The 144,179-nt window shown below is 43.3% G+C and overlaps 4 protein-coding genes across 4 annotated transcripts in view; 1 reads left to right on the forward strand and 3 right to left on the reverse strand.

The window, feature by feature from the left end:
* Positions 1-24,870: 24,870 nt before the first annotated feature.
* Positions 24,871-94,595, reverse strand: fgfr2 (fibroblast growth factor receptor 2). Its single transcript, XM_083774822.1, is given in 21 exon segments — positions 24,871-26,849; positions 29,651-29,756; positions 31,556-31,693; positions 35,826-35,896; positions 40,982-41,104; positions 42,459-42,649; positions 43,309-43,419; positions 44,680-44,760; positions 45,314-45,435; positions 48,965-49,104; positions 51,856-52,055; positions 54,982-55,126; positions 58,643-58,767; positions 58,770-58,832; positions 64,761-64,884; positions 71,603-71,772; positions 77,287-77,361; positions 78,896-79,180; positions 90,970-91,021; positions 91,023-91,247; positions 93,950-94,595. Coding segments are annotated over 20 exon segments (2,634 nt in total). The 5' UTR covers positions 91,170-91,247; positions 93,950-94,595; the 3' UTR covers positions 24,871-26,684.
* Positions 94,596-110,090: 15,495 nt separating this feature from the next.
* On the reverse strand, positions 110,091-111,353 carry LOC310865704 (E3 ubiquitin-protein ligase TRIM35-like; the record flags this gene model as incomplete). Its single annotated transcript, XM_083774916.1, has 1 exon — positions 110,091-111,353. The coding sequence occupies one exon, from the start codon at positions 111,351-111,353 to the stop codon at positions 110,091-110,093; it is 1,263 nt and encodes a 420-aa protein (XP_083631042.1).
* Positions 111,354-134,758: 23,405 nt separating this feature from the next.
* Positions 134,759-136,873, forward strand: LOC310865705 (semaphorin-4E-like; the record flags this gene model as incomplete). The annotated part of the gene is made up of 1 exon (XM_083774917.1): positions 134,759-136,873. One exon carries the CDS (start codon positions 134,759-134,761, stop codon positions 136,871-136,873), a length of 2,115 nt encoding a protein of 704 aa, XP_083631043.1.
* Positions 136,874-140,216: 3,343 nt separating this feature from the next.
* The window catches only part of ate1 (arginyltransferase 1), a 116,281-nt gene continuing 112,318 nt past the window's right edge, over positions 140,217-144,179 (reverse strand). Inside the window, exon 13 of the mRNA XM_083775253.1 lies at positions 140,217-140,295. Coding sequence (XP_083631379.1) covers positions 140,260-140,295 — 36 coding nt within the window. The 3' untranslated portion in view covers positions 140,217-140,259. The remainder of the gene's footprint in view (positions 140,296-144,179) is intronic.

The raw sequence follows: 144,179 nt of genomic DNA on the forward strand, positions 1-144,179 counted from the left end.
TTTGAGGATTTGCAAAAAAACAACAACAAAAAAACATGGGTTATAGCCCATCGTTTTTTGAAATTTTGAAAAAAAAATAACCTCGTTTTTCATCATTTTTGAACATGGGCTATAGCCCATACCGTACGGCATACTATAGCACGCCGTTTTTCATCATTTTTGAGGATTTAAAAAAAAACAACAAAAAAAAAACATGGGTTATAGCCCATCGTTTTTTGAAATTTTGAAAAAAAAAATAACCTCGTTTTTCATCATTTTTGAACATGGGCTATAGCCCATACCGTACGGCATACTATAGCACGCCGTTTTTCATCATTTTTGAGGATTTGAAAAAAATGAAAAAAAAAAAAACATGGGTTATAGCCCATCGTTTTTTGAAATTTTGAAAGAAAAAAAAAGAACTCGTTTTTCATCATTTTTGAACATGGGCTATAGCCCATACCATACGGCATACTATAGCACGCCGTTTTTCATCGTTTTTGAGGATTTGAAAAAAAAAACAAACAAAAAAAACATGGGTTATAGCCCATCGTTTTTTGAAATTTTGAAAAAAAAAATAACCTCGTTTTTCATCATTTTTTAACATGGGCTATAGCCCATACCGTACGGCATACTATAGCACGCCATTTTTCATCATTTTTGAGGATTTGAAAAAAATGAAAAAAAAGAAAACATGGGTTATAGCCCATCGTTTTTTGAAAAAAAAAAGAACTCGTTTTTCATCATTTTTGAACATGGGCTATAGCCCATACCATACGGCATACTATAGCACGCCGTTTTTCATCGTTTTTGAGGATTTGAAAAAAAACAACAAAAAAAAACATGGGTTATAGCCCATCGTTTTTTGAAATTTTGAAAAAAAAAATAACCTCGTTTTTCATCATTTTTGAACATGGGCTATAGCCCATACCGTACGGCATACTATAGCACGCCGTTTTTCATCATTTTTGAGGATAAAAAAAAAAAAAAAAAAAAAAAAACATGGGTTATAGCCCATCGTTTTTTGAAATTTTGAAAAAAAAAATAACCTCGTTTTTCATCATTTTTGAACATGGGCTATAGCCCATACCGTACGGCATACTATAGCACGCCGTTTTTCATCATTTTTGAGGATTTGAAAAAAATGAAAAAAAAAAAAACATGGGTTATAGCCCATCGTTTTTTTTAATTTTGAAAGAAAAAAAAAGAACTCGTTTTTCATCATTTTTGAACATGGGCTATAGCCCATACCATACGGCATACTATAGCACGCCGTTTTTCATCGTTTTTGAGGATTTGAAAAAAAAAAAAAAACATGGGTTATAGCCCATCGTTTTTTGAAATTTTGAAAAAAAAATAACCTCGTTTTTCATCATTTTTGAACATGGGCTATAGCCCATACCGTACGGCATACTATAGCACGCCATTTTTCATCATTTTTGAGGATTTGAAAAAAATGAAAAAAAAAAAAACATGGGTTATAGCCCATCGTTTTTTGAAAAAAAAAAGAACTCGTTTTTCATCATTTTTGAACATGGGCTATAGCCCATACCATACGGCATACTATAGCACGCCGTTTTTCATCGTTTTTGAGGATTTGAAAAAAAACAACAAAAAAAAAACATGGGTTATAGCCCATCGTTTTTTGAAATTTTGAAAAAAAAAATAACCTCGTTTTTCATCATTTTTGAACATGGGCTATAGCCCATACCGTACGGCATACTATAGCACGCCGTTTTTCATCATTTTTGAGGATTAAAAAAAAAAAAAAAAAAAAAAAAACATGGGTTATAGCCCATCGTTTTTTGAAATTTTGAAAAAAAAAATAACCTCGTTTTTCATCATTTTTGAACATGGGCTATAGCCCATACCGTACGGCATACTATAGCACGCCGTTTTTCATCATTTTTGAGGATTTGAAAAAAATGAAAAAAAAAAACATGGGTTATAGCCCATCGTTTTTTGAAATTTTTTATTGTATAGCAGTGGCTCACAGCCTCAGCCTGATGACCTCAAAAGTCTCATATCTCCCCTGAGCCATAGGCAGTTGCTTTGGCTTAGTGGTTAAGATGTTGTCCTTCAGTGCAGGTGACCTGTGTTCGATTCCTGGGTGTTACACTCTGATGAACGTGATTCTATGTTCAACTCTTGATTCTTTCAACTTTACTATCTGAAGGCTAACATACAAAAGATCGCTTCAACAGTACAAAGAGGCAGATGTTACTGAGTGATGGTGTAGTAGGGGTTATTCCGCACAGAGAGTTCATTTTCAAATCCCACTCTTCCTAAAGTTTAATGCTAGTTATTGAGCTTCATTTACTGCTATTCTAGCAGTGGCTCACAGCCTCAGCCTGATTACCTCAAAACTCTAATTGTCGTAGTGGTTAAGATGTTGGCTTTCCACGTGGGAGACCAGGGTTCGATTCCCGGCTGTTACACTATCATATAAAAGAAGACCTCAACAGCGCTAAGAAACATCTGATTAATATGATTCTGTTTTATTTAAACTTTACTAACTGAAGGCTAACGAACAAAAGATCACTTCAAAATGACCAGGAGACTTTGCCTGAGAGTGTCTGACTGATGGTGCAATGGTCTAATCATCAGGCTTTCAGTACAGACATTCCATGTTCAAGTCCTGTTCCTCCTACAGCTCAATGCTGCAGTAATTTGAACTTTTCAAGGCTTGAATGAAAAATAAAAACTCAAAAGCACCAGGAGACATCTGCTGAATGCCCAAAGGTGCCTTGGCGTAATGGTGTGGAGCGCTTGACCCGTTGCCTCTGCTACAGGCAGTTGGCAGGTTCAAGTCCCATGTCATGACATCAAGGTGCTGGAGGACCATCGGGAGAGGGTGCTCTCTCCCCCTGTTTCCTGAGATGTAATGGTTGGGGCTTATGTCTGAAAGAACCCTGTCCAGCTAACCTTTTACCATGAAAATGTCCAATTTAACATACTCTTACCACCTCTCAGTTTGCCCTTTTCCAACTGGCCTGGAAGCCAGACATAAAAGAGGGACTTTCCAACCAAGTTTTGGCCCAGTATGCAAATACACAGACTATTCTTTCTGTCAGATGATGGGCCAAATTGCTATTTTATTTTTAAACGTTTGACCTAATTCTTATCTGTAAAATTTTAGGTGGACAGGGTTCTTTCAAACATAACCCCCAACTGCTACTTTTCAGGAAACAGGGGGAGAGAGCACCGTCTCCCGATGGTCCTCACTAGTACCTTGCATGGGACTTGAACCTGCAGGCAGGTGGTAGCAGAGGCTACCGATCAAGCACACCACACCATTGAGCTAAGGCACCTTGGGGCAATTAGCAGATGTCTCCTGGTGCTTATGAGTTTTTATTTTTTATTCTAGCCTTGAAAAGTTCAAACTTACTGCAGCATTGGTTGAGTATTAGTTTTGAACCAGTAACCTTTGGATTATGAACCTCAGATTTATCTTTTGAGCCACATCGGCATGTAAGGTACAATCGGGAACTTATATTTAACCAGCCGTTTAGAATTTAGATGGACAGTGAAAATGTTCTTCAGGAGAATTGAACCCGGAATGTTCTGCTTATAAACCCCAGGTTTATCTACGGTGCCACACTGGCATGTGAGGTACAATCGGGAACTTATATTTAACCACCCGTTTAGAATTTAGATGGACAGTTCTGTTTATAAACGTCTAAAACAAGTCTAAAAATAGACGTGTTTTAGACGTCTGTTTTGAGGATATAAAAAAAAAACAAAAAAACATGGGTTATAGCCCATCGTTTTTTGAAATTTTGAAAAAAAAAAACTCGTTTTTCATCATTTTTGAACATGGGCTATAGCCCATACCATACGGCATACTATAGCACGCCGTTTTTCATCGTTTTTGAGGATTTGAAAAAAAACAACAACAAAAAAACATGGGTTATAGCCCATCGTTTTTTGAAATTTTGAAAAAATAAATAACCTTTTTTTTCATCATTTTTGAACATGGGCTATAGCCCATACCGTACGGCATACTATAGCACGCCGTTTTTCATCATTTTTGAGGATTTAAAAAAAAACAACAAAAAAAAAACATGGGTTATAGCCCATCGTTTTTTGAAATTTTGAAAAAAAAAATAACCTCGTTTTTCATCATTTTTGAACATGGGCTATAGCCCATACCGTACGGCATACTATAGCACGCCGTTTTTCATCATTTTTGAGGATTTGAACAAAATGAAAAAAAAAAAACATGGGTTATAGCCCATCGTTTTTTGAAATTTTGAAAGAAAAAAAAAGAACTTGTTTTTCATCATTTTTGAACATGGGCTATAGCCCATACCATACGGCATACTATAGCACGCCGTTTTTCATCGTTTTTGAGGATTTGAAAAAAACAAAAAAAAAAAAAAACATGGGTTATAGCCCATCGTTTTTTGAAATTTTGAAAAAAAAAATAACCTCGTTTTTCATCATTTTTGAACATGGGCTATAGCCCATACCATACGGCATACTATAGCACGCCGTTTTTCATCGTTTTTGAGGATTTGAAAAAAAAAGAAAAAAAAAAAAACATGGGTTATAGCCCATCGTTTTTTGAAATTTTGAAAAAAAAAATAACCTCGTTTTTCATCATTTTTGAACATGGGCTATAGCCCATACCGTACGGCATACTATAGCACGCCGTTTTTCATCATTTTTGAGGATTTGAAAAAAATGAAAAAAAAAAAACATGGGTTATAGCCCATCGTTTTTTGAAATTTTGAAGAAAAAAAAAAGAACTCGTTTTTCATCATTTTTGAACATGGGCTATAGCCCATACCATACGGCATACTATAGCACGCCGTTTTTCATCGTTTTTGAGGATTAAAAAAAAAAAAAAAAAAAAAACATGGGTTATAGCCCATCGTTTTTTGAAATTTTGAAAAAAAAAATAACCTCGTTTTTCATCATTTTTGAACATGGGCTATAGCCCATACCGTACGGCATACTATAGCACGCCATTTTTTATCATTTTTGAGGATTTGAAAAAAATGAAAAAAAAAAAAACATGGGTTATAGCCCATCGTTTTTTGGAAAAAAAAGAACTCGTTTTTCATCATTTTTGAACATGGGCTATAGCCCATACCATACGGCATACTATAGCACGCCGTTTTTCATCGTTTTTGAGGATTTGAAAAAAAACAACAACAAAAAAACATGGGTTATAGCCCATCGTTTTTTGAAATTTTGAAAAAAAACATAACCTCGTTTTTCATCATTTTTTAACATGGGCTATAGCCCATACCGTACGGCATACTATAGCACGCCGTTTTTCATCATTTTTGAGGATTTAAAAAAAAAAAAAAAAAAAAAACATGGGTTATAGCCCATCGTTTTTTGAAATTTTGAAAAAAAAAAAAAACTCGTTTTTCATCATTTTTGAACATGGGCTATAGCCCATACCGTACGGCATACTATAGCACGCCGTTTTTCATCATTTTTGAGGATTTAAAAAAAATGAAAAAAAAAAAAACATGGGTTATAGCCCATCGTTTTTTGAAATTTTGAAAGAAAAAAAAAGAACTCGTTTTTCATCATTTTTGAACATGGGCTATAGCCCATACCGTACGGCATACTATAGCACGCCGTTTTTCATCATTTTTGAGGATTTAAAAAAAAAGAAAAAAAAAAAACATGGGTTATAGCCCATCGTTTTTTGAAATTTTGAAAAAAAAAATAACCTCGTTTTTCATCATTTTTGAACATGGGCTATAGCCCATACCGTACGGCATACTATAGCACGCCATTTTTCATCATTTTTGAGGATTTGAAAAAAATGAAAAAAAAAAAAACATGGGTTATAGCCCATCGTTTTTTGAAAAAAAAAGAACTCGTTTTTCATCATTTTTGAACATGGGCTATAGCCCATACCATACGGCATACTATAGCACGCCGTTTTTCATCGTTTTTGAGGATTTGAAAAAAAACAACAACAAAAAAACATGGGTTATAGCCCATCGTTTTTTGAAATTTTGAAAAAAAACATAACCTCGTTTTTCATCATTTTTTAACATGGGCTATAGCCCATACCGTACGGCATACTATAGCACGCCGTTTTTCATCATTTTTGAGGATTTAAAAAAAAACAACAAAAAAAAAACATGGGTTATAGCCCATCGTTTTTTGAAATTTTGAAAAAAAAAATAACCTCGTTTTTCATCATTTTTGAACATGGGCTATAGCCCATACCGTACGGCATACTATAGCACGCCGTTTTTCATCATTTTTGAGGATTTGAACAAAATGAAAAAAAAAAAACATGGGTTATAGCCCATCGTTTTTTGAAATTTTGAAAGAAAAAAAAAGAACTTGTTTTTCATCATTTTTGAACATGGGCTATAGCCCATACCATACGGCATACTATAGCACGCCGTTTTTCATCGTTTTTGAGGATTTGAAAAAAAAAAAAAAAAAACAAAACATGGGTTATAGCCCATCGTTTTTTGAAATTTTGAAAAAAAAAATAACCTCGTTTTTCATCATTTTTGAACATGGGCTATAGCCCATACCATACGGCATACTATAGCACGCCGTTTTTCATCGTTTTTGAGGATTTGAAAAAAAAAGAAAAAAAAAAAAACATGGGTTATAGCCCATCGTTTTTTGAAATTTTGAAAAAAAAAATAACCTCGTTTTTCATCATTTTTGAACATGGGCTATAGCCCATACCGTACGGCATACTATAGCACGCCATTTTTTATCATTTTTGAGGATTTGAAAAAAATGAAAAAAAAAAAAACATGGGTTATAGCCCATCGTTTTTTGAAAAAAAAAGAACTCGTTTTTCATCATTTTTGAACATGGGCTATAGCCCATACCATACGGCATACTATAGCACGCCGTTTTTCATCGTTTTTGAGGATTTGAAAAAAAACAACAACAAAAAAACATGGGTTATAGCCCATCGTTTTTTGAAATTTTGAAAAAAAACATAACCTCGTTTTTCATCATTTTTTAACATGGGCTATAGCCCATACCGTACGGCATACTATAGCACGCCGTTTTTCATCATTTTTGAGGATTTAAAAAAAAACAAAAAAAAAAAAACATGGGTTATAGCCCATCGTTTTTTGAAATTTTGAAAAAAAAAAAAAACTCGTTTTTCATCATTTTTGAACATGGGCTATAGCCCATACCGTACGGCATACTATAGCACGCCGTTTTTCATCATTTTTGAGGATTTAAAAAAAATGAAAAAAAAAAAAACATGGGTTATAGCCCATCGTTTTTTGAAATTTTGAAAGAAAAAAAAAGAACTCGTTTTTCATCATTTTTGAACATGGGCTATAGCCCATACCGTACGGCATACTATAGCACGCCGTTTTTCATCATTTTTGAGGATTTAAAAAAAAAAAAAAAAAAAAACATGGGTTATAGCCCATCGTTTTTTGAAATTTTGAAAAAAAAAATAACCTCGTTTTTCATCATTTTTGAACATGGGCTATAGCCCATACCGTACGGCATACTATAGCACGCCATTTTTCATCATTTTTGAGGATTTGAAAAAAATGAAAAAAAAAAAAAACATGGGTTATAGCCCATCGTTTTTTGAAAAAAAAAGAACTCGTTTTTCATCATTTTTGAACATGGGCTATAGCCCATACCATACGGCATACTATAGCACGCCGTTTTTCATCGTTTTTGAGGATTTGAAAAAAAACAACAAAAAAACATGGGTTATAGCCCATCGTTTTTTGAAATTTTGAAAAAAAACATAACCTCGTTTTTCATCATTTTTTAACATGGGCTATAGCCCATACCGTACGGCATACTATAGCACGCCGTTTTTCATCATTTTTGAGGATTTAAAAAAAAACAACAAAAAAAAAACATGGGTTATAGCCCATCGTTTTTTGAAATTTTGAAAAAAAAAATAACCTCGTTTTTCATCATTTTTGAACATGGGCTATAGCCCATACCATACGGCATACTATAGCACGCCGTTTTTCATCGTTTTTGAGGATTTGAAAAAAAAACAAAAAAAAAAAAACATGGGTTATAGCCCATCGTTTTTTGAAATTTTGAAAAAAAAAATAACCTCGTTTTTCATCATTTTTGAACATGGGCTATAGCCCATACCATACGGCATACTATAGCACGCCGTTTTTCATCGTTTTTGAGGATTTGAAAAAAAAAAAAAAAAAAAAAAACATGGGTTATAGCCCATCGTTTTTTGAAATTTTGAAAAAAAAAATAACCTCGTTTTTCATCATTTTTGAACATGGGCTATAGCCCATACCGTACGGCATACTATAGCACGCCGTTTTTCATCATTTTTGAGGATTTGAAAAAAATGAAAAAAAAAAAACATGGGTTATAGCCCATCGTTTTTTGAAATTTTGAAGAAAAAAAAAAGAACTCGTTTTTCATCATTTTTGAACATGGGCTATAGCCCATACCATACGGCATACTATAGCACGCCGTTTTTCATCGTTTTTGAGGATTAAAAAAAAAAAAAAAAAACATGGGTTATAGCCCATCGTTTTTTGAAATTTTGAAAAAAAATATAACCTCGTTTTTCATCATTTTTGAACATGGGCTATAGCCCATACCGTACGGCATACTATAGCACGCCATTTTTTATCATTTTTGAGGATTTGAAAAAAATGAAAAAAAAAAAAACATGGGTTATAGCCCATCGTTTTTTGAAAAAAAAAGAACTCGTTTTTCATCATTTTTGAACATGGGCTATAGCCCATACCATACGGCATACTATAGCACGCCGTTTTTCATCGTTTTTGAGGATTTGAAAAAAAACAACAACAAAAAAACATGGGTTATAGCCCATCGTTTTTTGAAATTTTGAAAAAAAACATAACCTCGTTTTTCATCATTTTTTAACATGGGCTATAGCCCATACCGTACGGCATACTATAGCACGCCGTTTTTCATCATTTTTGAGGATTTAAAAAAAAACAACAAAAAAAAAACATGGGTTATAGCCCATCGTTTTTTGAAATTTTGAAAAAAAAAAAAAACTCGTTTTTCATCATTTTTGAACATGGGCTATAGCCCATACCGTACGGCATACTATAGCACGCCGTTTTTCATCATTTTTGAGGATTTAAAAAAAATGAAAAAAAAAAAACATGGGTTATAGCCCATCGTTTTTTGAAATTTTGAAAGAAAAAAAAAGAACTCGTTTTTCATCATTTTTGAACATGGGCTATAGCCCATACCGTACGGCATACTATAGCACGCCGTTTTTCATCATTTTTGAGGATTTAAAAAAAAAGAAAAAAAAAAAACATGGGTTATAGCCCATCGTTTTTTGAAATTTTGAAAAAAAAAATAACCTCGTTTTTCATCATTTTTGAACATGGGCTATAGCCCATACCGTACGGCATACTATAGCACGCCATTTTTCATCATTTTTGAGGATTTGAAAAAAATGAAAAAAAAAAAAACATGGGTTATAGCCCATCGTTTTTTGAAAAAAAAAGAACTCGTTTTTCATCATTTTTGAACATGGGCTATAGCCCATACCATACGGCATACTATAGCACGCCGTTTTTCATCGTTTTTGAGGATTTGAAAAAAAACAACAACAAAAAAACATGGGTTATAGCCCATCGTTTTTTGAAATTTTGAAAAAAAAAATAACCTCGTTTTTCATCATTTTTGAACATGGGCTATAGCCCATACCGTACGGCATACTATAGCACGCCGTTTTTCATCATTTTTGAGGATTTAAAAAAAAACAACAAAAAAAAAACATGGGTTATAGCCCATCGTTTTTTGAAATTTTGAAAAAAAAAATAACCTCGTTTTTCATCATTTTTGAACATGGGCTATAGCCCATACCGTACGGCATACTATAGCACGCCGTTTTTCATCATTTTTGAGGATTTGAAAAAAATGAAAAAAAACAAAACATGGGTTATAGCCCATCGTTTTTTAAATTTTGAAAGAAAAAAAAATAACTTGTTTTTCATCATTTTTGAACATGGGCTATAGCCCATACCATACGGCATACTATAGCACGCCGTTTTTCATCGTTTTTGAGGATTTGAAAAAAAAACAAAAAAAAAAAAACATGGGTTATAGCCCATCGTTTTTTGAAATTTTGAAAAAAAAAATAACCTCGTTTTTCATCATTTTTGAACATGGGCTATAGCCCATACCGTACGGCATACTATAGCACGCCATTTTTCATCATTTTTGAGGATTTGAAAAAAATGAAAAAAAAAAAACATGGGTTATAGCCCATCGTTTTTTGAAAAAAAAAGAACTCGTTTTTCATCATTTTTGAACATGGGCTATAGCCCATACCATACGGCATACTATAGCACGCCGTTTTTCATCGTTTTTGAGGATTTGAAAAAAAACAACAACAAAAAAACATGGGTTATAGCCCATCGTTTTTTGAAATTTTGAAAAAAAAAATAACCTCGTTTTTCATCATTTTTTAACATGGGCTATAGCCCATACCGTACGGCATACTATAGCACGCCGTTTTTCATCATTTTTGAGGATTTAAAAAAAAACAACAAAAAAAAAACATGGGTTATAGCCCATCGTTTTTTGAAATTTTGAAAAAAAAAATAACCTCGTTTTTCATCATTTTTGAACATGGGCTATAGCCCATACCGTACGGCATACTATAGCACGCCGTTTTTCATCATTTTTGAGGATTTGAAAAAAATGAAAAAAAACAAAACATGGGTTATAGCCCATCGTTTTTTAAATTTTGAAAGAAAAAAAAATAACTCGTTTTTCATCATTTTTGAACATGGGCTATAGCCCATACCATACGGCATACTATAGCACGCCGTTTTTCATCGTTTTTGAGGATTTGAAAAAAAAAAAAAAAAAAAAAAAACATGGGTTATAGCCCATCGTTTTTTGAAATTTTGAAAAAAAAAATAACCTCGTTTTTCATCATTTTTGAACATGGGCTATAGCCCATACCGTACGGCATACTATAGCACGCCATTTTTCATCATTTTTGAGGATTTGAAAAAAATGAAAAAAAAAAAAACATGGGTTATAGCCCATCGTTTTTTGAAAAAAAAAAGAACTCGTTTTTCATCATTTTTGAACATGGGCTATAGCCCATACCATACGGCATACTATAGCACGCCGTTTTTCATCGTTTTTGAGGATTTGAAAAATATGAAAAAAAAAAAAACATGGGTTATAGCCCATCGTTTTTTGAAATTTTGAAAGAAAAAAAAAGAACTCGTTTTTCATCATTTTTGAACATGGGCTATAGCCCATACCGTACGGCATACTATAGCACGCCGTTTTTCATCATTTTTGAGGATTTAAAAAAAAAGAAAAAAAAAAAAACATGGGTTATAGCCCATCGTTTTTTGAAATTTTGAAAAAAATAATAACCTCGTTTTTCATCATTTTTGAACATGGGCTATAGCCCATACCGTACGGCATACTATAGCACGCCATTTTTCATCATTTTTGAGGATTTGAAAAAAATGAAAAAAAAAAAAACATGGGTTATAGCCCATCGTTTTTTGAAAAAAAAAATAACTCGTTTTTCATCATTTTTGAACATGGGCTATAGCCCATACCATACGGCATACTATAGCACGCCGTTTTTCATCGTTTTTGAGGATTTGAAAAAAAACAACAAAAAAAAAACATGGGTTATAGCCCATCGTTTTTTGAAATTTTGAAAAAAAAAATAACCTCGTTTTTCATCATTTTTGAACATGGGCTATAGCCCATACCGTACGGCATACTATAGCACGCCGTTTTTCATCATTTTTGAGGATTAAAAAAAAAAAAAAAAAAAAAAAACATGGGTTATAGCCCATCGTTTTTTGAAATTTTGAAAAAAAAAATAACCTCGTTTTTCATCATTTTTGAACATGGGCTATAGCCCATACCGTACGGCATACTATAGCACGCCGTTTTTCATCATTTTTGAGGATTTGAAAAAAATGAAAAAAAAAAAAACATGGGTTATAGCCCATCGTTTTTTGAAATTTTGAAAGAAAAAAAAAGAACTCGTTTTTCATCATTTTTGAACATGGGCTATAGCCCATACCATACGGCATACTATAGCACGCCGTTTTTCATCGTTTTTGAGGATTTGAAAAAAAAAAAAAAACATGGGTTATAGCCCATAGTTTTTTGAAATTTTGAAAAAAAAAAATAACCTCGTTTTTCATCATTTTTGAACATGGGCTATAGCCCATACCGTACGGCATACTATAGCACGCCGTTTTTCATCATTTTTGAGGATTTGAAAAAAATGAAAAAAAAAAAACATGGGTTATAGCCCATCGTTTTTTGAAATTTTTAAAGAAAAAAAAAGAACTCGTTTTTCATCATTTTTGAACATGGGCTATAGCCCATACCATACGGCATACTATAGCACGCCGTTTTTCATCGTTTTTGAGGATTTGAAAAAAAAAGAAAAAAAAAAAAAACATGGGTTATAGCCCATCGTTTTTTGATTTTTTTTATTGTATAGCAGTGGCTCACAGCCTCAGCCTGATGACCTCAAAAGTCTCATATCTCCCCTGAGCCATAGGCAGTTGCTTTGGCTTAGTGGTTAAGATGTTGTCCTTCAGTGCAGGTGACCTGTGTTCGATTCCTGGGTGTTACACTCTGATGAACGTGATTCTATGTTCAACTCTTGATTCTTTCAACTTTACTATCTGAAGGCTAACATACAAAAGATCGCTTCAACAGTACAAAGAGGCAGATGTTACTGAGTGATGGTGTAGTAGGGGTTATTCCGCACAGAGAGTTCATTTTCAAATCCCACTCTTCCTAAAGTTTAATGCTAGTTATTGAGCTTCATTTACTGCTATTCTAGCAGTGGCTCACAGCCTCAGCCTGATTACCTCAAAACTCTAATTGTCGTAGTGGTTAAGATGTTGGCTTTCCACGTGGGAGACCAGGGTTCGATTCCCGGCTGTTACACTATCATATAAAAGAAGACCTCAACAGCGCTAAGAAACATCTGATTAATATGATTCTGTTTTATTTAAACTTTACTAACTGAAGGCTAACGAACAAAAGATCACTTCAAAATGACCAGGAGACTTTGCCTGAGAGTGTCTGACTGATGGTGCAATGGTCTAATCATCAGGCTTTCAGTACAGACATTCCATGTTCAAGTCCTGTTCCTCCTACAGCTCAATGCTGCAGTAATTTGAACTTTTCAAGGCTTGAATGAAAAATAAAAACTCAAAAGCACCAGGAGACATCTGCTGAATGCCCAAAGGTGCCTTGGCGTAATGGTGTGGAGCGCTTGACCCGTTGCCTCTGCTACAGGCAGTTGGCAGGTTCAAGTCCCATGTCATGACATCAAGGTGCTGGAGGACCATCGGGAGAGGGTGCTCTCTCCCCCTGTTTCCTGAGATGTAACGGTTGGGGCTTATGTCTGAAAGAACCCTGTCCAGCTAACCTTTTACCATGAAAATGTCCAATTTAACATACTCTTACCACCTCTCAGTTTGCCCTTTTCCAACTGGCCTGGAAGCCAGACATAAAAGAGGGACTTTCCAACCAAGTTTTGGCCCAGTATGCAAATACACAGACTATTCTTTCTGTCAGATGATGGGCCAAATTGCTATTTTATTTTTAAACGTTTGACCTAATTCTTATCTGTAAAATTTTAGGTTGACAGGGTTCTTTCAAACATAACCCCCAACTGCTACTTTTCAGGAAACAGGGGGAGAGAGCACCGTCTCCCGATGGTCCTCACTAGTACCTTGCATGGGACTTGAACCTGCAGGCAGGTGGTAGCAGAGGCTACCGATCAAGCACACCACACCATTGAGCTAAGGCACCTTGGGGCAATTAGCAGATGTCTCCTGGTGCTTATGAGTTTTTATTTTTTATTCTAGCCTTGAAAAGTTCAAACTTACTGCAGCATTGGTTGAGTATTAGTTTTGAACCAGTAACCTTTGGATTATGAACCTCAGATTTATCTTTTGAGCCACATCGGCATGTAAGGTACAATCGGGAACTTATATTTAACCAGCCGTTTAGAATTTAGATGGACAGTGAAAATGTTCTTCAGGAGAATTGAACCCGGAATGTTCTGCTTATAAACCCCAGGTTTATCTACGGTGCCACACTGGCATGTGAGGTACAATCGGGAACTTATATTTAACCACCCGTTTAGAATTTAGATGGACAGTTCTGTTTATAAACGTCTAAAACAAGTCTAAAAATAGACGTGTTTTAGACGTCTGTTTTGAGGATATGAAAAAAAAAAAAAAAAACATGGGTTATAGCCCATCGTTTTTTGAAATTATGAAAAAAAAAATAACCTCGTTTTTCATCATTTTTGAACATGGGCTATAGCCCATACCGTACGGCATACTATAGCACGCCGTTTTTCATCATTTTTGAGGATTTGAACAAAAAAAAAAAAAAAAAACATGGGTTATAGCCCATCGTTTTTTGAAATTTTGAAAGAAAAAAAAAGAACTTGTTTTTCATCATTTTTGAACATGGGCTATAGCCCATACCATACGGCATACTATAGCACGCCGTTTTTCATCGTTTTTGAGGATTTGAAAAAAAAAAAACAAAAAAAAAACATGGGTTATAGCCCATCGTTTTTTGAAATTTTGAAAAAAAAAATAACCTCGTTTTTCATCATTTTTGAACATGGGCTATAGCCCATACCATACGGCATACTATAGCACGCCGTTTTTCACCGTTTTTGAGGATTTGAAAAAAAAAGAAAAAAAAAAAAACATGGGTTATAGCCCATCGTTTTTTGAAATTTTGAAAAAAAAAATAACCTCGTTTTTCATCATTTTTGAACATGGGCTATAGCCCATACCGTACGGCATACTATAGCACGCCGTTTTTCATCATTTTTGAGGATTTGAAAAAAATGAAAAAAAAAAAACATGGGTTATAGCCCATCGTTTTTTGAAATTTTGAAGAAAAAAAAAAGAACTCGTTTTTCATCATTTTTGAACATGGGCTATAGCCCATACCATACGGCATACTATAGCACGCCGTTTTTCATCGTTTTTGAGGATTAAAAAAAAAAAAAACATGGGTTATAGCCCATCGTTTTTTGAAATTTTGAAAAAAAAAATAACCTCGTTTTTCATCATTTTTGAACATGGGCTATAGCCCATACCGTACGGCATACTATAGCACGCCATTTTTTATCATTTTTGAGGATTTGAAAAAAATGAAAAAAAAAAAAACATGGGTTATAGCCCATCGTTTTTTGAAAAAAAAAGAACTCGTTTTTCATCATTTTTGAACATGGGCTATAGCCCATACCATACGGCATACTATAGCACGCCGTTTTTCATCGTTTTTGAGGATTTGAAAAAAAACAACAACAAAAAAACATGGGTTATAGCCCATCGTTTTTTGAAATTTTGAAAAAAAACATAACCTCGTTTTTCATCATTTTTTAACATGGGCTATAGCCCATACCGTACGGCATACTATAGCACGCCGTTTTTCATCATTTTTGAGGATTTAAAAAAAAACAACAAAAAAAAAACATGGGTTATAGCCCATCGTTTTTTGAAATTTTGAAAAAAAAAAAAACCTCGTTTTTCATCATTTTTGAACATGGGCTATAGCCCATACCGTACGGCATACTATAGCACGCCGTTTTTCATCATTTTTGAGGATTTGAAAAAAATGAAAAAAAAAAAAACATGGGTTATAGCCCATCGTTTTTTGAAATTTTGAAAGAAAAAAAAAGAACTCGTTTTTCATCATTTTTGAACATGGGCTATAGCCCATACCGTACGGCATACTATAGCACGCCGTTTTTCATCATTTTTGAGGATTTAAAAAAAAAGAAAAAAAAAAAAACATGGGTTATAGCCCATCGTTTTTTGAAATTTTGAAAAAAAAAATAACCTCGTTTTTCATCATTTTTGAACATGGGCTATAGCCCATACCGTACGGCATACTATAGCACGCCATTTTTCATCATTTTTGAGGATTTGAAAAAAATGAAAAAAAAAAAAACATGGGTTATAGCCCATCGTTTTTTGAAAAAAAAAAGAACTTGTTTTTCATCATTTTTGAACATGGGCTATAGCCCATACCATACGGCATACTATAGCACGCCGTTTTTCATCGTTTTTGAGGATTTGAAAAAAAACAACAAAAAAAAAACATGGGTTATAGCCCATCGTTTTTTGAAATTTTGAAAAAAAAAATAACCTCGTTTTTCATCATTTTTGAACATGGGCTATAGCCCATACCGTACGGCATACTATAGCACGCCGTTTTTCATCATTTTTGAGGATTAAAAAAAAAAAAAAAAAAAAAAAACATGGGTTATAGCCCATCGTTTTTTGAAAATTTGAAAAAAAAAATAACCTCGTTTTTCATCATTTTTGAACATGGGCTATAGCCCATACCGTACGGCATACTATAGCACGCCGTTTTTCATCATTTTTGAGGATTTGAAAAAAATGAAAAAAAAAAAAACATGGGTTATAGCCCATCGTTTTTTGAAATTTTGAAAGAAAAAAAAAGAACTCGTTTTTCATCATTTTTGAACATGGGCTATAGCCCATACCATACGGCATACTATAGCACGCCGTTTTTCATCGTTTTTGAGGATTTGAAAAAAAACAAAAACAAAAAAAACATGGGTTATAGCCCATCGTTTTTTGAAATTTTGAAAAAAAAAATAACCTCGTTTTTCATCATTTTTGAACATGGGCTATAGCCCATACCGTACGGCATACTATAGCACGCCATTTTTCATCATTTTTGAGGATTTGAAAAAAATGAAAAAAAAAAAAACATGGGTTATAGCCCATCGTTTTTTGAAAAAAAAAAGAACTCGTTTTTCATCATTTTTGAACATGGGCTATAGCCCATACCATACGGCATACTATAGCACGCCGTTTTTCATCGTTTTTGAGGATTTGAAAAAAAACAACAAAAAAAAAACATGGGTTATAACCCATCGTTTTTTGAAATTTTGAAAAAAAAAAGAACTCGTTTTTCATCATTTTTGAACATGGGCTATAGCCCATACCATACGGCATACTATAGCACGCCGTTTTTCATCGTTTTTGAGGATTTGAAAAAAAACAACAACAAAAAAACATGGGTTATAGCCCATCGTTTTTTGAAATTTTGAAAAAAAAAATAACCTCGTTTTTCATCATTTTTGAACATGGGCTATAGCCCATACCGTACTGCATACTATAGCACGCCGTTTTTCATCATTTTTGAGGATTAAAAAAAAAAAAAAAAAAAAAAAAACATGGGTTATAGCCCATCGTTTTTTGAAATTTTGAAAAAAAAAATAACCTCGTTTTTCATCATTTTTGAACATGGGCTATAGCCCATACCGTACGGCATACTATAGCACGCCGTTTTTCATCATTTTTGAGGATTTGAAAAAAATGAAAAAAAAAAAAAACATGGGTTATAGCCCATCGTTTTTTGAAATTTTGAAAGAAAAAAAAAGAACTCGTTTTTCATCATTTTTGAACATGGGCTATAGCCCATACCATACGGCATACTATAGCACGCCGTTTTTCATCGTTTTTGAGGATTTGAAAAAAAAAAAAAAAAAAAAAAACATGGGTTATAGCCCATCGTTTTTTGATTTTTTTTATTGTATAGCAGTGGCTCACAGCCTCAGCCTGATGACCTCAAAAGTCTCATATCTCCCCTGAGCCATAGGCAGTTGCTTTGGCTTAGTGGTTAAGATGTTGTCCTTCAGTGCAGGTGACCTGTGTTCGATTCCTGGGTGTTACACTCTGATGAACGTGATTCTATGTTCAACTCTTGATTCTTTCAACTTTACTATCTGAAGGCTAACATACAAAAGATCGCTTCAACAGTACAAAGAGGCAGATGTTACTGAGTGATGGTGTAGTAGGGGTTATTCCGCACAGAGAGTTCATTTTCAAATCCCACTCTTCCTAAAGTTTAATGCTAGTTATTGAGCTTCATTTACTGCTATTCTAGCAGTGGCTCACAGCCTCAGCCTGATTACCTCAAAACTCTAATTGTCGTAGTGGTTAAGATGTTGGCTTTCCACGTGGGAGACCAGGGTTCGATTCCCGGCTGTTACACTATCATATAAAAGAAGACCTCAACAGCGCTAAGAAACATCTGATTAATATGATTCTGTGTTATTTAAACTTTACTAACTGAAGGCTAACGAACAAAAGATCACTTCAAAATGACCAGGAGACTTTGCCTGAGACTGTCTGACTGATGGTGCAATGGTCTAATCATCAGGCTTTCAGTACAGACATTCCATGTTCAAGTCCTGTTCCTCCTACAGCTCAATGCTGCAGTAATTTGAACTTTTCAAGGCTTGAATGAAAAATAAAAACTCAAAAGCACCAGGAGACATCTGCTGAATGCCCAAAGGTGCCTTGGCGTAATGGTGTGGAGCGCTTGACCCGTTGCCTCTGCTACAGGCAGTTGGCAGGTTCAAGTCCCATGTCATGACATCAAGGTGCTGGAGGACCATCGGGAGAGGGTGCTCTCTCCCCCTGTTTCCGGAGATGTAACGGTTGGGGCTTATGTCTGAAAGAACCCTGTCCAGCTAACCTTTTACCATGAAAATGTCCAATTTAACATACTCTTACCACCTCTCAGTTTGCCCTTTTCCAACTGGCCTGGAAGCCAGACATAAAAGAGGGACTTTCCAACCAAGTTTTGGCCCAGTATGCAAATACACAGACTATTCTTTCTGTCAGATGATGGGCCAAATTGCTATTTTATTTTTAAACGTTTGACCTAATTCTTATCTGTAAAATTTTAGGTGGACAGGGTTCTTTCAAACATAACCCCCAACTGCTACTTTTCAGGAAACAGGGGGAGAGAGCACCGTCTCCCGATGGTCCTCACTAGTACCTTGCATGGGACTTGAACCTGCAGGCAGGTGGTAGCAGAGGCTACTGATCAAGCACACCACACCATTGAGCTAAGGCACCTTGGGGCAATCAGCAGATGTCTCCTGGTGCTTATGAGTTTTTATTTTTTATTCTAGCCTTGAAAAGTTCAAATTACTGCAGCATTGGTTGAGTATTAGTTTTGAACCAGTAACCTTTGGATTATGAACCTCAGATTTATCTTTTGAGCCACATCGGCATGTAAGGTACAATCGGGAACTTATATTTAACCAGCCGTTTAGAATTTAGATGGACAGTGAAAATGTTCTTCAGGAGAATTGAACCCGGAATGTTCTGCTTATAAACCCCAGGTTTATCTACGGTGCCACACTGGCATGTGAGGTACAATCGGGAACTTATATTTAACCATCCGTTTAGAATTTAGATGGACAGTTCTGTTTATAAACGTCTAAAACAAGTCTAAAAATAGACGTGTTTTAGACGTCTGTTTTGAGGATATGAAAAAAAGAAAAAAAAAACATGGGTTATAGCCCATCGTTTTTTGAAACTTTGAAAAAAAAAAAAAAATTGTTTTTCATCATTTTTGAACATAGGCTATAGCCCATACCGTACGGCATACTATAGCACGCCGTTTTTCATCATTTTTGAGGATTTGAAAAAAATGAAAAAAAACAAAAAAAACATGGGTTATAGCCCATCGTTTTTTGAAATGTTGAAAAAAAAAAAAATCGTTTTTCATCATTTTTGAACATGGGCTATAGCCCATACCGTACGGCATACTATAGCACGCCGTTTTTCATCATTTTTGAGGATTTGAAAAAAAAAAGAAAAAAAAAACATGGGTTATAGCCCATCGTTTTTTGAAATTTTGAAAAAAAAAATAACCTCGTTTTTCATCATTTTTGAACATGGGCTATAGCCCATACCGTACGGCATACTATAGCACGCCGTTTTTCATCATTTTTGAGGATTCGAAAAAAATGAAAAAATGAAAAAAAACGATGGGTTATAGCCCATCGTTTTTTGAATTTAGATTTTTTTTTTTTTATCCTTGTTTTTCATCATTTTGGACCATGGGCTATAGCCCATATCGTACGGCATACTATAGCACGCCGTTTTTCATCATTTTTGAGGATTTGAAAAAAATGAAAAAATGAAAAAAACGATGGGTTATAGCCCATCGTTTTTTGAATTTTTGATTTTTTTTTAATCCTCGTTTTTCATCATCTTGGACCATGGGCTATAGCCCATATCGTACGGCATACTATAGCACGGCGTTTTTCATCATTTTTGAGGATTTGAAAAAAATAATTAAATTAAAAAAACGATGGGTTATAGCCCATCGTTTTTTGAATTTTTGAATTTTTTTTAATCCTCGTTTTTCATCATCTTGGACCATGGGCTATAGCCCATATCGTACGGCATACTATAGCACGCCGTTTTTCATCATTTTTGAGGATTTGAAAAAAATAATTAAATTTAAAAAACGATGGGTTATAGCCCATCATTTTTAGATTTTTTTTTTATCCTCGTTTTTCATCATATTGGACCATGGGCAATAGCCCATATCGTACGGCATACTATAGCACGCCGTTTTTCATAATTTTTGAGGATTTGAAAAAAATAATTAAATTAAAAAAACGATGGGTTATAGCCCATCGTTTTTTGAATTTTTGAATTTTTTTTAATCCTCGTTTTTCATCATATTGGACCATGGGCTATAGCCCATATCGTACGGCATACTATAGCACGCCGTTTTTCATCATTTTTGAGGATTTGAAAAAAATAATTAAATTTAAAAAACGATGGGTTATAGCCCATCGTTTTTTGAATTTTTGAATTTTTTTTTATCCTCGTTTTTCATCATATTGGACCATGGGCAATAGCCCATATCGTACGGCATACTATAGCACGCCGTTTTTCATCATTTTTGAGGATTTGAAAAAAAAAAAAAAAAAAAAAAAGGATGGGTTATAGCCCATCGTTGTTCGAATCTTTTTTTTTTACCTCGTTTTTCATCATTTTGGACCATATCGTACGGCATACTATAGCACGCCGTTTTTCATCATTTTTGCCATTGAGCCCCATTGTAAATTTGAAAGCACTATATTTCTAAAACTATGAAACATTTCAAAGATTCCTTTTCAGGCAAACATGTCCACCGTAAGATGAACCTAAGTAGGCTAGAATGGGGTTGCTAGGTGTAAGTATGTAGGACTAGTAGCATGCCAAATTTTGTGCTATTGCCGTAGAGAATGCATTGGGCGTTTAAGTTAAACTAGAAAGCAGTTCCCTGCAGAAACTGCGTGGGCTCGCCAAAAGACGCAATGTATATAATGTACAGTAGAAAATGTATTAAAGCTGAAGGAAAAGTTTAAAAAAGAATGTATAAAAATTGGTAAAAAGAATAAGCATAAATAACTGCATAAAGCGGAATAAAGTATGTGGAAGTAGTACGATGCCCAAAAAGTGGCAGAATAAAGTAAGTAAAGTATTACTGTCTACTAATGATTTGTAATGTATGAATAATGCTTTACAATGTATTCTTGATGAATTAAGAAAGGGTCAAAAAGAAAAAGGAAAAAAATAGTAAATCCAATGGAGTATACATATAAAAGCATTCATGAGCTTAACAGAAATAGCATACTTTTACATGTAAAAAGAAGGTTCAAATAGCATATAGGCCTATCTTTAAAAGCATAAACACAATGATTATTGATAATGGTCTAAGATTTTTCTTTAAATGTAAAAAAAATAATATATTAAGTTATTTTCTTCTTAAGTTCTTAAGTTCGTTTTCCCTGTAATTAAGCCCTTATATGTCTCAGCTGTGGAAGTGTAAAAGACTGCCAGCACTATGAGTGGCGCGCAACTTGAAGGTCTGCTATTTTACAATGGTCCTGAATGGGGGGAAACTATGCCCGAACAAATTGCTCTATCGCAAAAAGTAAAAGTCGAATGCAAATATTTTTTTCGCTGTGAGTGGCCTGAGATATTGAGGTACACCATGTGCGATTGTGGTGTTGGTACGATCGAAAATGTGGTTATAAGAGCGAGTTAAGAATTGTCATCGCGATAATTTCCTCGTAAGAATTTTACAATGGAGGTCAATGAGCAGTTTGACTGTATTTGTGTCACTTAAAAGGCCGTAGTTCACATTCTGTATGTCTCTGTGCTTTGGTAAAATGAATATTTTGGCCGGGACGACAATTTGTTTGGTAAATTTTCAAGGAAAGATTTTCTGTCTTCCGCACTCTAGTGAAAGAAGCCCCGCACTCTAAGTTGGCACTAATTAGGCGAAACGGCCTGCGATTGAACTGCGATTTCGGAGAAACCGTTAAACGTATTCGAATACGGTTTGAACCACGAAAAGGTCCAGAGTCGTGTGAGCTTTCTAAAGTTTAAATCACGTTTCTACGACAAAGTATGCCAGAGTAATGAGGCTGCAAAAGTGAGGTTGATTTAGAGATAAATCCCATACATTGTCAATGGGAGGGAAAAAACTATAAATAAAGTTAAATATTTTAAAAAGTATAAACTTTTTCAAAACAACTTTTTCACCAATGAAAGTTCAAAGATAGATGAACATTATAAAGTTTGAATGAAGTTTCAAAGTGAAAGTATGACGGAGTAATAAGAGCTCAAAAAAGTTAACTGTGAAAAATGGGACCTTTCTTCCATCGACTCTCATTATAAAGAATGTAAAAAAAAGTTAAAAAGTTAAAAAGTATAAAAAGTATAAAACTTTGTAAAAATTCTAATTGGAGCATAAATAACTGCAAAGAGCTGAACAGTTTGAAGTTTGAACTAAATTTCTAGCATAAAGTATGTGGAAGTAGTAAGAAACCGAAAAAATGGCGGAAATTGGAATAAATATAAACTGAGAGTAACTAGTGTGTGCTCGCTGTGGCGAGCCCACAATAACTCATAAACTACAAAACATTTCAAAATAAAAAAGTTACAGCATGTGTCTCCACAGTAAGCTGAATAATAAAAAGTGTGAATGGAGTTTCTAGGTGAAAGTGATTTTTTGACGTGCCAAAATCTGTCATTGAGCCCCATGTTAAAAGTCTCAAATTTGAAAGCACTATATTTCTAAAACTATGACACCTTTCAAAGATTCCTTTTCAGGCAAACATGTCCACCGTAAGATGAACCTAAGTAGGCTAGAATGGGGTTGGTAGGTTTAAGTATGTAGGACTAGTAGCATGCCAAAGTTTGTGCTATTGCCATAGAGAATGCATTAGACGTTTAAGTTAAATAACTCAGAAACAACAAAACATTTCAAAGTAAAACGTTCCAGCATGTGTCTGCACAGTAAGCTGAATAATAAAAAGTGTGAACGGAGTTTCTAGGTGAAAGTGATTTTTTGACGTATCAAAATCTGCCATTGAGCCCGATGTTAAAAGTCTCAAATTTGAAAGCACTATATTTCTAAAACTATGACACCTTTCAAAGATTCCCGTCCCCGGACAGACCCTGCAGTCTGAGACTCACTGTGCTATTGTATTATATATTGTGATTGTATTGGTCAGCTAGGTCAGTCAGTAAACACTGAAGTTGGTGCATTGATTCACAATACCAGAATACATACATAAGGTAGGTACATAAGCAGACAGCCCTGTGATTAAACCTTTAGCATTACACTGCAACCACACTGGTTACGTTTTTATTCACAATGCAAAGTTATTGTTATTATAGCACTTTTTTGTAGACTTAGATAGCATTTGATACAGACTGATACAGATCCATTATCAATCACACCTGCGGCGCTAATACCATAATAAGTCAACCTTGATTGATTTACGTAACGTCAGATAAATCAACTGCTCAATCTGCTAAATCAGATCAGATAAGAGATCAAATAAAAGGAAATCGATCAAGCTAATCAAAGGTCCTATCAGTCTGTGTGATCAGGGTGACACCAGACCAGACAGACAGTGACAAGATTCCTACTCATTAACAAATTGCGTCACCACTGGTGAAGCAGACTGTATGTCCTTTAATGTGTGTAGCAGGCTACTGAAAATGTTTTACCAGTCTGTTGTAGCTGGGGGTTCTGTTTTATGCAGTGGTATGCTGGGACCTGGGGTGGGGGCATTAAGGCCAAGATCACAAAGGCCAGTTCTGTTGTTGTTCTGTTGCTCAAAATGGAGGAGCAGTCAGTCTCAAAGAGAGGAGAATTAGAGACAAACTAGCCTCGGTACCAGGCTTTCATTTTTGTTGGTGCAAAAATTGAAAGCCTGGAGGAACGCATTGGCCGCTCTGGTCTAAAAGTGGGAGTCAACCCTTCCGGGTGGGCGTCGCTCCAAATGATGTGACGTAGTGCTGCACTAGGGGGGAGAGGAGGGGCCGGGGGTGACGGACAGATCGATGAGATCCAATCAGGGCGTGCGCAAATCTCAGCTGCGACCCGCCCCTCTAGACCAGAAACCTAACACGTTAGCTCAGGCTAGAGACAAACCAATCTCCATGCTGGCTAACCCCTTCCATCCACTTCATGGAGACTCGCAGGATAGGGTGAGCACCTTTAGTCGTAGGCTCACATTTTTCCTCCGAAAATGCACAGAGAGCGGTATACTCTCCTTTTTACCTTTTGTACCCTGCCATTGTTTTCTTCTTTCAAAGTATTTGTTCGGCTCATGATTTGTCAGGAGCAGAGTTGGCTTTGTCCGAGGCTTAAAGGTCTTTAAATAAATACCTTCTTGAAAACGTCTATGGAAAATCAAAGGGGAAATTCTCTTCCGGTGCCCTCGCAGGGGTCGGGACTGCGACACTCTTATGGTCCTGTGTCTGTGGTCCATGGTCTTGTCATTATGTCCATTTGTGTCTTATGTGTTTCCGTTTGTCTCTTTGATTACCGTTTTATTTGTTTATTTCACATTATGCTGCTGTAACGTATCAATGTCCCTGCAGGGATAATAAGTACTGTACATCTCATCTCATCTTGATTCTACCAACATTACATCTGCTCTGGGGTCTTGCTGAGTAAAACACTGTTATTGCATGAAGACTTTCTGTTTATTAGGGACTAGGACTAGGCAATGATTAGGACAGACACAAAGCCAGATATTAGCACATTAAGATTTTTTTCTCCATTGTTTATTTCGCAAATGTGTGAAAGAACACTTGCAAAGAACATCTTGAAAGTTGGTCCAGTAGAAAAAAAAGAAAAACACTTGAATGATGTAATACTTTTTTGTTGTTCAGCTTTCAATTCTGTCAAATAAGTTTGGAATCTATATTTAGTCTACTCAAAGGAACAGATTGCTAGTGGGTATTTCAATCTTTCAATCATATATAAATATCCAGAAATCATCTCATTTCCTAATGCAAACCTAAGAAAGAGTAAAAATTACTGGATAGAAACGGCATAATCTACATACGAAAGGGATTAGCTGGCTATAAAATGTACAGTATTTAAAATTTAACTTAAGTATTCACATTCATATATAAAACTTACAAAACCAGGATCTTTCAAACCCACTAAAAATAGCTTTTTTTCTGTTACTGCTGAAAGATCATCTTAAATTACCATAAACTTAATGGATTATTTATTATCAGCATCATTATTATTAATATCATCATTTCATCTGTACTGTTTTTATTCTTTTTTTCTCTCTTTTTTTCAGACTTTTTGATTCATAAAAAAAAAAAAAACCTTTTAAGTCAATAAATTAACATGCTACCTCTGTCCCTGAAAGCCAATACTCAACTGTGTGTTACTGAGTGAGAGCAAGACAGGTGTGTTTTGGAATGTGTGTGTGTGTGTGTGTGTGTGTGTGTGTGTGTGTGTGTGTGTGTGTGTGTGTGTGTGTGTGTGTGCGCGTGCGTGCGTGCGTGCGTGCGTGCGTGCGTGCGTGCGTCAACCAACATTTGAAGCACACCCGTCTCAAACTCGAAGGGAAGGGGTGGTGGGGAAGGGTGAGGAGGTGGATGGGGTTATTCTGTGTCCATACAAAAAATAATTCACTGTAAATATATAATATATATTTATACATATTTGAATATATTTACAAATATACCCAGCACTATACATTATACTGTGTATCGTTTTTTTTTTTTCGTTTTCTTTCTCCATATAATAACTGCACGGGCTTTTTCGAGAAGAGCACGTGAAAAGAAATGCGACCGTATAACAAAATAAACGAGAGGCAGTGTCTGTATATTGCGCTCTTCTTCTCCTGTTCTCTGGTTTGTTAGGTTTTCCTATTGCGTCATCCTCTTGCAGTCCCTTGTTTTAAGTTCAGAATGGTCCATATTACATTCCTCTGGGATCAACATCCCTCTGGGATCGACCGACAATCAACAAAAGTCTCGGAATGCCGGCCAGCCAACGGAATGGAATCACGTCACGTTGTGTATTTCTCCAAAACAAGAACAACGCGAGAACGCAAAATGACAAAAAAACACAAAAACAAAACAACAACAACAAAACAATGGCGCGAAGAGAGCTACACCTGGAATCATCCATCCATTCATTCAGTCAGTCAGTAAAGGAAGAAGTCTTGCAAGGTCCCTGCCCTCTCCTTAAACGTGTGTGAACATTTGAATGTGTGTGCGTGTGTGTGTGCGTGCGTGTGTGTGTGACAGCAGTGCTGCCGCCAGCCCACTCCCGTACAGGTTCATTTGTCCATTGGGAACCAGCGGGGTTGATGGGGGGGGGGCAGAAAGTTGTAGGGAGGAGGGGGGTACCGTGGAAGTGTGGAAGTGTGTGTGTGTGTGTGTGTGCGCCTGCGTGCAGTTACGCATACACGTGTGTGTTTGTGATGAGGGATGGGCCAGATCACGTTGGAGTTTCGGAGGCAGAAGTTTGGGCTTGGGGGGGCGGGGGGCTGAGGGTGGTGGTGGAGGCCCGGGCCCGAGGAGGAGGTTTGAAAGGCCTCATGTTTTGACACCGCCGTTGATGTGCTGGTACTTGGGGAGGCAGGGCTCGTCCGGTAGCGGGTCATGGGAAAACACAGAGTCGTCACCAGAGGAGCAAGAGCTACGAGTGTCGGGGAAGCTGGGGGAATACTGCTCGGCTGGGGCGCACAGGTCCAGATACTCCTACACACACACACACACACACAGTCACACACACACACACACACACACACACACACACGAGAGAGAGATTTGGATGAGATAACTTACACTCATAGCATAAACTCTAAAGGTGGTAAATTTCTCTTGGAGCGGTGAGTCGCCGCCATGGAGCGGTGAGCTGCAGCCGTGCCGCGCTCGGGAATCATTTGATTAGTTGATTTGACCACCGATCTAACCCATTGATGCTGAGTGTCAAGCAGGTAGTCTTTGGTATGACCCGGCCGGGGATGGAACCCCGACCTCCCAGTTTCAGGGTCGGACACTCTAACCACAAGTCCACTGAGCTGGTAAATATTTATACTTTACTCGAGTATTTCCAATTTTCAGTACTTTTACTTCTACTCCACTACATCTCAGAACCATGCTTAAATATTTAGTTACTAGGTACTTTGGCGATTTTAGATTTGAGAAAATACCGTAAACCACTTCAGTCCCATATACATTTCGGGCCATTTGAAAATAGCCGATCTACATCAACATTGCAATATTTATAATTTTACTTAAAGTAAAACATTTGAGTACTTTTTCCACCACTGACAGGGACTTTCCAGTGAACGGGGAAAGAGCTAGACAAAGAGGAGAGCAGTATCACCTTCCATCATCGTTATTTACGTAAACCGTACCAAATCACCCCAGACGGATTTATGAAGTGCCGGGGCCAGCACGGGACAGAATAATAAACCTACATCGGATACCATATGAAAATATTTTGCAGGGATAATAGTTAATACACCATTTGTCAGCCTTCTGATTTTGTCCCTGACTGACTAACCAGCAGGCTCTTTCTAATTTTTTGGGGAAAAAAACTAGAACTAAAAACAAACATGATATGCCCAGTCATCATGCTGCACCTGTGATGTTCCTTTTTTTCTGACATTAAGTTTAAAATAAGAATTGAATGTGCAGAATATGAATACGAAGCAACTGAAAAACACGTTATTTCAATGGTAGCGGATGGAGAGAAAATATTTTTGTCCAACGCACGAAACGGCAACCAATGGGTGCGAGGGGCACAACCACGGGCGGGACTTGACAAAGGGTGAATTGGCCAGGTCTCGGGGGCTGTGCGTTCCGTATAGTCAGGGTTGAACCCACTCCGTCCACTACAAAGTGTGTGCAGGGTGTAGGGAGTGGCCTGGCTTCCCTGTTTTCCTACTCGCACCAGTGAGGGGTGGGAGGGGATGGGGGGCGGGGGGAAAGGCATGGCAACAGTGGCTGAGAGCAGCTAGAGGCAAGGGAAGAGACATGTCACCCTGGCTCTCTCAGCTCTGGGTTCATGTCATTCTCCGCTGCAGACCAAACAAACATGGCAACCGAAATTGGACCTCAAGAGTGCCAGCAACCCTAGGATGATTTTTTTTTTAAGCAAGTGACTGAATAAATAGACCAGGAATCTGGCAGTACTCGGATGGAGCCCTCCCCGAAAAACCAGAGGAAAGATGAAAACCCCCAAGAAATGCCTGTTATTAATTTTTGAATTGGTCCAGCATTCAGTGGTTGTTTTTGGTCTTTTCATCTCGGGCCCCATTGTTCACCCCCTTGACTTGCACGGCAGTTATTGGGACTAGTTGTGAGGAGGAGGAAGAGTTCTTGGGCCTTTTCGAGAAAATGAGTGCTGGCTCCCATTTTCCCAGCTCAACACAAGGAGGCTCACATTACTAAAGACCTCCACATCTGCCAGCGGTTTGGGGCAGAGGGGAAGGCAAAAAGAAAGACAAGGGGAGAGGGGGAAAAAAATGTAAAAAGAAAGTGCTTTATTACATTTCAAAAGTTCAAACTCAAAGTTGGGCCCCTTTTTTCTTTCTTTGGCATAAATACACGAAGTCCCGCTCCGGGAGCAGACGAGTCCTGACAGATTTCCATCCACGGCCTCTCTTCATCCCCTGCGCGCGGATATCGCACACGACAGGGGGGGGGGGGGGGGGGGGGGGGAATGGAAAGAAACGCTGGCCATTAAGGGGAGCGAAGCATGGCTGTGATGATTGGGTACCTTCGTCAGCTGTGGCAGCCTGCATAAAATCTGGCGACCATTTTCTGATCAACATAGGGGTCGCATGTCAGCAAGGCCGCCTCAGAAGTTTAGCAACTACTAAGCTGAAACCTGGGCTCACCCACAGGTGTGTGATGAAGACTGGACAGGAGACGTTTGTTGTGACGTGTAGGAATGGACAATCTTGTCATGGTTTTTGCGGTTTTCAGTTTTGTGCCTTCCATAAGTCCAGAATGATATTTCAGGTCTTAGGGCCGCGGTTCCCAAAGTGGGGAACCCATAGCCAGGGGGTCCGCAAAATATATACATATTTTTGCTAGTGAATTAAGGTATGTGTGATATGTGAGTTTACCATAATCACAGTAATCCTTAGTCATATTCCATCATATTAATTTTGGATAGAAATGAAACGGACTTGCAGTCACTTACAGTTAGAGCACTGCAGAGGCTGTGTGTCTGTGACCAGCTGTTGCTTGTTGATGCTCGTTAATGCATCACAGAAGGCAAATAGGTCTACATCTATTCTAAGATAGCGTCTTAAATAAAAGTGAAAATGTGGTAGCGTGTTGTGACATCGATTGAAAAGTTTGAATACAAATAGTTCCAATGGCATCTCTAAATGTAAGGTTGTAAGTATATCAGTGTCGCGAAGGTGAGGGGGGAAAATGTATCCCCTCCAAGAGAGAATGCCTGTCTTAGGCTGGAGGGAGATAGGACAGGACAGGAAAGGACAGGACAGAGGAAGCTATATGCAACTCTGGCGTGCACTCACCTCCGCGCTGTTGAGGGTTAGGATCCGATCCAGGTCCTCTACTAGCTGCTTGAACGTTGGTCTGTGGGACGAGATGGCGTGCCAACAGTCTTTCATCATCATGTACCTGCAGAGACACAGAGACGCAGAGACGCAGAGACAGAGAGAGAGAGAGAGAGGTTTTTAGACTTGGTGTATAGAGTGAGGATCTAGTATGGAACCCTGATGGACCCCAGTCAACTAAGCATCCGTTTTCATTCCTGTTACGTACAGAAGGGTCCATAACGGGTCCATTTGTACACTCTCAGAGTTACATTAACTTTAATTTTAGAATATAAATTGGGGTCCCAGAGATAGAAACGTCATTAAAGGTGGGTCCGTAGACTAATGCATGTCAAACCACTTGCTCTCAACTCGTAGCCTGGATAATAAACCAGACTAATATCGCACGGACCGCGGGATATTAGTCTGGGGAGGCTCAGTTTGGATTTCATTTCCAGGGGGGCGGGTTGAAACATTTTCTCTTTGACGCAATTGGTCAGAGCTACTGTCAGTCAAAGGTCTCAAGCATTGAAAGTCACTGTACCAAAGCCCGCCCATATTGCATACCGTGTCCCGATTGGCCGCCCCATTTCTCTGGTGTAGGAAATGGGCATACAATTGTACAATTGAGCCTCTCCAGACCGTAATCCGCCGGCAGGCAATTCTTTTTTTGCCAACGCCTGATTCGGTCTGGTTTATTAACCAGGCTACTCAACTCGCTCACTTTGAGTTTCAAATATTGTCTGTCAGACACGACTGTGGTGATTTATGCCTCTCTGCACCCAGGTGAGCCCAAAGCATCCTGGCTCCGTCGAGCACAATTTCTCTCAGTTAGTGCGACTGGAACGTCTCGATTTGCAATCATGCCTCGAAAAAAAGTGGGGGGGGGGGGGGGGGGGGGGTTCGGTTTTGGGTTCTTCACACTGCGAGTGAGTGCCATTCAACACTAGGCCATTTTAATACATAACCTCTAACTTCATTGATTTTAATTATGTTTGCATAATCGCCATAATCGTTTCCATGTTGAAAATATTTCATATATTTTACACTTTCCAAAATAGCATTGTGAGTTTGTGGATCAGCTATTTCCACTGTTCCACGAGATTTGATAAAAAAGACTTTAGGGCTCATTATAGGATAAAATATGATGTTCTGAGCTTAATAAAACATTAAGTCGAGCTCCCGCTAACGATATATTTGCCTATAATGCAAACAGAAATTTAATTTTTATTCATATAATAAATCGCAATTAGTTGCGTGACTGTTAATAGTAATGTAAAATGCCATAACCGTGACAGCCCTGTGCAACACTAGGGCTGTCTGCGTCCACTGTGTCTCTCCAGTGTTTACAGGAGCGAGCCGTGCCATTGTCTGCTGTACTGACCGGCGAGGCCCTGTTGTTGAATGAGGACATTGATAGCAGTCAGAGGCAGCTGTGCAAAGGGCCTAAAGAGAGTAGACAGTGGTTATAGATGTAATGGAGACTGGCTCTGGTCTGATTGATAGCACAGCGAGTATTGGTGTTTCCAAATAGGCCCCTTTTCCACCAAAATAACATTCTAGAACTGGTTCCGTTCTAGATTCTTCTTGGAACCAGTTCCGAACCAACTTTTAGGGTTCCGAACCAATTCATTTTCAGTGGAAACGCTCTGAACAGGTCAATATTAGGCGGAAAAAAATAACAGAACCTATTCAACCCCGGTTCTGTTGCCTTATAGTCAAAAAGGTGTTCCAAGGGGGGCCTTGTGAATATGGTATGCATGTAACTGCATCATACTGGAATGTATGTAACCAAAAAGTATTAATGACACCACACACGTTCCTGGCAATATGTCTAGCAAAACCAACCACTTCTATGTGAGGGGTGGAAATAGGGTCCCTTACAGTTCATTGGTGCAGTTGCCAGGCTTGTCCATGCGATGTCCCTCTTTGAGCAGCTTGAAGAGCTCTTCCACGGGGATGCCAGGGTAGGGGGAGCCCCCCAGGGTGAAGATCTCCCACATCAGCACCCCAAACGACCAGCTGTTGAGAAAATAACACATCAAATGTGTTATTAATGAAGTCAGTTTCATCACTTGTACGCAAGAATGACGACAACTGGAGCTGTTGGTGGTCACTGATTTGTGCAATACTTTTATGAGGGAAAAGAAAACATCCCCAGTCCTAAATGGCTCCATTTAATGACCAGCGTCGGTCTCATGATCTAAATCACATCAGACCGAATAAGAATTTGGCCCCGGCAGAATAAATCCCACTTCTTCCTGGTGAAATGTAAATAAGATAATCAACTGGTGGCCATGTGGCTATAAGAGGTGGGGAGAACAGCAGTGTGACTGGCCAGTGTCAATGCTCCCTTTCTGCCCCTCCGGCAGCCTGGAGCCTGTGGGCAGTGCCACTCCAGCTCTGGCCTCAAAGATGGCTTTTGTGCCTGGCTGGACTGTCACAGTGGCTATCATTGTCCAAGTCACACACACACACACACACACACCACACCAAAACAAACAGTGCGGACCACCCACAGCAGACAAAAGGGAGATTTTTCTTTTTTTGCAACTCTGGAGATAGCGATTAAAGATTAACTACTTCCTCATATATAAAGCATCCGGTCATTTAGCTATCAATGATTCCATGGTGGCTCAATCAATCAGTGTCATCCAACATTTTCATAGAAGAGACCGATGGAGCTGGTATGGTACTGCAGTATCTCTGCGATACATCAGTGAATCATTCTTACTCTGAAAGCATGCTGGGTTTGTGTCAGCAACAAAGAGTTGACTATACTTACACTTATATGAGTGTATGTGGCACATACAGGCACCCATGTTAGTGATCCAATGTCTCTACCAGGCCTCAGACAGACAGACAGACAGACATTTTGGTCTTTCTGTTTTTAGAGCCTGACGTTTTGGTCCGATGTCCACCGATCAATTTGATAATGAATTTTAAAAGAATTGGCTATTATTTTTTACAATTCTCAAAACATTTCTGAAACGTTTGAAAGTTTAAGAACGCCATGTTGAAAGTGGTTAAAACGATGGAACACATCAACAGCACAATTGCAGATACCGAAAAACAATAAAAACAAAACAAATAAATAAGCCCAATAATGGCCAGACTGATAGCAGGCTCTAATGTGTTTACAGAACCACCCATGGGCCTGTGCTCTCTTCCACCTCACCCTCTGTATCTCCCCCTCTGTTGACACTCATCTGCTGCTTTCAATGCCACTTTGTTTCTATCACTCACCTTCCGTAGGGTTTTACACACGCGGGCGCGCTCAGTTAACACCAACATGCGCATGCACAAACAGGCTCAGGCTCACCAGCTGCAGTCAGGTATGTTTCTACTATAGCATCCTAAATGGTGTTATACCGTTAGCAGAAGATGCTGCCCAGTTGTTAGAACATTTCCACTGCTCAACCGTCCTGCTGAAACTGACTCGCGCATTCAAGTCAGTCACATAGTCATAAATATCACAAACACACAAATATCACAAACACAATGATGGAGGCGCTGTAGTAGAGATCTTTTTTTGAGCGGTGCTTCAGCCAGCGGTGTTGTTGAGCAGCCTGCACCTCTTTTTCTTTTTTTCTTTTGCTTTTTTTTATCCCACAATTTTGTAACCCATTTTTCACCCCTGTGTCAATTATCTAATGTGATCCTGGGCTCTACACACCCTCCGCCAACCTGGGGAGAGCAATGGACTTGAACTCATGCTTCCTTTTTTTCCTTGTAGGGTAGCGGTTCAGTGATCTCCACCTACTGACCAGCCCACCTCCTTGAACGGACCCCCCCCCCCACACACACACACACACACACACAAAGCCTGGTCATGACGCAAAGAGTGTGCCAACTCCAGCCTGCGCCGTATGTGCCCGCAAGGCTGCAACACCTTAGCGTTGTCCACCCCCTCTCCCCCGAGGGCCCATTTGTCAAAACAAACATGGGGGCGGGTTTCATTGGGAATTCATGTATTCATTTAATCTGATGTCATGTATAGATCTCTCGGGCTTCCACCGAGGTTTGGGGGGTGTAACGTACGGCATATCCCCCCCCCCACCCAACCACACACACACACACACTCACCTCCTCTCCTCTGCTGGCCCTACAGTATATGTGAAAAAGGCAATTACTAAAAGTGAGTGATGAAACGTAATTAGTGATGACATGCGCCACAAAGGACTACAGCATGCCACTGGCTCCCTAGGTCTGCCCCCCCACGCCACACACACAGCTATTGATTGGTGGCCACGATATGGAACATGAAGGACAGCATGCCTATACACACACACACTCGCGCGCATGCGCGCGCACGTTTTACGTGCACACATGGAGACGCGCGCACACGTCTAAAGGAATGCTCTAATCGAGGTGCTTAACCGGCATGAACGCATGTTTGTGTGTGTGTGCGGTGCAGTGTGCTACTGCCCTATGTATGACTCATAGATGCACAAATTAAATCTACTTTTTTCTTCCCATGGCAGCACCACGACGTAACACATTTATCTAATTGCCACACACACTTTGTCTGCTGCCAAGGTCTGAGACGGAAAACTTCAAAGGGCAACGCTTGTCAGAATGCCTGAGACTCAAACGCCCAAAAAACAAGTGGGCCGCCATCCCATCCTTTGTTCTTCGCACCTATTTTTAGAAAGAAGATTCTTGAAATAAAAGAGAGAGAGAGAGAAACAGAGAGAGAGAGAGACATGCCAGCCATTCACAAACCAGATGAATGAAAATGTAATACCCGAAGGGCGGGGTATTTTGATCGTGAACCATTGCTCATTGTTTAAAAGTGAAATAAGTCGGCTCGGATGACTACTTTGGCTAGGGTATAGCCGTCCGGGCACCTATAGGCTGCTGATGCAGTCTGACAGCGTGCCGCCGGTTCGATTCCCGATCCCCGGCTACCTTTGCTGCGTGTCACTCCCCATCTAGTTTCGCGTGGCCAGAAAACTGTTCAACAATCTCCAAATGCTATACAGAGTCTCGAAATCAGAGTAATCTGTTTGTCATTTCCAATATATTTTTAGGTTTAGGCAGCAGTAGAGTTGGGTAAATAAGGAGAAACATGGGAGGTGGAGGGTGGTGGTGGTGTGGGATGAGGCAGCAGTAGAGTTGGGTAAATAAGGAGAAACATGGGAGGTGGAGGGTGGTGGTGTGGGAGGAGGCATGGGGTAACTGCTGCGTTCAGACATGTGTGAAGGCCCAGCCAGGAGGAGCGAGGGAGGGGAGAGACTTCCGTGCGAGGCTGGGGGGAGCGAGGGTGAGGCGTTTGTTGGGGGGATGGGGGTGGCCCCCCTTCCAGGCCCTTTGAAGCCGGTCAGATTAGTAACACAGCATTGGCTTCAAGTCTACCGTGAAATCCTCAACTTTCGCCACAGACCAGGTCGGTCGGTCAGCACCGGCCCCCTAAACGCTGCCACTCCCCCCGTTCCACCCTCCCTCCCACCAATACACACACCAACTGTCCACCAAAACAGTGGCTCCCCAAACCATTCAGGTCGAGACCCAAAATAGACATTAAGACCTAGTTTGCCCAGGACGCGAACTAGTGAAAATAGCAGGTCTACAGGCGCACGATGCGTTGCTTGGTGCCACGTTGCAAGCTTGTAGATCAGATATTCCCACTGCTACACCTCGCCGAGTCCTCGTTGCTTGGACTCCTTCTTGGACCGCAAAGTTTGATTTTAGTCATAGTCTCTTGAATAGTTTTAATTTAGTCACATTTTAGTCACCTGGAATGTTATTGTTAGTCTAGTTTTAGTCGACTAAATATCATAAGATTTTAGTCGACTAAATCTACAGCTGATTTAGTCGACTAAAAGCTATTTTGGCAGGCCTCGAAACGTCGTAATGACTGATTTTACACTTAGTCTTAGTTTTAGTCATCATCAGATAGTTAGTCAATATTTAGTTTGTCAGTGAAAAAAAGGTAGTCAATAGTATCAGACGACGAAATCAACACTGTATGGGAGTCTAACTGGACACAGTTTGTGTGCAAATAGCACATGTTCACTGTAAGATCCTGATATTTGATTTAATTCTGATGTCGCTGATGATTGTGAAATTATCATTATTTTGCATGTGCACGCAAGGGTGTGTAACTGCGTATGTCTGTGGGTGAGGAGAGGAGAGGAGGTTCAATACTTACACGTCACTCTGGTGTGTGTACACTCTGTCAAACAACGCCTCTGGAGCCATCCATTTAACTGGAAGACGACCCTGTGGACACACACACACACACAGAGAGAGAGAGAGAGAGAGAGAGAGAGGTCAAACGGTCATCCAGTTCAACTTAAACCTACAACCAGAACCAACCCAATCCCAAGGCATGTTTAATTTTTCACCCCCCTTTCTTTTCTTTTTGCCTGATCAGCATATTTTAATTAATTCCCAGCCAGGGAGACTCAATTACTCTTAGCAAGATGAACGACACACAGCACCACCACCACCACAGTGACTGTCCCACGGGAGCATTAACCTTGCTAAAGCACCAGCAGGGTCTGATAAACAGGGTCACAGATAAAGGAGTAGAGTTTATCTCGGCATGCCATTAAAACACTATGGGCATGTCTGGGTCAGGTAAGTACAGCTTCCAAGCAGACTAGTCAATACCTCTGTCTGACTCTGTACTGTGGGGGGTCAATAGCACATCTATGGTACAAATGCATGAGCGATCTTAAAGATGGTGTGCCATGATTTTTGTATATATTCCAGTTTTTGTGAGGTGACTGTACTTCATTAGACCCCTTGGTGTGGTTGCTATGCGCAATGATGTCTTCCCTTTGTATTTAGGGTTTCTTCCTGGAGGCTGAAACCTTGACAGTCAAACGTGCCAATGAAAGAAAAATAGTGATATAGTGACATCACAATATCATCCCCTCCCCTAACCCCTCCCCCTTTACCATTATAACAACAGCTGTGGGTGCGGCTTCAGTTCAGTTCACCACCCAACAGGTGAACCTTAATGAACTGGTGGGCATGTCTACATAAAAAAGACCTTTTAACAAATACTGTACACTTTTTTTTTAATAATCTTCCTCCTTATATAATAACAATACATGAAGATCATTTTAGGGTGGAAAAAAATCACGGCACTCCATCTTTTAGCCTGCCTTAGAAACCTTTGTACAGTGGTGGCCAAAGATTAGCCGATCTACAAGCTTGCAGACATCTGCTATTATTGCTTCTGTGACGGCTGTTTTTAAGAAAATCAACAAAAAACGTTTCACTTTAAAATGGCATCGGTCCAGTGCATAACCAATATTCACAGTTGGAAAAACAGTTTCACACAAGAACGTAATAATAAACACGCCGTTAGTATAACGATAGCGTTTCGCCCTGATAATGTAGCCATTAATAACTTTATAGGCAAACATTTGGCCACAGCCCAAATTGTTATCATGGAATAAAAATGCTATGGAAACACAAGGTCCATATTTATTTTCTGCTGGCAAATAATGTAGCACATATTTCACAATGTTTTAGTGCAGCGTTCCATGAGACACAATGATACAAAAGCATATCGCTGTGCAACACTGGAACTCCCTTCTTAAAATTTCCATTTTAGTGCATTACGTTAGCACACTTTGTACTTTGCTACTGTTAGAGAGAAACCTCTTATCTCCATAATCTCACCTATTTTGTTCGTAAATGAATGCCCTAATCATACCACAGTACAGTTACATGAAAATAGCAGAAAACAGCCGATGTGACATGTTTTGAGCTTGTAGATCTGCTATTTCTGAATCCCAGTCCTGAAAAGAAACCGTTTTGGACTTGAGGTTTCCACCTGACAGCAACGACTTGCATTATGTTGTTAGGTCCTTGTACGAGCACATAGTGTGTAATGATTATGTCATTTATTTAAATATATATTTTGGGCATTTTAAGGAGATTGTAGAGAGACAGGAAACCGAGGGCAGAGAGAGACATGCGAGACAAGAGGGGGGTCAGATTCAAACTCGGGTCCACGGCAGCTCACAAGGATCATTATGGTCAGTCCACTGACCATAGGTTGATGGTGAGTTTTATCACTTTCCCCACAATGATTAATTAATTAATTCACCTCGTACTGCCAGGAATATCCCCCGTTAAACCCTTATTTTGAAGAGCCCAAACCGGGTGCACGAGAAATTCAAGATGGCGAGCTCCAGTCTTGTTGACATCATCAGGTCGACCTGATCGATCAAAAGCACTATAAAAGCCCAATTGCCCATGGCCAGACTACGGCAAATGACGTAAATTCACACTCATGGCGGGCTCCGAGTTAAATATGTGACAGTTTCTGACCGAGGATAAGACATTGATTTTCTTTTACTTTTCGTTTTGTTCATGTCATATGAAAGCAGGGAATCATAGCTTCAAATCGACATAATATTGGTTGTTCAGTTTGACCCACAAGTTTTGGAGATATGGCTTATAGAGTAATGTCTTGCAGAAAACAGCGAGTTGAGAAAACGGGCTTGAAAGGTTCACTTCTGTGGTCTCTAACATTACACCTAGCTACATGTTTATTTATCTCATATTTACAATTTCAGCTCTGACATTTATTTCAGACATGCTCTATTAAGTGAGTCTGCCTGTGCTATTAACTCATATTGGATAAAATAAAATAAAGTTAGTTAGTCTTGCCTCCATGACTGTATCTGTATCTGTATTTTTGTACATAGCAAACTCCTCTGTGTTAATCTAAGCAACACTGAGGACTTGCTATAAGGACAGTGTACAAATGGAACCCTCGTAGGGTCTGTTTGGTTGAACATGCTCAGCTTAACTCATTCTGGGCGTGAACCCCTATTGGTGTTTTAAGCATTCTTTTATACTTTAGCTATTGAAAAATAGCAGATCTACAAGCTCATAGTGCGGCACTCGGTGCCGCACTACAAGCTTGTAGGTCTGCTATTTTTGAAAAATCGTGAAAATGTGGCACGAATCTTGGAATATTCTATCAGAGCAACCGATTTTAACTCAAATCTTTGCTTCTTCTGGGGGTGCCCCTGGAACAACATATTTTGAGATGAGGTCGGCGGCCAATTACATTACATTTTTGGAGTCCTTGACATGAAAACATTTTTTTTCGTCGTCAGGCCTAAACGTCAGGCCTAAATAGGTTAAAATGAACACTCTGGATTTTACAGTGAGCCAGGAGTAATCTATGAATGTCAGTTATCGTCATCATTCTCGCCGTCATCGTCAACATCATGAGCATCCTTGCCCTCATGCATGGTGTTGCTGTTGTTGTCAACTAGAGTTCTCAGTGTTGTTGTTGTTGTCAACTAGATTTCTCAGTGTGTTGTTGTTGTTGTCAACTAGAGTTCTCAGTGTGTTGCTGTTGTTGTCAACTAGAGTTCTCAGTGTGTTGCTGTTGTTGTCAACTAGAGTTCTCAGTGTGTTGTTGTTGTCCAACTAGAGTTCTCAGTGTGTTGTTGTTGTCACTAGAGTTCTCAGTGTGTTGTTGTTGTCAACTAGAGTTCTCAGTGTGTTGTTGTTGTCAACTAGAGTTCTCAGTGTGTTGTTGTCAACTAGAGTTCCTCCAGTGTGTTGTTGTTGTCAACTAGAGTTCTCAGTGTGTTGTTGTTAACTCAACTAGAGTTCTCAGTGTGTTGTTGGTTGTCAACTAGAGTTCTCAGTGTGTTGTTGTTGTCAACTAGAGTTCTCAGTGTGTTGTTGTTGTCAACTAGAGTTCTCAGTGTGTTGTTGTTGTCAACTAGAGTTCTCAGTGTGTTGTTGTTGTGTTGTCGTCAACTAGAGTTCTCAGTGTGTTGTTGTTAACTCACTAGAGTTCTCAGTGTGTTGTTGTTGTCAACTAGAGTTCTCAGTGTGTTGTTGCTGTCAACTAGAGTTCTCAGTGTGTTGTTGTTGTTGTTGTCGTCAACTAGAGTTCTCAGTGTGTTGTTGTTGTCAACAAGAGTTCTCAGTGTGTTGTTGTTGTCAACTAGAGTCTCAGTGTGTTGTTGTTGTCAACTAGAGTTCTCAGTGTGTTGTTGTTGTCAACTAGAGTTCTCAGTGTGTTGTTGTTGTCAACTAGAGTTCTCAGTGTGTTGTTGTTGTTGTCGTCAACTAGAGTTCTCAGTGTGTTTGTTGTTGTCAACTAGAGTTCTCAGTGTGTTGTTGTTGTCAACTAGAGTTCTCAGTGTGTTGTTGCTGTCAACTAGAGTTCTCAGTGTGTTGTTGCTGTCAACTAGAGTTCTCAGTGTGTTGTTGCTGTCAACTAGAGTTCTCAGTGTGTTGTTGTTGTTGTCGTCAACTAGAGTTCTCAGTGTGTTGTTGTTGTCAACTAGAGTTCTCAGTGTGTTGTTGTTGTCAACTAGAGTTCTCAGTGTGTTGTTGCTGTCAACTAGAGTTCTCAGTGTGTTGTTGTTGTCAACTAGAGTTCTCAGTGTGTTGTTGTTGTCAACTAGAGTTCTCAGTGTGCGTGTCACGAAAACTCATCCATGCGTGCTGAATCAGGACGGGCAGGCAGTGTCCGCTCTGCACGGTGGGAAAGACAGATAACACCGGGCCCACTACGGGAGGTGTCAATTATGTTTAAGCCCCTGTCTCATGCACGCACACACACACACACACACACACACACACACACACACACACACACACACACACACAGTCTCTCTCTCTCTCTTGCGGGGCTTAATTGTATAAGTATCTATGGTACTAAAGGAACCAGAGAATGAGGGATAAACAACACAGTGTCTCCAGAAACCCAGAGCTACATTCAACAGCTTTGCCTGGGAACCTTCTGCTTCTGCCAAGACACCAGCTCACAGAGACAGAGACACGGAGAGAGAGAGGGAGAGAGAGAGAGAGAGCATGAGAGGCAGAGAGAGAAAGAGAAATAAGTGAAGCAGGGAATTAAAGAGAGAGAACAAGAGATGGCATAAAAAGGACATGAGGGAGAGTGATAAATGATAGCCGAACGAAGGAAGAGAGAGGGGCGTGTTGTGAGCTTGTAGAGCAGCTATTTTCAGCATGCAACCAAGAGTGAAATTATTTTACTTATACATGTAGGCCTATACTGGATCTCTTGTCCACTATAGTCCCTTAACATTTTAGTGTAGTTTTTTATTTGTTGAGGAAATTGTCAATACATTTTAGTCTTAGTATTAGTCATCGTAGCTTAGCTTTCATTTAGTTTCCATTTAGTTTTCGTCCGTGAAGAAAGGTAGCCGACGAACATTTTTCGTCATAGTATTAGTCAACGAAATCAACACTATGTTCAGCGAACATCTCTCTCTCTCTCTCTCTCTCTCTCTCTCTCTCTCTCTCTCTCTCCAGCCACATAGACGACAGCGGAACGGGACTCACATTGGTTGTCTTTTTGTAGTAGTCGATGTTGTGGACGTCCCTGGCCAGGCCAAAGTCAGCAATCTTCATGAAGTTGCTCTCCGTGACCAGGACGTTCCTGGCTGCCAGGTCTCTGTGTATACACTGGGTGAGATGGATGGACAAAAGGTTTCATGACATTCATTTTCATTCATTATTTTTTTTTGTCTTTCTTATAGGTTTTATGACCTTACAATTACAATTTACACCCAAACAACCTGAACTTGGAACATTCAGTGGATTTTTGGTGGTCTGGGGTTTTATCTGTGTGTTCTGAAGCCTTTTGAGCTGCAAACAGCCCTCAACATGTGCTGGCAAACCCCTATGTCATGTATGGGATTTGTGGACTCCTACCCCACACTCCACAGACAAAACAGAGCACTTGTTTGAGCCAGAAAACCCCAGGCCACAGAAAATCTACTGACTGCTAAAAGGTAATGTTTTTTGGTGCAATTGAGTTCAGAAAACCTAAAAAAAAAAGAGAAAAATTAGAGAGAGATGGAGAGAGAGAGAGAGAGAGAGAGAGTGAGAGAGAGAGAGAGAGAGAGAGAGAGAGAGAGAGAAACAGACAAACCCACAAAGAAGAGAAGACAAGGTCAAGGAGTGGAAAGAGTGAGGGGAAAGCAGGGAATAAGACGGGGTTACCTCATTGTGCAAATATACAAACATGAAAACAGACAGATGTATATGCACTTTGATAGAAATGTAATTACGACTGTGGCTGGAAGCCTGTAACACACGGTGGTGGTGTCGTGACGCCATAGCGGTTGCACCGCCATGAACATGCCCGGATAAGTGAAGAGATTCCTGGCATACTTTTCCAGCTATATGGGCAGGGGTTGTTATCGTTCATACGGACGCATGTGCAAAGCATGTGCAGGTGCGACCATGTGAAAGAGTGTGAGAGTGTGTGTATGTGTGTGTGTGTGAGAGAGAGAGAGAGAGAGAGAAGAGACAGAGAATGTTTGCGTGCCGTATGCTCTGTCACATTCCAACAGTGAGCAGGAGCGTGAGGCTGCGTTTGGCTAACGCAGACACCCGCGCCTTTGTGAAAGACCTTCCTATTCTTCTCCTCCCCGGTTTCTGTACAGAGGGGCTTTTGTGATGGGATGAGAAACAATGCAGGGGACTGGACGGTGAAGCTGGAATTGTGTTTTTAGGGAGATGGCATTCCCACACCGACGCACAAACGAGGCTTAAGCAGAGTAAAAAGCCCTCCTGGGAGGCAGCGGCGTGCGTCAAAGGCCTCAGCACTCTCTGGCACAGATAGGCGTCTAGTCGGCCAGGAGACTTGGATGGATGTGATAGGGGGGGACATTGTGTGTGTGTGTGTCTGTCTGTCTGTCTGTCTGTCTGTCTGTCTGTCTGTCTGTGTGTGTGTGTGTGTGTGTGTGTGTGTGTGTGTGTGTGTGTGTGTGTGTGTGTGTGTGTGTGTGTGTGCGTGCATGCAGCACCATACCTTCTGTGATGCCAGGTATTCCATGCCCCGTGCCACCTGGTAAGTGCAGGACACAAGGTCCTTGAAGGTGAGCACTTCGTCCGAGACGCGGCCGATGTCGTAGGAGTACTCCATGCCGGGGGGACGGCGGGCGCGGAGGTACTCCCTGAGGTTGCCCTTGGAGGCATATTCCACTATTACGTACAGGGGGCCTGATGTGGCAGGAAGAGACAATGGAGAGCAGTGTTGATTTCGTCGACCAAAACCATGGCGAAAAATGTTCGTCGACTACCTTTTTTTTGGAAACTATAAGCTATGATGACTTAAACTAAGACTAAATATATATTTGAGTGAATATGAAGTAATATAAGTCTTTTACATTTCATTCCAAAGACTGTGACAAAAACTAAAATAGAAAGTTGCTGTCAAAAACAATACTGGAATGGAGATGTAAAACACTCTGCTCTGACGAACAGATAAATAAATGCTGGACTCATTCTTAGCCAGTGCACTACTAAGGCAGCGGTTCTCTACATTGTGACCCCCACCCTGACAAGCTAAAGCACTTGGAATGTAGGAGTTGAGGCATTACATTTGGTTGGATATTAAATATTGTAAAAAAGATCTACCAAGTTGTAGATCTGCTAATTTCACAATTTCCTATATTTTTCTTTTTGTTTTCTGATATTTTCTTAGTTATATATCTCATATTATGCAATTTGGCCATTTTCTATAGTATAGTTTGATTACCTTTGATGGCCCTTTTCTTTTTTGAGGTATAAAAAAGGTCAAATGTCCCAAAATTGTCACTTTACTGCCATCTGATGTATACGTTTAGAATATGTCATGGCCTGCCCTAGCCTATACTCACCATCCTGTGTGCACGCTCCCAGAAGATTAATGATATTCTTGTGTTTTCCTATCATCTTCATCATCTCCATCTCTGACACCAGGTCAGACAGATCTTTCTCCGTGGCGTCATCTAGTGGTGGTGGGGGGACGGGGACGACAACAAGGAGAAGTGGGGTGGAGGAGAGGGGGTTAGGAGGTTTAGGGTCAGTGAAACAACAGGCGCACCCCCCCCCCCCCCACCAGTCATCATCTGCATCTCTCTCTCCCCTTGATCCCTTCAATCTCGGTACAGCACCTCGTTTGGCGGACTTAGTGATTAAATGAGGCTGACAGACGACGCTGGCTATAACGTTACGGCACGCTATAGTGGTGCTGCTGTAACCACTCGACAGAGACAATCTGGACGGAGGTGGCCAGGCGGTCGGCGCTTCTGAACCCATTCCAAGCATTAGTTTGAACGAAAAAACACTCCTTTTGGGCTAAATTCGGCCATATTAGACCAAATGTGCCCAAATGTGATGACCTCATCACATGTGTGATGACGGCTATGGCCGTTTTTAGCCCAAGGAGTGTTTTTTGTGCAAAACTAATGCTTGCAATTAATTCAGAATCACAAAAACCCCCCTATAGTTTGACACGCCACGGCTACTTAAAGCATAATGAACTTTTGAAATGTGTTGCCTTATATAGGTTGTTAATTGTAACCCAACATTCAACCCCTGAATTTCCCACGATCCACTAATTATTTCATTCACAATTTTTAATATGTTATTTGGATGACACTAAGGATCATAAAAAAAAAACCTTGGAACGATTACTATTGCAATTTCTTGTGGGTCAAACCTTAGACGGACTGGCCTATTAAGAAGAGGCAGTTGATCGTTGTCAAGGTCGCCCCTCCCCCCACGCTGCTCTCTGTTCTAACCTGAACATAGCCCCCCCCCCCCCCCCCCACCACCCGCCATCCCAACCCTGAACTCCTTTAGGGGGATGTCACGACCCCCCCCCCCCCCCCCCCCCCCCGCTTCATTAATGACAACACTGCTGCTTAGTGACTGCCTCTTTTGTGCAGGTGCTGACTGAGCATTAGCCAGCTGCCGCTAAGAGGACAGGTATGCGCCTCCCCCCACCACACACACACACACACACACACACACACACACACACACAATCTACACACTCCCTCCCAGCAGTCATTCAGCAAACTTCAATAACTAGTAACAAGGACTAGCCTCTCAGGCTCCGCCTTTGGCCTTTTTTTTGCTCGTCCTTCATTGGAGAGGAACTGGCCCATTTACCCCCAGCCATTCACACACATATAACATGGCTGTGCACCGGCCGGCGGCACACAGGCTTTACTTGATGCACTTGGATATCACTCAGTACTTACAAATACCTGTTATCTTTAACTTGTGCAGACGGCTGATCTGGGAACAGTGTAGGTCATCAAAAAAGCCCAAACCCCGTGTCCCTGTTGGGCAAAGCGGGTTAGCGGGTTATACGTCAATTCCTTTCCCTTGCCTGTTTCAAGTGTGTCAAGGTGTCCTGAGGATCCCGTTACACTCGCTGTAGTGCCGTGGTTCCCAAAGTGGGGTCCGGGGACCCCCAGAGGTCCTCGAGGCAGGCAGTTCAAGGGGGTCCCCAGCTAAATTATATTCTGGAACATGTAACTCTGAGAGTGTACAAATGTCCATTTGGTTCCATTTGTACACTCTCAGAGTTAAATTAACAATGATTTTTGGGGGTCTGGGGGTCCCAGAGATAGAAATGCCATTAAATGGGGATCCGTAGACAAATGCATTTGATATGCATGGGGGGGGGGGGGGGTCCTTGAAATTAAACAGGTTGAGAATCACTGCTGGAGCCGTAAAACTCTTCTCTTATGGGGGGGGGGGGGGGGGGGGGGGTCTCTGGCATATCTTTTCAAATGTGGGTCCGCGGGGCTAATTAGTGTCAATTTGGGGGTCCTGGACATGACAAAGTTTGGGAACCACTGCTGTAGTGTGTGAAGGAACGCCACGTACCTTTGAGCATCTTGACGGCGACCGTTACCGCCTCCTTGGGCTTGTCCTTGTCGATGCCCAGGGCCTCCGCCATCACCACCTGACCAAAGCAGCCCTCGCCCAGAGGCTTGCCCAGGGTTAGCCTGCATGGGGCACACAACACACACACACACACACACACACACACACACACACACACACACACACACACACACACACACACACACACACACACACACACACACACACACACACACACACACACACACACACACACACACACACACACACGATTTTAGTTCCAGTCATAGACTCTTGAATAGTTTTCATTTAGTTTTACTCCCATTTTGGTCACCTGGAATGTCTTAGTGTTACTAAGTCGACTAAATATCATACAAATTTTGTCGACTAAATCTACAGTTGATTTAGTCGACTAAAATGTATTTTGGCGGGCCTTGATGCCGCCGCAATGACTGATTTTACACTTGCTGAAAATAGCCGTTGTGACTTGTGAGCTTGTAGATGTTGTGAGCTGGTAGATCTGCAATTTTCAGCATGCAACCAAGTGTAAAATGACAATACTGCAGGATCTCTCGTCCACTAGTCCCTTCCTAACATTTTAGTCTAGTTTTTTTGTTGACGAAATTGTCAATATATATAGTCTTAGTTTTAGTCGCCATAGCTTAGTTTTCGTTTAGTTTCCATTTAGTTTTCGTCCATGAAAAAAGGTAGTTTGTTGTCATAGTGTTAGTCGACGAAATCAACACTGCCAGACACATACAGTACAGACATGTGTGCACAGTACGGCGCGCTTGTGTGTACGCATGCTAAACATCAACCGATCAACGGACTGACTTACATTCTGTCTTGCACGAGACGTGGGGGGGGGGGGTAAAAGGGTTAGCAGCAATGCGAGGGAGAGAGAGAAAAAAGAATGACTGAAACAGAGAATAAAACTTCAGCACCGTCTACTAACAGCCGTCTCCCTTTACCCACTTCTTTCTTCCTGCTTACACTGAAATTCTCTCACTCCATCAACCCCTCCCCCTTCTCCCCCTCCCCCACCTCCGATTTCAATCAGATTGTGTCAGTGTGGAGTGCTTTACTGGCGCGGTAGAGATGGCTGTCCCGTGCCAGGGCGGTAGGTAGGGTAGGGAAAAGGTTTGGGGAGGAACGGAGCCATAATCACCTGATAAAGTGAGAGAGAGAGGCACTTGTCTCTAAACTGTTTACCCTGCCTTGGCATGTTTCGATATACACACTCTTTACACAAGTCATTACACAGGGGGCTTTAGCTAAATCACTGACACATTAGCCTGCCGAGGGATGGATGGATGCAGGGAGAGCTGCCTCTATGCTTAGCCGTACAAGCGGAAGTTATGTCATGATGTCACCGGATCTGGTCTGATGTTGATGTTTTCTTTCTTTTCTTTTAACCCATTTAGGATTGAGGGCGATTCTAAAAACGCCTTCTAGGCCGATTCTAAAAAGAAAACGCCTTCTAAATCCTGACCTATGAGTTTTCTGAAAGAGTGAGCAATTGAGCTTGTAAGATCGGCTATTTTCACTGAAGTTGTGTCCCGGGGCCGGGGGGGATGTATAATTTATCTTTCGGGGTCACAGGCTTAAAACAGTTTGGAAGCCACTGCAGTAGACACACACACAGTAGAGACACACAAAGTAGAGACACACACAGTAGAGACACACACAGTAGAGACACACACAGTGGAGACACACACAGTCTCAGACGGCCATTCATTCATCAAGGACTTCAGGTCACACCTCTATGACCTCCTGACCCCATGCAGCTGTGCTCTCTGTCGGGCCGTTTGATTGACGTGTGTAGCGCCGCCCACCACCCCCAGCGGCCCATGTGTCCCGGCTGCGTAAACACACTCGTGCTGCTAGCTAGGCGTGAACCCTGGCGCCCCGAGGCCCATCCAGCGCTATAGCGCTCTCTCTATCACCGCAACACAATCCCCTATCTGTCCTCGCACACCCCCCTCACCCCCACCCCTCCCCCCTCCGCCACTCTCAATGGCGTCCATTCTACCCATCATCAGACCATACATAATCAATATTATTTTTCCCTCCGTGTGACCACAAACATTAGCATTCCTCCCAGAAAAAGCTCTCTCCGCGATTCCAGCGCAACGCTATGACAGTCGAGGAACGTGGATGCAGGACAGAGAGAGAGAGAGAGAGAGAAAGAGAGAGAGAGAGAGAGAGAGAGAGAGAGAAAGAGAGAGAGAGAGAGAGAGAGAAGCACACAGAGCTACATTCAGCACAAAAATAAAAACATTCCCCTGATCATTTTGGTCTCACACAAACAAATATCTCCTCTCACTCACTGCCACATCTAATAAAATCACAACATCTAAACTGCCGTTAGATTCATTGCTGTGTTATTCCCGATTCAACATGCACATAAAACAATATAACAATACATCATGACTTATTGACAGTGACAAGTGGGATGTGCTTTTTGTAATCCCTATTGTCATTTAGTTTAGCTTTTTCTTTTTTCTCCTTCAAACTTATTTCCCAAATCCTATAACACGAAAGTAGTAAACAACTAAAGCCTAGCTGGCCTATTCAAATCCAACCTAAAGTTTTACCGCTGACCACAGCAACTATGACTAAACCCAAAACCTCAGCTAATTCCTCTGGTATGAAAGTGAGCAAACGCCCCACACATCGTCCCAACAGGCAGATGAAAGGAGCCATCATTCGCTCTCCCGCTAACCACTAATTATCACGTATTCTTTGTCCATTACCAGCAGTACACACACTGTGTGTGTGTGTGTGTGTGTATATGTGTGTGTGTGTGTGTGTGTGTGTGTGTGTGTGTGTGTGTGTGTGTGTGTGTGTGTGTGTAAAGATGAGACAGGACAGAGAGATGCCAATTAAGCTCAGGCCGGTCTGCTAAAGCAACCAAGAGAACTAATCACTTTTGCTTATCGAGACCAACGCAGTCAGTATTCACTACCTACCGCTACCTACTTCACCAATATAACACTGCATAACCACACACACACACACACACACACTTTCCCACAGAGTGGAAAAGTAATCACGAGGAAGTGATGATGCAAAACTGCGAACACATTCACTCCACTAATGAAGAACAGTGCAACAACAACAATAACAAAGATTACAAAGACGTTTGGCAATAAAGCAATCATCGGTTTTGTGCACACACTTCACACTAGAACAATGGTTATCTGATCGCTCCCCAGGTGCTGATGCAATCAGTGAGGTCAGGTGGTCATTGTTGTGTGTAGTAATCTAGGCTGTTATCAGCTACTGTAAAGCACTCTGTTAACCAGAGATAGTAGTAATGGGTGTAACACAGGATGTGACCACACAGTCTTGGAGATATTAGTGCGTTGCTGACCCTCTTGAGTGGAGGCTCTATGATTTGCAGAAGGTGACATCATTTGTCAAACAGAGTCGACTACCTTTTTTCACTGACGAAAACTAAATGGAGACTAAATGTAGGCCTAGACTAAAAGTCTAAAAACTATGATGACTAAATTTAAGACTAACTATATGTGTGCCAATACTTTATTAGGACAGCAGGTCCCATTCTAATTTTTTACTAAATAAAGTGCTCCTACATTGCAGCATTTCTACTTTTCACTTGTAAAAAAAGTACAACTGCTCTCTCACCTGTCTCGGTTGAACTCCCAGCGGGGGTCCTCCGGAAGGTCATACTCCGGGATGGGGTCGTCGTGGGCGGAGCTCCGTCGCGTGGTGATGCGTACCAGCGGCGTGCTGGAGTTCATGGAGGAGCTGGAGTCGGCCGACACCTGCAAGGTCCAGAGAGAGAGAGAGACGGGCTGATCACCACAGTCTGGCTTCACACGCTGCTCTAACCAAAAGGCACTGCTAGAGGAGAGGATGTAGTGTGGTGTGGTGTGGTGCAGGAGTATATGTCACATCATTTAGACCTGAGGATGATTCTACAAATGCCTTCTAAATCCGGCCCAAAAAAAACCTATATTTCTTTATTGGTTGTTCTCATGTCAAGCAAGGACCCTAAAATATCACTGCTTTATAAAAAAGTTGGGTCACACATCTGTAGCTCAGATAGATGCAAAAAACACTAAATGAATTGATGTGAAATTACCATGTGTTGGCCCGCCCAGGGAGTTCACATGCATTAGCGATAAATATGCCACAAAATAATTTCCATGCTTTAGTACTTTTTAATATTATGCAGATTAATCTGCATAACATAGAACTTACATTTCAGAAATCATTGAGAAATGAGCTAACGTAACTAAGTAAATTTACTCAAGTACTGTACTTAAGTACAATTTGGAGTACTTTGCTTGAGTATTTCCAATTTTCCAACTTTTACTCCACTACAATTATTTGAAAACTTTAGTTACTACCGGTAGTTACTTTGGAGATTTTAATTTTGATTAGAAAACATACATTAACCATTTCAGCCCTATATACATTTCGTCCATTTAAAATAGCAGATCTACAAGCTCACAATGCGTCGTGATGTGACACATTGTGAGCTTGTAGATCTGCTATTTTCAAAAGATTTTGTACACATTTTGAACTTGTCAAATGGGACATTTTGCAATATGTACATTTTAGTACATTTTGATGCCAATACATTTGTACTTTTACTTGAGTACATTTTAAATATGGGACTTGTACTTGTAACAGAGTAAATCTACATTGCAGTATTTATACTTTTACTTAAGTAAAACATTTGAGTACTTCTTCCACCACTAATCTTACCTCGGTACAGGAATCCGTCTCTCTCTGTGGAATGTAATCCAACACTTAATTCTTTTTGTGTTGGTTTCAGGGGGGGAAAAAACTCATAGTGCGCGCGCACACACGCGCACACACACACACGCACACGCACACACACAGATGGAACACTCTGGAGTCTGGACGCGGTGCAATGAAGCAGGCAGCACTAGCTCACTCCAAAACCTGAAGCACTGCTTAAGGCTAACCGCTAACTGCTATAGTTGTTAGAAGTTAGAAGCCCAGAAGGAACACCTCTTTAGAATGCTTTCATCAAATCCTGCACTGCATTACATAAGACCTCAGTCAGCACCGCAAGTTGATCATTCATTTACCAACTATTATTCCCAGTTGAAATAGTCCCTGAAGTTACACAGTATGGTACGTGCTTTACTACTAATACTACAATGTGAGGTTCCTTCAAGGGAGACTTCACCCCTTTTGCAACCAGATTTTTATTATTTTAATGACGTTTGGGAGACAAGAAACACTTTACTGTGGTTTTTATGTGATTAATTATGTTTTTAGATATTTTAGTATTTCAAAGTGTCTGTGATGTCATGGACACTGGTCTCACTACAATTCCCATAATACTTTGGTGCACTGTTCCTGCGTGTGGATAGGGAGAGGGGAGATGTAGTCCAGGAAGGAAGTGAGACCAGTGTCCATGACATCACAGACACTTTGAAATACTAAAATATCTAAAAAGTTAAAACACATATTAGCCACATTAAAAAAACCCAGGAAAGTGTCTCTTGTCTTTCAAACATTACAATAAGATCTGGTTGGAAAAGGGGTGAAGTGTCCCTTTCATAACTTTCTCACTTATGCATCCAGAGTAGTACAAGAAAGAGGGGCAATCCGAGCACTAACAACATGTTTCGACTCATGAGTCTTCATCGGGGCATGTATGATGAAGACTATGAATCGAAACATATCGGCGACGGCGTTAACTTTTAAACTTTAATAAAGTACCCTGATTTTATATCCGCCCTCTCCTCTTTTTTTGAACTTTTCGGAGTGCTCGGATCGCCCCTCTTTCTTGTGCTATAAGTCCCTTTGATCCTCGAAGCACCAACCATCCATTATATTGTTATTTTCTTTTACTTTTGCCCGTCCACTGAGCACCTAGTTGGTTTATTTTATTCGCTTTGCCTCCAGAGTATTAATTAAATTCGCAGTAGAACCTTTCGAGTCAATGTGTATATTGACTTCTCAAAGTGGGGTCTGGGAGTGGGGACCCCCCTCGACGGGGTCCCAGGGGGTTTGAGAGACACTGATCTCAATGAGTATGTGTGGTAATATAGAGCGTCGCAGTCCCGCCCTCCTTTCAGAACGATGAGCGGCCCGGAAGAGAATTCCCCATTCATGTTTTCCCATAGACGTTTCAAGAAGTATTTATTTAAAGACCTTTAAGCCAACTCGGATCATGACAAACCATGACAATAAAATAAAAATTAAAATAATTAATTAAAAATTAAACAAACCATTCAATACCCTGCCCTTTTTTCCACTTTCAAATTATTTGTTCGGCCCCCCAAAAAATATTGTTTATTGACATGATTTGTCATGAACCGAGTTGGCTTTGTCCGAGGCTTAAAGGTCTTTAAATAAATATGTATTCATTTAAGTTTTTTTTTTCTTTTTCTGAAACGTCTATGGGAAGAAATAATGAATCCGGGCCGCTGGTCGGGGGGGCGAAGCGGGCCTACGGCCGCTCTACACTATGTGCTCCTCTAGTGTTGGTGTTAGATGCCTTTTCAAACTCTTTATCTACTTTCTGTTACCTGGCGGCGGAGGGGCATCTGCTTGCTCAGCTTGTGCACCGCCGGCTGGTTGCCGAAGTCGGGCTTCTTGGCCGTGTTCTTCATGCGACAAACCACCACGATGACCACCATGCAGGCGATCAGGAACACGCCCACGCAGTAGATGGCGATCTCCACGTAGTCGGGCGACGTCAGGCCCGTTATCGGCTCGTCCTTACTGGCTGGACATGACGGGACGAGGGGGACGGGTCAAAGCAGAGGTCAGGAGGGGACGGACAAAACCCTCGCGCTCAGTGACGCACACGGCACACATGTACACACACACATGTACACATACACACACACACGGGCGTGCACAACACAACGCCCTCTCTCTTACACATGAACAAACACATATGGACATCAGATAGACAAACACGGACAGACATATGGCTCTGGTGGAAGATGACTCAGTCACGAGCTAAAGTAATCACCTCAGACAGACTGACTAAACAACTGCTTTTAGATCAGAGCCTCTTCCCACATATTCCCTATTTGATCAAACACCCCCCCCCCCCCCCCCCCCCCCCACCGCCCCCTCCCAGTACTGAGCTAAGCACTCTCTGCTGGCTTGGTAATCAGGGCTGAGCCAGCAGACTACCAGACTAATATAGTGAGCCTGCATATGTCTGCCTTCTGCGCTATACTTCTGGGGGAGAAACGCGTGCCTGCTACACACACACACACACACACACACACGTGTGCACACTCAAACGACCAGAACAATGTGCGCTTGACTTCAGACCACAAACAAAGTGAGAGTGGTGGCGTCCTTTGTGGGTGTATGTGTCCGGGGCTTCCTGAAAGGAAACGGCTGAGTGTGCGTGCATGTGTGTGGGGGTTTTTCAGTCATATCTCTTGCATAGTTTTCTTTAGTTTTAGTAACATTTAAGTTCCCTGGAATGTTTTAGTGTTAAGTCTAGTTTTAGTCGACTAAATATCATAAGATTTTAGTCGACTAAAATGAACGCGTTGTGAGCATATTGTGAGCTATTTTCAGCATGCAACCAAGTGTAAATGACTTGTGTCTTTTACCTATACTGGAGCTCTTGTCCACTAGTCCCTAACTAACATTTTCGTTTGTGTCAGCACGGCTTAGTTTTCCCTATTCCATAATGCATGGCCTTCAATTCCACAAGCCACAAACAAGGCCCTTGTGTTGCAGTTACAGCACAGGCAAGCAAGCAAGCCATTCAGGCAGCTGGGGTGATGAGGGGGGACTACATGTAGCAACCTTCCTCCGTAGAGTACCCAGTTCCTCAAACCACAGAAATGCATGGCCCAGCCACGCAGGCGCCACACATAGAGGGGAATAAATAAATACACCTACTGCCCCAGAGGGAAAAGGCTCATCTCTGATCGTTACGTTTCAAATGTTTAGCCCATTAAGACCTGAGGAACGCATCATGTGTCACCTTTATAACTTTTAACCCACTTTAACCCATTATTTTACATTCTTTAGCTGTTAGAGGCAAAACAAAACGATTTATCCTATTACAGCTTACATGGGTGTTTATGTCGGCTGTTGTTGCTTTAAGGCTCGGGAGGAGTTCGAGGCCGTAATTATGCTCATCGATCTCATTCGGTGGCCCGACACCTTTGACTGAATGCGGGATTTATTACTCTAAAACCGGGGCTTGTGCAACTGACATTGATCTGCTGAGCCTGAGGTGAATGGTGAACTGTTTCTTTTTCTTACAAAGGCAGCTCGCTAAGTTCTATCCATTATTCTGTAAATGCCTTTTACAGACTAGACAAAACAAATAGGACAAAAACATAACGTGTAAACGGACACACATGGATACACACAGACGGAGCTCGAATGGACACAAACATTCACGCAGTTGAAACTCAAGAAGTCATTCATGGCAGACACGTTGAGACGTTTGGCCCTGATAATTGAGAAAGCCAAGCCAACCAGATATGAAGCGGTTGTTGAACTCTGCCTTTCTGGGCTTTTATTTCCAAAGGAAGGGGAAATAAATAAGGATCTTCTTTTTTAAGCGACCAATTATCAGAGCCAGGAAAATGGGGCAGAGGAGCCCACGGATAAGGAAGTGGACATGCATAATAATAATAATAACACACACATATGCTAATATTCACTGAAAAGGAGTGACGGAAACATTGCATTTAACATGCAGTCTCTCTGAACCAAAACATGGGGAAGACGCTCTCCCCCATGCTCCCCCCAAGGGGAGAGAGAATGAGGCGAAAACGAGGACATTGAGAAGGAGAGAGAGAGAGAGAGAGAGAGAGACAACCTCCCCACTTTGCGAGTCTGGGGACAACACAAGCTGCTTCCGCCTCAGGGTTGTAAAATGTTTTAAGTCCACTGTATCTGCATGGCCTGAGCTCTCAACTTAGCTCTCCAATCTAAGATAATACTAGTATACGGTATATGCTTGGCGCTTTTCCAGTGTTGATTTTGACAGCAAAAATTTGATTTTAGTTTTAGTCATAGTCTTTTGAATAAAATCCCATTTCGTTTTATAGTCACATTTTAGTCACCTGAAATGTCTAGTTTTAGTCCACTAAATATCATAAGATTTTAGTCTGCTAAATCTACAGTGGTCGCGCGCTGCGACATGTTGTGAGCTAGCATGAAATTGGATCTCTTATCCATAACATTTTAGTTTCGTTTTTATTTGTTGACGAAATTGTCAATATATTTAGTCACAGTTTTAGTCATCATAGATCCATTTTTATTTCGTTCTTGATTTAGTTCTCGTCAGTGTAAAAAGGTAGCCGACGAACATTTTCCGTCTTGGTTTTAGTCGACGAAACCAACACTTGCGCTCTTTACCCCTTTAACCCTGGTTCACCTGGTACCCCCGTTACCCTGGTTCACCTGGTACCCTGTTACCCTGGGTCACCTGGTACCCTGTTACCCTGGTTCACCCCCGCTCTTATACCCTGTTACCCTGTTACCCGTGATACAATATTTCCAGCTTGTGTGTCTGTCTTTGACCAAGGGGGGGGGAAGGTTGGGCTTACCCTCTCTATAGAAAGTCAGTGAAAAGAAACAATCCAAAAGAACATGCGAGAGAGCGTTATAAGACGAGAGGAGGAAAGAGGAAGCGAGGGACAGGTTATGAGTGTATATACCTGGAAGTACCGTCAACCAAGCAGTGTGATAGGAGATCCCAATAGAATTACCAGCCAAGCACGTATACTCCCCAGCGTCCTCGAAAGTTACATTGGGCAAGTACAGCATTTCTATCTCCTTGTCCGTGGTGTTAACACCGGCGGTCTGGGAGGAGAGGAGGAGGAAGCAGGGGGGGAGAGAGAGAGAGAGAGAGAGAGAGAGAGAGAGAGAGAGAGAGAGAGAGAGAGTGGAAGATTAAGGTAGACGGGGGAAATATTTGAAGAGGTGGGAGATCGGAAAAGTGGGGAGAGGAGAGGAGAGGGGAGAGGAGAGGAGAGGAGAGGAGAGGAGAGGAGAGGAGAGGAGAGGAGAGGAGAGGAGAGGAGAGGAGAGGAGAGGAGAGGAGAGGAGAGGAGAGGAGAGGAGAGGAGAGGAGAGGAGAGGAGAGGAGAGGAGAGGAAAAACAAACAAAATGAGAAGACCCACAACACCAGGAGAGAAATAAAGAGTGTCCTTGGCTCAGGTCCATCTAGAGCAGAGGATTATGGGAGTTTCCAACAAAACCAAATAGTCACAGAAAAGAGTGCCTCAAAATAAACATAAAATATTGAAGGGGTAAAAAAAACTAAGAAAAAACAGACAATACACCACAAGAAAAGTCAAATAAACCATAAGGTTCCCTTCACCACAGCACCAGAACCCCTTTGTACAATCCAGTTCCAGCCAACTGGACTCATGCAGTGCATTGAAGACACACACACACACACACACACACACACACACACACACACAGAGGAGGAGGGGGAGGCATGGAGGTCACTGCACTGCAACGCCACACGCTATCTCTGACACAGCTTTCCAGAAAGAGAGAAAGAGAGAGACAGAGACTCTAAGAGAGAGAGAGAGAGAGTGAGAGAGAGAAACAACACACAGAGAGAAAAAACTGAGACAAACTAAATAAAAAAAAAAGAAAGAAAGAAAAAAAATCACACACGTGTGAACTGAGTGGTGCAATTCCCCCCCCCCCCCTCTCTCTCTCTCTCTCTCTCTCTCTCTCACTCTCTCTCATTAGAGTCACTACCCCTCTCACTGTTTCTGGCGCCCCCTACTGCTATTATTAAGTCACATACTCATGCTCACACAGACAGACACACACACAGTCACACACACAAACAAACAAACAAACACACAGACACACACACAAACAAACAGGTACGAAGACATTGCAAGCTGGTTGTAGGAGTGGTTTGCACCACTCAAAAACAGAAAGAGAGAGAGAGAGAGAGAGAGAGAGAGAGAGAGAGAGGCAGAGAAAGAGACATCAGAGAAAAAGTGAAAAGCTGTGTCAGTTTGTGTATATGTGTGCGTGTGTATGTGTGGCGTGTGTCCTGCCACACGTGTGGCGTGCAGGTCCGACAGGTGCTTCCATGGCCGCAGGTTCTCAGGTGCAGGAGAGCAACGGCTGAAACCAACACGGAGCGGGGGGGGGGGGGGGGGGGGGGGGGGGGGGGGGGGGCATCTCTACACCGGGACAGAGAAGTGTGAGACCGAGAGAGACCAACCAACCAAGGACCACCAACCAAAAAAGGACCACCAACCACAGCACACCGGGCGGGGCAGGGCAGGGCAGGGCAGGGGGGAGGTCAGGCAAGGCCCCGAAGACACCACCACACCGCAGGGGAGGGGGGGGGGGACAAAGGACGAGGGGTGGGTCAGCACAGCAGCGACCAGGCAGTTCTCTTTGCTGGGGGTTTTACCTGGAACAGTGAGCCAGGCCGACTGGTTGACATCGCCTAAATAACTGGAGGACCTTACAGGTATACTCGCCGGCGTCCTCCGCCGTCACGTTGCTGAGGGTGAGCACCTCCATGTCCGAGCTGTTAATGCCCGAGCGCTGGACGGACGGACGGACAACAACATCACATTCACAACACAGTCAAACGGGTAGTTGTCCGTGTCCGTGGCAAATATTTTCTGTGTTACACGCCATTATAATGTTGTTATTTTGGTCATAAGACCCACTTACTGAATGTCAAGTCTCCAGGTTTTCTTCACAATATGTATGACTTATTTACTATGAGACTATGGCATATTGAGAGTGTTTTAACTCTGAGAGTGTAGAAATGGAACCAAATGGACCATTTCTACACTCTCAGAGTTACTGATCTGTTATGGTCCCTACGTAGGCCAACTCATTATGTGTTTCTGTCTGGTATTATAGATATTATTGTCCACTCCTGTCCACGTGGCAAAATGAATAATCTTGACAAAAATGTCCACCACGAGCCAGCATGGCGACGACCCCCTGCTGACGATGCAGCGAAGGAGCCGTTTGGGAAGTTATAACCTCCGTATTTAATGTCATCGTCAGCCGTTATCGACACCATTCAATGCAGCCAGTATTTACAGCATACTGACGTTGTCGTCAGCGATTGTTCCGCCGTAACCGGCCATGATGACGTAAGTCAGTTTCACGCAGTTTTTTCCGCTTCTGCGGCAGTAATTTCAGTTCCGCATTTAAAAAAGCATGTAGTAAAAATGTCCATACTGGTTGCATTGAATGTCTTGATAACAACATAGTGGTGATTATTGGGGGGGGGGATGTGTTACTGTAACAGTTTGTATGGAAGTGGGGGGGGTGCACACAGGCTTCAGAGGAAAGGTATTTAGTTGAGATGTGTGCGCTTTGGTTGAACGATCACTGGTCAAAAGACAAATTACTCGTGAGGGGCACAACCTGCAAACAATGGTCAACAATGTCCATTAAAGACGGCAAAATGACGGCGAACGCGACACAGTGGGAAGGATTCCTGTAAATGTGAAACAGTTCATGGAAGAAAAAGCAAAAAAAAAAAACCCGGGACTGAAAATGTAATGATGATGTATTAGGGCTGAAGAAATCGTAACATTTTCTGAGATTGTTCATGTTTGCTTCTAAACTTGTATTCTGTCGCCAGTTTGATCACTTCAAATAGGTCTTTCGTCTTAAAATAAATGATACGTAGCTTGCAGAGTTAGTTCAGTCAGATATACTTTAGAGGCTCATTCAGTGTTATGCAAGACCCACATGTCTGGCCCACCCAGCTGACCATTCGGGGCGGGGTATTTAAGCTCACCTAAGAACTGGATTCTTCCTGCGTTCCTTCCTCTATATATGCGTTCCTCCTGGTGTTGTTATGCAATGTTTACTTCAACCGCCATTCCAGCACTATTCCTGTTCCCCATGGGGGGGGGGGGGGGGGGGGGGGTTGCTATTGTATATCCATCTCCCTGCTCTTAATGGTTAATGATGGTTGTATAATTGTGCCGAGCAGGGAGAAAAATGTAAACGCCAAGATGAAATATTATTATCTGCACACTTGTATTGTCATGCAATATTAAATATTGGTTCAATCTATTGGTGAATTATCTGACTGAACTAATGACTGCAGCACGCTTTCACAGAAGACACGCCACGCTGTGGCTTCTATGGAATCCAAATGACGTGAAAACAGTCGTGGCGACTGAGAGAACTTTAACCCGTCCTGGACGGTGTTTTAAGCCTTATGTTATACTTTAGCTATTGTAAAATAGCAGATTTACAGTACAAGCTCGTAGCGCGCCACAGAGTTTGCCTACGAGCTTGCAGATCCCTGGAACAACTTTTTTTCTTTTAAACGCCGGCCCCCGGCGGGAACGTACCTTCAACACGTGGAAGTAGGGGTGTCCGTCGGGCGCGTAGCGGCTGCCGTTCTTGGTGATGTGCTTTAGCCACTGGATGTGCGGCTGGGCGTCGCTGTACACCTTGCACACAAAGCGGGCCTCCTCCCCACGTGCACCGTGGTGTTGGCCGGGAGGCCGGCCTGGAGGATGGGCCGGTGAGGGGAGCGCTCTATTGGGGGGAGAGGAGGACGGGGGTTGTTTAATGCAGGGGTTCCTAAACTCTTTTGGCCCAGGTACCCCTAGGGTTTCTTTTCCCATGTACCCTCCTCCATGTACCATCCTCGCAACACTGATAAGCATATTTACAACCTTACATTTAGTTGCCAAAAATCACGACATTTATTTAAGATGCTATCTTAGAATAGATGTAGACCTATTTGACAGTGCAGAAACAGAATTGCCTCCCTTGATGCATCAATGACCATCAGCTGGTCACAGACACAGCCTAATTGAAAGTGACTGCATGGAGTCTATCATTTCTCTCCAAAAAGCCCTTGAATGATGGAATATGATGAAGGATTACTGTGATTATGGTAAACTCAAATATCACACATTTCACTGGGCTTGTAGATCGGGCTATTTTCTAAATATTTGTATACACATTTTTATACAAACTTGAAATGATACATTCTGCATATGTGACAGGTACAGAGTTGTGACAGACCCTGAGCTTATCTCGGATCCCAGCGGCGTTTAGAAGCTTCACGCAAAACAAAGAGGCTCTGGGAGTATAATCTCTTTACGAGATAAGAACTGAGCAGAATCTGTAGGAGGGGAAGGAAAGGAATTTACAAATAGTGCTTTTTATCACCTTCCCTCGAGGTTGTTGTTATGGCCTGATGCTGAAGAAAGAAAGGGGGAAAAAAGCTGCCCGGCGCCTGGTGTGTTTCGACTTTGTGGGCATTTAAGGGGTTAAGCAGAAATATGCACTAGTCTTTGAAAGTGAAACACCTTCACGCGCGCACACGCACACGCACACACACACACACACACACACACACACACACACACACACACACACACACACACCTCTCAAACTATCTGCATTCTTTTGCAAGCAAACATTGGGCCTGCGAATCCAAACAGAGCGAGACCTGTTGAACAATGCTCTCTTTCACACACAACCCCCACACCCCGCGCGCGCACGCACACACACACACAATGACATCATTCGGCCCAGGGCAAAGTGGTTGCCTTCCCAAAACAAAGCCTTGAGGTGGGTTAAGGGAATTAGTGTGTGTGTGTGTGTGTGTGTGTGTGTGTGTGTGTGTGTGTGTGTGTGTGGGTGTGTGTGTGTGTGTGTGTGTGTGTGTGTGTGTGTGTGTGTGTGTGTGTGCACACACATACTTTCTCCTGTGTGTGAGAGGAGTATGAGTGCTTGAGAGTGGGGTCGGGGGTCACGGGGGTTGGTCAGAGGCGGAGACTATGCAATGAGGAGGTACTGGATGTCTTAAGGATGGCGATTTAAAGAGAGAGAGAGAGAGAGGGAGAGGGAGAGGGAGAGGGAGAGAGAGAGAGAGAGAGGACAGTGAATAGGGTTGGTAAAGTAAGTGATAAGTAGAAGAAAAGAGTTGAGCAGATGGGGGAACTTAAGGAACAGGACAGACACGGATGAGAGGAATCTTCCGTGTGCACCTGTGCGCGCGTGCGTGTGCGCACGTGCGTGTGCGCGCGCGCACTCTACTGTCCATATGTCCATCAAGGCTGTTGGCTCCATCAGATCAGATAGATCAGGACATCTATACATCCTCTCCGCCTCCATCCGTGCATTCCTATGACTTTAACAGTGTTTATTTTATCCTCTCTCTCCTCTTTTACACCCCCCTCCATTTAGGCATTCTGTCCGTCTCTCTCAATTTTCAATTCAAAGGAGTCTCTGTAAGTCTCTCTCTCTTGGAGAGTCACAAGAGACGTACTGTATTTTCTTCCAAGTGGGGACCGCGCAAGCGGCTAGCGCTGTTACCTTTCACACACAATTACACGGAATGAAACCGCTACACAGGCTACAGTAAACACATTTAGACACGTTTTAACAAGGCTGGCTTGATGAGCGCACCGCACCTGATGTCGTTTTCCAGTTTGGTCCAAACGTTTCGACAGTTACGAGCCAACGGTAAACACACGTGAGGAGTCCTAGGGTTGGGATTCGTTAGGACTTTTACGATTCCGATCCTTATCCGGATCCCTCTTAACGGTTCCGGTTCCTAACGGTTCCTTAACGGTTCCTAATATTATTTTTTCCCCTTTTTTTCTGACATAGATTATGCTTATATTATAACTAACCTAACCAGGTACAAAATAAACACAAATTAAATTATTAACTGTTGAGAGCATAAAATGTTATGCTCTCAAGAGTTACATTATTGTTAAACACCCACATTACTTCATTTACAAGAAGTCTACACAATTAGAGAATGTAGAAGAATTGTCATTTTGATCAACATTGGCCTGTCATCTCTCTTATAATGGTATACCAACATCAACACAGCATGCAATTGTGACAAAATCTTATCGGAAGATAACAAAATATTATTTTGTTTGGTCTTGAGAAGCTAAATGCATCAGATGATGGTCCGTGGCTCAAATGCCGAAATAAATAAATAAATAAATATGGGCCTTGATATGAAATGGGTTGAAAACCACTGTCGTAGAGCACTGTCTGGCAGTGACATTGGCAGCTCGTACAGAGAGGGCTCTTTGGTCACTGGAATTCCCTCCGAATCAATAGTATCTACCCATCTATTTCTCTCTCTCTCTCCCTCTCTCTCTTTTGGATCCCTGACAGTACGACATCGGTCAGAGATTCCTCAAACTGCTGCCTAATGCCTATAGCATTTGATGTAGGATTTCCACCGAGCCCCCCCCCCCCCCCCCCCCCCCCCCCCCCCTCCTCCCCCGAGATGCGTGCCCGCCCATTTAGGATCTAATCAATCTATCAATTAAGTCATTAGTGGGGTGTTTTCACGGTCGCTGGGCGGAGGGGGGGAGGAGGAGGACAGGAGAGGAGCGGTGGTGGTGGGAGAGAGGGGAGAGGGACACGGGGGCATTCCGTGGTATCTGAAGCGAGACCGGTGAACTCTGGGTAACCCGGTGGGCTTGGCACGGAGAGCCCTCTATAGGGGTCAGGAAGGACGAGGTGGTGGATGCCAGCAGGGCACACGGGCACAGGAAGGCAGCAGCAGCATGGCGCCAGCGTTGAGTTTGAAGGCTCATTTTGGTTTTAGTTTTTAGTCATATAGTCTCTGTTTTCATTTAGTTTTAGTCACATTTTTGTCACCTGAATGTTTAGTGTTTAGATTTAGCACGACTAAATGTCACTAAAATGTATTTCGGTGGGCCTTGATGCCGTCGTAATGACAGATTCTACGCTTGCTGAAATAGCGATCTACACGCTCACGACAAGCTCATGACGCGTCACAGTAGATCTGTTATTTTCAGCATGCAAACAAGTGTGAAATGACTTGTGTCTTTTACTTAGACCTATAATGGATCTCTTGTCCACTAGTCCCTTCCTATAACATTTTCGTCTAGTTTTTATTTGTTGACGAAATTGTCAATGTATTTAGTCATCATAGCTTAGTTTTCATTTAGTTTCCATTTACCGTAGTTTTCGTCCGTGAAAAAGGTAGTCGACGAAATGTTTCGTCATGTCGGCAAAATCAACACTGGCGAATGCCAGCAGGGCACATACGGGCAGTGTCGGGGCACGGGAAGACAGCCGCATGGCACAGGAAGGCGTTCCCCCATGGCGGCCTGTCTGTCAACAAAGTGTGGCGTGGCGAACCGACTGCCATCCATAGTTGGGACTGAAGGGCCAGTGGGTGATTAGGCTGGAAGTGTGTGTGTGTGTGTGTGTGTGTGTGTGTGTGTGTGTGTGTGTGTGTGTGTCTGACCATGTCCTCTCTCCCCAGTGGCCAGTTTGAACCAGAAAAAGGCTGCTTTGACTGGGGTTTTAATGGCTGATCCGGTGTGTTATTTGGGCCCAAGAGACTGATAAGAGCCTTGTTCCCCCTCCTTTTCTCCAGTTCTCCTTCTCCTCCTCCTCCTCCTCCTCCTCCTCCTCCTCCTCCTCCTCCTCCTCCAGTAAGATGGAGTCAAATGAAGCAAGAGGTTGCAGGGGGGTGGGGTGGGGTTTAGTGGCCCGTCTGGAGCCAGATGGGGGGGAGCGGGGGGCTTTACTGCTGTGCAGTAAAACAGAACCCCAAAAAGAAAAAAAAACACAGAAACACAGCAGTCTGATGGAGAGCTTTTGGCTGAGCCCTGGGTATATTATATACAGCACGGCAAAGCAGGGGGCCGGCTTTAAGGGAAGGGTGGACAGCGTTATGTGTGTTTATTTGTATGTACCTCTCTCGATCTGTGTGCGTGTGTGCGTGTGTGCATGCACACTAGGGCTGCACGATATGGACAAAATGTCTTATCTCGGTACTCATGCCAAAGAAATAAGATACGATATAAAGATACGATATACGATATTACCGTTAAAATGTCATATTCTATATTGTAAGTGTTGCAACATTGAAAACTATAGACTATTCAAAAAACAAGTCATAATCACTCACGATATATCTACGATACCGTCGCCTTAGTGCGCACGCGCTTGCATTCAACACGCAGCTTGCAAGTTGACCGCATCTCACAAAAGCCTTGAGTGATCGACTGGAGCCGTATACTCTCATGTTTGGGCAAACCTGCAAACAAATCCAAAATGGTGTGTAGCGTGTAAAAGGACCTCAGTTCAGGTGAGGACGATGTGAGGACAGGAAGGAGGGGACGAATCCCCCCTAGAGGGTCTATATCTACATTATCTATGCCCGGTGGCGGTGGGGACACACGGCGTCACGTGACTGACCTACTGGCACTAGAAGTACAGATGTCAACAGCTGGTGCTTGTGTGACCAATATAGGTTATCACTTATCAGCGATCAATAGAGTATTGACAGAGGGGGGGGGGGGGGGGGGGGGGGGGGTCGAGGAATAGGCTTTGATGTACATCGACCCGCTTGGCTTGCATAGCGGTGCCACAGTGAGGCCAAGGAAAACCCCGCTGTCCATTTATACCAAGCAGTGTTGATTTTGGTTTTAGTCATAGCCTTTTGAATAAAGTTGAATTCATTCGTTCGAGTCACATTTTAGCCATCCGAAATGCCTTAGTGTTGGTCTAGTTTTGGTCGACTAGATGTCAAGCTATTTTAGTCGACTAAATCCACAGTATATTTAGTCTCAGTTTTAGTCATAATATCTTAGTTTTCATTTAGGTTCCATTTAGTGAAAAAAGGTAGTCGATGAACATCTTTCGTCATAGTATTAGTCGATGAAATCAACACTGGTACCAAAGAGCAAAGCTGTTCTGCACACACATACTATAAGCCTGTACGTGCACACGTGTGTGTGTGTGTGTGTGTGTGTGTGTGTGTGTGTGTGTGTGTGTGTGTGTGTGTGTGTGTGTGTGTGTGTGTGTGTGTGTGTGTGTGTGTGTGTGTGTCACCCCAACAACCATATTGATTTTTTGCAAAGTGAGCAGAAAAGGGTGTCTTTACATGGAATGATCCAAAGGTCACAGCAGGCTGGGGTTGAGTGACTTGGGTCTGAACTTGCCAGAATAATACTGCTGAGAGCAGCAGTTCTGTTTGCTCAGCGACACACACAAACAGTACATGGAAATCTGTCTTTAGTGCTCTTCTCACTTAACGTGCACTAAGCGTGTTTGTGCACATGTGTAATTTCAGTGTTACACATATACACATATACGCACGCACGCACGCACACTAGATATTAGAATTCTAAGAATGTGCATCCCCATTGACAGTATAAGACCAGCGGATATTCCATTTCCGTTTTTTAACGGTGTTATGAGCGCATACAGGACACAATTGATCATCAATCAATCAATATTAAAATAGGAGATATACAAGCTTGTAGATCGGCTATTTTCACTAGTTTGGGTCGCGGGGGGGAAGACATCAAATCTCTCTTTTAGGTCACGGGCTAAAAGGTTTGGGAACCATTGCCCTTATGCATCGTCCCACCCCTCCCTCTCTTTACGCTTTTCACTCCACAGCATGCAGACAGACAGACAGACGGGTGTGGTACTGACCCACTACGTCCAGGGTGTAGGTGTGGTTGATGGCTCCGTACTGGTTCTCCACCAGGCAGGTGTAGTTGCCCTTGTCCGACGGCACCACACTCTCCATGATCAGAGTCCAGTGCTGGCTCCGCACCTGGAAAAACACAGGGAGACCAACCAGCGCACTGGTGTTATAGTGACGTCAAAGACACAACACAGACACACAACACACACACACAACACACACACACACACACACACACACACACACACACACACAACACACACAAAACACACACACAACACACACAAACACACACACACACACACACACACACACACACACACACACAGGGGATTGAAAGGTGAGTGCTGAGGCAGCGTTCACACTGGAAAACAATATTAACGCTGATGACAGGCTGATTTCCGTGGAATGTCTGGGCAACATGACGCCGCCTTCTTATGGGCCTGCGGCTCACCTTGACCGCTGGGAAAAGAACTAGCCTACTGATCTATGGGCTTTGCAATCCTTTGAAGAGTTTTACCCTGTGCAATTTAGTATTTTTAGTTTTTTTTTTTTTTTTTTTAATGGCAGGAATCACACAAAACATTGGTAAAATAATGTTTAGAAGTGATAGTGATGATTTGCATTTGTTTTAAAGCACATAAACTATGGCGGACGTCGATATTTTGGTCAAATGTGAAAACATTTTCAATAATCTTTGTCTTTTTTTAATACGAAAAAACGACAAGTTCACAAGGGTCGTGGCACACTCCCGACATGCGTTGGCCCGACATGCGTGGGTTAGGTTAGGGTATTTTTTACAAATACGTTTTGAGCCACCACACATATAGCCTATGGAATTCCCAGGTGTTAACCAACAATAGCCACCAGCGCGCGCACGCTCACACACACACACACACACACACACACACACACACACACACACACACACACAAGACTATTGCTACTGGTTGTGTGTATGGCATTGGCAACAGTACAATAGACTGACATTACCTCACAGGGTAGGGCACAGGTACGGCTTTTGTCCAGCGTTTTGTTGACAAAACAATATTGCGGTTCTAAAGCGTATTCAACTGGTTGAGTGACTGGCACATTGTCTGCAAATTCCCTCCACACTTTGTCGCTCTTTTACGTCCGAACAGTAATGAAGTCTGCTGAAAGCCCAGGCGAAGGAGCGGGGGGGGGGGATAAATTAGCAGATATAATTCAACTTAATCTGCTCCTGCATCCATTAGACCGAGAGGCTGGTATTAAATATTTCAACCAGCCTGTGACGTCTGTGTCTCTAGTTGGTACACAGAGGAGTCGCCCAATAAAAAATAAAAAAAGACAAAAGTGGAATGAAACATTTATATTACTACAGGTAGTTCTTTTGACCAAGCAATTGGTTGAAATAGGCTCTCCAGACGTGCTGAAATGAGCATGACAGCACACCTAGCCGTTAATAGAAGATTTGAGGACCAATTAGTCATGTTAGAAATATGTTAACACCAATATCATCAGGTGGGTGGAGTCATTCCTGACTGAGCGGGTACAACAGGTCAAGGTGAATAAAGCAATATCTCTCCCCATTACGACCAACACGGGGGCTCCGCAAGGGAGGGTGATTTCACCGGTATTGTTCACGCTGTACACAAGCGACTGTATGAGTGAGTCAGATAACACCTGTATTGTTAAACGACACAGCTATTGTTGGTCTGATTGAGGATGATGAGATAAGCTATAGAAGAACAGTGGACGAGTTTGCCGGTTGGTGCAGGAGTAACTTCCTCCAGCTTAATATCAAAAAAACTAAGGAGGTCATATTGGACCTTAGGACTGGTGCCCATGCACACCAGGAAATAGTCATTGGTGGGGATGGGGTAGTGATTGTGGACGAATATAAGTACTTGGGTACAACGATTGATTCCAAGCTGACATGGAATTCCAACACTCGTTCCATCTACAAGAAAGGTCAGCAGAGGCTGCATTTTATGCGCAGACTGAGACAGTATAACGTTGAAAAGAATATCATGGCACTTTTTCATCGATCCTTTGTGGAGAGTGCATTGACATTTTGTTTTGTTTCATGGTATGGCTCATTATCATTGGTTAATAAGAACAAACTCCATAAAATCATCAGCGTGTCCAGCAAAATAGCTGGGGTACGATTTGAGAGTATGACCTCAATGTATGAGACCCGGGTACTCAGGAAGGGGAAAGCTATTACTAGGGACAACACACACCCGTTACACAGCCAATACCATCTTTTACCATCAGGGCGACGGTATATGGTACCTTCCCTGCAGGCTAGGGCCTCAAGATCGTTTGTTCCCATAAGTATAGGACTTATGAACAAGCAGGCCCCATCTCAGTTCCGTGCATAAAGTGTGATGTGATGCCTCTTGGAACTATGACTGGTGGCCTTCTGTTGGCACTGTTTCTTTATTGTCTATGTACTGTGTGATCTGTTTGTTTGCATGTTTTATGTATATCCTGATGACTGCTGTGCACAAAACAAATGTCCGAAAGGACAAATAAAGTATCTATCTATCTATCATCAGATGTGCCGATTAGTGATTAGACATCAGTTGTGCTGATTAGTGATTAGTTTCGTCAGAGCAGCAGCATTATTGGCTTACAGGCATGGAACAAACTAAAAATAATAATCAAAGAATAAATCAAATTTCCCTCTGTGCATAGCTGAATAGGACAGGGCAGCTATACGCTCTTGTATTTTAACATCTCACATTTTCTGAGACGGTACTTCTTATAAAAAGGTTGAGAACCACTGGTCTGTGACATTATGACTCCAAATGTGGGCAAGCTTGGTTTCAGCCTGACCAGTCTCACCACTGACTTGTGACTTCCATTATAAAATTAAAGAAGCATAAAAACATAATGTGAACAATTAATTTAGTGAAGGCACTTCTGTGGCACACACACACACACACACACACACACACACACACACACACACACACACACACACACACACACACACACACACACACACACACACACACACACACACACACACACACACACACACACACACACACACACACACACACACACACACACACACACACACACACACACACACGCCATAAAAAAAGACTCCAGTCCAAACAGACGTCACTGAGGAGGAATTCCTGACGTTCAGATTAAACTCTAGCACTTTTCGGGAGGAAATAAAACATTTGAGACTCAGTCTGGACCATACTTTCCCATGACATGCAGAATCAGGTATTTTCAGAACAAATAAATCTGCTTAAAATGTTTCACTTTCCCCGAATACAGATTGGGCTTTTGGGGCGAGAAGACAACTTTCTTTTTCTTTTCTTTTTACCAGGGAGACAAAGATCTCTTGTTCGGACCACAACAATGTGCATTTATAGATAGAAATCTAAATGCCCTATTTTATTGAATAAACAATTGAAATGACGACCTCAGACCCGTCTATGATTGTAGAATTACAAGCAATGATGCAACATCAAGTATGTGTACACATGTTAACCCATGAAGACCTGGTGACATGATTCTACAAATGTCTTCTAAAATCACCAGAGTTTTCTGAAAAATAAATTCTATATCAGTTCTATTTCATGTGAAGGACCACAAAAATGATATGTATTTGGCCGCCGACCCACATCTGAAAATATGTTGTTCCAGGGAAAGATTGGAGTAAAAAGCGTTCGCTGTGAAAGAATATACATTCAAGGATTTACGGCCCGCAATTTTTCAAAACAATAGGTCTACAAGCTCGTAGCACGGCACTCGGTGCTGCGCTACAAGCTTGTACAGCAGATCTGCTCATTTTCACCAGCTAAAGTTTAAAATAATGGTTAAAGTGGTTGAAAGCTATAAAGGTGACACGGATGCGTCTTCAGGTCTAAATGGGTAAATATTGGGCCAACCATATACTTTGTCTGTATCCTGACTTAGGCTAACTGTCATTCGCCCATTAATGGTTTCGAGTGACTCGTTGATTACACTGTTGCTCGGTTTTATGGTGAAACAGCAAACAGAGACTCTGCCGTGTTGCATGTTTGCAGAGAATATATTGTTTAAACTTTAACCAGCTCTGCAATAATAGCACGTATAACCCATTTAGACCTTCTACAAATGTCTTCCAAATCCTGACAGTTTTCATGAATGTTTTAGGTACTCAACCTTTTTCATGTCAAGGACCCCCAGAATTATCTGTATTTGGCCGCAGACCCCCATCTGAAAATATGTTGTTCCACGGACCTCCCCAGAAGCAAAGATTTGAGTTAAAAACGTTCGCTCTGAAAGAATATATATTCAAAGATTTGCGCCACATTTTCCACGGTTTAAAAGAAATAGCAGACCTACAAGTTCTTGCTTGTAGCTTGTAGATCTGCTATTTTTCCAACCGCTAAAGCATAACAATGCTTAAAACACCAAAAGTGGTTCCCGCCCAGAATGGGATAAATCACTCACACTTCACATTTCATAACAATAGGCCTCACGCACTGAGCTGTATAATAAGCCTGTGGGACCAGTTCCCCATGCTTTTGGAGTTACCTCAGCATTCTGATCTCAAACTCACTTCAACTCTTGACTCTACCTTTTTCCTGTCTCGCTCTCTACGTCACAGTCCCGCTGCGTTGTTTAACCCTTTGCAGTCGCGTTCTTTTCGTCTGACGGGCTGTGAGGGCGGGCCGAGAGCCTTTTCGGGGGTTACAGAGTATAGGAGACGCTATCCCGGCGAGATGATGAGGCACGCGGGTGGAACAATCCCAATTTCACAGCAGGCTGGAGGAGCCATGCGCTCCTCTCCTCTACCCCTCCTCTACTATCAGGTTTCCCAGTCAAGGGTGGAAAGGGGGATGGATGGGAATTTCTGTGAGATAGGGTATATATATATATATATACACATTTTCAACTGGCCGAAAAAGGGACACCAGGTTAAAAGTGTTTAAGCACTTAAACCCCAGAAGAACGTCCTACAAAGAACTCTTCCCCACATGCAGCCAATCTACAGGTAATTTCCGCCCATTATGACATGCTGCACACAATAGGGACGCTAGGGTTCATGTGATTAACAGTTAAATTAACCCTTGTATTTTTGCCATACTGCAAGACCACGCTTCCAATGAGCACAACTTACAAAACAATGACACAAGTACTGTAGTGTCCTGTAGCGTAGGTAGCGCCGTTACCTAATATATAAAAACTGTTACTTTTCAGAATGAAAATGGATATAACCACGAGTGTCAACAACAGAGTGTGGAGGGGTGTTGTCCAGGGTTTTTTTTTTTTTTTTTTTTACTGCTAGGTGTGTTTTGTTTTTTCTTGTCTTTTTCTTTTGTGTAAGTCATGTGAATTTTGTATGCTTTATTTAAAATCATTAAAAAACTTTGATGACAGAATGAAAATGGCACAAGTACGTTGTTCTATAAATGCACCAAGTCTCTGTACTGTGTACGTCTGTAATCCACGTAACTCGAGAACCGTTGGCCCCACCGACACGCGTTCCACACCCCCACAGGGAGTGCAGTGCCCGGGGTCGAGTCCGTCGCATAGCAGGTTGTCCGGACTCTGGACCTGATTACCCCGATATCTCCATATCCCTGGAAAAACATGGTTTCTGCGGCCAAATACAGATAATTCTGGGGGTCCTTGACATGAAAAAGGTTGAGCACCACTGACATAGAGGCATGCGGTCCTCTATGATATGTATGGTTTTACTGTCTAGTCCCCATACCTTGTAGCCTCCCATGCGGTCCTCTATGACAGTGTTTCCCAACCTGTGTGTCGCGGAGCTTTGGTGCTCCGTTTGATGTGTCCAAGTGCTCCGCGTAATTTGACCGAAATTAAGTTATAGTGTTACTTTCTGTCAAATCAGGCGGCACACTAACTCTCCCCCGAAAGCATATAGCTACTGGGCTGCAGGCTTCCTATTGTTGCGTTGTCACACGTCTATCCATTAGACATGCGATAACAACAACACGGAACAATAGACTAACGACCCTCGGCCATTGAAATGTTAATGCATGCAGAAGAGGCTACATTTCGCTCCCTCCAGAAAGACTGGAGTGCGCAGAGCGCATATGCACGTAGACAGCAGACACATACAGTCCTACATGTCCCGACCGGGCCGACCCAAACACGTAAAGTTGTTCTGATTAAACATAATGTGCCACGAAAAATAGCTGTCCAAAATAGCTGTCCATAGATGTCCAAACATGATCGCCTCGTTCGGCCAACAAAACATATCTCCCTCCCTCCACAGAAGCGCAGTGATGCCTGATTTATTCTTCGTCGTACACGTGTGAAAATGGCTGATCTACAAGCTCACAACGAGCTTGTCGATCAGCTATTTTCAGCACGTGGAAATAAGCAGGCTGTGAGAACTGAGACCCTTCACAATAAAAGCATGGAGCTTTCACAAGTTGGCTCATAATAAAGACAAGGAAAAGGATTAGGTGGCATTTCACATTGCATATGAGCAATTTTTTGAAACTGAGGCACTGTCTCTGTCCTTTTCGTTCTCGTTATTTGATGAGTGCTGTCATGTGTGTTTTTAAAAGTATATTTACTTTTACGTATATATTTACTTTTACTATAATATATATATATATTTAATATATATGTATATTTTATATATATATGTATATTTTATATATATATATATATATATATATATATACACCCCCCCCCCCCCCCCCCCCTAGGTGTTCCCCGAGATTTGTAAGCTATGAAAAGTGTTCCCTGGGACAAAAAAGGTTGGGAAACACTGCTCTATGATATGTATGGTTTTACTGTCTAGTCCCCATACCTTGTAGCCTCCCATGCGGTCCTCTATGATATGTATGGTTTTACTGTCTAGTCCCCATACCTTGAAGCCTCCCATGCGGTCCTCTTGGCGAAACGGCCGGCTGTTCTTCAGCCAGCGTAACCTGGGCTTGGGGTTGCCTCCCGCCGCACAGCGGAACTTGACGGTGTTGGCGGCCGGCACCGCGTGCAGCTTCTTCTCCATTTTCTCCATCGAGGTCCAGTAGGGAGCGCCTGGCGGAAGGAACAAACGACTGGGGGTCAGCGCGGGAACGCTAAACATTATTAGTACCAAGGCTGCACAATATATCGTATGGCTATCGAGGTAGGTATGAACACGTGCAATATCAGTATTGCAAAAAGGCAACGGTATCGCGATACAGATATATCGTCGATATATCGGCCACTTCTAAAGCCAGCAACATCCATCTGTTTTAGCCTGTGCCCCATCGGAGAAAGAAAACCCACCACTCCCTCTGTCATGCTCCTGTTGGTGTGTGTGTGTGTGTGTGTGTGTGAGTTTTCAACTCGACTGGAGAAGCTTGAGTCTTGATAAGGCAGATATAGGCTACCCTACAGAGCGAGGGACTGAGGAAAGTTAGTTAGTGTGCATCAGTCCTTCAGGACTTTCTCAGCAACTAGCCAATTTCCATGTTGCAGTTTAGTGTTGTTTTTGTCGACAAAAAACTATGACAAAAAATGTTCGTCGACTACCTTTTTTCACTGACTAACTAAACCGAAACAAAATGAAAACTAAGCTACGATGACTAATGAAAAAATAAAAACTAGACTAAAATGTTAGGGAGTGGACAAGAGATCAAGTCATTTTACACTTGGCAAAACTTGGCTGGAAATAGCCAATCTTGCATTGTGAGCTTGTAGATCGGCTATGTTCAGCATGTGTAAAATCAGCCATTAAGGCAAGATACATTTTAGTCGACTAAATCAACTGTAGATTTAGTCGACTAAAATCTTATGACATTTAGTCGACTAAAGCTAGCCTAATACTAAAACATTTCAGGTGACTAAAATATGACTAAACTAAATGAAGTTTTATTCCAAAGACTATGACTAAACTATAATCTAAATGTGCTGCCAAAAAAAAAACAGCGACACACACACACACACACACACACACACACACAGAGAGAGCACACAAAAAACAACATGCTTCCCCTCCACCAGGCTCTGCGGGGTGTCGCAAAAAGGGAAAGGGGAGAAAAAAACAACATGGGTTCAGAGTGGAGAAATGTGCTCGGGCGTTGCCAAGAGGGCTAACTAGACCATCACATTCAATTTAATCTCATTCCATTTAGCAGCTTTTTTTTCCCCTTCCACTTCCTCCAATTAGCATAGCTTGCGTGTTTATCCGCCCGTCACTTGGCTAAGATATGGATGGTGGGGGCGGAGCCAAAGGATACTTATCACCCTTTGGAAAATCATTACAGGAGCCGTCGGAAGGGAGAAAATTAATGTCACGTTTCCCTAAGATGTAGGAATGTCAGAGCCCTGCATTGCACACTTAGCACCAGATTACATCAGCTCGGAATGCTTATCTCTCCTGCTTGTTGCCCGAATCTATCACCTTGGACGTGTTTCGCGTATGCCCACCCCTATGTCGATCTCTTGACACTGAACTGGATCCCTGCTCTCTCTCTCTCTGTGTCTCCCGCACACACACACATGCGCGCATGCACACACATGCACACAACACCCGTCCGTTCCATCTGCACCTGGGAGCGTGATTGCCTAAGCAGATGGGGGGCTCGGAAGGGAAGAGAAAACTGGGGAGAGTGAAAGAACAACAACAACGCCAATGCCCCCCCCCCCCCCCCAGCCAACCATTGCTTCCTCTCCATGTAGCAGGAGGACAAGGGAACAGAGGGAATCGTGGAAATCCCATGAAAGGAACACTGCTACCTACAGTATGGGCTGAGCTCACGCCACACGGTGACATGTTGGGTCTCTCACCCATGTACGTGCCATCTCTTATTACGCCTGATTTATACCCAGTAGTATGACGCTGTCCCAAACTGACAATAGCCAAAATACACGCTCATGTGATGCATTGTGAGCTTGTGGTTATACACTCACTTAAGAAGCTATTCCACCCCCCCCCCCCCCCTCTCCTCCTCCTGAACATTTCTCACCGCCTGTACAATCTGCACACTATCAGCCACTTCCTCACACATCATTTTCTCTGTCATGCCCACTGGACAGGACAGAACAGGACATAAGACAGTACAGGACATAACAGGACAGGACAGGACACAACATAAGACAGGACATAAGACAGTACAGGACACAACAGGACAGGACATAAGACAGGACACAACATAAGACAGGACATAAGACAGTACAGGACACAACAGGACAGGACAGGACATAAGACAGGACAGGACACAACATAAGACAGGACAGGACATAAGACAGGACAGGACAGGACAGGACAGGACAGGACAGGACAGGACAGGACACAGTTTGATAGTGAGGTCAGTAAACCGTGATCTTCCTTCCGGAAACGGGAGAGTGCTTGAGCTATAATTAGCACACGGCTCTCTCTCATCTTCTTCACTCTCGCTATCTGCACCACCTCTCTTTTTACTCCGCATCCTCATCCCCCCCACACCCCCACCCACCCGCCACCGCGTCAGTCCACTCTGGCTGTCATCGCCCCCATCGGTCCATTCAGACAGATTAAGTCGAGGGTGACCCGCCGGGCCCACGCCGTGAGACTGTCTCTCTCGGAGGCTGACCTCTCGACCCCAGACTGGCAGCTGGGGTCAGAGGATGAGGCGGCCGGCACATGAAAAGTGAGCGTCCGTCGTTTCCCATGCTCTCCCCCTTCCGGAGGAGGGGGGCAGCAGCACTTCAAACGACGGCATTCCCCCGCCCCCTCCTCCAAACCCCTGTCCAGATGAGGCCAAAACTCTCACCATCCAACCAGCTAGAGCTTCCAGGAACACCCTCCCCCTCCCTCCCTCCTGGCCCCTGCAGCAGCCCTCATGTGTCCGGAACTGGGCTCACGGCTGTTTACGCTTTTAGATGGGCCTGCCCTGGGGTGAACTGAGGTTATCTAACCCGAAAGCTCATACGAGTCAAAACCATTTAAGTCTGGACGGTTCCCTGCACGAGATGCAGTGCCCGAGTGCATCTCAGCGGAAGCTCTCTCTCTCTCTCTCTCTCTCTCTCTCTCTCTCTCTCCCTCCCTCTCTCCCTCCCTCTCTCCCTCCCTCTCTCTCTCTCTCTCTCTCTCTCTCTCTCTCTCTCTCTCTCTCTCTCTCTCTCTCCCTCTCTCCCTCTCTCCCTCTCTCCCTCTCTCCCTCTCTCTCTCTCAAAGCTGAGCTATATACCACGGCATAATATACTCTCCGGCCTGTTGCAACATTACGTGTTTGTTAAACGGGAGGTATATACACTACACGGAGAATGAATGTATGAGATAATGTATACCAGCTTAGGGTAAACACAGTGATAAACATGCAAATCAGCCATTGAATGCCGAGCTCCTTCCAACCTTGCGGTTGAATGATGTCATCATAACGCTATAGTACTACCAAACCGTCCATTACACCCCAACGAACAGCCTGGGTTCACGGGTGGAGAGCCTTCCAACGTCTCCTCTAATAACACTGCTGACGTGCTGACGTTGTCCAAATCTCCACCTCCCCCACCCCCCCCCCCCCCCCCCCCCTCGCCACCGCAACAAATGTTTCGCCTCCCTGTTATTTTTATGAGGCCACGTTGTTCAATCAAAAGGGGGAAAAAAATAAAGAAATTAGTCAAATCAACGCTTTCTGCTCATCAGAGACTAAAACTCAGCCTGTTTTTTTGTTTGACACCAGGAGAGCATATATAACGCTGCATTCCCCACTCTCGCTCCCTCCCACGCATACATACCAGTGTTGCCATGTCCGTTTGTTATAAGCGACTTTGGGCATGTTTCCAAATGTTGTATAAAACAGGATTTAAATTAAAGCGGACCCACCCCATCTGAAAACGTTTTATGCCAGGGACCCACACGCAAGATTTGAGTTGTTAAAAAAAAAATCCAAAAGTTCTTCAACATTTTTGGGAAAATGTATGTGCCTGTTTAAGGTATAAGGGCTCACTTATTTTGGGCTTGTCTTCATAGACCGGGTTGCTTGTTTCTCTCGCAAACCCTGGCAACCCCCCCCAGCGCTCCTCGGGCCTGGTGCCAGAGCTCGACGCCGTGTGCTCAGAGAACAGAGCTGGTCCTGGTCCAACTGTCTCTCTCTCTCCCCTCTCCACCCAGCATTCCTTTCTCTCCCCCACAATTTTATATAATAATAATAATAATAATAATAATAAATAAAAACATTGTCACTGTTTTGGTGTTAAATACAAAGTAAAGACAAAATGTACAAGCAAGGACGGAGAGAGCCTTGTTTTGTTTTCAACCAGCTTTAGAACCGTCAGAGTCATTACTCTCCCCCCCGCCCCCTCCCCAATTCCGTCTCCTTGCCAAGTCCCACCCGCTACATTTAATGGATTTCAGGCAATTACAGTCAGCCCAAAACTGGAGGGCGACTCACAGTGAGACGCAGTGTGCGTGTCGAGAATTTTAACAAGATGTGGAAGCCCTCATCTTCATTTCAGCACGATTTTGGATGTGTGTGTGCATGCGTGCGTGCGTGCGTGCGCGCATGCATAAGCGAAAATTAACACATCACTAACTGAGACACATGCATATGCATACAAGTAATTATGCTTCAGGAAACAAAACTCTCTCTCTCTCACACACACACACACACACATACACACACACACGCACGCACACACACAAGGGGGGGGTAAGTGGGTCCAGATGGGCGTCTTTCATAATGGATGAGCCCAGCTGACTGGCTGGCTGACTCCATGGGGCCTGACTACCTGAGACACTGGCTGAAGGAATGTAAGGAATTCACCTTCCCTGGAGCACGCACACACACACACACACACACACACATGCACACACACACACACACCACCACCACCACACCACACCACACGCTCCGAGCCTCAGAGTGTATAGGTCTAGACAGGAATGCTACGCTATATAGAACAGCAGCAATGTGAGTGAAGAGGAGGAGGAGGAACAGAGCTGATGCAAGTCTGTATGGAGGGGTGAATCTGTGACCTGCTGCACAGCTGCCTTGCCCCCCCCCCCCACCCCGACCCACGCACACACACACACACACACAATCGCCATGTCTTTACTGCGCTAATAAACACTGACAAAGCTATAAGGAGATTACTGTGATTCAGGGATTAGGCCCCTTGTGGCAGTCTTTGACTGGTCGTTTCGGTGAGGCATTCCGTTATGATGTTTTGACGTGCTATTAGGGAACCACAGCTACAGGAGGAAGTGATAGTGGAGGGGGGAGGGAAGGGGGGGGGTCCAGGAAACCTCCCAACGTCCGTGTCCGTGAACTCGCCCGTTTCCTGGACACCCGTGTTGTAAATCGGCCATTACGACGGCATCAAGGCCCGCCAAAATACATTTTAGTCGACTATATCAACTGTAGTCGACTAAAATATTATGATATTTAGTCAACTAAAACTAAACTAACATTAAAACATTCCAAGGTGACTAAAACTAAATGAAAACTATTCAAGAGACTATATGACTAAAACTAAAATCGAAATTTGCTTCAAAATCAACACACACACTGCTGTGGTCTGTATATACGTGATGATGAGAGCGGTAGTCGTGTGTCTTTTCGTCAGCCCCATGTTGATACTCACTGATCTGTTCTCCGTCAGCCCCCGTGTCCTCGGACCTCTCAGTGTCATCTTCATCATCCCCCGACGAGATGGCATCTGCACAGAGCAACCAGAGGGTTACTGCCATCTCTTACGCTTCACTCCCCCGATTCACGCTTATAGCTTATTGTACGCGGGTGTCCCGCATTGAAAGTATAGCAGATCTACAAGCTCACAGCGCGTCGTAAAATCTGCTGTTGTCTTAACGTGGGACACCAGCGTACGATGGTGAGATCATAGGCATTACACTCACGAAGAAATACCCTCTCTCTCTCTCTCTAAAATCAAGCTTCCTCCACTTTGATGTGTGTGTTTTGGAATAACCATGTGCTGTTAACGTAGTGTAAAGAGTCATTCAAACTAGGTGATGTACATGATCAAACAATCTAGTGTTCTTGGGACAGATTATTCAAAGGAATCTGGGTATTTCTGTTGCTAAACCATTCATTATTTATATATTTTAAATAAAGAAAACAAAACTAATAAATACAAAAAAATCAAACTCACTCGTCCATCCCTACTAGAGCCAGACCATCATCACAAACATATTCTGTCAGGAATAACTCTCACAAAAAAGTCTAGTGTTCTAGAGATGATGGATCAATCTCTAGTGTTTTATGAGATGATGGATCAATCTCTAGTGTTCTAGAGATGATGGATCAATCTCTAGTGTTCTATGAGATGATGGATCAATCTCTAGTGTTCTATGAGATGATGGATCAATCTCTAGTGTTCTATGAGATGATGGATCAATCTCTAGTGTTCTAGAGATGATGGATCAATCTCTAGTGTTCTAGAGATGGATCAATCTCTAGTGTTCTAGAGATGATGGATCAATCTCTAGTGTTCTAGAGATGATGGATCAATCTCTAGTGTTCTATGAGATGATGGATCAATCTCTAGTGTTCTATGAGATGATGGATCAATCTCTAGTGTTCTAGAGATGATGGATCAATCTCTAGTGTTCTATGAGATGATGGATCAATCTCTAGTGTTCTATGAGATGATGGATCAATCTCTAGTGTTCTAGAGATGATGGATCAATCTCTAGTGTTCTAGAGATGATGGATCAATCTCTAGTGTTCTAGAGATGATGGATCAATCTCTAGTGTTCTTGAGACCCATTTTTCGAAAGAATCTCGTTATTGCAAAACCGTTCCTTGTTTAAACTATTTTAAAGAAAGAAAGAAAACAAAACTAAATATATAAACTCAATGTTGATATCGATGATGACTGTCAAAAATCAAACTCTCGTCCAACGCTACTTAGCCAAACTATCATCACAAACATATTCCGTTATGTGTACAATCCAAACACACACACTCCATGATACCCACACACACACACACACACACAGTCACACACACACACACACACACACACACACACACACACACACACACACACACACACACACACACACACACACACACACACACACACAGAGAGTGTCCTTATCCACTCAGTATAGGGTGGGGGGCAGCAGACCTGCTGCCTCTCAGTCTCTTCCTCCAGCTGTCACCGTATCATCGCCCTACCCTGTCCCTGTCCTCGCGGGCGTGCGACCGTGCGTGCCTCGTCCCCGACTCACCTGTGACGTTCACTATGAAGCACACCGTGTCCCTGCCCATGCTGGTGCAGGCGTACAGGCCCGAGTCCTTGTGCGTGGCGTCACGGATCTGCAGCACCTCTTGCTCGATGAGCGTGCGGTTGTTGGCGCCCAGGGAGCTGCCGTCCTTGGTCCACGTGATGGTGGAGCCCCCGCCCTCCGCCGTGGACGCGGGCAGGGGGCAGTTGAGCTTCAGCAGCTCCCCCGGGTGGAGCGAGCACACCGTGGGCTTAGAGATTTGGTATTTGTTGTTGTTCAACGCCGCCTCTGTATAGCGGGGGGGTGGGGGGGGAATCGGGGTCGAGGGTTGGAAGGAAGGAAGGGAGGAGTGAAGGAGAGAGGGAGGGAACAGAGGAAGGGTGCATGGAAAAAAGAAGGAGGGGAGGACAGGCAGAAAGGAGGGGAAAAAAAGAGCCATAGTGTAAGAAGAAAAAAAGAACACCACATAAATCCCAAATGGATGCATTTCAATCAACGAGTCATATAGAAGAGAGCAGGCAAATCCTCAGTGTTCATTTAAGCAAATGGATCAATATTCAACCCATTTTATACTCTCAGAGATTTAATTGTAGGGCCACTTCACCACTTTTCAAACTACCTTCATATAATTGGTCCTCACTAATGTTCATGCTAAAATGCGACAACATTTTTTCTACTCGCTCTCATATAGGAGGGCTGTGGGCAGTTCAGAAACCCGTCCACCAGTGACATCATCGATGGAGAATCCAAGCTAATAGAAACTGCAGGATTTTCTATTCCTGAAAAGTTGCAATGCGAAAATGGAAGCCATCGTTCTCATGATAATACAAATCTAAATGTTAAAAAAAATAAAACAAAATCTGCCTATCGATGATGTCACTGGTGGACGAGTTTCTGAACTGCCCACAGCCCTCCTATGAGACACAGACTGAGTAGAAAAAATGCGTGGTGTTTTATCACGAACATTAGTGAGGACCAATTATATGAAGATAAGTTGAAAAGTGGTGAAGTGGTCCTTTAAGCCGTATGAATAGAATGCAGATCTAGCTATTTTAACTATTTCTGCACATTTTTGGGGGGGAAATCTGTGTTCACCTACAAAAATAGGGACATTGCCGGGTTGAAAGTGGTAAAATGAACACTGGGTTTAATTTGCGGGTTAACAGTTTTGCGGTGCACGTTGTATAACTCCGAGTAGGAATAGTGAAGGCTCATTCATAGTCTGGATCTTTGGTGGTGAGGTGACCACCACTCCGGTGGTGAGGTGACCACCGGAGATGAAATAACGTTGAGCGGTGGTGAGTAAAAACAGAGAGAAGGGCTGGGGCGGTGGTTTGCTCTTCACCGCGGCTTGTGACGTCATGTTGTAGTACGGTGGTCACCCCACCACCGGATATCCAGACTATGAATGAGCCTTTTAGAGAGTGGCGACACGCTTTTATCTCGCCACAAAGCTGGTACCTATGGGCTATAGTTCCAAACATTGGAACTATCCCATTGAGATAGAATGAGCACTTCCGCATTCCATTGTTACAATGGGAGTCAACGATAGTGTTGCCACTCTCTTACTATTCCACTGGGGTATAACCCCCGTCACAGTGTGATGCATGTTGTCGGTTAGAAGGAGGAGGAGGAGCCCTCCACATGGCACCAGTGTCCAGTGAGTGCGTGTGGTGCAGCAGTGGTTCTCAAAGTGAAGAACACAGGGGGTGTCCGTGGGCAAAAAAGTGTCACATTTGGGTTTGAGAACCACTGTTCTACAGCGAGTCTGGGCATGCAGTGACGTTATACGGCCATAGCAGAGCGGGGGGCGTGAGAGGCAAACACACACATGAAACAACAATAAAGAGCTTTAGATATAGTGGCCCCGCCCCCAAAGTTCCTCACCCCCTTCAGCAGAGATTCCAATGCCAAGCAGTCAGCGTGTGTGTGTGTGTGTGTGTGTGTGTGTGTGTGTGTGTGTGTGTGTGTGTGTGTGTGTGTGTGTGTGTGTGTGTGTGTGTGTGTGTGTGTGTGTGTGTGTGTGTGTGTGCATGAGCAGAACAGGCAGATTTCCGCACAAAAAACAGATAAAAACTCCAGTCATCTGCCCATCAGAGAGGAAAGCGGCCAGAAAGGTCCAAAACGGAAGCGGTTACAAGAAGGGGAGGGGAGTGGGGGGAGGTAGGGGAGGGGAGGGGGGGTGGGTGTGTATACACGTTCTTCTTTTCTGTTTGCGTTTGCTTTTCTCTCAATTTTTTTTTCACCCCAGGTTTTTGACAGTGTGCCTAAAGCTCCGAAAACCTTGACCCGAGCATAGCCTGACTCTTCTGTTTTCCATCTCTCTCTCTCTCTCTCTCTCTCTGTTCTGTCTTTCACAACACAGCCATGGAGAATCTATGGTTTCAACCTCGGTATAAAGATCTTGCAGGCCAAGGATGAAATAGAGAAAAAACTCAGCTCGGCTCCAAAGAGCATAAAATCATCTCTTCTGGGAGAATCTCCAAGTCCTCCTGTGCGTGAGTAGTGTGTGCATGCGTGGCGTGCGTGCGCTGTCCTCTAATTTGCTACGAAGTCACGGATGGAAGGAAGCAAGCGTGTCGGTGGAGTATAGGTACTGTACACATCCACAGCCTATCAAAGCCAACTCTCGGGGGGCTCGTGCTGAAATTGCGATACGTCGGCATGGTTTTCATCCATACCCACCTAGAATGTCTGGCACGAGACTAATCACTGAGCGACATGGAGACATGCATGCTGCCAGAGAGCTATACATGTTGTTGGCTAGTGTGGTATACTGTATACATCTAGTTAGATTCTCTTTGACACAGGCACACACACACATGCAGTCACACACACACAAGCACATGCAGACACACACACACATACACTCACACTCACACACACACACACACAAATCGCAACTCTGTACATTCCCTCTGCTCAAAGGCGGATCGATCTCAACACACTCTGTAAAACGCTTTATTATAACAAAAAAAAAACATGGAGAAATTCCAAGTTTCCAGTTTTTTTATTGCATTACAGAAATGCGTCCAAAAAGTGTGTGTGTGTGTGTGTGTGTGTGCCGATGGGGATTCACATCATGTGAGGGGGGAAGGGGTGGTGGGGAACTATACCAACAAGTGTGTGTGTGTGTGTGTGTGTGTGTGTGTGTGTGTGTGTGTGTGTGTGTGTGTGTGTGTGTGTGTGTGTGTGTGTGTGTGTGTGTGTGTGTGTGTGTGTGTGTGTGTGTACTATGCTGAAGGCAGTAATAATAATTATAGACACTCCTGTAACTCAACACAACTCTGCAAGAAACATTCCACTCCCTGAAACACACACACACACACACACACACACACACACACACGTTGATTTTGACAGCAAATTTTGATTTTAGCTTCAGTCGTAGTGTCTTCAATAGTTTATTTAGTTTTAGTCACCTGAAATGGTTTTTTTGTGTTTAGTCTAATTTTAATCGACTAAATATCATACGATATTGGTCGACTAAATCTGCAGTTGATTTAGTCGACTAAGATGTATTTTGGCGGGCCATGACATAATGGCTGATTTAAATAGCAGATCGACAAGCTCACAGCGCGTCGAAGTGCGACGCGCTGAGCTTGTAGATCTGCTATTTTTAGCATGCAGCCAAGTGTAAAATGACTTATACTGGATCTCTTGTCCACTAGTCCCTTCCTTTGTCAGTCTTAGTTTTAATCATCATAGCTTAGTTTTCATTTAGTTTCCATTTAGTTTTCATCAGTGACAAAATGTAGTCGACGAACATCTTTCGTCATAGTATTAGTCGACAAAATCAACACTGACACACGTGTGCGCACACACACACACACACACACACACACACACACACACACACACACACACACACACACACACACACACACACACACACACACACACACACACACACACACACACACACACACACACACACACACACACACACACACACACACACACACACACACAGGAAAGTCATTCCACCAAACAGACGGTGGCCAGAGCGTGTGCGCGTCTGCGCGAGCCTCTAAAACGTCCCCCCCAGGCAGGCACACAGCCCCACACAGGTATAGTTCCGGTATTGCCTCTTTTTTCCTCTCTCTCTCCCCCTCTTTCCTTCATTCCGGAAATAATGAATCCCCCCCTCCCTCCCTCCCTCCCTCCCCCGCCCAACAGTGTGTGTGTGTGTGTGTGTGTGTGCACGTGTGTGTGTGTGGTCTGATGAGAGAGGTGGAGCTCCTGTGCTGATTGATGGGACCTGTCTCCAACACCTTTGTTTTTTCATGTGTTTTTTGTTCCTCTCACAACATACCTTGTCCTCACCGCGGGCCACCGGCAGCGCTTACACTACACTGACTAACCTCTGCTCCGTTCCCATTACGGAATACGGGACGTGCTGAGATTGTTCCCCAAAAAAAGATGTCCGTATAAGAGTCTCTTGAGGACAGACACGCATGCACAAACACACACACGTGTGTGCGTGCATGCTACAGTAGGAGGCCAGAGGGAGTAAGATGGAGGGTTAGACTGCCTCTCTCTCTCTCTCTCCCTCCCTCCAAATGGTGGGTCTGGTTTAAGAAAGCATTGCATGTGTTAGTTCTGCCTCGGCCGTCCGTCTTATCTCTACTGGGTCCATCTGTCTCCCTCCGTCAAGAGCCCGGCCTCCGGTCTCCTCCTCCTGCTGGTCTGTTTCACTTCTTCACATCTTGTCTCTCTCTCTCTCTCTCTCTCTCTCTCTCTCTCTCTGCCTCCCCTGTCCCTCTCTCTCTCGGCCTCCCCCTGTCTCTCTCTCTCTCTCTCTCTGCCTCCCCTGTCCCTCTCTCTCTCTCTCTCTCTCGGCCTCCCCCTGTCCCTCTCTCTCTCGGCCTCCCCCTGTCCCTCTCTCTCTCGGCCTCCCCCTGTCCCTCTCTCTCTCGGCCTCCCCCTGTCCCTCTCTCTCTCGGCCTCCCCCTGTCCCTCTCTCTCTCTCTCTCCCTCATGGCCTCCCACTGTCCCTCTCTCTCTCGGCATCCCCCTGTCCCTCTCTCTCTCTCTCCCTCATGGCCTCCCACTGTCCCTCTCTCTCTCTCTCTCCCCCTCATGGCCTCCCACTGTCCCTCTCCCCTGCCGTGACCCAGCTGGCCTAACCCTGACCCCCTTCCTTCCCCAACCTGTTAACACTTCCCAGCATGCCCGATTGTTCATGGGAAACTTCTGGCGGTATTATACGAGATGGCCTGGCACACAGAGACCTCAACGTCAAGTCACGCGCACGCACACACACACACACACGCAACTCTGTTGCACAACAACAACAACTGCAACAGCAGCTTTAGTCCTATAGTGGGAGCTGTCTGTGCAAGTATAACCGTGCCGAAAACCATTTCCACATGTAAATGAATGCAGACGGACGAACGAACACACACACACACACACACTGCAGATGTGTCACTTCTGCAAGGTCTCGTCTTCATGTGCACGGACGGATGGACGGACATACGCACACGCACGCACACACACACACTCTCTCTTCCATCGCTCTGCTTTCTATTCTCCCGTCACGTTTTGCCTACTCCTGTACTGAAGTTACTCTCCGCTTCCTTTAAAATCACACTCATGTGAAGTGAGGGACGCCCGATAATGTTTGTTTAAAGTGCTCTAAACAAACATTTAAAAGGTCCATAGACTTAGCTGTGATGTAATGTCCAAAAAAGCTAGAAAACAGGTATATCTTTGCTTTCTCTCTCTCTCTCTAGTGTCGTCATTATTGACAGAGCAGTCTCTCTCTCTCTCTCTTCCACCCCCCCCCCCCCCTTCCCTCTTCCGCATTCACACCATTTCGGCTGCCAGTCATCTGGGCTCACTGAACGTCTGCAGAGAGAGAGAGATAGAGAGACAGAGACAGAGACAGAGAGACAGAGGCAGAGACAGAGACAGAGAGACAGAGAGACAGAGACAGAGACTGGAGCAAGAGGTTTATCCATCTGTCTGTCATCAGGCTGGCTGGAGGACATGAAGGAAGGCCTCGTGTGTGTGTGGCGTGATGCTTCCTGAACCTCTCATTCATTTATTCAATCATTCATTTAAGGAACAAATTTACTTTTTGGCGTGGATTTGACTGCATGCTATTTCAAAAGCAACATAATTATGTGGTATGCACACGCACGCAACATGCGCGTGCGCGCACACACACACACTCACAAATCACATTATCTCGGCTGCCCGTCCGATCCCTTGTTATTCCTGTCCTCTCTTGCCTGCATCCTCTTCAGTCAAATCCTAAGACTTTCAGTCTCTTCTCTGCTGTGACTGTCTTCCGTCTTTCTCATTCAAATGGCCCCGCCCCCTCCTGCTTATTTGGTTTTATCATGACAAAGGGGGCCGCTCTACCAACTGGTTCTCACCAGAAGAGTCCATGGCAACAGAGCCACCACCCCTCTCCCCACCCCCCCACCCCCCACACACACACACACACACACAAACCCCTTACGATACCCCCTCCCCACAGGGGGGCGAATCCCAAGCGACCTCCTGGTCTGTCCAGGGACCCGCAGCAGAGCTGTAAGCCTTGATTACTGACCTCATATTAGGGTGGCCGGGCCAGGCTGTGCTGTGCTGGCACGGCTCCTAACTATACCCCCCCCCCCCACCCCCCCAGAGACATTTGTATTCTGCTTCTATTCCTAGAGCAGCTTCTGGGCTTCTGCATGCTTGTGTCTCACTCAGTCTGATGAGCCATCCATGGAACGGATGGGATATACAGCTGTTTTTGTTGTTGTTGTTGTTGTAGTAATGATAAATTATTATAAACTACTCCTAATTACCCATGCTCTGCAAAAGAAAAGAAAGCTTTTGTCAACCCCACCACTGATTAGTTGCAAAACTTTTTTGGGCATGTTATCAGTTTCGCTGCGGAACCCGCTAAACCAGTATTTTTACCCATTGTGTTTCCCTGCCGAATCCGCCTAAACCCGCCTTTTGTTTTATTTGTTTAATTCGCCGTTTTCTGATAACTTTTAAGAAATACCGGCTTTGTTGCGGTTGATGGGAAACCGAGTTCAATGCAAGTCAACGAGTTTCCATCCTCCATTGCTCTGTGTTGATGTTCCGCGGTGGATTATTCTTCGACTCGGTAACAAACGATGAGACTATTTTCTGCAGGATTCTCATGGAATGTATCATGAATCAGGAATCATGTAATGGAGGCACAATCTTGACAAATGCTCAAAAATAGCCAATTTACAAGCTCACAATGAGTCGCAATGCAATGAGATTGTAGATTAGCTAGTTTCACCGCATGACACTAAGTATAATTAGCCTACTATTGTTTCTTAGCATGAATAAAAAGTACATACCAAGTGCAAAGTACTGAGAGTGTCTGACTACTATATGCCTGTGAATGCACCTGCGCATTCATGAGTTGACGTTTGACATTTAAAACTCAGGAACAGAAATGCTATCGCATTAGATGTAGCTACAGGTGTGCTGCTGCGCAACCAGAGCTCAATTTTCTTTTCATTCAGTGGGGTGTTTTTTTTTTCCTCTCCTAACATGTGCACTCACTCCATCAGTGTCAAACGCAGCCAGGTGCCCGTCTGACTGCGGCCGTGTCGTTGCCCCCCCCTCCCCCCGCCCACCCTATAGCAGACAGAGCGCGCTGAGGCTGGAGGCACAAGCTGGCACAGGTCGGCCGCTTTTACTAGCCTCTTATCAGACAGGTGTGAGATTGCATGGTGGAGTGACAAGGCGTTTTCTGGTGCATCGGCCAAGACAAATAACAGTCTATTCAGTCAGTGCTCGCGCACGCACACAGACACACTAACACACACTAACGCACCAACTAACGGTGGGGTAATAAACGGCTTTATGTGAAGGAGGTCTATTCAGGCTAAGTGCCCTGGTCACACCGAGAGACGGACTGGACCCACTGTATTGGTTTTGAGTTCAGTGCCATTGCCATAGGCACAGGGACGCTCACGTACATGCGCACGCACACGCAGCCACACACACACACCGTGTCATTAACAAGCCAGCTGACAGTTTTACACTTTTACAACCAGAACCCCACTGTGTGGATACAACAATGTTACACACAGATAGGTAATAAGCCCAATAGCGCTTGACAATCTGTCATCTGCGCGCACACACACACACACACACACACACACACACACACACACACACACACACACACACACACACACACACACACACACACACACACACACACACACACACACACACACACACACACACACACACACACACACACACACACACACACACACACACACACACAATTTACCCCTGTGTTTATTTACACAGAAAGCTGTCTTTCGGTATTTGTCCTTGAGCTGACCGTACAATTCTTTGTAAAATATAGTTTGGCAAGAATGTTGATGAATTCACAGCCAAACGTCTGCTTTTGTCAGCTGCACTGGCATTAGTCTACGTTCCAGTGTTCCTGGTGGTGGTCAGACATGAATTCATCTCATTGCAATTTGTCAGTGTCTGAACAGGCCCTATACAGAGGTTCCTAAAGGTATACTCTCCTGTATTTTATTATGGTGGTACATGGAGCCAAATATCTTCTGAGGTGGTACTTCAGTATAAAAAGGTTGGGAACCAATGCTATACAGCACAGAATGCTAACACAAAAGACACACACACACTATACATTACCCCTGTCTTTCTTGCCATTGTTATTCAAGCTCAAGTCAGAGTATTTTAATCACAGTGCAAACGGAGAGTGCCAGGACAAGGTAAACACTCCCATAGATACTAAAGGTGGCTGCGCTGACAACAATGGGGCTGTTGTGAGGGGCCCTTTCACCGGGCGCGCTCACTCCACTCCTACTGTTACACTAAACACAGGTAAACAAACTAGCAAGGCCACCAGGGGTGCAGGCTCTGGTCTTTATATAGAGGCAACATTGATATGCAATCTGGGTGAATCTAGCTGTGGATCTACCACTCCCACACACACACACACACACACAGGTTGGTGGTGTGGGACTATAAAGCCTGAGGTTGACAGTTGCGCGACACCAGCGCAAAAAGAGAAGATCTACACATTCACAAATGCGAGATCTGTTCATTCACTCATGTGTGACGCGGCACGCAACCCAAGTATAAATCAGGCATATAAGGCTGCAGGGCGCCTGGGCAGGGCCGAGAGGTTTAGGAGGGGGGGAGGTAGAGCCGTAGAGATCCCCCAACACCTCGGTAGAGGTCATTAGGACATGCCATGCATTTCTGATGCCTCCAGGCTCGCCACATGACCATCACAACAGCCCTCTGAGGAGTAGTAGAGCCCTGTACCGCTAACCCGAGCTCCAAACGCCGACCCAGTGGACGCAGACCCGAGAGCGGCAGTAAGAGAATATGTGGGCTCGGCCCCGTGTCTGTCAGGGTGCAAAGGGAAACCCATCGGGGATCAGATAAGCGGGTCCAGGTTCAGGCCCGCTGATCCCTCATCATGTGACCCACAGGTCTAGCCACTTAATCCTTAGTCACATGACTTCCCCCCACTACACTCTCCTGGCTCTCGGTAATCTCTCCCATCTAAAGGAGAAGTCAAATATGTGCAAATCCTCTTAGAACTTTCCTTGGGATTGGGTAACTCTGGAAAACTCTCCCCTCTTCCTCCCCTGTTTTGCACTGTTTTCTCTGTGGCTATGTAGCGTAGCGTCCAGGGGTCTTCAGGGGGGGGGGGGGGGGTGCTTCCTTCTGGACTGAGCAGCTTGGAGGCAAGAGGTCTGACTGAGATCAACAACAACAACAACAAGAGAAAACACGAGGTGGGCCTCGTCGAAACAAGCAAGACTGACACCCCACCTCTGGGGCAAAAGGGCAGAGGAGGGGAATGAGTATGTCGCTCTGTGTGTGTGTGTGTGTGTTGTGTGTGTGTGTGTGTGTGTGTGTGTGTGTGTGTGTGTGTGGAGAGAGAGAAACAGACTCTGGGGCTGCTTTTAAAAAAAGGGATGCTCTGACCCAACTTGCAATTAGCATGTTGATTAAAGCCTGGGAACAAAAGGCTTTGGAATGCGCCGTACTATCCATCACAACAGCTCTAATTAGCTGCTCTCTGACCAGACTCTGAGACTGGAGACACGAAGGAGAAGCTTCACTAAATATAAATAATCACCGCCTGTCCGTCCGTGCTACAGATATTCTTCAACACCACGCTCAAATGGGTTTTTTCCATCCACCGCCAAGTCATATACAGTGGGATTCATGAGCCATGGAAACAATGTAAAGCTCAGTTGGGAATCTCAGTTCATTCTGTTCTTCCCTCTTTGCTCCCTCTCATTATCTCTTTCCACACAGAAAAAAATGTTTGTGTTCATTTAACTCTGAAGTGTACAAATGAAACCAAATGGACCCCACTGGGTCCATTTGTATGAATACTATAGGAAACTGGGGCATGATGTGAGTGATGCCAGTATAAACACGACCCCACCGTCTTTCTCACAGGGTTAGGGTTATGGAGGGTCACAGATTTGCTTTTCACACTAAGAAATAACAAACTATGATAAGCTCAAGAAAAAGTACATAAATGAAACTGGCAGCTATAGTTGTAAACCACACATCTCACCATGTGGCAATCATTAGACTAGTTGGGCTGCTTTAAAAAAAAAAAACAGCCTTCCATTTATTGAAAGGGAGGGAGGGGGGGGGGGGTTGTCAATTCCCTTCTCCACATTTGTTTGTTTTTCATCTTAAACAGCCTAAACAGGAGGGATTCCAAGTGCAGGAGTCAGGGCTAGAATCGAGGGATGCAATCCCTCTCTGCCGTCTTCTTATCACGGCAAGGAAAACAAGATTAACAAATGGGGGTTTGTACTAGGGCATTCATCAAAAAATCGATTTATCGATTTATCGATAAACGAGTCACGAGTCGACTCGCAGCAGCGCGAGTCGAAAGTTGAGCTTTTATTTTATTTTTTTCTCCCCTTTTTTCATTGCATTCAGAACGCGCCCTTAATTAAAAACCAAATGCAGCTGTGTAGGCTATGTGGCTCTCAGCGCGCGGTGTCCCACTATTGAGACTGGCTGAAGTCTGTTTGAACTGCGCTGTGTCAGAGAAGTAACAGATAGAAGCACGCAAACGTTACCCCCAAACGATATCCCCCTCACCTCCGTGCTGGAAATATAACGTCTGGGTTCCCGAGGCTACATGCATGCTGACGCAATGACTGTCTGTTTCTGGCTAAGCTTTACGCGCAGGGCACATGAACCTCTCCGTCTCCGGTCAGTGCGGGTTGTTGTTTATTTGCATGGCTCAGAAAATGAGTAACAAATGAGAACGTTATCGAGTTGTGGAGGAGGAGGAGGAGGAGAATAATAATGTCATATCTCTCATTGTGTTCTCGGTGCTGCTGCTGCGCTGTGTGCCAATACCACTACTTTACCTGGATAACATCATCTTTTCATTTTGACATGATTCACATGAAATAATAATCCTGTACCGGAACCGCGTGTAGCGTTTGGTTTCATTAATGCTATCGTCACAAAATAGCCTACAGCTGCTGCTGCTAAAGATACAAAGATTGGACATTTTTAAACGACGCAAAACGTAGAATTCCCCTCTTGCGTACCAGTGCCACGTGTCCCGCGGACCCGCACCGGTGTTTGGGAACCTCTGATATAGATGATACATGCACTGTGACTGTGTCATATTGGAGAGGCCACTGAATGCGCAGTGCTATGTTTGACATGCTCCGTATTTGAGCGCGCGGCAGCTCCACCCGCCCCTGTTAAATCCCCCCCCCCCCCGCGCGTCCGCGTCCCCTCCCCCCCCCCCCCCCCCCCGCCGCCAGAAACGATAATTCGACTTAGCGATAAATTACTGTCCGACAAGTCGACTGGGAAAAATCTCAAGTCGTTAATGCCCTAGTTTGTACCCCCACTTATCCTCCAGCCCCCCCCCCCCCCCCCCCCACAGCAGTGTTGTGAGCTTGTAGATCGGCTATTTTCGGCTTTCACAGAAGACATGCTGTGACTGCGATCCGAATTACTTGAAATCAGTCGTGGCGACTGAGAACTTTAATCCCATGCTCCCAAAACCCCCTCCGCTCGCTTAAATTGCTTACCTTCGGGTTCCAGGGTAGCCTCTTCCTCCTTAGCGGCGGCGAGGGGCGGCCGGGGCCGCGCTGACGGTCAGCAGGGACAGCAGGACGGCGGGCAACAGCAGCCAGGCCCAAGAGGCCATGAGACCCTTAGCGGGAGCCCGCAGCAGCAGCAGGGCTCTCCATGCCCCCCTCCTTCGCCTCCCCCTCGACACTGATCCCATCTGAGGGGCACCGCCCAACCATCAACTGCAGCCTGTTAGGCCCCTTTCACTGCACTGGAATTCACCCAATCACCTGGGCTGCAGCGGAGGACGGTACAGGGGAGCCCGGAGGAGGAGAGGAAAGTGACGGTGGCCGTTGTGAAGTTCCACCGATGACAGAGGTGGCGAGATGAGGCATGGATGGGGGGGGGGGGGGGAGAGAGAGGCAGAGAAATGGAGAGATAAGACAAGACAATTATAAAACTATGTCATGGGACACACTGATTTCTGCAGAGACTTGTATACTTTCATTTATTCTACGTATGCTCAAAGAGGGGAGACGGAAAGGGAGAGAAAGCATGGCCATGTTTCAAAAAGCTGTCAAACAAGCCATGCCACAGACAGACATACCGAAGCTGTGATGCACCGACAGTGAAGTGAACACACTATACCACACTAGTTTACCGTCATCTCGTCAGATTTGCAGCAGACCCGTTATGTGCCTTCTGTCTGAAGAAATCTAGTGTTGTAGATAATCTGTGTATTTAAATGTAATGGTACACGTTTTAATGCTAGGTGTTGTATAGGGTAATGCCGGCGTTATTTGTTTAAGCTGTAACCAGTAATTAGCCTACTATTAGCCTAATAATATCGTCATGAATGTCAAAATATGAACACAGACTTGATTGTGTATAGTGGCCAACGTCATTTTCTCTGTGGTATGGGGCATTAAGTGTATAATAAAATACAAAATCGTACTAATACAATCTTACACACAATTTACAAACTCTTAGCACAATTGTCGCGTAGGCATAATATAGGCTAAAAACTGCTCAGGGGGAGCCACACAGATGCGCCAAACCTGTTGCATCCTCCCATTTAGCGTTGAAAGCAAACCCAAATCGTCACCGTCCAACACACACTCATTGCATTTCCCAATCCATAAGTGACTTAATTGTGACGTGAGACACAAAAGGGATTGAAAGGATGTAAACGTCCTCCTAACATCGGGACACAAAGATCTATATGGCGCGACATCTGCAGCGGCGCAATCCGATTGCATGCATGCCCCACGGCCGGGTCTCTGGGGGGTTCACTTCGCAGCAGTGGGGCAGCTAGGCAGTCTCCAGGGACCGACCCGACCGGCGGAGGTTTGCACTAGTCTGCGACCCAAAGAAGTCACGCTTCCCTGGCTCTGACTGCATACATACATGCGCTCCTGCTCTGTTCCAGCTGGAAGGACATCGATCGGTTTACTTTCCTCGGGAGAGAGAGAGTCGCGTGTAATTTGACTTGTAGCGAGCGAATAATGATTGGGGACGATAGGGAACACAGCTAGTTAGGAACCAAATGTACCCTTATGGGTCCTTAACTCAGAGAGTGTACAAAATTGTTCCATTTTGTATACACTCTCAAGAGTTAAATGAACATTGATTGTATCGATACGTTGGGTTCCTATGCAGAGGTAGACAGGGTAGACATGCCATTAAATGTTGGTGGGTAGCCTAACCTATTTTATTTTTTTTACAGTCTTTGAGCCTAACCCATGTCAAACTGGGGGTCCCTCCTTGCACATTAAAATGGTTGAATATCGCATCGCAGCTATAGAGCCGCAAAAATCTTCTCTTATGGGGGTCCCTGCGGCATATATCCCTTCAATCCGTGGGCTATAGGCCTAATATGAGTCACTTTGGGGGCCCTTGACATGAAAAAGTTTGAGAACCACTGACTTTAGGGGACAGATTTCTCCATTGTGACATCGTGACCCATGGCTGTATGTCCTGACGCACACAACTGTTAGAGTCTGTTACCGACCAATACATCTTGCTGTCACAAACCAGTAAGCCGATAAACAGACATCAAATTCAGACAGAAATCTCGCTCCGTTTAATAGGCTATATGTATATATGTATATATATATGCTCTGAAACTATATGGTCTTTTAAATGTTGCTGACAGCAGGACATTCGGACACATGAGGGCTTTCCCCCCCTCGTGCACTTTCGCTTCTATAGAGATCACTATAGCCTCTATTTAAACCAGGCTTTGAATGACATTTCTTGGCACTGATTGAATTCCTATTGAAATTCAAATCAGTTGGCTTTTTTTTCACACAATGGGGGCTCATTTAGAGCGTTCAGTGATTTAGGGCTCCCAGCACCACCAAGTAGTGAAAAAACAACTGCGGTCACGGGATAATTGGGCACCATAAATGCAATGTAGAAAATTAAGCAAAGTAATAAATAACCAAGACACTTGTTTAATGGTGGCGCTAAACGCATGATGTAAGCAGATGTAAAATGTTCTCTTTAAACAACAAATAACCTATAGGCTACCTAAATGTTTGGGTATGACCGATTTAGTGACGCTTATCCATGTTTCTAAAATATATATATATTATGATAATCGAAACAGTAGTTTTTACCAAACTTCAAACCTTGGGCCAGATCTACATTTTTTTCCAAACAGCCTAAAACATTTTCACACACAGAATGGACTGAGTAGCCTAATTGTATTAGGAAAATAAAGTTTCATGACAACTTTATAACCTACATTCAATTGTGTCATTGGAGTTTTAGAAAAGGCATATTCTACTCTAAAAGCACACAGCACCATAATATATATATTTATTTACGGTAGTTTTAAAAACAAAAAAGGGAAAGGAGGAGAAAAAAAGAAACAAACAAAGCGAGAAAAAAAAAACTATTCCCACATATTTGTCGTGACAGCCAAAGTCTTGGTCGTAATAACGACGCTTTTTCAACTGATTTGTTTTCTGGACAGACAGAAACAACACTTACCGGGGAGGACTGAAATCTTGCAGATCTCTTGTTTTCGCATGCACAGATAAGGCAGGCGAGTGCATGGGCCGAAATCAAGGGGAGGAATGTCTACAACTCCCGACGGAGCCAAATAATTCTCCCCACTGCACCAAAAAAATGCGAAGCGCTGCTCTCTTGCTTGCTCTCTATTCCACAAACCCAAGCCGGCGTCGTTCAACTCAGATCAGAGAAACGGCGAAGAGTATATTCCAATCCAAACCCAGTAGTCCAGTGCATTAAGAAAAGGAAGGGGGAAAAAGAAATCCGACTTTGCTTTGCGTTCGTATCCTTGCGGAAAAAATCACGTAAGAAAAAAAGTATAGCCTCCGCTCGCTGTCCCCGAAACTTTCCTCCCCTTCACCAAGTTTCTTCTAGAGGCAAAAACATGTCAGTGTGTTCCCCACAGCAGCAGCAGCAGCAGCAGGCAGCGCACTTCTTCTCCTCGACTAAATGGAAGCTTGGAAAGTTGTGTGAGGAGCAGCAACCCGGGGAGCGATCGAAAGGTAGAAGAGGACAGATGTCTTCTTATACCAAAAAAACATAAAATCCATCAATGTATGGTCCCCTTTGCGAAAGAGCGTCTTTTCCCCCACCACCACCGACAATCCTGGTACTGTTCTCAGACGCTTTGTGTCAGGTTTACTATTTTTTCGTCCCCACACACTTCACGGGCCCCCTCCTCCCTCCCTCCCTCCATCCATCCCTCCTCCCTCCATCCAGTGGGTGTCACTCCCCCCTGAAATACGAGCCGCTTCCTGGGCCGCAGTGCTTTTTTGGGCTCCGTCTCTCTCCGACCAATCATATGGGAGGGATCTAGACAGGTCCCATGGCCGAAAAGGATTGGTGTTGTGATTGGGTAGACTGGTTTGACAGGCAATCTCTGAAGTGAGAATATATATATATTAAAGAAATGTTGTATTATGGCAGTGGTTTTCAACCCTATCCATAGCAAGGAAAATTATTTATTCTGCATTTGATTTGAACCACGGACCAACATTTGATGACATAAAGCTTCTCAGAACCAAAACTAAAGAATATGTGTGTTATTGCTGGATACATGCTTCCATTGATGTTGGTTCCATAGGCCTATAGCAGAGATAACAGGCACACATTCTACATTCTTTCTAAATCTGTAGACTTCTTGTAAATTAAGTAGGCCTAATGCAGATTTTATTTGAAATGGGTCCATTTTACGCTCTCAAGAGGTAAAGATTCTAATAAGAGTCCATTTGGTTACCAACTCTCCATCATTTAGCATGGGGACCACCTGGAACCCCCCCCAATGGTGGTCCCCGGACAACTGGTTGAATGAAAACCACTGGATTACTGTTGCCTGTTTGTTTCATTTCATACACGAGCTTCTTCTCTGTCTGAGACGTCCCTTGTTGTGTGTACTCTAGAATCCAAACAATCTTTTAAGCTACCGCGTCAATAAACTGAGCCAATCACTGCACGCCAAGGCCGTCCTTCCGGGCTATGGGATGCAGCCTCCACTGGCCTCAACTTTGCTGACTACAAATTCAGCACTGAAATCTCTTCTTCAACACGCAGAAACAACGCCGCTCTGTGGTCAACGTGTAACATCTGTGCAAATACATGCGCATCAATACATGCGTACAATACATACATTATACCAGTGGGTTTCAACCCTTTTCATGTCAAGGTCCATTATTTATTCAGCCTTTGAGCTACGGACCATCATTTGATGACATTTAGAATTTATATTTCATTATCATTGCATAAGATTTTTGTAGGCCTATTGATACCATTAGGCATTGAGAGATAGCAGGCAAACAATCAATCAATCAAAATATTAATTATTCTAACTCTTGAGAGCGACATTTTTTTGTGCATTCTCGAGAGCATGCTACGCTCTCAAGAGTAAAAGATCTATAAGGCTCCATTTCGTTATACCAACTCCATCATTTAGCTGGGGACCACCTGGAAACCCCTCAAGGACCCCTGGGGGTCCCCGGACCCCACTTTGAGATATATAATGCAGTCATACACAATGTGTATTGGCTTTAATACTATATATGTAGATAGGCTATACATGTTATTTCAACAAACATGTCCACATTCAAGAACAGCCACAGCAGATAAACACCTACTATAGGAGAGAGAGTTTATGCAGGGGAAGGGAGGGCTCCTATAACTTGTGTGCCAGTTTAACAGCTCGAGCCGTCTCCCACATTGGTCCAGCCTCTCAGGGGTTCAAGTGAGACAGATGGGAGGGTGGGAGAATCTAATCTCCTCATAGGTTCTTATTTTGAAGCCCCTATTTACCCAAGGAAGGAAAACGTTTCCATTCATTTTGAATAAATGGACTAATAGAGAGCCTATTCTATAAGGCAGAGCGCCCTGCCTTCAGGAGCTCTTTATAGGCCATCGCAGTTTTTGCTTGTGAATGGAGAGTGTTATGTCTGTTTTCTGTTCCATCTTTTTTTCCTCGTCCTCTCCATCTCTGTCACCCTCAGTAAAGCCATCAGAGAGAAGTGCTGGAGGGTGACAGCTTGGGTATAGGGGGAAAAAAAAGAGGGGACCGAGAGTTTGATTAACAAATACCTCCTCCCCCTTCTCATTTTCTCTTTATCCATTCTCACACAAGTCCATTTACAAATCCCAATTTATTTTCCGCTGTTGGAGCAGCGCACAGCCTTTGACTGAGAATTGGGTGAACTCATTCCCCCCATGCAGAGTAGACTGTCATTGTCCTTTCTCATCTCCACCTCTCCACACAGTCCTCTCTTCTCCCCTCTTATGTACTCTCTTGCATCCTTTCTCTAATCAATTCTATTCAATTTAAAGGGCTTTATTGGCATGAGAAAATATACGTTTACATTGCCAAAAGCAAAAAGTGGAGCAATACAATATATATACAAAATGTATATGTACAATTGAAAGTCAGAATCTCCAATAAATCAATTTTATGTACCAAGATCACTCGATGCAGTGCAGGCATACACACAATGATTAGTTTTTAGGGTGGTTGTGTTCCAATCAATATCCTTCTCCTATCACAGCAGCTCACGAATCTTGCTGCTGTGTTTGCACATTGTTGTACTTCGCCCAGCAGATATGGGAGGGGTTTTATTTTGTCATTAGTCATGTTTTCAAAATCTCCGTGGGTGATTGTAATCTGTGGGAAGTATGTGTCTTTGATGTATTGGTACAGTGGACAGACAGACGGTTAGAAAATGTAGCTCAGTTTCCACTTAGTTTTGTGTGCAGTTGGTGCATAGTCTGTCTTCTCTGGGGAGACAAATCCCCCTCATGGCTCTCCACCACCAGTCAACATGTGTAGAAATGAACCAGGCAATGATGTGAGAGGAAAATAAAGTGACGTGCTAATATCTTTGTCATCAGCATCTGAAGATGAACATATTGATTCTGTCACAGTCGATAGAAATCATCAGGAGGGGCGTCTCAGCTGAACTATTTTCACTGAAAACCAGGTTTCTTATTAGAAACCTACCTTTTATGTTGAGCATACATAAGCTGCTGTAAAGGGGCTGCCCCAATTCCGGCTATTTGTCTATTATGTTTTTAGATATTTGTTATTGCATGGTGATGCCGGAGGGGGCAGCTGTTTAAAACATGGTTTGTATCTGTCTCCACAAATGTATAGACCACCAATCACAGCTCCTCAGCACATGCTGCTAATGAATAGCACGTGCGCACACACACACACACACACACACACACACACACACCTGCAAACTACACTAAAATTGACCACATTGGTACCCCTTATCCGTTTTAAAACCTTGGTGAGCATACAGATCCCCACAATATGTAACTGTTTTTAGATGGTTTTGAAATTTGTCTTAGCTTCTATTTGTAAACTATGTAATTCACATATATACCTTTTGTTTTCCTGTTCCTGATCTTCTGATGTATCGTGATGTTTTTTTATATGATATTGTATTACTCGATGACACTGAAAATGAGTTTAACTACTCATGTAATTTTGAGAATAAATAAAACTTGAATGAATTGTGTAACTATACATTTTTGGTATGAAACATTGTCTTTGCATTTTGCAAGTAGTAGTAGTAGTAGGAGTAGTAGTAGTAGTAGGAGCCGCCGCATTATTACAGGCTAGTATTATTGCTGATGTTTGAAGCTTTGGGTATTATATTAGCTAAGCCACTCACCAGTCATTAAGCCTACCTCCTGCTGATATGCTAATCTGAGATGCTATTGGAGTGAGCTAATCAACACTGGCCTTTGGTTCTCTTTGTCAGGGATTGGCTAATTGGTTCACATTAAACACTCGATCCCGTCTCCACTTGTTGAGCCTCACCACTTTAAACTGGTTGGGATAGATATAGCATTCTAAAACGGTTAGTCCCAATACTTGATTCTGATTGTCTGGTTTTTGATTAGACCACATAGTAAATATCAGGATAATCTATAAACCTTCAATCACTTTGTGTAAAATAGTTAATGGTGATTAGATAGTTGACAGTGGGCCTCCGCAATGTCGATGTCCTCACAAGTATAGTGTGTGTGTGTGTGTGTGTGTGTGTGTGTGTGTGTGTGTGTGTGTGTGTGTGTGTGTGTGTGTGTGTGTGTGTGTGTGTGTGTGTGTGTGTGTGTGTGTGTGTGTGTGTGTGTGTGTGTGTGTGTGTGTGTGCGCGTGCGCGTGCGTGCGTGTGTTTTACTGGTGGTGGCACATAGACGATCCACTCCCTCAGTGAGCTGGGCCAGAACGGCAAAACTCCCCCTCTTTGTCTCAGTGACAGCTGTGGAGTTCCAAAAGAGATATTCACTGTCAAAAGAGTATCCCAGAGTAACAAAACATGTCCTGTTCTCTGGGATCTCATCTTTCTTCTTCCAGGGTGGTGTGGGTAATAGTGAATGGCAGTGATGTGTTATTATTATATAGAAACCATCTCTCTTGATGTAGATTTGACAATATAATTATAACATCAAAGCAAAAGTAAGGCGACTCATATCCTGCATTAAATCTGAAACAAATAAGAAGTAATGCATGAAGCCCCCGGGTTTAATTTGAACCATAATACTGAAAATAGCTACTCTTCAACTCTGTGAAGCAAATGCATCATAATGCAATTATCACATTTGGATTGATATCACATACAACAGGAAATTATATAGGACAGGTCACAGATATTATATGACATAATAGAAAAAAATATATAATTAGATATAGTGTGCAGGGAGATGCAAAAGGTTATAGCCCTCTAGTTACCCCAGAAATGGCATCTGCTGACGTGAGCCATTTACAGTAGCTATTTACCTGGCTAATCAATCAAGCACAGTCCAGATCAGAGATTAGAGGTTTGAACAACTGACTGCCGAAAGCTCTAGAGCTGCATAGATTTGTGAACAGGCGAAGTAAAGCACCAAAGTATAGGTCTACCCCCTTTCATACTTGTTTGCGTGCCATGACTCGCATAAGAAAACATAACAGATCTACAAGCTTACACCGCGTCGCTTTGCGACTCCTTGTGAGCGTGTAGATCTGCTATTTCCACATGCGGGACACAGACCCCGCGCCAACACGTATAACTCAGGCTTTACCTTCTCAGTGTCACTAATATGCCTTAATAAGCCCCTTCCCGACAGGCAGGCCTTTGCTGACCTCTCCTCCCCCTCAGCAGGTAACAGAGCAGGGATAGAGAGCTAGCAGAGCATAGGAGGAGAAGGAGGGGGTGTCTCTGTCTCAACCACCCAGATTCCACACGTGTTTCCACCCCAGCACTGCAGTGCAGAGTGTTTGGAATAGCTGGGATGCCTCGTACAGGTTGAACTTGCACCAGTGTTGTTTTTGGCAACGAACTGTCGATTTTAGTTTTAGTCCATAGTCTCTTGAATATAGTTTTCATTTAGTTTTAGTCATATTTTAGTTACCCAGAATGTTTTAGCGTTAGTCTAGTTTTCGTCGACTAAAATGTATTTTGGAGGGCCTTGATGCCGTCGTAAATGACTGCTGATGGCTGCGACGCGTTGTGACTCTTGGGAGCTTGTAGATCGGCTATTTTCAGCATGCAACCAAGTGTAAAATTACTTATACTGGATCTCTTGTCCACTAGTCCCTTCCTAACATTTTAGTCTATAGTTCTTATTTGTTGACGAAATTGTCAATATTTAGTTTTAGTCATCATAGCTTTGTTTTCATTTAGTTTTCGTCAGTGAAAAAAGGTAGTCGACGGACATTTTTCGTCATAGTTTTAGTCGACGAAATCAACACTGACTGGGAACAAGAGAGGAGATATTGGATTTTTCCAGGGTCTGACTGGGAGTTAGATTTGTATCCCTGTGTCCACCCCAGCAGGAATCCGCAGTGTTTCAGCGGTAGCAAAGGCAAAGGGAATAAGGCCAGTGGTCAAAATGTCTGCTTTCCCTCCCATCTGACTGGCACCATCATCCCCAATAAAAATTACACGGGACTTTTTTCCAGGGAGAGACAGAGTTGATGAGTGAAATTGATGCCTTTATGTCTCTCTGTAAAAGAAAGTTTTTTTTACACATTTCTTTTCCTGGCATCTCAACAGGGACAGTATAGGCAGTCTCTCTCTCTCTTTATTCTTTTTACATTTTCCATACAACATGTGCATGAAAATGCGCGAGAGCACACACACACACACACACACACACACACACACACACACACACACACACACACACACACACACACACACACACACACACACACACACACACACACACACACACACACACACACACAATTAGGTTCCAAGAACAGGTCACTTCACTCATTCAGAGTATGATGACTCATACATTGCAAGTCAGAACGTCAGCCTGTGGTGTTAAAGTGTGGCATTCTGTTTAACAAACTGGCAGCCCTTTCAAGAGTTAACTGTGACAGCTAAATATTCCCTGTTTGTACTTAAGTAAACTCTGCATGTCATAGTTATGATTTGTAAGGCTTACATCATCATTGTCTCATTAGCAAACAGACCCTGGGCTCCATGCTATTAGCACTTAGCAGTAGTACTGAGAGCGTCCAGGTCCTGTTACACATTACTGCTGACTGTAGCAGTCCCTGCACTTGTTCAGTCTGTAAATGCAGGATGCAGGGTTAAACATTACTTATAGTCCCAAACTCTTCCCTCACCCCAATAGCAGACTCAAAACATGTGATATTGACATGTGATATTGACATGAAGAAAAAAAAATCTGACCTGTCTGAAGTGAGTGGTGCAACAGTGCCCCCTGTTGGTACTGTAACCATACATAGGGCGGCGACAGACAGACAGACAGACAGACAGACAGACAGACAAAAGGTGCAGGTTGATGGTCAGAACAATAGGGTGCACAAATGAAGATGGCACACGTGATATTTTCCAATATTTAGAGAGAATGCAGTGATGCAGTCTTGATTTTTGTATCCCATCTTTGAAGATCACCCCATGGATGAACTTAGCCTGGGCAGCATATTCCTTTTCAGGTTTATGATCCGGTCGGGAGCGGATGATATCGTTACGTCATGTTGTATAGGCATTGTTTTGTAGTCATCAGGCCGGAACACTCAATCTGGAACTTCCTTTCCCTCAAACCGGAAGAATAATACCTTCCCAATAAAAGCGTGACTCACACTATGCCACATCAAGGCTTTAGTTGGGAAGATATTATTCTTCCGGTTGGAGGGAAAGGATGTTCTGGTTTAGAGGGTTCCGGCCTGATGACTACAAAACAATGACTACAACATGACGTAACAATATCATCCGCTCCTAACCGGCATCACACAGCAATTTAGTAACACAGACCTAGGCTTTCCTCCAAGGTGGAAAGCCTGTTGACGCAAGGTTATGAACTTGGTTTCCATTCGATGGGTTCAGCAAGACTTCCCCCATGCCTTTTGTAAGCAGCTGGTCCCTATTGTGGGTCTGAAACGACGTGCAGTTGGAAGCTGATGAGCGCAATCCGTTTTCATGACCTATCTTTAGAAAATATTAGTTTTTTCGGTGCTCGGCAATAAAAATCCGGACTAAAGCAGTTCAGCAGGGACTATACTATTGGGCTCACCTCACAGAGCGCCTGCATATACATACATTCCTGGCATACACACAGCGTTCATTGTGTTTACAAAGTGGGGGAGGCCCATAGCGAATAAATCACAAGGTCAGTGAATGGGCCGTCTGACTTATGACCCCCAAGGCCAAGGCAAGACTCTGCTCTATGTTCTGATGTCATCAGCAAGTCATTAACGTCAGGGTCCTCAACACCTCTACCCCCAACCCACCCTGAACCCTCTCCATTGAGGACGAGCTCACCCCCATGGCCACACAGTGCCTAAATCACTCTGTGGGCCAATGGTTAATAGACTTGACCTTGGCATGCTTTGTTTTCCAATCCGCAACTGCCCACAATTAACTATATTTATTGTTTCTGTGTGTGTCCCAATACTCACGGCACAGTGAAATCCTCAGTGTTGATTTAACTCGGAGAGTGTACAAATCACGAGGACACCCATGGACTTGATGGATAAAGTAAAGCTGTGTATGTATTGTTTCCGTGTGTCCCAACTCACTGCTCTGTCAATTGGCAGGAGAACAAGAAACACATTCCTCCAAAAGCTTATGTCAACTAAACTAGGTTTTACATGTAGATTTTTAAAGTAGTTATGAGTCAAATCTCCTTTTGCATAGATCTATGACATACAGTTAACTTCAGATCAGATTTACACTGTGGCGTGCTCATACACCCCTAGAAAAGGAGTAATATACATTGGTCATTGTAGCACATTTTCACACAGTGCTGAATTATATTAAAAGAAAAAAAAAAGTTTTTTAAACAGCTGTATGAGTCACTTTGGTGAAGTTACAATTAAAATATTTTTACATAAAACAATCCACCTCAATGCATTATTAACTTTTACATTGACCTAAAATGTATTCTTCTGATCGTCTTATGGTACACCGCGCTTCAAGGTCACTGGTGGGACACCATTGCATGTTAAATATGGACTCATGTTTCACAATTATAAACATTTGATATTAACCATTTGAGTACAGTTATCTGCATCAGTGGAATGCAGGTATGGACTAAAATTATAAATGTTTTACTTGCCAATACCTGGAATTGATTTCAATTTATTTAATTGAACTGAATTTAATATATGTTTATTTGGGGGGTCATTCCTTTGAGGAAGTTGCGGGCCCGATTGATATGGTGGCCAGGTTTGGCCCCTAGGCCGTATGTTGCCCATGTGTGAAGCACTAATGAAGGATATAGGCGCAAATGGTGCAGTGGCGAATCCAAAACTGACGTTTCTGGTGGGCCTGGACAGGAGTGGGAGGGCCTGCATTCACGCATGTTTTTAGTTTTTACTAGATGGGCTACCATTGGCAAGATTGTGCCACAAATGGGTATTTGCTTGTACACAGTTAAATCCAGTGTCAATGGGAGATAAAAAATTGATCCTGGATCCTTACGGGTCCATTTTGACATTTTACAGTTAAATAATCATTCAGATTTTCACTATTATAGGAGATGTTTGGATATGTGTGGACAATGCTCCATGGAGAAGCATGGTTTCCCCATCCGTGTGACTGACACAGTGCTAACAATGAGACTGCGGCATTGAGGCAAAGCATATGTTTTCTTAAGGGACGATGAGGTGAGCCTGGGTTAACCATTTTGACCGTGAACGCGAATTTGAGGCCTAATTTGAGCTGAGCTGTCTCTAGAGAAGCAACCTCCTCACCAGGGCCCTGACCCCCTGACCCTTGTAGCTGCTTCTGCACTGCATTGAGAGAAAAAGAAAAGAGAGCAATTAAGAGAAAGAGAGAGAAATGCCCCTCGCTGGTGCTAAACTGTAGCATCTCTCACAAGATAGTAATAATCCCCCTCGATCCCCAGTGACTCTGCAAATAGAAAAACTAGAAAAAGTGCTCCTCGGAGCTCCGCCAGCTCAGGTAGGTTATTGTGGGCCAGCAATGTTCGGATTTGCCAATCGAGATTTAATATGAAAAATCGGACGGATCCGTTTTCATAACTCGATTTGCCTGAATAATGGAGTAATGTTTTGCAAAAAAGGCCTCCTGGTGGTGCTATAATAGGCCAATGTTAGAATGGTGGCATTTGTTCCTCTGTCCACAGACAGTATATTATGGCCTGAAGGACACATGGATGGACGTACAGCAGGCACGTGCACACATAGACATCAAAGCAGGCCTGAGCCCCTGCCCTTTTACATTAAAAAACTGCCCTCTCCAGACCACAAATGCCAGCAGCAGGAGAATTGCCACTTTTCAAACTCTCCTGAACTTGAACGCGACATTTTGCGTTGAAAGAATTTGTCCTCTGTGTAGAAATCCATGCCGTACGCCGCATCTTCAGTAGCTTAAAGGCCTATTCATAGTCTGGATTTTCGGTGATGAAGTGACCACCGCTCCGGTGGTGAGCTGACCACCGGAGCTGAAATAACATTGAGCGTGAGTAAAAACAGAGAGAAGGGCTGGAGCGGTGGCGGTGGTTTGCTCTTCACCGCGGCTCGTGACGTCATGTTGTAGTTCGGTGGTCACCCCACCACCGTAAATCCAGACTATGTATGAGCCTAAAGAGTGCGGGTCACGCCCCGAAAATAGCTGCTATTTTATATGTTTGGTCAAAAGTGCCCTTTTAGAGAATTTCAGCCCCTGCCTCTCTAACATTCTCTGCACGTCCCTGACGGACAGTGCAAAACATGAGTCTCGTCATGCCTTTGGCCTAGCACTGAGACAAAAAGTTCATCAGACTGCCGATCCATGTTTGTTTTGATTTCTGGGCAGGTGTGGTTATGCTGTTTTGCCATACAGCGTACATGGCCTCCAGCCTTATAACTCTGCTCAGTACCGGTGTGTGTGTGTGTGTGTGTGTGTGTGTGTGTGTGTGTGTGTGTGTGTGTGTGTGTGTGTGTGTGTGTGTGTGTGTGTGTGTGTGTGTGTGTGTGTGTGTGTGTGTGTGTCGGTGAGCAGGTTGGCTGCCACAAGGCTTCAGGTCACAGCATGCATGCCTGCAGAGCACAAACTGATTTTAAATTGATGTCTACCACAGCAGCGTTCCACATTTGCAATTCCCAATGACGCCGTTGCACAACATCTCATGAACAGCCCGTCTGTCAATATGTAACACTTTCTATCTCTCGATTGCAGCATGGCAGCACTGCCCACACCCATGTCAAAGAAACCACGAGAGGCTGAATAAAAACTCCTACTAGGCCTATAAAACAAACCAGAGTGGAGTCAAGTACTTATTGGATATAGAATAGTGAACCGAATGCACCTCTAGACAAAAGAGCTATTGATTAATTAATTTATGTGAACGATTATGCCTTGCACTAACTCTGGACATAAGCCAGGAAAGATTTTATGATCCTTTCTCTGTGTAAACAGACATGAAAGTCTGAACATGCAATGGCTTAGGTACATTTATTCAGTCATCTCTATGAAAAACTGCACTGTAAAAACAAATGAATCTAGCTAAAGCTCCACTCTGCCTCTCTCGATAATCTTGGGGGCCCGTTAGCATATATTCCATCAATCATGGTCAAATCACTAGTGGAAATGTGGAACAAGGCCAATACACAGATTTTTCCGGCAGCAAAAAAACAGATTCCTGGAGAATCTTGGGATTGTAAGTGTGGTTTGTGCGTTTGTCTCATAGTGTGGTTAGAGCAACAGAACAGTCCCAACACTTTACACAGTTACACTGGTTAGTACTAGCCGCAATTTGCAACACTAGATGTTTTTATAATGGGTTGAATCTAGCGTTGCAACACCAGCCATTGACAGCCCATTCAATCAAATATAAAAGTCCTATCAACTTGTATTTAATTATGTTATGTTACCAACATTACATCTGTAAGGCGAGCTTCAATTATCCTCTTTCAATCTGCAAAGAGTTTGTTTCATAAAAATCAACATAGACATGTTATGAGCTACTTTCTGTCAAGAAATTCTGTGCAGGCGATAAAGTGTTTGGAAGCACTCATTTTCATTAACGCATCGTGCTTCTGCTTCCTGCATTATGTGCAAATTAGACATAATTTCTTAGCAGAAAGTAGCTCATAACATGTCTACGGTGGAGTTTTATGAAACAAACTCTTTGCAGATTGAAAGAGGAATTCAAGCTTTCCTTACAGCCGCAATGTTGGTGAGTTTAATGTTGTTTAATACAAGCAGATCAGATTTTTCTATTTTGATGAATAGGCTGTCAATCTAGTGTTGCAAATTGCGGCTAGGTTAGTACAAGAAAGAAAAAAATGATGTGCTAAGAAAACAAATTTGGAGCATATGTTTTCAGTGCAATTATTAGTGCGATTATATGCAGCCTATGTCATCAAAACAAAAGCTCAAAAGAAATTGGAACGTTGAATGTAAACAGCAAGTCACAATGGATAACATGCACTCTCATAACAGGAAGACTTGGATTCCTCCATGAAAATCCTTAAGTAAGGGATCATCAACTCTCATCCCATTATTTTCTGTAATTAAATGATGGGTAGGATTGCGCTGTGGGAAAACCTCAGGTTTATGACTCAACCAGTGAAACTGGTGAAAGTCAAGGAGGCACACCTTGTAAACGAATCCATGAGAACCGTCATGTTTCACATCCAAGGCCCCTCCCATCTCCCTGCCTCGCAGTGGTGTGGTTGCAGGAGATAGTCTCTCCCCTCCTCCTCCTCCCTGCAGTCATCCTCCGACCCCTCCCCCCTTTACCCCAGGGTCCAGCCTCTCTCTCTCTCTCTCTCCCCCTCTCTGCCAGTCCCACCCAGTGTGACCTGTCACTCCTCGGCTGTGTCACGGTAATTCGTGGTGACAACAAGCAACTGGCCACGCTACGCACTGGCCATGATCCTTCACACACTGAACACACAGAGAGAGAGAGGGAATGAGGGAAAGGAGGGGTGGTCAGAGACAAGGGGTATTCAGGAGGGAATAGAAAGAAAAGGAGAGAGAGGGCAGAGGGGAGAAAGAGTAGAGGTAAAGGCCGCCATGCAGAGGAGGGGAGCCGCTATTGTTATGTATATATAAACTCTGTATGTGTCTTTCTCTTAATGTAGACAGACGCTCGTTGAATGTTTATCTCCATTTAGTGACTATACTTGTATATCGCTGCAATGGCACGGCCTGTGATTAATATTTGTGATATAATGCTGTGAATACTTTGCAAAGCTACAATGGGCTTGAGAGTCAACATGGGCCCCCCGTCAGAGTGGTGAGAGGTTGAAGAATTGGCGAGTCAGCCACCTCTGACCCCATCAAGAGTATAGAATACGGAGCGTGGGGGTGGGTGGGTGGGTGTTTAGGGGGACAGTTTAAAGTTTCACACCCCTGTCTCAAATGGAAGCTCTCCCTGCTTGTAAGAGTGCAAAATGCTTTTTTTCCATCCCTGCGAGAGGGAAAGTACAAAAAGTTTTGCAGGGAGGAGGGGTAAAAAAAAGAGAGAGAATCAATGGAAAGAATATGCAGATGGAGGTGAAAAAGGGAGAACGCAGGGAGTAAGAAAGCGAAAGAGAGACGACCTGAGAATCAACTGAAAAAGACGGGGAGGCTATAAATCAAGGATGGTGTAAAAACATGGCACTTGTTTTGTTTTCTAATCCAAGAACCATATTGTCCCCTCACAGCTCGCTGATTCTTCTTAGCTAATGGAACTGATCTGTTGTTTGCCTAACATTAGTCAGGAGACCACAATCAATAAAACTGTAAACATTAACCTGGCTGGCAAGAGCTGAAGGGTGGGAAACTCTTTCGGGGAAAAAGAAGGAATTCAGTCATGCACGGCCTCACAAGAGGGTACATTTCATCGACCGTGTAGTGTAAACCAAATTCCCTAGAAGAGCAAACAATTAACACACACTTGTGTTTAAGCAGCCACATATTAATAAAGCAAACGTGTTTTGGGTAGTTGAAATTAATTTGAAGCCTATACAGGTACTTTAAGTACTGGGGCCCCCGGGGGCCAGTGCACATAGCTTTCTAAATTACCTCATATGGCAGCCAAGTCTATAAGTTTGTTTAGAGCACTTAGAACAAAAATCGTTTGCCAGCCAAGTCTATAGACTTTTCTTGTGGACAATATAAATACATATTGTGCAGGGGAGGGGAGCCGCTATTGTTATGTATAAACCCTGTATGTGTCTCTTAATGTAGACAGACGCTCGTTGAATGTTTATTTCCATTTAGTGACTATTGCCGCAATAGCACGGCCTGTGATTAATATTTGTGATATAATGCTGTGAATACTTTATTGTTATTACAACAGACTGATGCACGAGAACAGATTCCTTTGAAATGTTCTAGTTTTTAATCATTATATTTCAATTACCCAAAATGTGTTCACTGCTAATGGTAGTATTTAGTAGAGTTGCAGTGAAATAATTATAATGGTGTTGGTCCTTGTCTTTAGGTCATCAGTGGTGTTGAGGTCAAAGGTAAAAAGGTCAATGATGTGTTTGCTGTTAATAATAATAATAGCTAGACTATAGAAAGGCACAAATCTTGAAAGTTGCAAGTGTGGTTGCACCGACAGGAGTCGCGAGGAATCCACAGTGTGTGAAACATGACCAAAAGCTTCACTTCTCTGTTGTGCGAAAGGTAACAAAAAGCAGGTTCACTTTCCTGGCAAAAAATCCTCGGACCTAGAACAATAATAGGTGTGTTGCCTGTAGCAACCACACTATTTATAATGCACTTTTTACATTCGTGAAAATCTCCAAGTTAGCTAATAGCGAGCTTACCAGCACTCGACTTGCCTACACACTTTTTTACATTTGCGAAAAACTCGAAGTTAGCTAATAGCGAGCTTACCAGCACTCCACTAAGTACTCTGCCAAGGTTAGGCTTCTTATTGTCCTGCCCTCAATGTCTTACAGTTAATATAAAACACATTAAATGGTAAATGGTGCATCATTTATATAGCACCTTTATCCAAGGCGCTATATCAAGACGCAGAGATTGTGCATTACATTCACCCATTCACACACCGATGCCGGAGGAAACCATGCACATCGGGAGCAATTAGGGGTTCAGAGTCTCGCTCAAGGACACTTTGACACCAACTCTGGGGGAACCCGGGTTCGAACTGGGAACCTTGCAATTCCCATCCGGTCACACTATCCCTGAGCCACTGCCGCCCCATTATTCAGGCACATTTCAGCCACCTCTTTTGCCCAGTAGGACCACTCTATGCAACGTCATCGAAAAGCGATGCGCAGCTGTACGGTAACATTTTTCTACGGGCCACATGGTTTCTGCGTTTACAGGCCGGTCGAGCTTCTAGTCTTATGTATTGACACTGATCTAACTCTCTCACCAGCTCCACCCAGAACTTCACCCTCAACATCGATGGCTCCACTGTTACAACCTCCCCCCACATCCGTAACCTTGGTGTCACATTTGACTCCACCCTCTCATTCCTCCCCCACTCCCCCACATAAACCAGATCACCAAAACCGCCTTCTTCCACCTCAGGAATATCGCCCGCCTCTGGCCCTCTCTTTCCCTGCTGCCGAAACCCTCATCCACGCATTCATCACATCCCGGATTGACTACTGCAACAGTATACTCAATGGCACCACCTCCAAAGTCCTCAAAAACTACAACACGTTCAAAACGCCGCTGTCCGCCTGCTCACCAGTACACACTCCGGAGACCACATTACACCCGTCCTCCACGACCTACACTGGCTTCCCGTCAAACAAAGAATTCACTATAAAATCCTGCTCACCACCTATGCTCTCAATAACCTGGCTCCCCCCTACCTCTCCGATCTTCTCGAACCATATGTCCCCCCCGCTCCCTCAGGTCCAGTGAAGCCAACCTCCTGAAGGTCCACAAGGCCAAGTACCGCAACTGGGGGGACAGCGCCTTCTATGTTTCGGCCCCCAAACTCTGGAATGAACTCCCTAAACATCTCAGAGTTGCTCCTTCTCGCCTCTCTTTCAAAACCTCACTCAAAACCCACCTCTTCAGGATAGCTTTCCCCAGCTGAGGTCTGGTTAGGATGTCCCCCCCTTCCCTCGTTTATCCTTTTATCTTTTTAACCCTGTACTGTTGTTGTATCTGTTTTGCTTTGTTTTTTTTCTTTCTTAATAAAGTCGCTAAAGCGCTTTGGGTATTTAGAAAAGCGCTATATAAATTTAAGCGATTATTATTAGCTTCCTTGGTAACATCATCAGAGGAACGGCATCATCGCCGTTATAAATGTACGGAAAGAGCCTCTCCGTAAAAGGGTGTGTGAACGTGTGTAGGTGTGCGTCGGTGTCGTGATCGGAGAAGAACAGCTTTCCTGCATCCCAATCCAGTTGGATTCTGATCTTCCGCGGTTGCTGGTTCACCTGGAGAACGATGAGCGACCACGGTTGCGTTTTCGCCGTGTATTCGCCGTATTGGTCCAACTTCACACACCAGAGCGGACCCCCTGCCTCGCCCTTCCTCTGGTACGACTCCGCCAGCACGCCTACCTCCCAGTCCTCGTTGTCTCTGACCCAGACGTCCCAGCTGTGAGTCCCTGAGTCGAAGCCCTCGGAGCCCACCACGAGGCCGAAGTAGTCAAACCTTTCTGGGTTATTAGGAAGGTGCCGTTCGCCTTCGTGTCTCACCTCGAGAGAGGTCAGATTGTCGGACAGGGCATATTCTGGACAGGCGGTGTTGGGGTCCAGGATGACGGGAGTGTAGGAGACGAGGGCCTTCATCTTGTCCCAGACTCTGAAGGTCAGGTTGCCCAGGTGTTTGGCCTCGTCTATCAGCGCTCCCACCGGGACGGGCTGTGGGTCCTGCAGTGTGGTCCGGAGTCTTTCCACCGCGGCGCTGTTGGTCTGCGGAGATGACGACGTGTGTTCGGCTCTCAGATCCTCCTCTATGGCTCTGATTGTGTCCGAAAGGGTTGATATGTCTCTGTTCAGACCCTCAATCTTCTCCTTCATCATCTGACTCTTCTGCTCCTCTTCCTCCCTTAGTGCAGTGATCCTAGCCTCCTCTTCCTCATGTAGAAACTGATGAAGCTTCTTAAACCGTTCCTTGATCTTCCTCTCTGTATTCCGAGTCTGGATGTCAATGTGTTCTGCTGCTTGTTCACAGTCTGTTTGAATGTCATAGAAGACATTTAGTTTCTCCTGTAAGATCGTCAGTGATTCCTGGAGGACTGTCAGCTTGGGACCCATGATCGTCTCACATATGTTCTTCAGAGCCAGGTTGCAGGGTGGATCATCTATTGAAGATATTCTCTTACAAACTGGACATTTCTTGGTGTCCTTATGTCTCCACCATTCCTGCAGACAGGCTTTACAGAAGCTGTGGCTACATGACAAGACGACAGGATGTTTAAATATGTCACGACACACCGAACATGAAAAATCCTCCTCTGTAAAAGTCAGCAGTGCTTCTTTGAAACGGGAAGCCATTTAGCCTCTGAGAGAAGCTAGCAAGTAGCAACCCTCTGCTCAAGACAGAGATATATTCCGTTTAGAGATGACATCACGATGATGATTGGACCAAAAGTGGTAGGTATATATGTATGGTATCCATGGTATGGTGTCCCTAATTGGCTGTTGATGGTGAAGTAATTAAGATATGTTTAAATGTTGGGTGGGTAAAAGGTAACTTATGTATGTATGTGTGCATGTATGTAATGTATGTAAGTACTGTATGTCGGTAAGAATGGTGGTGGTCCCTTATTGGCTGTTGATGGTGACGTAACTAAGGTACGCTTCAAGGTAGGTATAATGTCCATAACGGGTCTAAAGGATTTAGAACAGCAGTTGTAATAGACATTAGTTAGTAGCAGTGTGGCACCTCCACAGAGTACATTGTAATAGACATTAGTTAGTAGCAGTGTGGCACCTCGACAGAGTACATTGCTAGTTTATATTATTGTCTATGCTCTAGTTTGGTGAACTATTGAACAAGTTCAATCAAGTCAGATTAAATACTAAAAGCAAAGTCTAGACTTTTAACGTTTGTCTAGACAGAGCTCTTTAAACAAACAGTGGCCAAGTCTATGGACTTTTAATGTTTGTATAGAGCCCTTTAAACAAACATTACCAGGCGCCCCTCACTTCACATATACGAGTGTGATTTCTTCTCTCTACACTAAAAATCTCTTCACCGAAAATAGCCTCATTCAGCTCCAACCGAGAATCCCTACATTTGAGGGAGTTGGTGACCCAGTGCAGATCATTCATGCTCATAATGTTTTTGTGTGTGTTTGTGGAGGATGAAATATTACGTGCATCATAATGCATGTCATCTGTTCTTCCCAGTACAGTGAAAGCCTATCCGACCATCGCAGCCACCAGAGAGTCTAGACATGGATGTTGTTTACTTAAAAACAGAGAGCAGCGTGTAAGCAAATTCTCCTGTCCAGAGCGTTCCCATGGTCAGCGTTAGCTGTCAGCGACACACATGATATTGGGTCAGAGGCTGTTTTCCTGTGTGGTTATTGTTCACGGGTGCATTGGATACATGTTTTCATCGTGCGGCCTTCAGGCCACTCTCTGCTTAGAGAGGTCATGTCTGTGTTATTTGCACGTCATCGCATGAAGCACGCTGAAAATAGCAGAACGATGAGTTCACTGAGCCTGTGGGTCTGATTGGCCACATCGTTGTACGACAAAGCATACATTAAGGGACATTTCACCACTGGAAGAAACTGCAGTCACTCAATGATAATATAGTATTTATAGTGTAGAATGATAACAGTAGCTCAATTTGAAATTTGCACCAGAAAAAAAACGAAGTCTGCGTGTTTGTTTGACTATAGGCTTTGACTGGATTGCTGAATTCCTACCATGACCATGATGCTTTGGTGCACTACCCCTCCTTGTGGAGAGGGGGAGGCTGCGTGAAGGTGTGACTCGTAGTCCAGGAAGGAAGCGAGACCACATTTTCATGAGAAATTTTGGTCATGAACATGGCGCCATGACTAAAATATATTTAAAAAAAACACACACACCCCATGAAAGTGTTTGTGTCCTTAACATCATTCAAATAAGATCTGGTTGCAAAAGAGGTGAAGTGGCCCTTTAGGCATATTTCAGCAGTGTGTGTGTGTGTGTGTGTGTGTGTGTGTGTGTGTGTGTGTGTGTGTGTGTGTGTGTGTGTGTGTGTGTGTGTGTGAGGGTGTGTGTGTGTGTGTGTGTGTGTGTGTGTGCATGTGTGCGTGTGCGTGTGCGCGTGAGTGCATGTGTGCATGTGTGTGTGCACATGTACACGTGCACACAATATGCACACAACTATGCAAACACAACTGTAAACAGTTTTCTCGAAAATAAGGGGGTTGTGTACTCGTGTTGACAACAGATTAGAATCAAGTAGAGCAGAGTGGAATAAATCTACCCAGAGTACAAGAGGCTGTAGTCAAAGTCAAAATAGCATGCAAAGATTAAAGAGATGTATTATGAAATTCCTCAAGTTCAGGGAACATAATCAGATAAATCATGAATTAAAGTTTGATAGAGAGTGAGAGACAGAGAGTGGAAAGGGAGAATATCATCACCTTCTTAAAACTAATGGGCCAAGTCATTTTTTGAGGAATTCTTTGGCTCCTCGTGACACTGGCCACCTCTGGTAAAATCGCTAAAGTCCTAATTGAAAAGGATCCTGCTGATCCTGCCCCTTTTAATTAAAATGGCATATTTCAAGAGTGTGACTTAGGCCAAAAGTCTAAGGTTTAATCCTATTTAATTCTATTCAATGTTATGTTACATAACTAACAGACAGTGTTATTTTAAGTTCAATAGTCGTCATTTTTTATAAATGTTTTTGGTGAAATGATTAAGAAATATATTGTTTTGGATCTTATTTTCTTTCTTTTTTCCTGAAAACCTTTAAAAAAATGACTTAGGCCAATAGTTTAAGAAGGCGACGGTGCAGCCTCCATCTGGGTGTCAGGCTGGTGGGCCGGTGGTTAAACACTCCCCCTGTGGTGTGCAAGTCTGTTGAGGGGTGCAGCCGGGGCCATGTGTCCCCACCGAAGGGGGTGTAACAGGGGTCCTGGTGGGTCTTGTAGTGCGTGACCGTGACCCGTTCCCCCTGACCCAGAGCACCAACCCCTCACCCCGAGTGAGACCGATGCCCGTAAGCATGTGCGCGGACACGCATTATGCACAATGCCAGGTCAACAGCCACTTGCTCAACCAGCGTTTAACACCCTGCTTTCATAACATTTCCACAATGTTATGAAAAGCAAACGTCTGAAGGTTATGTAACTATAGAGGGCCGTTATTAGAAAATACGCAGACATGGCTCGCTAAAAAAAAGAGAGAGAGAGAGAGAGAGAGAGAGAGAGAGAGAGAGAGAGAAAATGATTGTCCTAGCAAGATTAGACTATTCTACGATCTCTGAATGCTAGAGTCTGGAACTACACCTCCTGAAATCCGGCATTTGGATCCTTTCACGAAAATAGCTTTACATTTTGCGCGACTGTAAGGACAAAGAGGAAGTTCCGCTCACTTCCACTTTATCGCTTGCTCATGGTCAGAGTTTCCGTTGCTCCAGACTGTATACGCATTTGAAAATTGCAGGAGGCAACAGTCTGGCCAAGCGAGACTACAGGTCTCATGACTTTCGCTATTTGTTACCATTGCCTGTGCACTAGCAGTCTTTAAACTCCCACTGCCCAATGTACGAGTGAAGAACAGAGGGTTTTTTTTAGGGGGGTGAGCCCGGGGGGGGGGGGAGTTATGAACAGAGGCAGAAGTGGGAGAGCAAATCTTCTCTATATCCGCGCCACCACCGGCACAGCTCCACATACTTCAAACAGAGCTGGCCCCCTATAATCGCCCGTCCACATTGGAGCCGGATGGAACAAGGATGGAACCCCAGCCTCGCCTTCCCTCTGACGATCACCTCTACTGATTTTAGTCGACTAAATCTACAGTTGGTTTTGGTCCACAAAAATGCTTTTTTGCGGGCCTTGATGCCATCGTAATGGTTGATTTTATGCTTGCTGAAAATAGCATGTAAACAAGTGTGAAATGACTGGATCTCTTGTCCACTAGTCCCTTCCTAACATTTTAGGTTTAGGTCTAGTTTGTATTTGTTGAGGAAATTGTCAATATATTTAGTCTTTAAGTCATCATAGCTTCGTTTTCATTTAGTTTCCATTTAGTTTTGTCAGTGAAAACAGGGTCATTTTTGGTCATAGTTTTAGTCTGACCCTCTGCCTTCCTTCCAACAGAAACACAACACAGGGTCCCTGCATTGCTGCACAGTAAATCTGTCATGTGGAAAATGACCCCATGCAGCAGCTCACACATACAGTTGAACCAGCAGTGGACCTCCACGAGACAGATGAGACACATTGCTGAAACTCCAGGGAAGTTATACTCTTTGAGAGAGAGACAAACATACGGCAATTTTGGTGCGAGGCCATTGTCTTTATTTAATTTTTATTTAACCTTTATTTAACCAGTAAAAAAAGTCCCTTTTACAAGTGTGAACTGGCCAAGCGAAGAGGCAAATAATATTACACAGCTCCGTATACCAACAAATACAGAACAACATTTAGGACAGACAAATAGCATTAGTAAGCACAATGCCCGCTATACCTATATGAAGCTCAAGGAAAGAACAGAAAGATCTATTAAAAATGACTAATTAAAATATAAAGACTAAATGACAAAGTTTGCTACAAAACTAATATAAGACTTGAGCAACAACATTGGAGGAGCAAAGGACATGCAGGTATCAGCATTGCGTTTGTGAGTGTTACTTACATAATAACTTTTACTGTTCTAGTGCAAGACTATGGTTCCATATCGTAGATTCGTAGTGCAGGGACCAGCAACAACTAGACTATGGTTCCATATCGTAGTGCAGGGACCAGCAACAACTAGACTATGGTTCCATATCGTAGTGCAGGGACCAGCAACAACTAGACTATGGTTCCATATAGTAGTGCAGGGACCAGCAACAACTAGAATATGGTTCCATATCGTAGATTCGTAGTGCAGGGACCAGCAACAACTAGACTATGGTTCCATATCGTAGTGCAGGGACCAGCAACAACTAGAATATGGTTCCATATCGTAGATTCGTAGTGCAGGGACCAGCAACAACTAGACTATGGTTCCATATCGTAGTGCAGGGACCAGCAACAACTAGACTATGGTTCCATATCGTAGATTCGTAGTGCAGGGACCAGCAACAACTATAGACTATGGTTCCATATCGTAGATTCGTAGTGCAGGGACCAGCAACAACTAGACTATGGTTCCATATCGTAGTGCAGGGACCAGCAACAACTAGACTATGGTTCCATATCGTAGTGCAGGGACCAGCAACAACTAGACTATGGTTCCATATCGTAGATTCGTAGTGCAGGGACCAGCAACAACTAGACTATGGTTCCATATCGTAGTGCAGGGACCAGCAACAACTAGACTATGGTTCCATATCGTAGTGCAGGGACCAGCAACAACTAGACTATGGTTCCATATCGTAGTGCAGGGACCAGCAACAACTAGACTATGGTTCCATATCGTAGATTCGTAGTGCAGGGACCAGCAACAACTAGACTATGGTTCCATATCGTAGTGCAGGGACCAGCAACAACTAGACTATGGTTCCATATCGTAGTGCAGGGACCAGCAACAACTAGACTATGGTTCCATATCGTAGATTCGTAGTGCAGGGACCAGCAACAACTAGACTATGGTTCCATATCGTAGTGCAGGGACCAGCAACAACCAGACTATGGTTCCATATCGTAGTGCAGGGACCAGCAACAACTAGACTATGGTTCCATATCGTAGTGCAGGGACCAGCAACAACTAGACTATGGTTCCATATCGTAGTGCAGGGACCAGCAACAACTAGACTATGGTTCCATATCGTAGTGCAGGGACCAGCAACAACTAGACTGGTTCCATATTGTAGTGCAGGGACCAGCAACAACTAGACTATGGTTCCATATCGTAGTGCAGGGACCAGCAACAACTAGACTGGTTCCATATTGTAGTGCAGGGACCAGCAACAACCAGACTATGGTTCCATGTCATAGTGCAGGGACCAGCAACAACTAGACTATGGTTCCATGTCATAGTGCAGGGACCAGCAACAACTAGACTATGGTTCCATGTCATAGTGCAGCGACCAGCAACAACTAGACTATGGTTCCATGTCATAGTGCAGGGACCAGCAACAACTAGACTATGGTTCCATATCGTAGATTCGTAGTGCAGGGACCAGCAACAACCAGACTATGGTTCCATATCGTAGTGCAGGGACCAGCAACAACTAGACTATGGTTCCATATCGTAGTGCAGGGACCAGCAACAACTAGCACCATCTTATGACAGATGCAGGAACATCCAACTATTCACTTTTCAAAGGAGCCAAATCCACACCAAGAAGCACCTTTGTGTGTCAGTATTAGTGTTAATGTTCATATTATGTAACTGAAAAACGAGAGAGAGAGAGAGAGAGAGAGAGAGATTAAGATTAAGGAGCTGCTCAGTTCTGCAAATAAATCTCCAGGGAGAAGACAGCGATTGTTTAAATACAATCTGAACATCTTTGATCTGAAAGACAGGACTCGACTTCCAAGAGTCAACAAAGCCCTTCTATACGCTCAGTCTGACTCACGTTGACATCACCCTATATATATATACACCACCACCACCATACACCTAGACATGAGATATGAGGGAGGTATGCATGTATACGCAGGTGCAGGCATGTAGGCTACGCTATGCAAGCACACCTACTGTACAATACACATCCTCGTTGTTGACATAACCCGTGGAGGGGTCCACTTTTACACTCTGTTAATCACCTTAAACCTGCCATACCTATTTTGGGCATGTCTCTCTTCATTCCCCCCAAAACGTCTGTACTGTACATGTGCTATTTTTGCATGATACGGTATAGGGCTGAAGCGGTGGCAACAAACTCTTTATCCTCTACCAGCTGATCAGACTGGTGATTAAGTGAGATGATCAAAAACATAAAAAAAAAAAAAAAAGTTAGTCAGAATTTATCTTTCCTTCATTATTCATGTGAAATGATTGGCTCATCCTGCTTGCTTGCATTCATCTAATTAGCAGCCAAATAACAAGACGTCAAAGCAATGTTGGTTTTCACTGTCTGGCACTCATGGGTGTGGGTGATCACACCAGGTGTGGGTGATCACACCAGCCTTGGGAAACGACCATGATGAGTCTGAACAGTTTGCCCACCCCGGCCCGGGTTAAATGAACACCGAGGACTTTGCAGTGTAATTGAGTTTGGAGAGTGTGTAATGCGGGTGTGCATGGGGCCGTGAGCCCATCTGTCCCACAGTATCCGGGTGGGTGGGTGCAGTATTTGGGAGTCGTGGCGGTGGAGCGCTGCCTTCTTTGCACAGTGAAAGTGAAATAGACCAAGCGGCTATAGCTGGGCTAAAGGCGCCGCGCGCACACACAGGGCTCCATGGCTAATCTGCTAATGTATTCCAGAGGTCAGGGGGGTTTCGCACCAAATCAATGGAGGGATTTACACAGCTTTCCCCAGGAATGTGCTCCATCCGCACTCGGCTGCAGGGAAAACATCCACCTCTGTTTTGCCGGGCCATCCAATTTTCCGCAGCATTTAACCACACAAAAAAGGGCGGGGGGGGTTGGGGGAGGGGGAATCAAGCACCCTCATACTCAACTCATCCCACGTTCTCTCCAACTAACATGCCTGCCACCTGAAAGGTCAGCAACAGCAGCTCTCCCTCTCTCTCTCTGTTGTGCACTGGTGAAGTACGTTGCCAAACGTGACAGAATGAACACAGGCCTGTGTGGGCGCCTCTCTCTCTCTCTCTCTCTCTCTCTCTCTCTCTCTCTCTCTCTCTCTCTGTGTCTCTGTAGTGTCCACTGTGGGTTGTACTAGTTCTACCCCACTGGTATTTGAGAGTTCACTGACACAGGGATAGTTGAGCAGTGATGTAAGACAGCTAGGGCGGTACTGCTTCACAAGGGAGCGGAGATGAAAAGAAAATAAAAAAACGTATACTGTATTCAGTGTACTTGGGTGCGGGAAGAGAGTCGCACTCGATTTTGAAGAAGTTCAAGTGGACTTGGGGCCCCGGGGTTGCCAGTTTGAAACCCTGTGGACTTACATTTGTCTATACCCGTATTTAAGTACCCTCTCCGGCACTCGTACAGTCGGAATAGCACTCGCCCTCGAAACGCAAGGTACTGGGTTCGATTCCCTAGCACCGCCAACTCAGCGTATGAGAAGCACAGCCTGGGTAACTAAGTGAGTACGACGTACTGGGAGCCGACAGCAGTGGTGGAAAAAGTACTCAATTGTTTTACATAAGTAAAAGTATCAATACTGCAAATGTAGAACTACTACAATGTAGAACTAGGATTACATTAGATAATTGACACTGGGTGAAAAAATGGGTTACAGAAATCATGGGATAAAAATTATAAAAAAAAAAAAAATAAGAAGAAAAAGTCTGGAATTCAAAATGTACTTTAGTAAAATTCCAAAAGTATTAACATCAAAATAGTACCACAAAGTAGAAAGTACTCACTATGGAGAATGTCCCATTGCAAGTTATCAAATGTATAAAAATCTTTACAAGCTCAGAGCTTGTAGATCTGCTATTTTCAAATGGCCAAAATGTATATAGGGCTGAAGTGTTTAATGCATATGTTTTGTGATAATCAAAATCTACAAAATAACGTTTTCAAATAATTATAGTGGAGTAAAAGTACAATATTTACAGTACTTAAGTAAATGTACTTAGTTACTTTCCACCACTTCTGGTATGTACTGGGAGCCGACACTACAGGTGGCACTCCGCCTCAGCAATCCATCTCCCAGGGAGGGGTCAAGGTCAAGTGCATTGTAGCCCATGATCACGCCTTAAACAAAGGTGTTCCTGCCTGTTTAAGTAAGAGTTACATACAGACAGTACACCAATCTCTCCAGACTCTGCTGTCTTAACCACCGGTCAATTCATCTCAAGTCAGCTATATGGATTTCTGGGCTGAGACGACCGTCTCCTTGACTTGAGATCCTTCACTCCTGTATAAGTTAGGTAAAGTTAGCTTAAGTTGTGGCAAATCTGCAAATCTGCTTACCACTAGCTTTCTTCACAGATGTGTTCATAAAGGTGTCTATAACTATCACATAGAAAGTTGTTCCAACCCAACTCCCTTGGGAAACTTTGTGACAGCTGCTGAAAGTTGGGGTACCATTATCAACCAATATAAACATTCCAAATTTCATTATACTTTAAGTAGCATGTGACATGTCAAACTAGAGGGTTTTCATGATGCTGAATCCATTGCAAGCATTAGTTTTGCACAAAAAACACTCACAAATGTGATGAGGTCAGCACATTTGGGCACATTTGGGCAAGTAGCTATATGGCCGAGTTTAGCCCAAGGAGTATTTTCATGCAAAACTCATGCTTGGAATGGATTCAGCATCATGAAAACCCCCTAAAGTGAATTTCTGTCATAAAAAATTATAATCTTAGACAACAGAGAGCTATAACCTTTTAACAGAGCACAGGGCTTACTCTGTGCGTGTGTGCTCGTGCACGTGTGTATGTGTGTCTGAGAGAGAGAGAGAGAGAGAGAGAGAGAGAGAGAGAGAGAGAGAGAGAGAGAAGCAGGTCCTCTCTTCCACAGAGTGAGAGAGGAAATTAGGGAGAGGGACAGAGGGAGAGAAAAATACAGTTGTTACAGTGATACGTTGAGATAAAGAAAGAGACATGGGGTGTGTATGGAGAGAGAGAGAGAGAGAGAGAGAGAGAGATGCACATGGGACCAAAAGGCGAACAGGGAAGATGGCTCATCCTACAGTCTAGAACTAGATTTTTATGAGATCATGGGAGATATTTCCATCGTCTTATCTGCAAGCAGTATGTGTGTGTGTGCGTGCGGGAGGGCGTGTGCGTATGTGTGTATGTGTGTGTGTGTGTGTGTGTGTGTGTGTGTGTGTGTGTGTGTGTGTGTGTGTGTGTGTGTGTGTGTGTGTGTGTGTGTGTGTGTGTGTGTTTACGCATGCGCCTGTACACGGGTGCATGTGCTTTTTTTCTTTTTCTTTTGCTAAAGTGTGTGAGGTGAATGCAATGCATCACAGGGTATATAACTCTCCCCTCTCTCCCTCTGTCTCCGACTGTTGGACCAGGCTCGGCCCGGGTCATAAATAAGCCATATCCTAGATGGAGGAGGATCCTGCAGACGCCCAGACGCAGGGGTTCAGGGGGTGGCCTGGCCTATATACACTCAAACAGCCCAGCCTGCATGGACCAGCCCAGTCTACAGACACAAGCCCAGTGGTGGAAAAAGTACACATGTTTTACTTAAGTAAAAGTATATCTGTAGACTGGTATGCACAATGCGCAAATTGCACATACATAAAGTCAATGGAAAATCGAGTGGCAAAGTGAGTGGAAAAGTAAGTTTAATGTCATTTAACGTCGTTTAATGCAATCAGATTGCAGACTTTTCTGTTTGGATGTAGGCTACGGGCTGTCAAGGCCAGAAAGTAGTTTTTTGCCACTCAGTAGGCATTCTCGCATAACTTGGGTATAACCGGGTGTGATGATGATGTCATGCGCATACCCTCTATACTGCAATGTAGAAGTACGTCGTTACAAGTCCGGAATTCAAAAGTATTGGTATCAAAATGTACTTAAAGTTCCAAAAGTAGGAAGTATACTATTTATGCAGAATGTCTCATATCAAGTTTTCAAATGAATACAAATATTTTGAAAATAGCAAAAAAACAAAGAAACACACACACACACACTTTGGGACAAATGTCCCAAAAAGGTGTGTCACTTTGGTGCCGTGTCATTAGTCAGAAGGTTCATTGTTCCGAAATTATTATCCCTATCTCTAACCCTAACCTAAACCTAAGCGCAAGCACGGGAGCAGTGCATGTTCGGACTAACGGGACTTCGGATCTATGGGCAGTTTCCGTCACTTTGTGATGCAACACTGCCGCGCAACAATAGCTAAACACAACCTCCAAACATGACCTTGGTATGTTTAATCCTAACCGCCAACTTGAATCTTTTCCCAATTGTACATCTAACTCCCCCAATGTGTTTACTAACCATTTCTCTTGTGAGAACCAGGAAAACATAAGTCTATATTTTGTATTATTTATCAAATTCAATTACACTTGTTTGCACACACACACACACACACACACACACACACACACACACACACACACACACACACACACACACACCCCTTACTTTCACTGCCCTTAAACACAAAGTTATAGAGGTTGCAGGTCAGCTCCATATTAAAATGCTCAAATCCATACGCTCCCCAAAGCTCCACCATCCACGCCCAGCCTTCCAAAGAGGAGCAGATGCACGTGTTAGCTCTGAGGGGAAATATATGTGTAATTATTTCACATGTATCTAACTCCCACAGATAATCGTTGATGTGATTTGTTGGTTTGGATATAAAGGGAGAGATTTATATCAATGCGATTTAAAGATCTTTGGAACAATAATGCATCCCGACAATACTGTGAGCTCGTTTTCTTCACCTGTGACTAGTACAGATCACTTGGTTTTTGGGCTTGTTTTGAAAGAATCGTTGCTTATTTGGGCTTGTTTCCTAATGTTGTTTGAACCAGTGGTTCTCAAATATTTTCATGTCAAGGACCCCCCAATTAATCTGCATTTGTCTGCATTTGTCCATAGAAGATTTCTCGTTTGAAATCTAGGCTCCTATAGCCTAGTCGCTTCTTTTGGGCTTCTTTTCATAGACCTGGTTGCTTGTTCCTCTCACAAAACCTGGCAACACTGGTACAGATCCCATATTTTCACTCTGCTTCATATGAAGTATAGTAGTGTTGGCAGTGTTGGCAGTAGCTTGGTAACTTACTTCGATCACTTCTTTCAGTGTGATGTAGCATGCAAGACAAGTAAGCTATTCTTTTCAACATGCAGCTGCGTGTATAGCTTAACAAAAGCAATATCACTACATTTTCAGCAGCACATCAAGTTAAAAACTTTCACAGGTCGAGTATTGAGTACAGTTTGCCCTTCACATCAAAAAGAGAATTTCTCCACGGACATGGAGAAGTGGCTTTCCATCCCGTTGGCGCTGTATGTTTTATTCTCATCACTCAATGATATAACATGTCCTCTGCCACATTACCAACAAGACTTGGTATGTCAGCTATAGACTAGCTTAGCTACAACTACATCTTTAAAGTAGCTGTGCTGTGCAGTTTGTAAATTAACTAAGAGAGACCCTGCTATGAGTGTGCTCTGTGTGTGTGGAAGGAGCTGCTGAATCTAAACCCAGTCAACTTGGCCACCCTTAGAAACACCCCGTAACACCTGCAGCCTCTATCTATCTGGTCTGTCGTTCTGCAAGTGCTGCATTGCTACATGATCTGTTTACCAATAATGTACTTTAGCTGCAGGTTAGCTGGAGATATCCTCCAGTGAGGAACTCAAACCAACAAAGGTACAAAGACATGCTTACAATATACGGTACACAATATGAAGATGTGAATACCTCACTGTTCGTATAACATGTTCATTTCCATGCAGCCTACTGAATGTTTGATGTATTGTTACACTTTATATACCAGCCTGCAGCTCAGCCTGCAGCTCAGGCTATTCAGTGCATGGCTTGCAGTGGTGGAAAGTATAAGCACATTTACTTTGGTACTGTACTTGAAGTAAAATTACTTCAAATACCACTAAATACTTTACTTGAGTATTTCCAATTTCCACTTGTACTTCTACTCCACTACATCTCAGAGGCAAATATTGTACTTTTACTCCACAAAATGTATTGTAAAACTTTAGTTACTAGTTACTTTCATTATTAGGCCAATTACAAAACATAGGCCTTAGGCCTACATTAACCACTTCAGCCCTATATACATTTCAGCCAGATCTACAAACTCACAATGCGTAGCGATGCGACGCATTGTGAGCTTGTAGATCTGTTATTTTCAAAAGATTATACAGATTATACATTTTCTGTTACTTTTGGTACTTTAAAGTAGACGTTGATGCCAACACTTTTGTACTTTTACTCAATTACATTTTGAAATAATTACTTGTAACAGAGTATTTCTACACTGCAGTATTGATACTTTTATTTACAGTATACAAAGTGTGAGTAGTACTTTCTCCACCACTGACTCCAGCGCAAACCTCTGCCTCAATCAAAGTCCACCCCTCTCCCCCCCGCCCCCCTCCTCCCCAACCCCCACATTCCATCCATTTGAGAATAACCGATCTACAGTACAAGCCATCCCGTCACCCACCACATCATCCGGACCAGTACGCCCACTGCCCCCCTCCCCCTACTGGTGTCATCCCTTGTCCCCCCTTCTTCTGCCCATGCACCCTACTACGCTGTCCTCATTGACTCATTCACTTGATCTCTCCATTCATCTGCCATCAGCGTATTTCCTGTGTGCAGAAGGGAGGGATGGGGGGGGGGGGGGGTAACCCCCTCCCATCCCATGTTAACCCATGAAGGCCTCTGAGGGCCCCCCTGTCATCGGTTCCCACAGCCGGCCTGTCTGTCTTGTCAGCCCCGAAAACATGACTGACAACAGTGTCACCCCCGGCCTGAGCCCACCGGCAGACCCTGCAACACGCCCACTCCCTGTACCCCCCTCCCCTCCTCACACAAAACCCCATACATTAATAATAATAATAATCCCCCCCCCTCCTTCTCTCCGCCCTACTTATCTGTCGTGCCAGACACTGAATATGACTGACGCCCCATACACACATACAGAACACATGATCTGTGTCTTGTCTGCGTTTAATGGCTTTTACGGTGCATTTCTAACGGGAGTCACATTATTTGTTCGATGTGCAGAACACGGGCCATCAAACACAATTACCGGTAAATGTTTGGTCAAACCATGTGACTCCCATTGGAAATGCATTGTGGCGGCCATTAAACACAGACAAGACAGAAGACAGAACATGTGTTCTGTATGTGTGTATTTGGGCCTCACAAAACAAAACTGCGCACACTCCACTCGCCCACCGGATCAGTGGACGAGAGGAACGCACATGCACGTTGTGCATGCACGTCTCTCTGTTGACTCTGTGAATGCGTGGCAGGCACGGCAAATCTGTCCACAGAGTATGGTGAGCTGATGCCACCCACCCTCTCCACCACTCTCCCTTGGCACAATGCCACAGATCAGCTGGCCCTGCATGGCTGGAGTGCAGTGCAAATTTTAGTCATAGTCCCTTGAATAGTTTTCATTTTGTTTTAGTCACCTGGAATGTATTAGTGTTGGTCTAGTTTTAGTCGAATAAATCTATAGTTGATTTAGTCGACTAAAATGTATTTTGACTGATATTCCACGTGCTGCGATGCGTTGTGAGCTTGTAGATCGGCTATTTTCAGCATGCAAAGTGTAAAATGACTTATACCGGATCTCTTGTCCACTAGTCCCTCCGTAACATTTTAGTCTAGTTTTTATCTGTTGACAAAATTGTCAATCATTATATTTAGTCTTATTCATCATAGATTAGTTTTTATTTAGTTTTCATTTAGCTTGTCAGTGAAAGAAGGTAGTCAACGAACATTATTTGTCATAGTATTAGTCGAGGCATGATGGGCCCGAGAGCTGTGCATTGTGGAGCAGCCTGCACTTTGTATTTAATATTTGTGTTTATTAACAAAAAGACAGACTTAAAGGACTTAATTAATTGCAAAAAAAAAGAAGACAGACATAAAGGACTTAATTAAAAAAATAAAACATAAAATAGGACAAAGACAAAGACATAGAAAATAAATGAAAAGAACAGGCCATGATTTCAGAACAATGAGTCATTACAATAAGTTACACTAGCTGTTAGAGAGTATATATCATAAGAAGAGTCGAGGATTACAAATACACAAACAGACTAAATACTAAGTATAGGTTCAAGCCAGGTGATCTCAGAGCCAGCAGAAGTCAGTCAAGGTCTGTCTCCTCTCCTGCAGACACACATCAGAGTGATGGAGGGCTAAGTGGAGAGGGCCAGGAGGAAGAACAGATCACACTGCCCCGAGCCAGCTGCATTAAAGAGGTGCAGGAGAATTAAGTGGAGACTTACGGCAGAGAGGAGAGGAGGAGGCTGTCTGTCTGTCAGAGAGCATGAGATAATCTGAAGGGACAGCCTGCATGCCGCAAACACAGGCAGGTACGTTGAGTGGAAAAAAACCCATGGACCAAAACTTGGGAGGCTTATTTTGGATGAACCACTTGGGGTGTGTTATCTTAAACGGGATAATGAATGTCTCTTTCCGTGGGAATGAATGAATAGGAGTTTCACGGCGAAGACAAAGCGGTGCAGAATAATGCAGCGCGTCTGCCTGTGTCTCGCCATCTCAAAATGGTTAACCCCCGGTCGCCTGCTATAAGATTTCATAATAGATGTTATCTTAATTTTCTTTTTCTACCACTATTATCGCCATTTTCTGTTGCAAGGCCTCTTTGTGTGCTGACTGTGCTCAGTGAGTGAGACGCCAGTTCTCCCATCTTAAAGTAATACTCCATAATAATACTGCCTGCGCCTGGCAATCTGTTGTGGTGAGGTTGGCATTGTGCTGCATGCACATACGTTTCTGATTCAAGCACTTAAGTCTTAAGTTCTTCTTTTTGGGTTTCCCATTCATGTGTGGTTTGGGCAGAACGGGGCCATCTTCTTAAGCGAACAGTAAAACCCAGGGGCCCCAGACCGACGTGGGTTCACACCAAGGCTCCACATTCCCACCAGAGAGGATACCCATTTCTTGCGGTATGAAACTGTAATAACCTGACCAGAAACCCCAAACACTTCCTTTTCCCGCAATACAGCAGATCATATTTTTTGTTATGTTATTCTTCATATCTCGGCATTGGCCTCCAGAGTGCCTTGTAAACTCTAACCCACTGGTTCTTATTATTATTATTTCTTTCCTTCTTTCTTTCGTAAAATTCACAAAAAACCCCTTCGTTAATACAACCTCACACCAGTAGATTTATTCCAGCCTTCAAACAGCCCCTCCTGTACAGTGTGCCAGACTTTCTTTAAGGATTTTTAAGTGAATTAGAATTGCCTTGAAATTACGCCCGGAGACGACAACGGAGGGAGCAGGTCAGAAAAGAAAAAGAAAAAAAAAAACTTGAGTCAGACTCAGAACAGAAGACAAGAGAATTAAGAGGAGAGTGTGAGAGAGAAATAGAGTGACATGGGGGGGGGGGGGGGGGAGAGAGAGAGAGAGAGAGAGAGAGAGAGAGAGAGAGGGGGGCATCTGAGAAAGCAGAAAATAATAGAATTGAAATAAATATGAATGGAAACAAAGAAAGCAAGAATATAATGTAGAGTGTGGAGAAAAAGAGCAGATTGTCGAGAGAGAAATGGAAAATGTAGTTTGGAGAGAGAGAGAGAGGGACCCCCCATTTGTTTGAAAATATATGCCAAGGACCCCAAACATAATTTAACTCTGAGAGTGTATACAAATGGTTCCATTTGTAAACTATACAGACCCATAAGGATCCATTTGGTTCCTAACTATATCATTTAGCTGGGGACCCCCTGGAACTACCTCAACGACCCCTGGCTGGGGGTCCCCAGACCCCACTTTGGGAACCACTGGTGTTAGGGATATAGGCAGTAGATACTGGGAAAGAGAGAGAAGAGAGAGAGAGAGAGAGAGAGAGAGAGAGAGAGAGGGAGAGGAAAATGGAGCACTGCCCCCTCCTCCTCTGGATTCCAGGTTAATGACTGGGCTGTAATGGTGCTGGGTTGCAATCCGCCAAATGAAACAAGGGCCCCAGCCAGCCCAACTATGTTTATTTCTCTCCATTTTTCATCTTCGCCTTTTCTTTTTCTTTTTCATTTGTGACATGAAAAAAAGATTCATATATACAGAATCTGCACTTAATTTGCATGGCAGCCCACTATTTTCTTCCCTCTTTTCGACTGCAACCCCCCCCCCCCCCCCTCCCCCCTTTCTTTCTCTTTCTGCAAATTCAGCAAGTCTGTTGGCCAAAAGCAGGGATTTGTGGCTGGTGTTGCTCACTAACCAGTGAAGGGGATATTTTGTAGCAAAAGAAATTACCCCCTCTGCGAATAACTCTCTCTTCACTGTGGCCTCATACACTGACCTGAGAAAGAGTTGGTTGAAACCCCACTGAGAGACTGACCACTACAAGCTATCATTGCTTAACGATGACCCCCACATCATGACAACCTGGTTACCTGGACAGGAAAACTCACTCACGTTCACACACGGGGAAGATTAAATAAACAATGCAGTCTTCCTTTCATTGTCAATGGAAGCCAGCGACATGACGTTGCAAAGGCCCAACGATGCATGTAGCTGCTCCAAATCAACTCACAACGCGCCTTTGCATCGTTTCATCTGCCCGTGTGAACGCACCATCACCCGTGGACTTTTGGCTATCGCCGTCATCTTTTCTTGGACAGGACTCAGGAGAATAGTTGAAGCAGTACATCTTTTCTCTCCGAGATAGCTATCCACTGCAGAAGCCTCACGAGAGATTATACCATTTGAACCTACATTTCCAAACATAACATAAATTGTTCCAGGCAGTATTACTGGTATGAAAGGAACAGTCTTAAGTGACTGAGTCAGATCGAGGCATTGTTGGAACAGACAGTAATAAGCTTCTGGAAGAATCTTTAAGCCTGCGCACTCACGCACAGACCCATGCAAACCCAGTAGTTCAGAGCCGGTCAGGTTCTGTGTTTCTGATCAGCCCTGCATGTGTGAGCCACTGATGGGCCCTGATCCAACAGCCACAGTGGCGGGATGAGAGCAACCCAGGCTGCATGCCACTAGGGGATTGCTAGGATCAGTGCATCTCTCCCCGTATCTCCGGACGGCTTTGAGGGGCTGCAGGGTTTTTTTGCGAGTGCATTATGAATTCTGGCCATGATCCTTTATTTGGTTCAATTTACGGGCGCCATGCAATGACCGCAAACTCATAACACAGACATGGATCTTTCCCATGTTCATGGTGTCCGACCGAGGAAACCACAACTAGGCTACAGCTGTATACTATCCTATTCAACGCTGCCCATGCAGAAGTATTTGATGTTGCTAGGCCACAACCGGTTGAATCTGGGGTTTGAGATGGACTTGCATGCTCTTTTGAGGAGTAATTTATGTCATACACCGGATCACAGTGCATTCATTTGTAATATAATGTAATATGTAACATTATAACAATCAGACCATAACATTGTATGTCTGAGTTATATTACAGAAGTTAAAGAAATAAAGGTCCTGTACCTGCGTCAGTAATTCTTTATCCAGAATGTATTATTGCAGACCAAAAGGAAAACACAAAACTGTTGCCATTGAAGTTAAATTGCAATATTCTTATCAAATTTTAACTTGACCAAACAATTAACATAATAATTCACTTCAGTTGAAAGTAAGTAATCAAACCATTGTAGATCTTCTATTTTCTGAGTATTCCATAAAGTAAAAAGTATAAGTATATTCCTCACCCAATCTTCAAGTCAGGAGGCCACAGCACGTTGTCCTTAATTTGTCCAAAAGCTCTGAAGAGATTCAGAGCTAAACCCTCAGAAATGTTCCCTGACCAAACTTTTCTTCATCCAGATCTCAATGTTTTCCGGCCCCACTACTCTGCGGTTTATCAATTTCTGATTATAGTTTAGTATTGGCCTCAAAAGAGTCTCTATATGACATACCACCACCAAACGCTCTCTTTGATAGCTAAAATGAAAACAGCCGCATCGCTTCCTGTACCTTTATAGATGTTCCTTCCTGGTAGGCCTACCTCACTTCCTGGAAGTATTGCTAACATGATTTTTTTTCTCCCCACAGCTCCCCCTATGATGAAACCTTAAAAAAATTAATGACCATATTCAACTACACAAAACAAAACCTTTTTTTCCCCGTACACTACATTTCGGTGTTAAATATTCAACCATAATTTAACCAATATTGTCTTGTTCAATACTCAAACCAGGACAGGAAATACATTTCCTCACACATTTATGTGTCACAAAATGATCTACAAATGGAATTATTGTAATAATAATAATAATAATAAAATAAAAAAACAGGCTCCACCAACATGCTACCTCTCTAGATTGAAGTATGGAACCTTCAAGATGCTCAATTCAACTCTGATATGAGTGATTACCATCTGATATGTGTTCAGCTCATAGTTACAGTAATAGTTGTTGGGTGTTTTTCCTTCCTTCCTCTCTTCTGTGCTTCTGGGTGTCAAATCCTAGATCATACATGGGCAACTGGCGGCCCTCACCATCGCTTAATGTGGCCCGCAGGTTAATATCGGAATACTGATGTATTAATGATTTCAGCTAATTACTAGTATTAAAATGTTATTGTCTTTTCTTATGTCGCAGTGCGACGCATTTTGAGCTTGTAGATCGGATATTTTTGCTACGACAGTAATATGGAATGTGTCCCTCTGGAGTGAGTGTGGAACTATAGTGGCCCTCTCCATCGTCAAAGTTGCCAACCCCTGTCCTAGATCTAAATAATAACCATGTGAAAAATAATTACCAGACAAATGATAATTTAACATAATCAAATCATTTGATTGCAGCACTGGATGAAACAGAACAATATTTGTACCGTCAGGTCAGGCGTCTACAGTACACTATGCGACTCTTAGCGATAACAATGAGTCACTATCTATCTGTACACTGACTTGCATGGCATAGTCTGAGACTCTGAGTCTAAGATGAAATTGGCCAATACGTTTACAGAGATGGCTAAATAAATAGAAAAAGGAAACTGTGTTTTCCTGGAATAGACCTAGGAAAGAACACCTGTTTTTTAAGGAGAGGAAGTACAACTGAGGTACTTTCCACTTAAAAAATAAGTAATCTTGCAGAAATGTTATGCTGCAGTTCTGTACAAATACTGTATGTGTCCAAGTCAGTAGGCAATCGGGCCACAGGAACGTTGTTACAACACACAAATCAATATTTCTTATATTTGTTCACTTTTACAGCAATATAGATATGATGTGTTCGGGGGTTTGTTGGCTGTGGTACTGTACAGTCATGTGAAGTGAAACATGGCAGCTCCACCAGTGGCCGCGCCCTGGCCTGTTGCTGCTTGCAGAACCAGCCAGGCCCTTCTGAGGCCTCTCTACACCCAACTGCTTGTCAGGAGTTTAAAGGATTTGACTTGCTAAGCATTTCTGCAAATGGTCACGCCGTACCCATATAGCGGTCAGCTGAGTCGCAGGTGGCTTGTCCTGGGGGGGGGGGGGGGGGGGGGGGATCGGATATCAGATATACAGATGGACAGGTCAGCGCATAGACGTAGAAAGACAGGAAACCACGGGCAGAGGCTTGCGAGACAGGACGGGAGTTGGATTCAAACCCATATGGTCTGCAGTGGTGGAAAACGTACCCAGGTGTAACACAGGGGTTCTCAACCCGTGGGTCGCGTCCCCTCGGGGGGGGGTCGCCAAATTATTTTGGGGGATCCCCAAATTATTATTTAAAAAAAAAAGTTGACATAGTACACATAATGCATGCATGCATAAAGTGCATGCATAAACTTTCATTAATGATTATATCTGGTTTTCAGTATTCATTTATGATATTTTTTCTCTATTATTAAGGTTATTTAGTTTGTATTGGTGGGGAGAGGGGGGCGGGGCGGGGGTCGCGAGACATGGCCAAAGCATTTCCGGGGGTCCCCTGCAGTTGAGAACCTCTGGTGTAACACATCACTCGGACAGTCTGCCTTCTCAGTAAAGGGGGCAAACCTCTGGAACTCCCTGCCTACGCCAGTACTAAAACTATAGAGATGTTGTAGTCATTGTTTTGTAGTCATCAGGCCGGAAAAAGAATACATTCCAAAATAAAAGCTCAGGCTATGAGAGAACGAGTCACGATCATCATCCACTCCCGACCGGATCACGCGTCCATTTAGTAACACAGACCAGTCAAGCCTGGTGACGCGAGGTTAGTAGCTAGCCCAGCCCGTGGCATGCACTGCCTCCCGCCTCCACTCTCTGAACCCTCCTCAGCTGCCGATGCCTGGCCCTTTATCGCTCATGTAAAAACGTCTTGGTGGACCAGTTGAGCTTAGACATGTTGCATGAGACATTTTTGACATTTCTCAAATGCGTGTCTAATCGGGAATGGCTGCCAATGTCTGTTAAGGCGCTCTAAGTGGGAGAGATGGTTGAGGAAGAGGAGGTGTCGGTCTATATAACATATAGCTGCATGATGTGAAATACACACAATGTAAAGTATGAGTGTTAAAGGCGGCTGTACCTGTCTTTTTTTTGTTTGTTGTTTTCAAATTAAGTGTTAAAATAGGGATGCACCAATCACTTACACCAGTGGCTTTCAACCCTTTTCATATCAAGGCCCATTATTTATTCAGCATTTGAGCCACAGGCACAGACCACCATTCGATGAGATGTAGCCTCTCAAACTCAAGCCTTTGAATATTTTGTTGTCGTTGGAAAAGGTTTTGTCCACAATTCCATGCTGTATTGTTGTTGGTACCATATAGAGATAATAACAGGCAAACGCTTATCAAAATAACAATTCTTCAACATTCTCTAATTGTGCAGACTTCGGACTGTAAATTAAGTAAATGCAAATGTTTAACAATAACTTGTCTTGAGAGCGTAAAATGAACCCAAACAGACCCATAAGGGTCCGTTTGGTTTCATTTTACACTCTCAAGAGTTAAAGATCTAATAAGGATCCATTTGGTTACCAACTCTCCTTCATTTAGCTGGGGACCACCTGGAACTCCCACAAGGACCACTGGTTGAAAACCCACTGACTTGCACCCCCTTTAATTTAGAGTGTACAAAATGGACCCTTTTGTACACTGTCAAAGTTTAAATGAATACGCCAGATTTGAATGTGAAAGTTTGCTAGCGACTCCTCTCAATTAACTTTTATAATGCACATTACTGCATGCACCATGAAGTGTGCATAAACGCACACATTCTGCACATCATCTCCAGTACTGAGAAGCTTTTAGACAGCTGAACAAAAGAGAGCATACTAACTGTAGAAGTATACAGTTAAAATTGAAAAATAAGAACAATAGTGGTGGAAAAATAGCTTATTAAGTTATTATGGCCTATTAGTGGGAAAGATTGTATGCTTTACTAGTTAGATATGAGGGCCAAGTGGATTTATGACATGAAATGAGGTGTGAATTAAGGGGGGGGAATGGAGGGAATGATGGTGAGGTTGGTCTTACGCAGACAAGGGGAATTTAATGGTAGAGAACAGTTGTACGCTTGTTGCTTTTACAATGAAGGTCATTTATGTGTGCACGGGACTCCTATTAGTGCGTAATGCATGGAAATACAGTGTGCTGAATTTTGGGGGAGTTCGAGGTTCAGGCCGCTACACGGCCCTCACATCTAGAAACCTTGCACATCCACCTCTGAGGGCCCTCACAACTCACATCTCTCCCTCTCCCCTCCTCTCTCTCTTTCTCTCTCCTTCCCCCTTGTCTTTCTCCCCCTTTTCTCTCTCTCTCCTCCCCTCCTCTCTCTTTCTTCTCTTTCTCCACCTTTTCTCTCTCCCTCCTCCCCTCCTCTCTCTCTTTCTCTCTCCTCCCCCCTTCTCTTTCTCCCCCTTTTCTCCCTCCCTCCCTACCTCTCTACCTCTCTAGCCCTCTCCCCCCCCCCCCCTCTGCAGCTACACTGCCCTCATATAGCAACATATAGCACATCCACACTACGCGGATGTGCTAACCTAGTAATCTGTATATGACTTCATCGTGTGTCACACAAAAGTAACACAAGTAACAAGCTCACAATGCAGTGCCCGGCATCGAGTCAGTCGGATAAGTGGTTGTATACAGAGCCACCAATCCGACCAATATGTCCACATATGGGCATGACCATATGAAGTCCCCTCAGCACACTGACGTCCTCTATTAAAATTGACTTAAGGGAGGACGGACCGGACGTCTCTGACACACACGTGTCACCATGACTCAGCCATAACCATATAAGGAGTTCCCAAAGCTGCTACACCCAAATATGGAGTGTTGATACTAAAGACAAGGCGGCGATCCGAGCACTCAAAAGATAAAAAATAGGGAGAGGGTGAATAAAACTGTGTTGATGTCTAACCTCAATGTGTCGTCATGGCATCAGGCGCAAACAAACAGTCAGCTCCATATGGGCACAAAAGGAGGCATACCCATATATGGGCATATGCCAGCAGGGATCTCCATATGGGCATAAAAGTGACATGGACTGACAGAAACAGCTATCTCCATATATGGGCATATATCAGCAGTGCGACATGGGTGTGAGGGGCACCCCAACTCTAGATGTGGTACTCAGTGATGAGAAAATACATCAGGGAACTCTTTATATGAGCATACAAGGGGAACTGGCAGAAAGACAGACAAATACTGGACTCTAGACAATAGAGATCTCCATATATGGGCATAACAGGGGCACACCGACACGACTACATGTTTGTTTATATCAGGTTGCTATGGTTACCATGACGTCAGACTGGAATCTGATGTCATGGATGTCCATATTTGGGGGCGAGACTGACATTGAACTCTATATTTGGGCATGAGAGACCGTGACATCACTGTGACATTACTGTGACATCACAGAGTGTCAAATAAAAGCAGCAGCCCAAGAGTGCCATTTACACTATGAATACATACAGTCCAGGAGACTCCATCAGAGCAGACAATTGCAAGACAAACTTTATATACCATGACCTATAACGTTCCTGACAGCATCAGTGCTTAATTGTTTCCCACACCTGAATTATATATAGACCATGTCTCCTCTGTTTGTTTTCTTCATTCTCTGGGGATGTCTTCTCCCCATGTCCAACACTCACTTCGGCATTCCACGAAAGACTGTCACCTACCAGAACGAGCTGAAGACGTTCAGAGACGAGGGGATCTGGAACTACACCACCATGCTCATGAGAGAGGATTTGGGTCTGCTGCTTCTTGGTTCCAGAGATGCAATCTATGCCCTGAATATCGACAACATCGCCGATAAGAAAGCTGCAGTTCATTGGAGGGTTACCGAAGCAGAACAGAGGGAGTGTTCATCCAAGGGAAAAGACGCTGAGGTGGATTGCCGTAACTACATTCGGACGTTGCACACACTGGAAGATGGCAAGGTGAATGATCCCAGGATGTATGTTTGTGGAACAAATGCTTTTAAACCCACCTGCGACTACATGATGTATTCTGATGGACAGTTGAGTCTGGAGGGAAAGCTTGAGGACGGGAGGGGGAAGTGTCCCTTTAATCCTTTCCATAGACACTCTTCCCTCATGGTTGGAACTGATCTGTATTCTGCAACAGCAGTCAACTTCATGGCCTATGAGCACAGTTTGACAAGGTTCCGCAGCTCAGCCTCGGCTATTCAAACTGACCGGAGAAGCTCCTGGCTCAGTGACCCCGCCTTCATCCACATGGACTTTGTGCCCGAAAGCGTTGGCAGTGCCGATGGTGACGATGATAAGGTCTACATGTTCTTCACAGAGAAGGCAGAGGAATATGACTTCTCCAGCAAACTCACGGTGTCGCGAGTGGCTCGTGTCTGCAAGGGGGATATAGGAGGTGCACGGACGTTGCAGAAGAAATGGACTTCGTTCCAGAAGGCACATCTGGACTGCCCCATCCTTGAGCACAGCCTCCTGCCTTCCATTGTCCAGGATGTGTTCCTGCTGAAGCACTCAAACTGGACCGAGAGCATCTTCTATGCCGTCTTTACACCTCAGTCGAGCTCGTCAGACATGTCTGCAGTTTGTGCATACAGTGTGTCTGCCGTTGGAAACGTGTTCAGTGAGGGGAGGTTTAAATCGCCCGAAACCTTGAATGGTGAGATCAAGTGGGTGACGTACACAGGTAAGTTGCCTGATCCCAGACCGGGAGCTTGCATCAATGATGTTGCTCGAAAAAAGGGGATTGAGACCTCTTTTGAACTACCAGACAAAACCCTGGAGTTCATCAGAGATCGGCCCCTCATGGCCGAGACTGTTCAGCCACTCAATGGGGGCCCGATGGTGGTGAAAAAGGGGCCTCTGTTGACTCGGATTGTAGTGGATAGTGTATTGGCACTAGATGGTGAGAGATACCCTGTTATGTTCATCGGCACAGACAACGGCTACATTCAGAAGGCTGTGAACTACGCTGGGGAGATGTTCATTATCGAAGAGATTCAGCTGTATAAGGACCCCAATCCCATCAGGACTCTGCGTCTCTCTTCCAGCAAGGGCCAGCTGTACGCAGGGTCAGAGTTTGGTGCTGTGCAGATGCCAGTCAGTGACTGCAGCCGCTACGAGTCCTGTGTGGACTGTATCCTGGCCAGAGACCCCTACTGTGCCTGGGAACCCTCCTCTGACCAATGCAGCCTAGTCTCCAGCCTCATGGCGTCTTCCTCCGACACTGCCATTCAGAGTCTAAAGGGAGACATTTCGCAATGTCCTCGTCCAGAGCCGGAAGAGCCACCAGTTGAAGATGTCGCCCTGGTTCCAGGGAACAGCATTCTGCTGCCTTGCCAGCCGGACTCCAACCTGGCGCAGGTCCACTGGCGTCTGTCGGACCAAATACTTCACTCCGACAGCAGCAAATACTACATCCACGACGGATTCCTCCTCGTTCGAGACGTCTCGGAATCAGACACTGGCTTGTACACCTGTGACTCCTCAGAGCAGGTCAACAAGAGAGCATACAACAGAACCATGGCGGTGTATCGATTAACAACACCAACAACACCAACACCAACAACTACAACAACAACGACAGAAACGGCAGTGGGTCTTACGGTGGCCGTGGCCCTGCTCTCTCTGCTCTCTCTGTCCCTTGCTATTGTTTTAACGTGGACCCGTTTCAGGGGAACCAATAAAACCCAGCAGGAGCGCAGAGAACCCGAGAGTCAAGACGACAAGAGCAATGTGTATGAAGTTGTGCACATGTCATGACAGGGACATGACCACACTGTAGTGGTGCAACAGTTATAAGCGAACTAATTGATTTAATTTATTTAAAGAATATACTGTATGTATACAGTATATACACAGCAGTATAAATGGTGAAAAGAAAATCCTTCTTCTTCTTATTTTTTATTTATTTATTAATTAAGCACAACATTTATATCAGGTTGATATGGTTACAGAATGGAATCTGATGTCATGGATGTCCATATTTGGGGGCGAGACTGACATTGAACTCTATATTTGGGCATGAGAGACCGTGACATCACTGTGACATCACTCTGATGATCGGAGTCATCAGAGTGCCTGCCTAGGCAACTTTAAGTAGCCTAGGCAGGCCTAAAGTTCAATGGATTGTTCAAAGACTGAGCTTAAATCAGAATTTGCTACTAAAAGTATAAAGACTAAGTTGCTCAAATACTTTTAGTCTTACTAGAATTACTAAAGTTACTAGGTTAGGTTTCTGTTTATTCTAAGTGGGGAACAAAGAACCTTTTTTGCATGGTGGGGAACATAGAACCTGGGGAACACACGCTTCCGTATACAATACATGATCTGAAACTATCAATCAGCTGGCACTGGTTTGTGTTCAATCGTTCTAAAACTGAAATATTCAAAGTAATCTAATCATTATACTTTTCTATTACAATAAAAAAAAGATATAATCTGACTTTAATCTAGTGAAGATGACATTCAATTTATTTTCACTATCAGTTTTCAATTCTATTAAATAATTTACAGAATGACCTACAGTACCTACCATCTTCTCAACAATGTCATGGAAACAAAATATCCTTTGTTCATGATCTTCATTAATTATGTCTTGCATTTTTATTTCTATCTTTAATCCGTATTTACTATTCAAAGACAACTCAAACAATAGTAGTTTTTATCTTCTAATTTAACAACTATATTGTCACAACTTTCACATTATAGTTTTAAAGCAATCCTTGACTTATTTCCATTTGTTTTATTTAAAGAAAACTGTTGCTTTGAATGATTCTGTCACAAGGTCTCTTTGGATATCTATTATTTTCCTTCATTCTCAAATCATGTTCTTAGTTAATTTACCTCTGGTATATCAACATACACTAAGTAGTTCTTAGTTCATTTACCTCTGGTATATCAATATACACTAAATTGTTCTTAGTTCATTTACCTCTGGTATATCAATATACACTAAGTAGTTCTTAGTTCATTTACCTCTGGTATATCAATATACACTAAGTAGTTCTTAGTTAATTTACCTCTGGTATATCAATATACACTAAGTAGTTCTTAGTTCATTTACCTCTGGTATATCAATATACACTAAGTAGTTCTTAGTTCATTTACCTCTGGTATATCAATATACACTAAGTAGTTCTTAGTTAATTTACCTCTGGTATATCAACATACACTAAGTAGTTCTTCGTTCATTTACCTCTGGTATATCAATATACACTAAGTAGTTCTTAGTTCATTTACCTCTGGTATATCAATAAACACTAAGTAGTTCTTAGTTAATTTACCTCTGGTATATCAATATACACTAAGTAGTTCTTAGTTCATTTACCTCTGGTATATCAATATACACTAAGTAGTTCTTAGTTCATTTACCTCTGGTATATCAATATACACTAAGTAGTTCTTAGTTCATTTACCTCTGGTATATCAATATACACTAAGTAGTTCTTAGTTCATTTACCTCTGGTATATCAATATACACTAAGTAGTTCTTAGTTAATTTACCTCTGGTATATCAATATCTATATAAATAACCTTCAGTGGTATTCAATGTTCTACCACTTTGTGTGTCTGTGTGTCCGTAGCACGGAATGTGATGATGATGATAAGAGCGCCCCTCACTTCACACAAGTGTGATTTTTGAGAATTTGTTTGGAAGTAATTACTAAAAGGTTTTGGGAATGGACAAAGCGTTCCCCGGGTCTAACATGAACGTAAAATGAAGCCTGTCAGTCCTTGAATTGTTTGGGCCCAGCTGGCTCATTGGCTGGCCCAGACAACGAGGCGGGACTTCCCCCCTTCTTCTTAGTTGGTTTTTATTTTGACTCGAGTGGTTGGGGAATCCTGATCATAGACTGTAACGGTAGCCACGACCCTCAGAACATATGCGACTTTATGGTCATCTTTTTAATAAATGGGACCATAATTTTCCAAAAATAATATTATGACATTATAAATGAGACTTTAAACTAGTGACTGGAAGCAGAAAGTATTCATGACCATGTTTATTAAGGTAATACAGTCTAGGTGAAGTTGGGCCCAAATACATGGACTTCTATGGGGCTATGGGTTTTTTTGGGCCCAATGACAGCGCCACAACAGGCCATTATATGAACTTTCAGGAAATCCCAATTTCCTTAGTGGCTTAACAAAATATCTGTCTGACTGCCCCCCTGATTTGAACATATAAATTAAAATCAGACCTGTGTGAACTTAAGTGAGGGAGGGGCGCTATTATCGTCGTACATCATCATGACGTAAAATAGACACTATGCCTATTTGCTCAGACACTATGAGGTAAAATTAATAAATTATCCATTCACTTTCAATGGGAATTTAATAAGTCGTTAGGTTTGTTTAAGGCGAAGTTTGTGGACGGCAACTAAAAATTGGATGTAGGGGGGGGCTTGCACCTCTCAAAAAAAGACGAACTGTCCGGCACCAAATCCAACACAAAGAACAACACCATTAACGGCGTGCTGTAGAAGAAGAAAAAAGTATCTCAAGCTTTTTCTGGGTTTTGGCTCGTAAGTTATAACTTGCCCCGCTGGAGTTGTTGTTGTGGAGCCAAGGTTGTGAGCCATAAATAAAAAAAATGATTTTATAATCTTAATTATACAGACATTATTTTATTTTTTCCCTGCTCTCCAACCGAGGGCCAGCTCCCCCTCAGACTCAGCAGGCTCACCGTAGGGCGGCTGCCAGGCAACCTCAACAGCAGCAGCATTCAGCCAAGATTTAGAGCCGGGTGAATATGCAGCCTATACGCTGTCCAGGGGAGTGAGAGAGAGACAGGAAGGGTGGAACCGCCACGGCTGCACCTCCACCTGGGTCTGTCGGGAAAAAAATTGCTATAAAATGGTCTGCTATTTTTTTTATTAGAATCCTGAAAAGTAACTTTTCAGGATTTCAAGTAATTTCCAATGCATATAGTTATAGGTTATACTTATGTTAACTTTAGCCTGCAGATTCTATAGCTTGGATTCCCCGTCGATGAGGTCACTGGTGGACGGGCTTCTGAACTGCCCACAGTCCTCCTCCCATGAGACAAAGAATGAGTAGAACATTTTATAATTGTGGTATTTTATCATGAACATTGGTGAGGACCAATTATATGAAGGTAGGTTGAAAAGTGGTGAAGTGGTCCTTTAAGTGAGGTCGGTGCTGGAAAGCAGAAGGTGGTACTGTAGAGAGAGAGAGAGAGAGAGAGAGAGAGAGAGAGAGAGAGAGAGAGAGAGAGAGAGAGAGAGAGAGAGAGAGGGAGAGAGAGAGGGAGAGAGAGAGAGAGAGACAGAGGGGGGTTTGAGGAGACAGCACACATATTTGAGAGGCGGGTCATGAGCCCCAATAATACACCCCATTGGGGGACCATGTACAGCTAACCCACTAAGAGAGAGAAAGGGAGAGGGAGAGAGAGAGGGAGGGAGGGGGGGTAGTCTCCGTACTAAAGGACAGAGGGACAGATAAAAGAAAGTGAAAGGAGAGCGGGAGGGAGGGGGGGGGGGAAGGGTAAACAGATAATGCAGTAAAGGCCTATATAGTAGGAGGAGGTGGGGAGAGAGAAAAGAGCTGGATGAGGGGAGGTGCAAGAAAGAGACTCCGACACGCAGGGGGAGGGTGTGTGTGTGTGTGTGTGTGGGGATGGGGGTGGCAAGTGAGGACACCATTTACTGCCAAGCCGTCATTGTCTGCATCGCCATGACAACGGAGTGGCACTCCCACCCAAAGCCAGGCGGATCTCTCCATTAAAAGACGCGGCAGCGGCGGTGGCCCTCGGGTTGTTTTTTCCATCGGTCGCCCCTCGTGTTCAAAGAGCTTAGTGGTGGTAGTAGTAGGATCCATTTATCCACATGGACCCAAGCCTCCCTAATATTCTGGATGTGAACATTTTGGCCCCACAAATAAATAGTTGATCTGCAAGTTCCCCATGCGTCGACGACGCATTGCGAGCTTGTACATTGTGCTGTTTTTCTGCGAAGACACTTGGGGCTGTATTTTGCGTGTCTTAAGTACCAGGTCTTATTCCCTAACTTGAGTAAACTACAGACCTGGAGGCGTGATCAATGCTCTTTGGCCACTCAGAACAGCCAAATGGCATTGATCACGCCTCCAGGTCTTTAGTTTACTCAAATTAGGGAATAAGACCTGGTACTTAAGACACGCAAAATACAGCCCATTGTGTACGAGGGGGGAAAAGGAGGGGGGGCTAGTATAGAGACCTGGGGAACCCCGTATATATGGTTTAAGTCGTTAAAGTGACATCAGTGAGACTACTGAAAAGGTCAGGAAAGCAGAGGAACAGAAAATGTGTTTTCTCAATTGAATCTTATTTTTCCCCTGAACACTTTCCCCTTAAAACATCCAAGTATCCGGTGGTCTGGGGACCACCAGTGGGCCTTGAGTGGGTCTCCAGGTGGTCCCCAGATAAATGGAGAGTTGGTAACCAAATTGAGCCTTATTAGATCTTTAACTCTTGAGAGCAAAAAATGAAACCAAATGGACCCGTCAGAGTTAAATTTTTGTTAAACACCTGTAGGCTATTACTTAAAAGTCTACACAATTAGAGAATGTAAATTAATTGTTATTTTGATCAACGGCTGTTATCTCAATGATACCAACATCAATACAGCATGGAATTGTCAACAAAATCCTATCCGTCGACAACAAAATATTCTACGTTTTGGGTCCGAGAGTCTAAATGTCATCAAATGGTGGTACGTGGCTCAAATGCAGAATAAATAATGGACCTTGACGTGAAAAGCTTTGAAAACCACTGCACTATAGCAGTTAGCCCCGAACCCTTCTGCCCAAACCACTGCACTATAGCAGTTAGCCCCGAACCCTTCTGCCCAAACCACTGCACTATAGCAGTTAGCCCCGAACCCTTCTGCCCTATAAACCACTGCACTATAGCAGTTAGCCCCGAACCCTTCTGCCCAGGGCTTGAAAAATAATGTACATATGCATATACCCACCTGATGATCACGATCGCATTCCACTGCGTGCAACAGCCACGTTGGGCCAGCCAGAAACCCCCATGCATGTCAAAACACATTCTCTATGCTTCCGTAATAACTCAGGGCTAATCACTTTAGCAATTGTCTCCTGGCGGAACAAAGTACCCCTCCCCCCCTCGTCCTGCCATGCCAAGGGAGCGGTCCGGTGACGGTGTGCTGAATCTGTATGACAGGGCCCCAGTACGACGGCGCACCCCCCCTGTCCCTCTGATAATCCCCAGGAGAAAGGGCCCACATTTGGGGCGCGATACGCTTAATCCGGGGGGGGCCTTTGCTCACAAAGGAGCCCCACACTTCCTCTGGCCTGGGAGCTTCCGCTGGTCCTGGGGGCCCTGGCATTGGTGCCAGTACACACACACAATGCACCACCCGATACATGTTACAATGGAGCAATATAACACACACACACACACACACAGTGGAAATGGACAGAGCGAGAGAGAAAGAAGAGAATCAAGAGAGAGAATCAAAAACAAACTTGTAAATTCACACTGTCCTTACAGGGTGCCAATCCAAACAGTCAAACCAACCAAGTCCACGCACGAATGCAGTGAGTGTAAACATGGTGCAGGCACACACTGTCACAAACATTTCTGTGCTCTCTTTCTGTGTCTCTCTCTCACTCACTCTCTCTCTCTCACACACACACACACACACACACACACACACACACACACACACACACAGTTCAAGCAATGTTTAGGTTATGTCCCTGGGTTTAAAGAAAGCTTGAATATTTACCATAGAAAGATGTGCTCCATTTAGAACAGAAAGAGGCAGATACCATGTATCGAGAGAGAGAGAGAGAGTGTCACGGTTCGCTCCTCTGCTCCTCTTTGTCTGTGTTTTGGGACTTACTTGTATTTGTGTTCTGCACCTTATTTTTGTACTTTTGTTGTGAGAGAGAGAGAGAGAGAGAGAGAGAGAGAGAGAGAGAGAGAGAGAGAGAGAGAGAGAGAGAGAGAGAGAGAGAGAGAGAGAGAGAGAGAGAGAGAGAACATTCATAAACTGGAAGATTGCTTTATTTAACCACATTAACACTGGCAATTAAAATAAAATAGCCAATCTACAAGCTCGCATTGCCATCACAACGTGAAGCATTGTGAGCTTGTAGATCATACAATGAATTATATGGGGCTAAAGTTGTACAAAAAACTTACATTACCACGGCTTTCCCAAAGATTTTGCCCTTTATTCACCAGGAAAATAGGCCATACTTAAGGATAAGGACAGATGAGTCACGTAACTATTTATTTCTTCAGCTCTTCTGGTTTGGAGTTCAGAAAAGAAGGATTCCCTAGTAAGCACAGTCAAACATCAATGCCTCAGCCATTTTGCTCTCACATCATAATTGAGAATGGGAAACATAAACTCCTCATTCCATTTTCCCCTTGGTTCTTTAAAAGGGCAGAAAAAATACATTCTGACATGAAGTATAGCTGGATCCCAAAAACCGTTCATCAATGTTCAGGCAGAGTCGGGTAAAAGCTGTCCAAAGCAGAGTGAATTGAACTTGCCTTTCCAAAAATACAGCTGTAGTGATTGTGCAACTTCTCTGGCCCTCATTGTCGGTGTCCTCTGTGGCACCCCCCCCCCCCCCCCACACACACATCTGTCATCGAAACTATGCTAAAACTAACAGCTCTATGAAAAACATCGACAGAAAATTAGTCATAGTCTCTTGAATAGTTTTCATTTAGTTTTAGTCACATTTTAGTCACCTGGAATGTTAGTCTAGTTTTTGTCGACTAAATATAAGATTTATTAAAGTCGACTAAATCTACAGTTGATTTAGTCGACTAAAATATATTTTGGTCAATTCTAGCTTAGTTTTCAATTCGTTTCTATTTAGTTTTCGTCAGTGAAAAAAGGTAGTCGAACATTTTTTGTCACGAAATCTCTCAGTACCTGAACGCCTGTGGTGTGCACAGACATTTGGAGGGGCAGGTGCTCAAGTGAAAAAAGAGCACCTTGTGCGGCATGTGGAACCACCGGCTGATTAAGTTAGTAGTGTGTGCATGGGATTTATAGGTTTTGGGGCATAATAATAT

Source organism: Protomyctophum parallelum, assembly GCF_964188405.1.
Source record: "Protomyctophum parallelum genome assembly, chromosome: 10".
In the NCBI taxonomy this organism is placed as follows: Eukaryota; Metazoa; Chordata; class Actinopteri; order Myctophiformes; family Myctophidae; genus Protomyctophum; species Protomyctophum parallelum.